Source organism: Gigantopelta aegis, chromosome 11 (assembly GCF_016097555.1).
Source record: "Gigantopelta aegis isolate Gae_Host chromosome 11, Gae_host_genome, whole genome shotgun sequence".
In the NCBI taxonomy this organism is placed as follows: Eukaryota; Metazoa; Mollusca; class Gastropoda; order Neomphalida; family Peltospiridae; genus Gigantopelta; species Gigantopelta aegis.
Genome location: NC_054709.1, coordinates 34,760,028 through 34,904,206, shown reverse-complemented (window position 1 = coordinate 34,904,206; position 144,179 = coordinate 34,760,028). Strand labels below are relative to the sequence as shown.

At 37.4% G+C, this 144,179-nt stretch overlaps 5 protein-coding genes across 10 annotated transcripts; 3 read left to right on the top strand and 2 right to left on the bottom strand.

Moving 5' to 3' along the window:
- Positions 1-1,819: 1,819 nt before the first annotated feature.
- Positions 1,820-28,620, bottom strand: LOC121385324 (heterogeneous nuclear ribonucleoprotein 87F-like). Of its 5 annotated transcripts, none has more exons than XR_005959524.1 (10): positions 28,526-28,620; positions 21,005-21,240; positions 18,910-19,030; positions 17,481-17,691; positions 16,348-16,449; positions 15,654-15,725; positions 12,789-13,037; positions 12,020-12,110; positions 4,226-4,304; positions 1,820-2,208 (listed from the first exon to the last, which is right to left on the bottom strand). XR_005959524.1 is itself a non-coding variant. In XM_041515961.1 (9 exons), exons 1-8 carry the CDS (start codon positions 28,532-28,534, stop codon positions 12,043-12,045), a joined length of 1,068 nt encoding a protein of 355 aa, XP_041371895.1. In that variant the 5' UTR covers positions 28,535-28,620; the 3' UTR covers positions 9,675-11,107; positions 12,020-12,042. The 5 variants fall into 5 exon arrangements, 2 of the variants coding, with proteins under 2 accessions (XP_041371895.1, XP_041371896.1); XR_005959525.1 differs by having other exon boundaries at positions 12,888-13,037; XR_005959523.1 differs by lacking the exons at positions 1,820-2,208; positions 4,226-4,304 and adding exons at positions 9,675-10,445; positions 10,604-11,107.
- Positions 28,621-41,569: 12,949 nt separating this feature from the next.
- Positions 41,570-49,986, top strand: LOC121385447 (chromobox protein homolog 1-like). The gene is made up of 5 exons (XM_041516133.1): positions 41,570-41,666; positions 43,631-43,784; positions 45,233-45,389; positions 47,285-47,385; positions 49,552-49,986. Exons 1-5 carry the CDS (start codon positions 41,627-41,629, stop codon positions 49,700-49,702), a joined length of 603 nt encoding a protein of 200 aa, XP_041372067.1. The 5' UTR covers positions 41,570-41,626; the 3' UTR covers positions 49,703-49,986.
- Positions 49,987-57,225: 7,239 nt separating this feature from the next.
- LOC121385152 (heme transporter HRG1-like) lies at positions 57,226-68,928 on the top strand. The gene is made up of 3 exons (XM_041515689.1): positions 57,226-57,364; positions 60,183-60,350; positions 63,940-68,928. The coding sequence occupies exons 1-3, from the start codon at positions 57,226-57,228 to the stop codon at positions 64,113-64,115; spliced, it is 483 nt and encodes a 160-aa protein (XP_041371623.1). The 3' UTR covers positions 64,116-68,928.
- A 16,425-nt stretch (positions 68,929-85,353) lies between these two features.
- Positions 85,354-105,426, top strand: LOC121385605 (methionine synthase reductase-like). The gene is made up of 13 exons (XM_041516344.1): positions 85,354-85,550; positions 85,967-86,117; positions 88,565-88,682; positions 89,442-90,156; positions 90,943-91,083; positions 93,891-93,976; positions 94,572-94,728; positions 96,464-96,644; positions 97,236-97,278; positions 99,328-99,532; positions 101,761-101,966; positions 103,169-103,404; positions 105,054-105,426. Exons 1-13 carry the CDS (start codon positions 85,404-85,406, stop codon positions 105,131-105,133), a joined length of 2,466 nt encoding a protein of 821 aa, XP_041372278.1. The 5' UTR covers positions 85,354-85,403; the 3' UTR covers positions 105,134-105,426.
- A 17,799-nt stretch (positions 105,427-123,225) lies between these two features.
- On the bottom strand, positions 123,226-135,593 carry LOC121385591. 2 transcript variants are annotated; one of them, XM_041516332.1, is made up of 3 exons: positions 132,238-135,593; positions 125,382-125,431; positions 123,226-123,766 (listed from the first exon to the last, which is right to left on the bottom strand). In XM_041516332.1, exon 1 carries the CDS (start codon positions 135,297-135,299, stop codon positions 134,076-134,078), a length of 1,224 nt encoding a protein of 407 aa, XP_041372266.1. In that variant the 5' UTR covers positions 135,300-135,593; the 3' UTR covers positions 123,226-123,766; positions 125,382-125,431; positions 132,238-134,075. The 2 variants fall into 2 exon arrangements, with proteins under 2 accessions (XP_041372266.1, XP_041372264.1); XM_041516330.1 differs by lacking the exon at positions 123,226-123,766 and having other exon boundaries at positions 124,620-125,431.
- Positions 135,594-144,179: the final 8,586 nt, after the last annotated feature.

Sequence of the window (144,179 nt, the reverse complement as noted above, 5' to 3'; positions counted from 1 at the left end):
TCAACACAATTATAGTAGTTGGTACACCGACACTAATTCAAATTAAATTACAGGAACTTACTGGCCAGATGAACACACATTTTATCACAGCAAAAAATGTCATATGTATCATCAAAGTCGGGACTTATGGTATTAACTGATCTCTCAACAGTTACAAGTTTGTTTTGTTTACCGACACCATTAGAGCACAATGATTAATTATTCATCGGTTATTGGATGTCAAACATTTGGTAATTTTGATATATAGACTTAAAGAGGAAATCCGCTATATTTTCCATTAGTAGCAAGGGATCTTTTATATGCACCATCCTACAGACAGGATAGGACATACCACGGCCTTTGATATATCAGTCGTGGTGCAAAGGCTGGAACGAGAAATAGCCAAGTGGGCCCACCAACGGGGATCGATCCCAAACAAACAGTGCATCACCCCCGAACAAAATAGCAAATTCTGTCATGCATTTGATGTCACAATATGCATATACAATTTCTTCCTATGAAGGAAAGGTTTTATTGAACGACGCACTCAACACATTTTATTTTACTGTTATATGGCGTCAGACATATGGTTAAGGACCACACATTCTTCCTATTATGCAACCGTCATTATATTAAGTGAGCACACAAACACATCGGCTGTTGGGTGCCAAAGAAGATAAGTATATTTGTGAACGTCTGTACATTTCCATCAAGAACAGTTATTACATTTTCCAGATATTGGGAAATCTTTACGGTCTCAGAGTTCATAGCCTTAACGACCAAACAAATTCTTTCAAAGACTTTTACCTGCCATTTTCAAACACTTTTATACAGCGGTCAAAGACAATAGAATGCCATAATAAAAAATACCAAATCAGTTCGTTTACGTTGCCGTCTATAGCAAAAACGTGAGCTTTTTTACATGCATCACGACAGATTAAACCTTGTAAGTGGAAAATATCAAATGAATGCAACTGTAAAAGATTTCATCATTGCTTTAGCTATGATTTGTGTGAATTAAGACTTATTACCGACTTTCAAGGAAGGAAATGAAGGAACTGTTTTATTGAACGACACACTTAACACATTAAAAACCGCTACGAACCCCGTCAATTAGTAGTGGTGTCCGTCATACTCGACATTTACTCAAATAAGAGAGCATGCTTAGAGTACGGCTAAAACAATACACGTGTCATTCTACAATGCCCAATAAATTTTAAATCTTCTAAGTTCAAGGGCCATAACTCTGTGAAACATGGATAAATTTCATATTTGACAGTTATGGCCCTTGAATAAGATATCCATTAGCATTTGATCTGGCAATACTTATAAATTGGTAAATCGTCATGAAATCAAAGTTGATCTATAACTACATGATAAAGCTATACACACACGATATAGCTGCTTCAGTATCTCGACGCACTGCAAAAAAAGAAAAAAAGTCCGGTAAACAGTGGGGACAACAACACTAGAGCACGTTGATTTATTATCTGCTATTCGATGTCAAAACATTTGGTAATTCTGACAGTCATCAGAGGAAGCCCACTAAATTCCATAATTCCTAGCAAGGGATATTTTATATGAATCAACCCACACAAGATAACACATACCACGGCCTTTGATATACCAGTTGTGGTGGACTGGATGGAAGAAATAGCCCAAATGGGCCGACCATTGTAGTGATATAAACTTTTTTATCAGATTACTGGAGTGACCTCCGACATTATTTAACACAATTCCCCTCCTCATACCACACACCTTTAATGTCGTACATGTTTTTTGTCTTGCAGCGAGCCAAAAATAACTGTCGAACTCGACAATATTACAACAAACAACTGAATTGAGTCTTCCATTTTTATTGCATTCGACATGCTTCACAAATGCATGTATTCACTGGCATGTGACTGTCAATAACATTAACAATGCCACGTTTATATCAGTCGATGATATTTCCATTCACTAGTGATGTCAAGTATATATTCAAATTCCGTAGAGTATCATTTTTACATCTTCCATTCTGCTATTACAGACGACTTTGGTTAACACATGGGCATGGGCTGACCACATGTAATGGTGTCAACATCGTTTTAATATGATCTTCAGAGTTTCTGCATGTGTTACTGCTAGGAATACAGACATCCTGTACTCATCCTCGATCAAACACCAGGCTGCACAATGAGAACGCTCGACCTTCTCACGACTTATTTGTCACCATCATCTTGGTTTAGACTAAAAATGTAAAAGGAAAATAGTCTTGATCAATCAGGATTCTCCCCATCATAGTATAGTGAAACAGCAATAGAAAGGAAAACGAGTAACGGTGACGAACATGACATGTTACGAGTTTGATCAGGGCTTCTAGGATTTTTATAAAATCCACTAGCCATGGGATCAGTGATTTTACTAGTCACGATTAAAAATTCACTAGCCCTACTTTACTTTATGTTAATACAATTTTATTAAATAGTAGTAATAATCACTTAATATGTCACTTAAAGACGGAGATAGAGCTTAAAAACATTAACATTGGAGGATTGGGGTAGAGGCAGGATGTTTATATTTACAAAATAGGCTTAACTGCAACATTTGACAAAACAAAATTCACTAGCCGTCTGGCATGGCAATAGTTATTTACTAGCCCAAACATGAATATCACTAGCCATTCAAGTGGGGCTACCATAATGTAGAAGCCCTGAATACGAGTCAAACATCGGGTCAAGGACCACAGAGATAATTGAGAGAGGAGACACTCTGCTACCAAGACAAGCGCTGCTCTTTTCAGTTATAGCAGCAAGGGATCTTTTATATGTACCATCCCACAGCACAAAACACTGCCTTTGTTATACGAGTTGCGGAGGACTGATTGAAACAAGCAATAGCCCACTTGGCCAACCAACAGGGTTCAATCCTGGACAGACTGCGCATCAAGTGAGCGCTTTACGTCCTGCCACAATGACACCAAAACACTGTTTAATAAGTATCTATTAAGTGTCCAACAATAATTGTGTCAAGTAGTCAGTCTAATTACACCCCATGTATAATCTTTAATTAATAAAGGATTACCCACAGAGAAACAAAGCACAAGGCTGCCACGAAAAAAAACACCCAGATACCAGGTTTTTGTTGTTGTATTAAACAGTACTGGTTGTAAAAACACCCTTGCACAATGGGTCCACCAAGGACAAAAAAAAACAATAAAAAGAAGACACAAACTATGTAAAGTTACACTATACGAAATAGAATCTCTTTGGGTTAAAATGAGAAGTGTTCCAATCTTCAAACTGAACATCAGGCATGGATCCAGAGGAAAAAGCGTAAGCTGACTTGTCTCTGAAATACGAGGGACCTCTGAATCCAGTATGGTAGTTTGTCAAAATTACGAGATAATCAGACTGTTTTCCAAATTTCACTCCACCCAACACACAAATCATTGTTCCACCACCCCACCCCGATCCCCAAATAATAGTTTCACTCACCAACCCCCAAATCAGTTTCACCCCACCCATCCAATCCAAAAATCATTGTTTCACCTCACACAACACCCCCAAATCATTGTTTCACCCCACCCAACCCCCAAATCAGTTTCACCCAACCAAACCCCCAAATCAATGTTTCACCCACCCAACCCCCAAATCATTGTTTCACCCCACCCAACCACCAAATCACTTTCACCCCACCCAACCAACCAAATCAATGTTTCACCCACCCATCCCCTAAATCAGTGTTTCACCCAACCCATCCACCAAATCACTTTCACCCCACCCTACCCCAAAATAATTTTCATCCCACCCAACCCCAAATCATAGTGAAACCAAAATCATGGCGAATTTTACCCCACATGGTTTCACCCAAACCCCACCCTGACCACCAAAGTAAGATGATTTCACCCCAATGACCCTCAAATCATTAGGTGTACCTCAATTAATCCCAAAATCAAGGCGAGTTTCACCCCACCTAACTCCCAAATCATTAGGTGTACCTCAATCAATCCCAAAATCAAGGCGAGTTTCACCCCACCCGACCCTCAAATCATTAGTTGTACCTTCAATCAATCCCAAAATCAAGGCGAGTTTCACCCCACCTAACTCCCAAATCATTAGTTGTACCTCAATCAATCCCAAAATCAAGGCAAGTTTCACCCCACCTAACTCCCAAATCATTAGTTGTACCTCAATCAATCCCAAAATCAAGGCGAGTTTCACCCCACCTAACTCCCAAATCATTGCATGTGTACAATGTAACTCACAGCACAGCAAGCTTTGATCATCTTCATCTCGTAGAACAACGGATCCACCACCATCACGACGACGACAGAACCAGACAATCTACAGACAAAATAAATATATTGATTAGTTACAGCTATAAATACAAACTTAAAATTCATAAGCCTTTAGCCAGTTGGTGTTATCTGCATTTTTTTTTTTAAAAGGGTTTTATAAATTAGGCCAATATTTTCAAATTTCTCAACGCGACAAAGGATTTGATGATATCACATGGATCAGCATCCTTATTTTGGGCACAACTTTCATTGCTTAAGGTCACTTACTACCTAGTTATAACATTAGAAGCTGCCAAAGGCTCCAATAACTAAACAAAGTGTGTTCGTTTGTTTTGTTTAATGACACTACTAAAGAGTAGTGTCGGAAATAGAATAAAAATGATTTTTGTCAATTATTTTGTAAATATCTATTTAATGATACTCTACCTAATTTAGCATTCACTTTTTTGGGCCGTCATTGATGTACAAGGTGGTGTTTACTCTTGAAATTAAAATAAAGATGTCAGTAAACAGGAGATTTGTTACCTTTATTGGAACAGACTATAACACATTTTGGTGGATATGTGTCAATTTCATTTACCCTTAAACAATCTTAATTTAAAAGTGCAAGTTAACTAATTATTTTGAATTGCAGCATAAATGATTAATTATGACCAGCATATTTAGTGAATATAAATTCTTTATTAGTACATTAGAAATTTACACAATCTTACAACCACTTAAAGGTGCTATATATCAGAAGTTATATGCGAGCATCTGTTTGTGATAAAGATTCTCCAATAAAAATGTTTTTTCTACTAGTAGATAAAATTATTTCCTATAATCATTTATGGGCATATACTGTATAATACTTTATTTTCGCGTTTAACGCGTGTGAATGAAATTCGTGAAAATATATTCCACGCGAAAATAAACGTTTTATAAAGGCCGACAAAAAAAATAGAAAAATATGTAGTCTCGTTCAACTATACCACATTAGTTTCCGATGTACGAGGCTAGTAGTAACAAATTATAAGGACAATAAAGTCTTGATTGGTTAAAGCAGGAAAACTATTGTTTTATGTGTATAGCACTCGTGTGTACATGTAGGATTAGTTCTACAGATTAGCGTAACAACCGGGAGTTGACCCATTTTGATTAAATCGCGAAAATAAAGTATTCTACAGTAGTTAAAGGTGTAATCTTTAAATGTTAAAGCAAAATTTTATAAAAACATGATTTGCAATAGCTGTCATTATGCAACTTTGAGATAGCACCTTTAATACCGGTATAATAGATCAGACTCAAAATGGTTCTGGACAGTTTTGCTCAAAAGTTACTTATAAATGTCTACAAATATTTAGTTTTGGAGAGAAATGGGGGTAAACCATCATCAGAAACTGTCCCTCAGATATTGAAACAGCAACGAAATTGACACATGTTGACCAAACTGTCATAGTCTGTTCCAATAAAGTGCACAAATCACCTGTTTACAGACATATTTCTTTTAATTTCAAGAGTAAACACCACCTTGTACATCAATGAGAGCCAAAACAAGTAAATACTAAATTAAGTAGACTATCATTAAATAGATATTTACATAGTATTTACTTGTCTATTTAATATGCAAGAAATAATCCATGAAAATAATTTTTATTCTATTTCCGACAGTACTTAGATACATTAATTAGTCATCGGCTATTGGATGTCAACCATTTGGTAATTCAGTCTTAAGAGGAAACCTGCTATATTCTTCCACAAAGCAAAGGATTTTATATATACACCATCTGTCATGAAAGGATAGCACATATTACAGCCTTTGGTATACCACTCGTGATGCATTGGCTTGTACAAGAAACAGTCCAATCAGCCCCCAGACAGGGATCGATCCTAGACCGACTGTGCATCAAGTGAGCACTTTACCATTGGGCTATATCCTGTCCCGAGTTATAAAATGAGAAGCTGCCCAACACTCCCATAATTAAATCAAATACAGATGAAAGTGGGTTAAGACTCCACACGTTACTACTGGTGGTCAGGTACTAAGGGCTAGGCTTGCACTATTCACTAAAATGGCAGCCCCATTCAGAATGTAGGCAAAGCATCAGATAAAACCAAATCTCAACTTTTGGATGACCAATATGGAAATTTTTTAGACAAAGTGGAAAATCCAGAAACACTGTACAGACAATTAAAAATCTAGAATTCCGGGAAAATTTCTTCTCTGCAAATGGATGAGCAGGTTCAAAAAACAAATATTTTAAAAAGCCCATTTCTAACTGAGAGAATCTCTGGAGTATAACCAACTTCAAATTCTAACTGGCTGAAAACTTTAGAATGCTGAAATCAAAAATGTAAAGTACACGTGATTTTAAAGTAACAGTGTTCCAAAATAAAACTTACAACTTAATAAGACATAATAAGTGAATGGGACACAGACTTTAACCAATTTGAGAAGAGTTATGTGGAACTACAAAGAGAATAGCTAGTTAATGACGTACGGTATCAGCTTTATCCTGTCAAAGTAAGAATGTTTTAGTAGCCTGTGAAGATTTTAGTAGTGCACTTTCCAGCTATAACATGAGGCTAATGTGAAAGAGGCACCAAATACAGAGACCAAAATATTTTATGTGTGATATTTTTTAACATAAATGTTCAATTTGTTTTTCCATTTCATAGTGATCATTGGAAAACTATCATAATCTTCATACTACATCACTACTTCCTACCCACTTTCAGATAGTACAACAGAACCCATTAATTAATTTTAATCCCTAAACACCTGTATGAAATCCTATCTTACCTGCATTTAATATCTTCTGATAGCGAGTTTTGATAACACTAGCGTCAGTGGTTAAACATAGCCGATAGGTGGAAGATTTCGCTTAGCCTCTTAACATCAGCTACCTGTACATGTCATGTGAATAAGAGAAACAAGCCGTACGCAGTGCAACATTTCATGCAACCCAGTACGGTAACATAACAGACGTAGTAGACTACGACAAATGACTTGATGACAAATTGTATTAGCAATTACTACAATCTTGATTTCTTACAGAATGAGGAAACAATGGGGGTTTCTAAATGTTAGTTTTGCTTAACACCACACCACTAGAGCATACCGATTAATTAATCATCAGTTTTTTTGGATTTATTACTTTCAGAGGAAAGCCACCCCATTTTTCCATTAGCAGCCAGGGAAAGCCCACACCACTAGGCACTGGTTGGAATGGGGGAAAAGTTAGTTTGTTTGCTTTGTTTAACGACTGCACAAGAGCACATTGATTAATTAATCATCGGCTATCGGATGTCTAACATTTCATAATTCTGACATGAAGTCATCAGAAGAAACCCGCTACATTTTTCCTTATGCCGCAAGTCATCTTTTATATGCACTTTCACACAGACAGGATAACACACACCACTTTTGTCGTGGTGCACTGTCTGAAACGAGTAATAGCCCAATGGGCCCACCAACAGTGATCAATCCCTGGGAATGGGGGAAAACCCAATGGGTCCATGGATGAGGTTGGGTCCATGGATGAGGTTGGGCCCTCTGACACAAACACCCCATGTAAGCTCTGTCCACGGAGCTGGATCATCCTTTTTGACACTGCTGCCAAATGTTCATCTCCTTGATAAGTGATGTTTTTTGTTGTGGGAGGAGAGCATGCATTTGCATCTTCTCACAAAGAGTAAAACACATACCATAACCACTGTAAAAAAGTAATATCGAACGACACCATAGCATATTTTACACTAAGCTATTTGTTAACGAGATACAACATCAGATTGAAATACAATCCTGTTGCTGACATATTTTACTGAGCACTTTCCATAATAGGACAGTACATGCCATAGCTTTTGATGTACCAGCACTGGAAGCCTGGTTGTAATTGGTGGGTGGAAGGAAGGAGAAAGTAAATTATCAACGGCAATTAATTCCATGATCTTCCACCCTACAGGCAAGAAATGTAGGGACTCAACTTTCCATTCCTCGCACTCCCAATGGAATATAAATGCTGGGAAAACATTCAAATATCTTTTCTCTATTTATTTATGACTGTACCAACTAAAAAAAAAAGTTTGTTTTGTTTAACACCACCACTAGAGCACTTCGATCAATTAATCATCGGCTATTGGATGTCAAACATTTGATAATCAGACATCAGAGAAAACCCGCTACAATTTTCCTAATGCAGCAAGGATCTCCCCACCCTCAAGACAGGAAAGCACATACCATGGCCTTTGACCAGTTGTGGTGCACTAGTTGGAACAAGAAAAAACCTTGCCAACTAATTCGTCTTTTCACCCTTAAATTATCACTCACAAGTCAAACATTTTAAATGACGCCCAAACATATATGCATGGATGTGTTTTCGTTGGATCCTACGACTACTAAATTATTACACTTCTTGGGTAGCTGAGCACAACCAACCAGAATATCCATAATCTGAAAAGGGACATGTACAGACGATGGCCTTTATCATAGCTAAACAAGAGTTAAAATTCATTTTGTGAAGTGGCAAGCAATCTTTGCTTCTTCGACCGTAGAAACTGAGGAGCAATCCTAGAATGTAGTTTGAGATTTATAGACCAGGACTTCTGATTTGACGGAACCATCCTTTCCGGTAGCCTGTCGGTAAAATCATGATTGTTACATCAAGTACGACTATTCAACGGAACTTAAAAAAAAAAGTTTCCAATGAGTTGAGTCACAGAACCAAAACATTTTTTTCCATGAAATTTGAATTGCTATGGCCTGTAGAGTAACTTAACAGCAGTGTTTTTTTATACTTTCACTTTTAAAAATCAATCATTTTTTTATATATCTGGAATACCGAGCTCGTTTCAACTCATTTTCACCCAATCAAGAGCAAATGAAACCCACTACACGACATAGCAAATCTGTATAACAAGCTGGTATCAAAGATTCCTGCACTGTTCCAAAGATGGCAAACACCACTCAAAAGATTTAAAATTAAGTTTGGCAGTCTTCGGACGGTGGCTATATTCATTTGCCTGACAATTGATGCAATTATTGTGCAATTTGTAAAAAGTAGCGGATTTTATAAATTTGCTGCTTGCCAGTTTACTTTGACAGGCCTGACCATAGCTTTTGATATACCAAACCCCAAAGCATCAACCGGCATGCTTCTCAAATTGTTTCTCAAGTTTGACCAGTCCATCAGAATACTTTTACAGATTTGTCTATCGTGTGGCCAATAAAAACTACCTGGTTAAGTTGTTAATATCTGGTCAAATTTCTTTCTTAATGATCACATCTATCCACTTTTCAACCATGACCCATTACTCAAAATGGCTTCCAGACAACTGATAGAAAATGTTGTTTTAGAATTAGCTAATGTGGTCTACAATTAAAACGATTCATACCAGACCAATGACTACAACATGCAATAGACTAAAAATATTGGACGACATCGATAAACATTTATTTCTCTAGACCAACGACAGAATGAATAAACAATGATACATGATGAAACATACACAAGACTTAAAAAAAAAACGTACGTATCTATCAGATCCCTCTCAATCATAAATACTTTTCAGGGTTTTTTTGTCTATCCCAGGCAAGGCCAGTGAGACTGCCAGAGGTAAAAATAATTGTTTTGTTATTCCGTGATCAACCACAACAGTCGAAAGGTAGATTTTATAAAAACAAGTCTCTTCTAAAACATTTCAAGTGCATGGTTTCAACATCACAGATTTGTCCTTTTTTTTTTTAATTCAGCAAATCATAATTAGCTGAATTCTAAAGCCAATAGGAACCTACCTGCCTGTCATTTTTTATTATACTACACACGGTCAAACACATTATCAGAATAATCCAGTATTTTCATCCAGCCAGAACTGGCTTCAGTTTTCACATAGGTTCTGGGTGAATTTCACTCCAGAGATCTGCCTGTAGAATATATTGCCAACAAACAATTGACGAATCGGTTATTGCCTGGTAGTAGTTTTCATTTGGGCTCTGCATGAATTTATTAAACAAACACGTTGAAGAACATTTTGGTCTTGCCGTATATTCCTGAGCTACCTGCCTGCCTGTCGGGGGTAACGATTGAAGTATTTTCGCGTGGGTTCTGTGCGAAAGTATTCCTGAGCTACCAGCCTGCCTGCCTGCCTGTCGGGGGTAACGATTGAAGTATTTTCGCGTGGGTTCTGTGCGAAAGTATTCCTGAGCTACCTGCCTGCCTGCCTGCCTGTCGGGGGTAACGATTGAAGTATTTTCGCGTGGGTTCTGTGCGAAAGTATTCCTGAGCTACCAGCCTGCCTGCCTGCCTGTCGGGGGTAACGATTGAAGTATTTTCGCGTGGGTTCTGTGCGAAAGTATTCCTGAGCTACCTGCCTGTCGGGACGTATTGAATGAAGAACGGTCAACTTTGGCATCACAGTATATTGTCAGGGGTAACAACTGAAGTACTTTTTTTTAAAAGACCTTGCAGAACATGGGATTCTGGGCGCTACCTGCCTGTCAGAAATATTGATTGAAGAATGATCAGTTTTGGTCTCGCAGTATATTCCTGAAACTACCTGCCTGTCCGGGGTAACGAGCAAGAACATTTGTAACGACCTTGTTGAATGTTTCGCATGGGTTCTGGGTGAACTTAATCCTCAACTACCTGCCTCTTGGATCATTGCCACTCAATGAAGCACTATTGAATTTTTGGTTTTGGTTTTGGGCCTCGCAGTATTTTTCATATAGGTTCTTGATGAGTCTAGCCCTGAGCTAATTTGCCTTTTTTGAGATTTTCCTTTTGTTGTATCACATAGCCTGCCTGTGGTAATTCTAATTTGTTGGAAGTATGGGTTCTGGATAAATGAGACTGCCGCTATCACTCTGCCTGCCTAAATATAGTTAAAACAGAACTAGACATTAACAGTGACAAATACAGTATGCACGAGAGATTCGTTCATCATTTAGTGAAGCCATGTTAACCCCAAGTTTTAAAATAATAATGGCCTATGTTTGTTTTTTTCACCCCTTGTTAAGTAAACAGAATGAGTTAAACGTATAAATTTACACAGCCAAAACAATGTATGAACTGACTAGATTTTTTGATAGTGCTGCTCAAAGCTGCATTGCATATATTTCTATATATCTTTGATGTGTCTTTGATCACTAAACCGCTTGCTTAAATGTGTCAAGAATATTCAAATTGTAATATGCTGCCATTCAGAATAAACATGATCCCTCCCCCACCACCCCCCCAAAAAAATACATAGAAAATTTTCAATGTGTGCACTATCAAACAAAAGCCAACTCTTTGTAAATTTGGTACCCTTAAATGGATTGCAATAATACAAATTTATAAAATAATAATTAAATGATTTGGAGGTAATTTTATCTATGTATGTTATTGAAGGTTTAATCTTTGTATTTCACACAAACAATTATGAATATTTTTGGTCATTATTGTAAACAGTAAAATTAATTATTTGGAGGACAATTTTTTGTTGTCTACATTATTCAACGTATACTTTTTACATTTCATAACAAATATTATAAATAATTTTGGTCATTATAAATAGCAGTAATACAAATGATTTGGAAGTATTATTTTGTGCCCATGTTATTCAAGGTTAAAGCTCGTTTTGTTTAATGACACCACTAGAGCACACTGATTATTCAAGGTATAATTTTTACATTTCACAAGAAAAATTATAAAAATGCAACTTTGAGAGCATTCCTTTAAGAGAACCATTAAATGCAAGGTATACACTGGAGACTTGCTGTAGAGGGAGGTAAACTGGTACTACCTGGGATAGTCCTCTTTCAACGCTCAGTGCTTTCCATAGCCTCCTCCGCCATAGCCACCGCCACCGCCACTGCCACCGCCACTGTAGCCACCTACAAAACAAAAACAATCGTCAGTGCAAATTTCAGGGTTTCTGCCAGACGGTAAAACGGGTACAATATCATAATTTTTTTTTTTTTTAAATTGGGTGTGACAGCATACCCAAATGTTTTGCAAATTTGTTTCAAGGTGTTCTTTTGACAAAAATTAAGGCCTCCTGTATGATTAATATTGGCTTTAAATGATTCGTATGTACAGCATGATGACATTGAAGGAATATACATTTTCATGAAACAAGATTTGTCAGAACTGTTGCGTCAATGGAGTAAATATTCCACAGCCTAACAGTAACAGGATATATTTTATTGGAACATTTAATTTTAGTCATAATGGATTTTTTTTACATATATATATATATATATATATATCAACTCCAGTGTGCACCAACAACAGTGATGGGCACCAACGAATTTGTATCACAGCTGGCCTGGGAAAATGCATCTGAGGGATCCTAAATTCTATTTCTGGAGGAGGCGCCATCAACACTGTGGACTTCGGCAGTCATTCTAAAATCTCAATTCCGTAGCGCCATACCCAAAAATGTCCTTGCAGAAACCCTGACAATGAATCATGTTAAGTATCACATCACAATTTGTCACTTGCGTTTCAGAGATTAATAGTTCTAGAACATGAGCTAAATGCCGCCCCTCTGCACATAAACACTAATTTACCTCCGCTGTACGGCCCCTGACTGCGCTGAGAGTACCCACTGCTGCCCTTCATGGAGCCCCCTCCGTAGTTGTCACCGTAACCCGATCCAAACGAACTACCTCCCCAGCTACTGCCTCCACCTTGCGAACCGTAGCCACCGCTGTATGTATCACTGTAACCACCGCTCTGACCTCCTCCATAACCCCCGCTCTGACCTCCGTAACCTCCACTGTAACCTCCCTGGCCACCATATCCTCCACCTCCACCACCTGCAATAGGGAAAACAAACTCTGGTAATTAAAGGAAAGCTATTGAAAGGAGATGAATGTGTAACTACTACATTCCAGTTCATTCTAAATTAAAATAGAAATTGACAACAAAAAAACACAACTTCCACCACATGTACAAGTGACCGATCCAAACAAAAAACATGCTACATTTTTTCTTAGCAACAAGAGATCTTTTATATGTACTTGTAACAGACAGGACAGCACATGCTGGTCACAGCCTTTAACCTTTAGACTACTGGATTAATTTTTAAGAAAAACCACGTTGAATGGGTACCACTTTATCATTTTTACTCACATATATTCACTTAAATGTTTTATAAAAACATGAAATAAAGTTCATATATTAATCGTTAAGTATTATTTTCGTGTCTTTTTTTGTAATTTTTATTATTTTAGATCGGCTAATGGTGATTAAAATTAGGCAAAAAATCGAAAAAGTTGCGTTTACTTACGGGCATTTATGGCCAGCTGTCCAGTATTTATGTCCATTATTCCCGATAACAGTGGTTTTCTGACCAGAATTTTTTTTTAAACCCGAACTAAGATTCATATTGCAATATTTGGTAATTTTCGTTGTTGGTAAAACGATCAAATTTATTATCAAATTAGCTGTCACAATCAGCTATCGATCCCTGAAAATGACCGCGACGTGCCGCCATTGTTGTCAAGCGAAAATACTTGCTGAAAACCACTTTTTGAATCTTTTTTTCTTTAATTATATTTCCGTTTCCGGTGAGTGTCGTGTGCAAAACGGCGGGAAATATGAATTGGGGAATGCACTGTATACAGTGTACAGTATATCGACTGACGTGACGTCGGGCGAGATATCTCGCCTGCAGTAGTCAGAAGGTTAAAAAGCCAGTCGCTGAATGGCAGAATTCAGGTTTCAATAGGAAATAATCTGTGGCAAACCCTCTGATCAGTTTACGAAATTCCACTTTTTACAAAACAATGTTCGTGACTCGACAGCTGCACTGGACACTGATTCTAATGCAGTAGTCCTCAACTCAAGGTTTACTGTTGCACCGAAGGGAAAGTTCAAATACTACAGACAAGATATCTGAACGGCAAACGGTGCACATGACATACCAGGGCTAGCTAGCAGGATATTTTGCCAAATAGTCCATTAAGCTTTTAAAAATTGCACAAATCCACAGCTATCTGAATTTTTCCCAACAAAATATAAATTACTAAATGAAATTTATTTCGCCAAATAAAAATAAAATTTGCCAACTGTTTTTAAAATAAGCATTTGCCAAGTGGCCTATTCGTGGAAGCAGTCAGATCTATATAATAAACGTGCAAAGGCAATTATACCTGGTGTAAAGTTGTATGGTTATTATCAGGATACCGATTACGATACACATACTGAATACAAATTTCAATTATTAAGACCATGTCCACCACAATAAATACTAATGTTAATGTCACCTTTAATACGTATTCAAAATCTGTTTTCTTCACATACACATGAAAACAAACTCAAATCCCATCACAAGCCTTCGGATAATTTAAATCAATGGTATTAAAAATGGGTTCCCATAACTGTTTTCACGGAATTCCTTGATCACAAGCCATGAAGGCACGGAACCGAAAAAAAGTGTTTTCCATGAAATTTGAAATCCTATGGCCTGCATCAGATAATTATTATTTATTTTAGGCGATATATTTCATGACAATCGATTATCATTTTCATAATCGGTCATTAGCTGGGTTTAGACTTCGCCAAAAATTAATAGCAATTTCACAAATATGATCAGAAATTATTACCCATATGGGCTCAAATATACGGGGTCATATTTTTTCAATGTGCAGATTGCTTCTACAGCCACTGATTGGCTGGCTTTAAAATCACGACGTTTGGTTGGTTGCTTGCCATGGCCGGAACTTCACTTTCATTCATATAATTTTTTCATTCATGAATCAGATTACACACACGTTATACGATCTACAAAGATTTACAAAAACAAATGGACTCGTTTGTTTCGTAAACATGAAATGGTATATTTTCATAAGCAGCGGCTTTAATAATATATAAAAATAATTATTTTCAAATGCAAATAGTTGTATTATTTTGTACTGTAAACATTTGGCTGTAAAGAGAACGCCGTTATGCTATGACGTCACTTACATTACGTCATGTAATGCGCGTAAGATTATATCATGTAATGGCTGATGTTGTAGACTCCAGAGGAATTTTTACATTAAAAATCAGTTAAAATTGACAATGGGTAATAAAGAGAATAACCAACTCGCTACAAGGAATTGTGAATTATCTGTCCCTCGTGAATGAATGTTGTAAAACATTCATTCATTTGGGACAGACAATTCATAATTCCTCGTAGCTCGTTAGTTATTCTCTAAATATGTAGCCAAATTAAAGCAACATTGGGCTAAACAGATTTATTTTTTAAATAGCAATACACACACAAAAAGACAGTTCTTAAATAGATTCTTGACGAATTGGTAATGACATTAACCAAATTAAACGTTAAATCGCATTTGGCAATTTGATGAACGACAGCTTAGACATTGCACCAGAACTCAATCAATCAATTTCCAATTATGAAGAAATACGTGAACACAACAGCTTACCACTGCTGTATCTGCTGCCGCCTCCATAACCACCGCCTCCATAACTACTGCCACCCGAATAACCTCCGCGACCTGCAAAGATACAATCATCAGTTACGAGAGCACGGAAACAAACACAAATGTAACAAAAACTGGAAGCACAAACCCAGGAGCTTTACCCAAACTCTTAACATGCTCCCATAATACAAAGTTTTACCTAATCCAAGCTGCAAATTTAGCAGAATTCTGTGATTCAGAGAATTCCCAAATTATGGGTCGCAAGCATAAGATTATGAAACGGAATCTAAAATACCTGTAATAAATCAGTTTATGATGCTGGTGGAATTCTAAAGCAAAATACTCAAATTCAATGCCTGTTAATATGCTAGAAACAAAACTCTGCTATTTAGACTTCAAATCTACCCATAATAGTCGTCATAATTTGCACAAATTTATTTGTGACAGCATTTTTATCTTTGCTGAGTAATCACATTACTATTTATACTACATACTGTCCCAAACTGTATGAATTTCAACAGCCACCATTACTACTATCCAATGTTAAAGACAAAAAGTTGAATGCCCAACATCTCTTTCCTATAGACATTCAGGATAACGATGACTACTTTCATCCCTGTTTGCATTATGTCTAATTTATAGAATACTGATCATGCATTGAGACTTTCTGCGTGGGTTGGTGAAAAACAATAGTTACCTCCCCTGCCGCCTCTACCCCCACGACCTCCGCCTTCACTATCTTTTGACATGGCTTTCTTCACTTCCAGTTTCCGGCCATTCACGTCATGGAACTTCTTCACTGAAACACAAATACACGTACACACATGAATGTACGCACACAGTAAATACATGTCACACGGTAGTTTGTTTTTAGAACTTTGTTTTGTTTAACTTCTTCGCTGAAACACAAATACACGTACACACATGAATGTACGCACACAGTAAATACATGTCACACGGTAGTTTGTTTTTAGAACTTCGTTTTGTTTAACTTCTTCACTGAAACACAAATACACGTACACTCATGACTGTACGCACACAGTAAATACATGTCACACGGTAGTTTGTTTTTAGAACTTTGTTTTGTTTAACTTCTTCACTGAAACACAAATACATGTACACACATGACTGTACGCACACAGTAAATACATGTCACACGGTAGTTTGTTTTTAGAACTTTGTTTTCTTTAACGACACCACTTGAGCACATTGATTTAATAATCATCGGCTATTGGATGTCAAAAACATATGGTAATTTTGACAGACGAAACCCGCTACATTTTTCCATTAGTAGCAAGGGATCTTTTATATGCACCATCCCAGACTGGATAGCACATACCACGGCATCAGACATACCAGGCATGGTGCACTGGCTGGAATGAGAAATAGCCCAATGAGCCACCGACAGGGATCGATCTTAAGACAGACCACGCATCAAACTGAACTACATCCCGCCCTATGCCACACAGTAAAAACATAATGAAGGTATGCACACAGTAAATACATGACACAGGTGAAGTGCTTCAGATTGCAACAAATCTGACGTGATACGGGATTTATTCAGGTTTTTTTTCCACCAGGGTCCCATGTCAGATGGGACTGGGAAAAATTAGTATGAGTAAATCATACTTGGGATATGTTTTCAGGCCACTGAATGATGCAGTACACCACTGTTAAATTAATTTATTAGAACAGACATAATTAAATATACATACATACATATATATATAAATTGGGAATTTTCAGTGCCACTTTCTTTAGGTATGTGGCCTATGTTTGGAGACCCACAGAAGGCCTGGATAAATCTGTGCTGTGTTAATTAAAACTTACAGACAGCCTTGTCGACTGCATCATGGTCGTCAAACGAGACGAAGGCGAATCCCTTCAACTTGCCCGTTGTTTTGTCAGTGATCATATTGACATCTTCGATATTACCAAACTCCGAGAACACCTCCCTCATCTGTTCGTCTGTCGTGTCGTCCTTCAGCCCGCCGACAAACATCTTCTTCACTGACTGCTGGGAATTCGAGTTGCCAGACTCCTACAAGACAAACACAACAAAGAACTGTCATCACAGGGCTTACGAAAGGCATTATTTGCTGCCATAAATGCTATAAAAAAAAATCTAAGTTATAGTTAGTTTTGTTTAACACCACCACTAGAGCACATTGATTTATTAATCAACTATTGGTGGATGTCAAATATTGGGTAACTCTGACATAGTCTTAGAGACGAAATCTGCTGCATTTTTCCGCAAGTAGCAAGGGATCTTTTATATGCACCATTCCACAGCCTTTGATATACCCACTCCTGGTACACTGGCTGGATCGAGACAGCCTAATGGACCCAACTGAGATCGATCCCAAACTAACCGTGCATCCTACTAGCGCTTTACCACTGGGTTACGTCCTCCCTTACACAAAATGAGTTCGGCATGAGCAAACAACTGCTACTTTTTGTTACTTAAAAATTACTGTCATGGTTTCTGCCACAAAGAAATTTTTGAGTTTTTAGATTGTGAGTGCCACTGACACCCGCAGGCCTCCCCACAAAAGAAAATGGAAGTTATTCCCTCAGATGCATTTTTAAGCCATCTGTAATTGGTCGTTCGTGAACACTCGAGTTGATATAAAAAATATCTTCCAGATGACAAATATATTCTGAAAAATAGTGGCCGAGCATTATAAATAAAATTAAATGCTCCAATAAAATATATCCCGTTACTGTTAGGCCGTGGATTTTCCTCCAATGAATCAACACATTAACCATACAGTAATGATAAAGAGTCATTAATTCTGTCAAAAGGTCAACACATAAATAATATTTTGGGGGGGATGATGTTATACCCATTTTACCCGGACTGTAAATTTGACACAGAGCAGCTGCTCTGCTACAAAATTTCAGGAGAGCAGTTTATTATTCATCACCGATATTCAAACCGTAAGCACCGGACGATCTGTCATGTGTGGCCTTTCAACAGCCAGGCTAACAACTGTGAGATCTACTTAAAATACACTAAAAGCGTGTGGTGTTGTGTACAAACCACTTGGCATGGCTCGTTTTGACTCCACCTGGCTACCATCTATCATGTGTGGTCTCTTACAGACAGTAGGATTAATAATCAGATTTATAAAACTCAAAATCACAAACCTCTCTTGGCATGGCTCGTTTTGACTCCACCTGGCTACCATCTATCATGTGTGGTCTCTTACAGACAGTAGGATTAATAATCAGATTTATAAAACTCAAAATCACAAACCTCTCTTGGCATGGCTCGTTTTGACTCCACCTCGCGTCCGTCTATCGTGTGTGGTCTGTTACTCTGAGCTTCATCGACTTCGCACGCCAGCTTGTACGTGATGAAGCCAAAACCTCGAGATCTGAAGCAATACAATCGCCATAATCAGCCAAACGAAAGGAATATTTGTTTAGCAACACCTCTGCATATTTTAAACTATACCCATTTGGCGTAGTAGAGAAGACATAGTTTGATACTAAAAAAAATTCAATATTCACTGCAGATATGTACCACCATTGGTGGTCTTTATGTAAACTAAGTAGTTCTAAAAAAAAAAAAAAATCATAAAATTTACAAAATTATACTTTCATATTTCATAAAAGTGAGAAAACCCCATAAATATTATACTTTACCCTTTTACAAATGAACATTATTTAGTTATAAAACATTTAAAGTGAAAATATTTGAGTAAAAGTTAAACGTATAAACTTTTACCCACTCAAGGTGGGATTTAGCTCAGTAGGTAGAGTGCTCACCTAAGGTGCTTGCATCGTAGGATCAAACCACCTCAGTGAAGTTATTCAACTGATTGGGGTTTTTCTCATTCCAACCAGTGCACCACAACTGGTCAAAGGAAATGTTTTTATTCAATGACACTCTTAAAACATTTTAATTACGGTTATATGACGTCAGACATGATTAAGGACCACACAGATATTGAGAGAGAAAACCTGCTGTTGCCACTTCATGGGCTACTCTTTCCGATTAGCAGCAAGGGATCTTTTATATGCACCATCCCACAGACAGGATACTACATACCAGTTGTGGTGCATTGGCTGTGACGAGAAATAGCCCAATGGGCCCACCGACAGGGATCGATCCAACCGTGCATTGAGCGAGCCTGTACACCTGAGCTTTGTCCCACCCACAACTGGTCAAAGGCTGTGGTATGTGCTTTTCTGTCTGTGGGAAAGTGCATATAAAAGATCCTTTGCTGCATTAAGAAAAATGTAGCGGGTTTCCTCTGATGACGGAGTCATAATTACCAAATGTTTGACATCCAACAGCCGATAATTGATTAATCAATGTGCTTTAGTGGTGTCATTAACCTTTAGACTACTGGATTAATTTTTAACAAAAACCACGTTGAGTGGGTACAAGTTTCTAATTTTTACTCACATATAATTCACTTAAATGTTTCATAAATACATGAAATAAAGTTCATATATGAATCGGTAAGTATTATTTTCGTGTCTTTTTTTGTAATTTTTATTATTTTAGATCGGCTAATGGTGATTAAAATTAGGCAAAAAATCGAAAGAAAAAGTTGCGTTTACTTACGGGCATTTGTGGCCACCTGTCCAGTATTTTTGTCCATTATTCCCGATATCAGTGGTTTTCTGACCAGAATTTTTTTTTAAACCCGAACTACAATTCATATTGCAATATTTGGTAATTTTCATTGTTGGTAAAACGATCAAATTTATTATCAAATTAGCTGTCACAATCAGCTATCGATCCCTGAAAATTACCGCGACGTGCCGCCATTGTTGTCAAGCGAAAATACTTGCCGAAAACCACTTTTTGAACTCAAAATTTCAAGGTATTTTCAATTGAAAAAATCAAAACAAAAACCACCATTTGGAAAAAAATTCTTTTTTCTTTAATTATATTTCTGTTTCCAGTGAGTGTCGTGTGCAAAACGGCGGGGGAATATGAATTGGGGGAATGCACTGTATACAGTGTACAGTATATCAACTGACGTGACGTCGGGCGAGATATCTCGCCTGCAGTACTCAGAAGGTTAAACAAAAAACTAACTTTACCCACTCAGTGTTATTTTAATTTTTTAAAATCAATTCAGTAGTCATGTAAAGCTGGCCGCACACTGCCCTTCCGGGCTACGGTTTTTGACCGGCGCCTTTATTCGCCGGGGTCATTTAAAAACAATGCTGGCAAATATCAAATTATTTTGATTTCTGCGGTCATTGCATGAAATCACTGCGACATGGCTACGGCGTTATCTGCACACCAAGGCTTGCAGCTCTGCAATTCGTGGCGCCGATCAAAAACCGTAGCCCGAAAGCAGTGTGCGGCCAGCTTTAAATGTTGTTACCTCTTTGTGTTGGGGTCCTTCATGACAATGCAGTCAACCACCTCTCCCCACTGACCAAAGTGATCCTTCAGACCGTCCTCAGTTGTGTCGTAGCTCAAGCCACCAATGAAGAGTTTTCGGAACTGTTCGTGTTCCGGGTCGAGTTCTTTCTGAAAGCTTGATCGTCCCCCACCTCTACCACCGCGTCCTCCCCTGTACCCACCACCATATCCACCATCACCGCCTCCATATCCAAACTGAAAACATTGTAGAAAAAATTGTTTTTATTATTTATCTGTATGAATGAATGTCATGTTTTTTTCTGTGAGCCTATTATATACTGATACATGTATTAGGAGAGAACTTCACCTTAACCCAAAAACTAACCCTAACAATAGTCGGGGGGGGTAGTGTTAAGATATTTTACCTGATAGCATTCGTTTAATGATACGGAACTGCCGTAACACATGTACAAGAAGATCCTAATAACCACTTATTCCCATCGTAAATTCCACAAATTGTATTCACCAAACTGCCATGGAAGTTAAAGTAGCATGCAGCGTGTTCTGAAATACATCATGGGTAAAACCACCAGGTTTTACCACAGTGCACATTAAGTCAATACTTTTCTTAATATGCAGGGAGTTGCTTCACTCTATTTAGAGAATGGGGAATGGCAGGTGTGTGGCTCAGATAGCCACAAGAGAAGCACTTGTCGCGGTCGGAGAGACAAGGACTGGGATGTGGAGGTGGACAGTGAAAGAAGTTGAAAGACAGGAGTTGTTGCCAGATTGGGAAGAAATGAGATCGGATTCAAAAAGTAGAGAAAGGAAAGAAGGGATAACAAAAATAATAATAAAATTTAGAACTTGGCTGGAACTTGGTAGCGAAATGAAGATAATATCGTTGTTTATTGGTTGGTTACTTTGAATAACATCACGTTATGGCATTTTTGACAAATGATGAAATTTGGGTTTAGTTACTAGCTTTGTTTTCTAAATAGTATGTCAGAATTATAGGTGTAAATGAAGAGCAATTTGAATAACAACATAATAAAGTACTAGGCCTATAATGGACACAGACAGACAATAACAAGATGATAGTGCCACTAAAATTTAGTTTGTTTCATATACTAAAGCAGACAAAGAAATAAGCATTGTGTCTGGTAACCCATTTACTGGTTACCACAAAATATAGCCTGGTAACCTATACAGGGCTAGCTCTGCCAATCGCTAAATTGCAAATTTTAGGAATAATTGGCAAATTTTATTTTAATTTGGTGAAGTAATGATTGATGGGTTGGGGTTTTTTTTATAGATAATTGATGTTTTGACTTTTTTTTTTTTGTATAGATAATTTGGCGAAATGTTTTGCTCACCCAAAGTTATCCCTGCTATAGGTTACCACAACTATATGAATGTTAGAATTGAATTCCTGTTCCTACTACTTTTAACGTGGACATTCTGAAATTGTATCACTGTGAGCGAAATTCATCTAGTGAATGCTGCTTAAATGCTGAATGACTAACTGCTGGTAATTGCACAAGTGCACACGAACATAGATGCAATTCCTTATGAGAAAAATTAAACACAGAAGTCCGGAATGCATTGCCTGGTTTACAATCGGAAACGAAACTACTGTTATGTTGCAAATTTTTTCAAGACCGAAACACTGTTCGACTTTTCTTACATGTGGTAACCTCCCGGTAACCTGAACAACCATTCTCGACATATTTCGATGTCTGTAGAGTAGTTTACCACAAAACGAAAATAACTGACCATTTCAATGGCTAAAAAATATCATTTTAGATTTATTGGTCTAAATGTTGTAATCGAGTGGACGAATTGTCCGAGGTGGGTGGACGAATTATACAGTGGGCAAACCTTCTGGAAAGCGTGAAAAAAAACATTACAGTTGTAGCGTTCCTGGTTTTCTGTCGATCTATCATTTCATATTTCCTTGGTTATTATTTTTATTTGGTGGTTCTTCTTATTCTTACTAATTATATTAATCTCTAATACTAACCTTACTAATAAGGGAATGTCAGGAACGTTACGTTGTTCATGTTATAAAGTATGGTACGAGACCAGTCTAATTTATATTGTGGTGGAAAATTACTCGGGGGTTGTCGGTAGGTTACGGGCTTCGTTATTATCTGTCCAATCGGGTTTAAGGGTATGAAAGTCTTTGCAGATCGGGCCGAGGCATTATCCGTTACTTGGTTTTTGGGTTTCAAACAAGTAAGTCGTGTTTTGTTTTGTAGGATGTTTTTTTTATTGAATTTGTGCTTGCTTCCAAATCATTATAACGTATTTAAATATTATTATGGGTGGGGAAGAGATTAATTAATTAAATGGTTGTATTTGGCTAAAGGAAATTCCTTTTCCAACAATGACGCTAGCACATTTTGAGTGGGTTGGGAGTTTATCCGTCTAGGGCAGGTGTCAAGGAATCTGCTTTCCGAATTAGCAAAACGGAGCTAACGAAAAGGGTGCCGTTAGACTATAATAGGGAGTTGTTTTTCCGTGTTTTGAGAAGAGCTAGCGGATATCTCAATCTCATTTAGTATGGGTGAACGTTGTTGTGATGGGGAGGTGTTAATTAAAAGGGAACTTAGATTTATTTGTAAATAACTATTAAAATTTAAATGTCAACTGTCTTTGTATTGCGAAATGTTTTCTGTGTTGACCCCCTGAATAAATATATAATCTGTTCTATTGTTATGTAGTCTGTCTGATACTAGTATTTAGACGTGGTATGTCAAGGCCGCCTATTTAGTGTTTATTACATTGAAGTCTACAACTGAAAGGGGTAGCTGGACCCGGGTAAAATTTCAAGTGGCATGATTTCGTTTCCTACTTGAGTGCGAAATTCATTACACAGTGACACAGATTACGCATATGAGACTGTAATGATGTCACCAGTATCAATTTCGCCGAGATCACAGAGGGCAAATTCAGTGTTCTCGCTGCTCCATTTAAGCGGGGCGGCCCGCCCTGCTATTGCATTTTGCCGCCTCCTTTCACGTTCTCCGCTCTCCTTTATTTTTTGGCGCCCCTCTTTATTTTCCAGCACCCTATTATATTTTCCAGCACCTATCTCCGCGATTTCCAAATGCACACTTTTTCCCACACATAAAAAAAACCACAACAATCAGTCTGCTGCACACTGGACATCAAAGGAAACAAGCCGCGTTGTGTACGAAAAAGCAACTGACGAAACATTTACCGTAACGGAAGTGGTAGTGTTTAGTATTAAAATCATTGATCTTGGGCACCAAATAATATATACACTGCCACTACAAAAACTAAACTACTTTTTATCAGTTGGCGATAATATTTTATCACAGCGATCGATTCATTCGATGAAGATGGGAATAAAAAAACAAAAATTCGACATTAGGGGATCACAAAATTGTCTTTTTTGTTTTTCGTAAATCTTGAAATCTTTATTAACCTTTAGACTACTGGATTAATTTTTAATAAAAACCACGTTGAGTGGGTACAAGTTTATAATTTTTACTCACATATATTCACTTAAATGTTTTATAAATACATGAAATAAAGTTCATATATGAATCGGTAAGTATTATTTTTGTGTCTTTTTTGTAATTTTTATTATTTTTAGATCGGCTAATGGTGATTAAAATTAGGCAAAAAATCGAAAAAGTTACGTTTACTTACGGGCATTTGTGGCCAGCTGTCCAGTATTTATGTCCTTTATTCCCAATAACAGTGGTTTTCTGACCAGAATTTTTTTTTAAACCCGAACTACGATTCATATTGCAATATTTGGTAATTTTCGTTGTTGGTAAAACGATCAAATTTATTATCAAATTAGCTGTCACAATCAGCTATCGATCCCTGAAAATGACCGCGACGTGCCGCTATTGTTGTCAAGCGAAAATACTTGCTGAAAACCACTTTTTGAACTCAAAATTTCAAGGTATTTTCAATTGAAAAAATCAAAACAAAAGCCACCATTTTGAAAAAAAATGTTTTTTTATTTATTATATTTCCGTTTCCGGTGAGTGTCGTGTGCAGAACGGGGGGAAATATGAATTGGGGAATGCACTGTATACAGTGTACAGTATGTCGACTGACATGACGTCGGGCGAGATATCTCGCCTGCAGTACTCAGAAGGTTAAAATAATAATATTAAAACTGATCGGTTCAGCAAAACCGGAACTGCCAGTGAATATCAGACCGATAACATCTTCGGTTCAAATAAAAGACGAGTTTGCTTGTATTTCGTATACACTTTTTGTAATCAAAATAAGGAGTATGTCTTTCCACAAAGTCTATCAACACACAACATGATAACCACCAAGCTCTCCCACCCACCTCCCTTTTTTTTTTTTTAAGGGTGTGGTGCTGTGCGGCCGCCCTCCTTTAATTTTCACCCAGCGAGAACACTGAAAATATATTCAGTTTTCTGCCGTCTGACATTTTGCTTTTTTATGGAATACTCTTCAAAAAGAGTGAAAGCCTCCAAAGTATGAGACGTAATTAATATAAAATTAATATTCTCCAGTGGTATCTTTAAACAAAACAAATTAAAACGTTTTTAATATGACATCATCATGTTTGTTTTTTATATCATAACGTTATGATATAAAAGCAAACGCGATGACATATTATTTTATTTTATTATTATTATTTTTTTAATGATACCACTAGAGATCATTGATTTCATATTAATTGTGTCAAATACTTTGGAGGCTTTCACCCCTCTTGAAGAGCATTCCATAAACAAGCAACATGGCAGACGGCAGAAAACTATGTATTTTTCCCTATGCAATCTCAGCAAAGACGATATCGGCGAGATCGTTGCAGTCTCGTGTGGGGAATCTGTATATTTGTAGTGGTTTTTTTGCAATTTCTGTCTGGACAAACTTTGGAGGAAATCTAACATTAGAGACCGCACCGGAAGACTGGTAGCGCCACTCACATCCGTTACACCATTGCCGAATGCAAGGTTTGAAAAGCACGTTAGTTAACGTCTATAAAACATTTATTGTTTAATATTGGAAGAATACCAGTACTTGTATCAGGTATAAAATACATTGATAAAACTTTATAACAAATATAGAACTCGTTTTACTTGCCACTTTACGTTTTATTCAGTGGCAAAGTGAAAAAGTAGCGATATCGCATTTAATTATTCAAAAAATAGTAGTGTTGTCGTTATTGCAAGTATTTATTTTTGTGAGGTAATTAAATTTAATTTATTACTCTTGCAGTACATGACAAAATTTAGATGTTTTGATTTATTGTATAACTGTGATCGTCCGTTAACAACATCTTCCTGTTTATCTGTTTACTACAATCCAAGATGGCGGATATTTGTTTACATTTTCAATGATTTGTTATTATGAATACATTTATTGTGGCCCTGACACATCTGTTGTTAGGGAATCACATAAAAATAATCCCTATAACCACTTCTTTATAATTAACGGATGTAGGAAACAATGTCACTGGAAAAAATGTCAAGTCAAAATATCAACTATTAATATTAGTATTAAAGTGGAAGGAAGGAAATGTTTTATTTAACGACACACTCAACACATTTTATTTACGGTTATATGGCATCAGACATATGGTTAAGAACCACACAGATATTGTGAGAGGAAACCCGCTGTCGCCACTTCATGGGCTACTCTTTTTTGATTAGCATCAAGGGATCTTTTATATCCACCATCCCACCGACAGGATAGTACACACCACAGCCTTTGTTACACCAGTTGTGGAGCACTGACAGTAATCAATTAAAGTGGTACCCAGGTAAAAATGTCAACTTTGACATTATACTTAATGTGTAAAAAAAACTTTTTAAAATCCTAATCATGTATTCTACGACTTTTCCTTTCACCAATTAAACCACTGTTTGCACACCTTTGACAATGACAGCACTAAATGTGTATATAATTGTCTCAATAACACAGCATGGGTGATGTAAAAAAAATTAATGCCACTAACTTATTTTAAAAAAATCAAAACCATACAAACAATGAAGCATTCTCTCTAATTATTCCAAATTTTGTAATTATGAAGAAACTCGATTTCCCAAAACCTAACATACATCTGTTATCTCACTTGCTCTTTCCTCCTTTTCCTCTCTCCCCCTCTTTCACTGTCTCACTTCTCTCTATCTCTCATATAACACACACACACAAGTTGACATTTTGACAGAGATACAACATTAATGGTACACATTGTCTTCTTACATATTGACCTGTATATCACTTTTTCCATGGCCGACTGATGCTCTTTACTCTGTACAATTGAATGCTATGATAATGTGTATAACGAATGAGGAATTATATGTAGCACATGACAGTGTTCGAGATTAACGGGATACCAGAATTTAATTTTGGATAACAGACTTCAAGAACCCAGTATCCCACCGGGATGCCACATAATACTAAATTCTCAGGTGGGATACCAGATTTTGAAATGTTAGTATCCAACTGGGATACTGGCCAAAAAATTTAATCTCGAACACTGCATGACGATGATGGTAATGTTCATTTGTAATGCACAAATTAGTTTCATTACATTCCACATGTTGTATGATATATATGCTTGCAACAAAAATGGCCGTTTTCTTATGTTGAACCCTTTTTGGGGGTGGCTGGGTACTATAATGACCAATTAGTCGATTATACTGATTATATTAATGGTACTGAAGGTATTTTATTTGAAAATAATGAATACATTCCTACAATTTTGAGTGTGCCAAACTTTTTTTACTTTTTTTTGCAAAACGGAGTTACCTACCCTGATTACAAATGTTTTATTTTGGGGGTCAGGGCCAATTGAATTTTTTTTTTTGGAATTTTTTTTATTCTTTTAAAGGTATTTCTTCAGTATAGCAAAAAAATCAATATCATTCTTGTCATATTTAAAAAGTGTCCGCGGTCCCTACTAACGGCAATTACAGGTAGGAGAGTAATTTTTCGTAGTTGTTAACAATTTGGTTCGCACGATAGTAAATTTAGTTTTACCACAGAACGGCTGGGCAAACAGGAATAAGGGCAAAATGACTCAGGTACAAACAGGTTTTAGGGCAAAGTTACCTGGATCCACTGTAAACCTAAAATATATTTAAAACAAAAGCATGTTTTGTGTAACAGTGGATGAGAGATGTCTTGTCAAAAACAACTTCCTTTCCTTTAGGCTATTCCTTTGTTAAAAAATTCAAAATGGCCGATTAGTTACATGCAGGCGTTACCAGTTGACCAAGGGCATTTCAGAATTCGACCGTGAATATAATAATGTATATTAACAAATATTACTATAATTTAGTTACGTGATTGAAGTATCATACATTCTATGTTTTAGTTTACATTATTGCCGTCAGTAAACATGTCTAACATGGTAAACCAAAGTTTGTTGGAAAAAAAAAAAATGAAGACCCGATCTTATTATTTTCAAAACCACCGGATTAATCCTTTGAAAAACACTTAAAATACAAATGGTGGAGTGCAATATACATTTGGGTTCCAATATTCATATATATCACTACAATGCACTTACATCTGGCATGATTAATTTATCTAAGAATAAATTTTTTTAAATGAACGCAAAAGACAGCCTCTTCTACTTGCTTGAAAACACGTGACGTAGTTCTCTCAGTCACGTGATGCATTAATTTCCGTAAATCTTTTACTATAATTTTATCTTGCTTCTATAATTATAGTTAGTATTAATATTGTTATAAGCTTTAAAAAGAATATATTAGTAATTATTTAAACGTGAGATTTTTGTTATCAAATCATAACAGTCACGGTATTTCCTAGTATTCGTAACTACTCGGCTGAATACGCGATTTATACCGGAAAATCCGTAATCAGACGAGGTTTTCTTAAATGGATTTGCAGCATGAGCCGTATAAATAACACAATGTACCGCAAAGTTCCTCAGCACATCAGTACGAAAACAGTTAAAATACTAGTGTACAACACCCACTATACGGTTGGTTTGTCATTGTCACTTACCAAATGGTTGACATTCAATAGCCTATGATTAATAAATCAATGTGCTCTAGTGGTGTCGTTAACCAAAACTTTAACTCACTGGTATAGCATTTTTAACATGTATGGCATCGCGGGTAATCTTAAAATTAACCATATGTATCAAAATGAAAACTTCACCATCAAAATATATTGAATATACAGTATCTCAGATGATCCGTCTTCATTCATTTACCGGCCTCGGTGGCGTCGTGGTTAAGCCATCGGTCTACAGGCTGGTCGGTACTGGGTTCGGATCCCAGTCGAGGCATGGGATTTTTAATCCAGATATAGACTCCAAACCCTGAGTGAGTGTTCCACAAGGCTCAATAGGTAGGTGTAAACCACTTGCACCGACCAGTGATCCATAACTGGTTCAACAAAGGCCATGGTTTGTGCTATCCTGCCTGTGGGAGGCGCAAATAAAAGATCCCTTGTTGCCTGTCATAAAAGAGTAGCCTATGTGGCGACAGCGGGTTTCAGAATGACCATATGTTTGACGTCCAATAGCCGGTGATACGGTAAAAAAATCAGTGTGCTTTAGTGGTGTCGAAATTTAAAACAAACTTTATTCAATCATTAAAATTTTATATTTATTTTTGTACTTAAATCCAATTAAAGCAACTAAAAACGTATTTTCAGGTTTTAACTGATGTGTCAAAACACATAAAATAAATCTTTGTTGGCTACATCCATTTTTAGCACGCTATCCTAGGCACATACTTCAGCTATCTGTTTTGTCGTTCCAACCAGTGCACGTCAGGCCGTGGAATGTGTTTTTCTGTCTGGTAAAGTACATATAAAGGATTCCTTGCTGCATTAGAAAAAAATTACCAAATGTTTGACATCCAATAGCCGATGATTAATTAATCAATGTGCTCTAGTGGTGTAGTCCAACAAAACAAACAAAAAATCCAGGGGTGCGAACCCAGAACCCACCAACCATGTTTGACAAAATGTCACATCCAACAGCCGATGATTAACAAATCAATTTGCTCTTGTGTTGTCGTTAAAGCTTACTTTAACTTTCAATAAAATTAAAATCTCCCATACATTGCAAGCTACAAACATTGTATACTCTTCAAAAAAACAAAGAAACTTGATATTGATTTTCAAAGTTTAATAATAAAACAAAAACCTTGTATACATGATACAAGCAACCAAAGATCAACACGCCGTGGGATAGGGATTACTCTGTACATGCACGAAACAGTATCACTGGGAATCCACCTGAAACATGTACACATGCATAATATGTGTGACATAGGGGTGAGCAAAATGTCACTATTGGTTATGACCACCACGAGCCCTAATAACAGCTTGACAACGGCGATGGATTCCTGCCCACACCACGACACTGCCACCACCAAAACGGTCGACTTGTTACACGCAGTTTGGAGCATAACTTTTCCCTCGATGTCTATAGACGCGTGTGCGTCTATCAGCACATTACAGGAGAAAACGAGACTCATCTGAGAACAAAAAAGTCCTCCACCTGGCCCTCTGCTGGCACCACTGCAGACGTTCCGCTAAGTGACGTGAGGTCAAAACGTTACGTCGCACTGGTCTTCTAGGGAAAATTCCTGCCTCCCTCAGCCGATTACGATCTGTCTGGTCAGAAAGTTTGCGTAGTACAGGTATTTGTGTCGCTGTGGTTGTTGTTGTTGTGGTTCGATTTTGAAGATGGCACACCCGGATGTATCGATCTTGAGCGGCGGTGGTTACTCTGGAACGACCTGACCGTGGCCTGTCATTGACACTTTGAGTGGTTGTACTGTGCCCATAAAGCAGAGATGGTCTGTCTCGAGAAGCCAAAGTGCTTTGCCACAGCTTGTTGAGTTGCCCGTGCTTGCAATCTCCCAATGGCATTATTGCGTTGAGCTGACGTCAATCTTGGCATTATTGCGTTACCCACAGTGTTGTTATGCGGTCTGTTTGAATTACTGCTGGTGTGGCTTTTTATGCCCCACCAACGAGGGTTCGGCATGCAAAGTTACATAACTTCATGATGCACGTGCTTTTCTGAGGATTGCGCTTTTGCGTTTCAGTACAAACATTGACTATGACTAGTTTTATACGAATCGAACGTGTTTTATAGTGTTTTTGCATCACCATTCGCGTGGACATATCCATCGGACTTTAAACTTTTAGATCTGCGTTTAAAATTTTATGTCGAAATTACTTCTTTTTTAAAAAATATTATTAAATAGTCCGATCCTCTCTTCTTTCTCTTATTTAATTTTGGACTGTCCTTCTAAAATGCTCCAAATTATATAAATATTCGGCCGAGCAGTCAATTCTTTTTATTTTTGGCTTTTAACCTTTTTATTTTTTTTATTTATTCTATTAACTTTTTTACTAATTGCTATTTTCAAAATTCTGCCCATTTTCACACCCCCCCCCCCCCCCCCCCATCTTATCGGAGGTCGGACTCGGGATGGGCGTGTTCGAAACCTTAGTGATATATGGGCACGTTAAACTAGTTATCATCATCATCATCACCATTCGCTCACTTACTTACTTGATTGTCTTTACGATGTCTTTGATTCTGTAAATATAATCCGATAGCATTATTTTTACCAATGTCAAGTTTCTATTTTTCTTCTTCTTTTTTTCTTTCATTCTTTCTTCTTTTTTTTTCTTTTTTTTTGAAGAGTATATTTTAGAAGGTTCCTTGCTGTCAAAAACACATGACAAATATTCGTATTTGCAAAAACTGCCTCACCTAGATTTTTAGGCTACATTAGATTTAAATTTGCTAATAATAGGAATAACAGAAATTCTCAATTCACAAAACCATGCATCTTGGCAGTGTATAAACGTGTATTGCAGAGATTGCTAATCACCAACACTTGTAGCACAGGCTACATATTCAACACTTGTAGCACAGGCTACATATTCAACACTTGTAGCACAGGCTACATATTCAAAATGTAAAATAGTTGAAGTCTCAGGTTGGAAGGTGCGGGACGTAGCCCAGTGGTAAAGCGTTCGCTTGATGTGCGGTCGGTGTAGGATCCATCCCCGTCGGTGGACCCATTGGGCTATTTCTCGTTCCAGCCAGTGCACCACAACTGGTGGTATGTACTATCCTGTTTGTGGGATGGTGCATATAAAAGATCCCTTGCTGCTAATCAAAAAGAGTAGCCCATGAAGTGGTGACAGCGGGTTTCCACTCTCAGTATATGTGTGGTCCTTAACCATATGTCCGACGCCATATAACCGTAAATAAAATGTGTTGAGTGTGTCGTTAAATAAAACATTTCCTTCCTTCTCAGGTTGGAAAACAAAATGTGCAATATCTGGATTCCTAGTTAATAAAACCAGCGGTAAAAATTATGTATTACTTAGTGTTTTACTCGGCTTAGCGTATAACGTGTTGCATAAACTCAGTATCACCTTGTTAATTACATATTTTACTACTGTAGGTGCATCACTGCTATAGGCTACACAAATACAAAACTTGGGTATCACATAATTTACTTAATTTACAAACTAGCCGAAAACTGTGTATTTTATTTAGGGTACAAACTGGTAGTTTAATGCCGGTATCACCTAGTTTATTATTTTACCGTACTTAGATTACTGTTACAGGTGTTGCACTGCCATAGGCATCATTCATACATGTCTTAGATTCATAGCTATATTGGTGCTACCTGTATATAATAGATATCAGAGGTGTATATTCTTACCCAAAATATGCATTAACAGTATGCTTAATTTACTTAGTATTACCTAGTTCAGTACTACACTTGTCCCACTACCATGTTTTAGATTCTTAACTATATTGGTTATATACATTGAACTTTACATGATTAGCAGAACAAAACTATGCATTACCTGCATCATTAGTTTACTTAGTACAATGTATTACCTAGTTTATTACTTTACAAGTTGGTTTTTTGTGTGTGTTTTTTGTGTGTGTTTTTATTAATGACACCACTGGAGCACATTGATTAATTAATCATCGGCTATTGGATGTCAAACATGTGGTAATTATGACTCGTAGTCATCAGAGGAAACCTGCAACATTTTTCCTAATGCAGAAAGGAATATTTTATATGTACTTTCCCCACAGACAGGAAAACACATACCACGGCCTTTGTCCAGTTGTGGTGCAATGGTTGGAATGAGAAAAAAAACAATCAGCTGAATGGATCCACGGAGGTGGTTCGATCCTGCGACGCAAGCACCTCAAGCGAGCACTCGACCGACTGAGCTAAATCCCACCCTACTTTACAGGTGTTCCACCACTATAAGCTACTCCTATAGAATCATATCTATATTGTTATAGTGTTCTGTATCGTATACTACACATATATATCTTAATTGATTGAATGTTTGTTTAACGACACCCCAGCACAAAAATACATATCGGCTATTGGGTGTCACAAATGGTAAGTATATGAACATATTTATATAGACTCATGTAAAACCACAGTGTAAGGAGCTGTGGGGGGGAAAGTATAATACAATATATAAAATTAAATTTTGTATAGAAGTCAAAGTGTTTTAAAACCTTTACAATTAACATTGGATGGAATTTAAACGATTCCAAAACATTTCTGTTGCCAAATATATCATTTCTTGTCGGCTTGAGATGATCACACTCCACCAAAATGTGCCGCACAGTCAGTGTACACTGACAGTGTTCACACTGAGGAGGAGGGTCCTTCTTTAAAATAAATGAATGCGTCAAATATGTATGGCCGATGCGGGCACGGCATAAGACTACTTCATCCTTCCTGCATCGCCTGTAGGATGACTGCCACTCTCCCAGGACTGCCTTGACAGAATGAAGCTTATTCGCAACCGCACCGTCCCAATCATCTTGCCAAGTCGAAAAGATATATTGGTTAATATGAAATTTAAAATCACTGTAGGGGACACCAACATGGACACGGGGCAAGTTCAAAGCAGACTTGGCAGCAACATCTGCCTTTTCGTTACCCCTAATGCCAACATGGCTGGGTACCCAACACAGTATAACATCTTTATTGGCAATTGATAAAAAGACACACTTTCGTATCACTATCCCAACTAAGGGATGCTCCAGTTTCATGTACTGTAGAGCTTGAAGACACGAAAGCGAGTCTGTAAAAATAATATTCCCATCCGGTGGCTTGTGCTACAGTGTTTCCATCAGACACAATACTTTCCATGAGATTGCCCGATTCAGCATCAATCTTTACTGCTGAAATTTGGGCAATCATTAAAGCCCTGGAACAGATTAAGGATTCATATGCATCCAAGTATATTATTTTTACAGACTCGCTTTCGTGTCTTCAAGCTCTACAGTACATGAAACTGGAGCATCCCTTAGTTGGGATAGTAAGGCATACTGTCACGGATTTAAGGACCTTATTTCTCTAAAAACGGATAATAAATGAAAATTACATTAATTTATTAAAACCAAATCTAGCTATCGCATCACCTCAACTGAACCACGATGGAGTGAAATCCATGTCAATCCTCTTGGCAATTTTAGTTATTGAATTATGGACTATTGCCATAATTCAATTATTTTCACAAAATATCATTAATAAGCGAAGTATGGTGGTTACGTAGATGTTTAAATAAAGTACATTTAGGGGGAAATCAAATATATTTTTGATCAGGTAATACTTTGTTAGGCCATTTAATAGGTCAGTGGTCTGTGACAATATGCCTTTAAGTTTATAAATGTTCATTATTGTAACCGGGTGTTTTAAACTACATTCACTGCACACATACCATTTTAAAACACTGTTCACATAGTTTTATTCTGTCAGGTTAAACTTGTGTAGGCTTTCTTTGTTTTCCTGCTGTCTTTGGTTTTCTGGGCTTGGGTTATGCTCACTGACAACTCAGTTCTTGCAAGCCCAGTGTCATTGTTTCTGTGTTCTGTTGGTCAGAAGCATTATGACATTCAAGGAGAACAGACCACTTTTATGAGAAAACAAGCTTTTGTTCACAGCAACTGCACAACTAACATTCACAGAGAATTTTAAAGGTAAATACATATTGTACATGGTTTACACATTAACTACCTGTTTTAATTACTTATTTTAATCAAGAAATGAGATTAGGAGATTTAGTGATTAATAATATAGTAATAGTATTGTAGTTATGTTAAATATAACATTGTGAATTAGTTTGATTAGCTTTTTATTAAATGGTTACGTTATATTTATAGAATAGCTAGTAGAATAGGTTAGTCTATATTTTCTATTATAAATGATCATACTATATACTTTACAGTATTTAATAAAGTAATATAATAACTAAGTTATTGTGAGATATTTGTTTAATTAGTTTGTGTACACGTATGGATTTATGTGTACTTAATTGACTTTATTTTATTATTAGGTACCACATGTAGGTGACAACCAGCATTATGCTTCTGTAAAGACCCGACCCACAGTCGGTAGGTAAACTATTTGAAACAGGCTATGGTTTATTTAGCTTTGTATTTATGAAATATGTTATAAGTGATTTTATAGTGTGTATTGAGAATAGGACACTCAATGTATTAAATAGTGTTCTATGTGTAATCAATGATATGTAATCAGTGATTTCTAAGTTATTTTATGATTTCTTAAATTCAATAATGTATTGAATTTAATGTATGGATATGTGGTTGCATAAGGTATTCTCTATTAATGCTTAAAAGGTCAGTGTGATAACACAGGCTAGTATATAGGTTAATTCTGAATGTTAAGTGTGTAATTAATTTTAAGACGTATTATAACTGAGATTTCTATATATATGTGTGTGATTTTAAGTATTCCCTTTTGTTATTTCAGGGTTTTTGTTTGTGTGTGTGTATTTGTATATACGTATGCTTGGAACCAGGGATCTTCATATCCCACCCGATTGATGATTGAGAATAAACCCTAAACCCCTGCCGAGTTGTTCGTGTTTTCTCCTGTATACAACCATTCGGTAACATTATCAGGATTCATTGTTAAAAACCAAACAAAACAAAACAATAAACAAAAATAACAACCAAAAAAAGCCAAAACAAAACAACAAAAACAAACACATATCACACAGACCGTAAGTTTTCTTAGTTTGCTACTAAAGTTGTCTTGCCACAAAATAACAAGGCACATATATATGTTTTAAGGTTGGTTCCATATATGTTTAAATATATTTTGGGGCCCCATTCAAGCATAAGTATTACAGATGTATATGTATCTATTCCTTTTATCGTTATTACTTCTATTCCTTTATCTTAGTGATATTAAACCATGTTACATGTATATGCTATCACCTAAATGTAACCGGCCTCGGTGGCGTCGTGGCAGGCCATCGGTGTACAGGCTGGTAGGTACTGCGTTCGGATCCCAGTCGAGCCATGGGATTTTTAATCGAGATAACGACTCCAAACCCTGAGTGAGTGCTCCACAAGGCTCAATGGGTAGGTGTAAACCACTTGCACCGACCAGTGATCCATAACTGGTTCAACAAAGGCCATGGTTTGTGCTATCCTGCCTGTGGGAAGCGCAAATAAAAGATTCCTTGCTGCCTGTCGTAAAAAGAGTAGCTATGTGGCGACAGCGGGTTTCCTCTAAAAACAGTGTCAGAATGACCATATGTTTGACGTCCAATAGCCGATGATAAGATAAAAAATCAATGTGCTCTAGCGGTGTCGTTAAATAAAACAAACTTTACTTTTTCACCTAAATGTACTGACTAATTTACAATGAAAGTAACATGATAATATATGAATATACACAACTGTTTGTTATTTGTCTCCATATAAAGTATAATATATACCACACACACACACACACACACACACACACACACATATATATATATATATATATATATATATATATATATATATATATATATATATATATATATATATATATATATATATAATAATAATAATAATAATAAATGAACACATAATTATAGGCCTACTAAAGTGAAATGCTTTACACCTAAAAATAATGTTGCCAGTGTTATGGTGACTTTATTTATATCTTCTATTGACATCACTGTTGTGTACATCATATTCTCATTTCCTTAATTAGTTCTCTCTATCCGCTACATAAGCGGCGCAAATTTGTAACAACTGAGAAAGTGTGGGGGGTTTTAAATCAAGGGAGATAAATGTTGTTGATGATAACGTGTTTTGAGGGGGGGGGGGTTAAATCTCCCACGGAATCATCCCCAGATCAGTGGAAATCGATGTGGGGTCGATGGTATAACATCACATGCAATATACAAACAAGCATGAATCATTCGATATTAATCTCATGTCTTTCATGGAACACTGATGGCTTAAAGCTCAAATTAAAATGTTCCCAGACACTGGAGCAACTTGCCCTGCATGACTTTATGTCTCCAAGAAACTCATGCTAATACACACAAAATGGATTTCGGCAGCGTTACAACCACCATATTCATGAAAACTAAAAAAACTGCCTAAAAAGCTCAAAGCGTACATGTGGTGGGGGATCTGGGGTCGTGCTAATTATGTACACAAATGAACTTCACCATCATATTACATTTCTAACAACAATGATTACAGTCTGTGTGTAACATATTTGGGACATGCCCTGGGTAGAATGAAAGATCTGTTTCTCTGCTCATTGTGTATGCCTTCTGCTGAATCACCATACTTCCAAGACCAGTATACCATGTTAGAATCTGAAATAGCTACACATAGCTCAATGGGTTCTATTCTTTTAATGGGGGATACAAATGCCAGAACAGCTGATAACAATACCATACTTAATGATTACATTCCCCATGATACAAATGGCTTCTTGCCTCTACCTGAAGACTATACACCGGACCATATTACCCGAATCCAAAAATCGCAAAACATAATCATCAACACACATACACATAGTAAAAAACAGGCAGACCTCTGTACAGTATAACAACGGGTTTTCGCATTCTTAACGGCGGAACATAATATGGGGAAACTATCATGCTTTAATAATCAAGGAACAAGTGTAGTTGATTGTGTTATCTGTCAAGAAAATAGTCTTTCCGACATTGTTAGCCAAAATGTAAAACATATCACCCAGGGGCTATCTACTGACCAATAACTATTATCATCAAAGGTAAACTAACTACCACCAAACAACAACAACCCAATCTACATCAGATGAAACCAAAACATAAAATCAATAGTGAAAAATACCAGCAAGAACTCCTATCCATAGATCCACTAGAAAAAATACAAAACTTCATAAATACGGAAATACAACTGATGAATATGTCAAGGTATTAAACAATATCATGTTGACAGTAGCATCCAAAGTTTAAGCGACACAAAAATCCGAATCTACCCGCTAAAACTTTAAGTTGGGAAAAACAATGTTCATGTTGCATGTAGGCTAAAAGCGAACTCGAGCGCTATTCACTCGCTAATAATATACACAAATATTTATAAATTAAAACACTGGGCATACTTTTAAAATGTACAATTAACAAGGAAAGAAGGAAATGTTTTATTTAACGACACACTCAGCACATTTTATTTACGGTTATATGGCGTCAGACATATCGTCAAGGACCACACAGATATATTATTGAGATATGAAACCCGCTATCGCCACTTCATGGGCTACTCATTTCGATTAGCAGCAAGGGAACTTTTATATGCACCATCCCACAGACAGGATAGTACATACCACGGCCTTTGTTACACCAATTGTGGAGCACTAGCTGGAGCAAGAAATAACCCAATGGGTCCACCGACGGGGATCGATCCTAGACCGATCGCGCACCAAGCGAACTATCTGCAGTTAACAAGAACTATTCTCTATGATGCAATACTGTGCAGCAAAGCACTACGCATGTAATACAACATAGGGTGGCAATGCATGTTTGATAAATATGACAATTATCCAATTATACTTCAAAACATAAAAATTTATAAAATCAAATACTAACAGTTTAAAAACAACCATTAACAATAATTACAACAAATACCTAACAACAAAACTGAAATAATCGAAAAAAACTTCAACTATATAAACTTAAGGTCACGTGTGTAATTGTGGATTACCTAACATATATTAATAACGCAAATGTTTAGACAGGCAATTACAAGATTAAGGATTTGTGCTCACAGACTAGAAACAGAAACTGGACGATATTGGAAAGTTGAGAGAAAATATAGATTATGCCGCCTGTGTAATCAGGGTGTAGAGGATGGTATCAGGTCGTTTCGTAACCATACCGTTTCGTACCATGCCGGTTCGTACCCAAAAGCATACCAGTTCGTACCCAAAGGCATACCAGTTCGTAACCAGAGGAACATCGGCATACCAGTTCGTACCCACATTTGTACATGTTATTTAATGAAAAACAAAACAACAAAAATCCAAGCCAACTGCATTTTAATAATTAGCGATTAGAAATTGTCACGAAGAATCATGTCAAGCGAAGTCAGCTTATTTGTTGATATATTTCAAACACATAACATTTTTCTTTTTACATGACAAAAAACATTTTATGTACAAACATAATAATATTTACAAACATAGTAATATTAACATAAATATATAATTATATATAGAGATATTGAAACCCAGTACATTCATACAATTGTATTTATAGTAAAGGTAAATGTGAAATTAATAAAAACTTATATGTTGGTATATTTCTCAAAACTTTCAAAATGTGACTTGTTCCCTATTTAGCACAGAGTCCTTCAATTATTGACAGGTGAAAGTAGCATTATGAACTTTTAAATTTGCATATGACATGAAATTTGCATACCCGGGTTAATACAATCAAATATTAAATGGGTTTATGACATAGCTTCAGAATTAAATATTCGACAACAAAATTTAATCAACTTCTAGTAATTTATAATGAAATAATAAAAAATAGAAAATATTGTATTTGTGATAACATTTCAAATTTGTTCAATAAAATATTGTTATCATTATACTCAAACATAAACAGATTGACTGCTAAATTGGTACAAGGTGAAAATCTTGATAGATGTATTCATGATTGCACCTGTTGGTGTTTTAACTAACGTTAACAGTTTGGTAACAATAAAGTACGGTGTTCACAATGCGATTATACAAGGGCTTCCCTTAATTGGTTTTTAATCCATGTCATTGTTTAAAAATTATTTCTTATTATAATGCGTGGATTTTATTTCACATTACCAAACAGAGATGCCATGCATAAAATGTGGTTGCGAAAAGGTATGCTTTTTGATAACGAAATGATATGCTTTCAGGGTATAATCTAGACAATTTTTTAAGGGTCCCTTTTCGGTCAATTGGGAAAAAATTACGTTTCAAATACAAATACATAATCCCATAATTCCTCCTTGCCTGAGTGTACATTGCGTAATTCTCGAATGGCTTCGTTATTCAGTAAATGTTAATGTTTGACCGGATCAACTTTATTAAGTTTCAATATCTATAATACGCAATCTAATAATCTAATAATCTATACCAAAAATTATTATAAAAAACCCATAATAATAATATTATATTTGACCCAAAAAAAAGTACGAAACATGTAGGCCTACACACCTTTTTACAAAATAAGATCGTCTGCTTAAAATAGCACAGCAAATGGTAGTGCAGGGTGCACATTACTTTCTACGTCCGTTCGGACTAAGCAAAAAGCAGATTGGACGTGTTGCGACAGATACTAAATATGTGTTAAAGCAAATGGATAAATTAAAACAAAAAGTTGTATTCTTCTATCAAAAATGTATTATATCGGACAATGTAGGCATTATTAGACCTTAAAAAAGTCCACATTCCAAAAACATGGGATATCAGATCTTATTATATTTTTGTTATATGTGCGTGCTCGCACGTAAGTACGTGTGCGTGTATGAATGTTTTTGTTTTGAGCATATGTACGTACGAAGAGAGGATCAGTCTTGCGAAATATTCCGATCGATATCTCGGAACGGTTATGCATAACAATAAACACCATCGCTGCACTGTGGAATCGACTCCAAATTACAAGACAAAAGAATTGCTCTTTGGCTACGAAAAGGTATGCTTTTTGGTTACGAAAAGGTATGCTTTTTGGTTACGAAACGGCATGCTTCAGTGATGCACAGAACATAATTGCTCATTTAATGCTTATAAAAGATACTGAGTGATTATTACAACAATTTTTTTGCTAAATGTTACAATATGTTTGTAATATAAACCTAGAGGATTAATGGGAATATATTATACACAAACATACACTGTCCGGATTTTACCAGCCTAACTGACTTGGAAAACATGTTTTTTTTCCTCCTAGACTACCCAGCTCACATATTACCAATAGTTAGGCAGGCATGTTACGAAATGTTTTTTACACAGGCAAAGAGAACTTTTCAGATCCTATGTCTCAGTATAGTTTTATTAATTATTATTATGCAATCTAAATTATATATAATTACATTATGTGCCATTATTCACTTAAAAATTCATAGATGGCTGTATATATGTTCTTATTTAAATATTATTACTTATGTTTTAAAATATGCCAAGTTCTTTGTATTATTAATATATAAAGAAATACAGATTGATTGATTGAATGTTGCGGAACGGCTCTTTGTGGTATTCCTCGCGATTACTTCTTTCCTGCCAATATCATTGCGCCTGCGCATTTATCAGAATAAAGGAATCGCGGTCATTTAATGTCTACTATGTTTTCTGGGCAGCCTAAACACAGATCGGGTAAACACAAATTTATTAAAACAAGCATTTAAACACGTATTTAGTTGCGGCAGTTCTTATTTTGTCGTTGTCTTAAATTTTAGTTTTTAAGTATTTTTCATTTAGAACACACATCGGCGATGAAGTGAAAAATGGCGCCTTGTCGTTTTTCAACGTGATATCAAAACAACATGTTTTTAGTATTTAATAACAAATTGGACTTATTCTTATTAATAATCGGAACGGTATGAAAAGTTGTATCAGGTTACGTTCAGTATAATAATAAAATAAATTATATAAGATCTGTCCGCATACGCTTCCAAATATGTTTGTCATATGAAAAGTCTTGTCTGAATAGCTTATTTGCTACAGCTAAAATTTCTAAATGTATTGTGACATGTAAAGTTGCATTTGCCAGACGCAGAAATAAAAATAAGCATTAATATGAAGCATTATTTTCCAGGTTTGAAAATTAGCGGTCAACCCACGGGTGACCTTTAATGGCTTTATTGGCTAAGGGCGACTAAGGATTTTGTCAAAGGTAGTAGTCTCTTTGGCGACCATCAATTTTAGGGTCTGGTGAGTATAGTACCAGTTGAAAAAAGAACTGCCCTGAAACTGAATCGAATGTGACAAAACACTGCGTGTATGGTGGTACGAAGTACAGCAGCAGAAAACCAGGGCTTCCAGATTATGGTAGTCCCACTCCCAAAGCTAGTAATATTCATTGTTTTAACCCTGATTTTCCAGATTTATGATATATAATGTTACAACCCCTGCAATTTACAAAATGTCAACAGAAGAAGAGAGAAAAAAAACATGCTATGGGGAAAAAAAAAGAATAGTCCACAGCCAAAAATGTTTTATAAAGGAGTAAAAACTTCATAGCACAGTGTTCTCGCTGGGTGAAAATTAAAAGGAGGGTGGCCGGTCGGCACCACACCCTTCAAAAAAAAAAAAAAAAGGGGGGGGGGGGGGGGGGGGGAGTAGTTTGGTTATCATATTGTTGTGTGTGGGTAGACTTTGAGAAAAGACATACTCCTTATTTTGCCTACAAAAAAAGTGCAAAGGGGTTTATAAAAAAACTCGTCTTTTATATTATAATATCACCAGCTAGAGTTTCGTTTTTGTAAAGGCGGTGTATATATTATTTGGCACTGAAGATAAATTATTTTAATGATAAACACTACCACTTCCGTTGTTTTTATAAGCCTTCATATCCCCTCAAAATGAAAAGTTTACAATATTTTATAAAGAACTGCTGAATAAACAAAATAACAGAAAGTAGAAATCATCAGTTTCAACCAATTATATCTGCAACTGAGGACAAAATATCAAACGATAGTGGAAACAAAAGACAGAATGACCGTTCTGATCACGTGACAAATTTGGCGCCAAATAAGAGGGGTTTTTTTTCAATCGGAGATTGCCGAATCCGTAAAAAATTAAATGTTTTCATTGCTTACATAAAATATAACTTTTATTGTGTCTATCAAACATACAAATGGATACAGATATTGGACAAAATAGAGGCTGTTAAAAATACTGTTAAATTACATTACGGTAACTGTCGTAAATGTTTCGTCAATTGCTTTTTCGTACACAACGCGGCTTGTTTCCTTTGATGTCCAGTGTGCAGACTGATCGTTGTTTTTTGTGGGGAAAAAAGTGCATTTGGTGCGGGGAACGTGAAAGGAGGGTGGCAGAATGGAATAGTGAGGCGGGGCGCACCGCTTAAATTTAGCAGCGAGGACACTGACGTTGACAGTATAAAATGTTCACCTTGCAAATTTGTTAGCGTGGGCGTGGGCGTGATCTCGCATGTTAAAGGCAGTCACTGGCTATCTCTAACGGTAGACGACGATCATAACCGTCCAAATATCCGTTTAGCTCTCAAACGACTTGGGCTATGGTTGAAGTTACAATAAAATGTTACTTCGCAACACATCTTTAACCTTTAACTGCAAATTGTTTTAATATTTCAGACATGAGCAAGGCCAAAAGCAAAAGAGAAGATGATTCTGAAAATGCCAACAAAAGCGATGAGGAAGAAGAAGAGTTCACTGTAGAAAAAGTGGTGGACGTTCGAGTCCGGGGTGGAAAGAAAGAATATCTATTAAAGTGGAAGGGATATCCCGAGTAAGTGACAAAATATGCAATACCAGTAATATGATCAACAGAAATAACATGTCATGTGGCATAATCAGGCTGATGCGTGTGGGATTGTGGTTTCAAAGATAAATCTTCAGGACTAGCTGTGGCATTCGCCAAATTCATCAATTGCAAATTTTGAAAGCAGTGCAGGGCTATCTTTGGGTCAGCAGAAAATTTTGCCAAATTATCTATTAAACTTCAAAAATTGCAAAAACCCAGTTATTTTGTCACAAAATGAAATTCACCAGTTGTTTTTTGAAATTCGCAATTGGCGAATTTGTCAAGTGGCAGAGCAAGCCCTGAGTTGGCGAATTTTATTTTAGTTTGGCGAAATAATTGCATGTAATAATTGACATTTTTTAGAAAATAACTGACAATTTTTAAATTTTAATAGACAATTTGGCGAATTGTTCTGCTCACCCAGAGCTAGCCCTGAACTTGCATTAAATAAACATAATCACGCCTCTGAAAATTGTGAGGACAAATGTTTTGTTCCTGCATTGCTCACGCAAATCTAATTTTGTGTCACCCATTTTTGGTTCATGCATAATTTAAGCACCGTTTTTGGATATGATGGGTTACGCAAAGAGGAAATGGGTTACCTGGATTTATTTCTGCTTAACCGATAAATGGGTCACGCATACTTTCAATTCACGGAGGCCGGACGGTGGAATTAAATTATTTGTCCACTGTTCGGGTTAGATGGGTAAAAGTTCCTGTTAAAACGTAGCTCCAAATCCGATTCGCGTCGGCATTAAACATTCAAATCTGTCTGCATTCCCGTGAAATATTTGCGAAAATTTATCGAAACTAATAATCAGTTCATAAACTGTTACTAATAAGTAATAACACACAAATATTCTTGTTCTCAAGCTTCACTCTGGACTAGCATTTAAAGTGTAGCATAGATTTGTGTCCATGTAGTCTGAGAAATGTAGTGAGTTATCAAGACTAGCCTTAAGTCAGTCGATTGTTGACCTGTGTCTATGAATGAACATTGTTTTTCTTCTTGGTTTGTTGAAAACCTTGATTTTAATAAAAAAAAAATGATCTGCTCTTTCTCAAGAGAGCTCTTTACCACTGGGCTACATCTCGCCTTAGGTGCTTTAGTCGCAGGATCAAACCATTCAGCTGGTTGGGGTTTTTTTGCGTTCCAACCGGAGCACCACACCATGGTTTGTGCTTTCCTGTTTGGGAAAGTGCATATAAAAGATCTCTTGCTACTAATGGAAAAATGTAGCAGGTTTCCTCTCTAAGACCATATGTCAAAACTACCAAATGTTTGACATCCAATAGCCGATAATTAAGATATCATTGTGCTTCAGTGGTGTTATTAAACAAAACAAACTTTTGTATTTGTTTTGTGTATCATTGTGGTCTAGTGGTGTTGTTAAACAAAACAAACATTTGTCTTAGTGTTTTGTGTTTTTCAGTTCTGAAAACACGTGGGAGCCACAGGAGAATCTCGACTGCCCAGACCTCATATCCGAGTACGAGGATAAAAGAAAGAAGAAAGAACAGGAAAAGAAACGAAAACCTGCTAATGGGCTTGAAGAGGGTGCTGCTAAAAAGAAAAAGAAAATTTCTGATGTAAAGGCAGTGTATTTCTTAATATTTTCTATGAAATGAAATATAATATGTTCTTCATCTTTCCTCACTTCAGGAGGAGAAGGTATATTTTAATGTTTATATTTGGGGATCATATTTTGCAATTTGCCGCATTGCGTTTTATTTTAACCTTTAGACTACTGGATTAATTTTTAACAAAAACCACGTTGAGTGGGTACAAGTTTATAATTTTTACTCACATATATTCACTTAAATGTTTCATAAATACATGAAATAAAGTTCATATATGAATCGGTAAGTATTATTTTCGTGTCTTTTTTTTGTAATTTTTATTGTTTTAGATCGGCTAATGGTTAAAATTAGGCAAAAAATCGAAAAAGTTGCGTTTACTTACGGGCATTTGTGGCCAGCTGTCCAGTATTTATGTCCATTATTCCCGATAACAGTGGTTTTCTGACCAGAATTTTTTTTTAAACCCGAACTACGATTCATATTGCAATATTTGGTAATTTTCGTTGTTGGTAAAACGATCAAATTTATTATTAAATTAGCTGTTACAATCAGCTATCGATCCCTGAAAATTACCGCGACGTGCCGCCATTGTTAAGCGAAAATACTTGCCGAAAACCACTTTTTGAACTCAAAATTTCAAGGTATTTTCAGTTGAAAAAATCAAAACAAAAACCACCATTTTGAAAAAAAAAATTTTTTCTTTAATTATATTTATGTTTCCGGTGAGTGTCGTGTGCAAAACGGCGGGAAATATGAATTGGGGAATGCACTGTATACAGTGTACAGTATATCGACTGACGTGACGTCGGGCGAGTTATCTCGCCTGCAGTAGTCAGAAGGTTAAGAAGAATTTTTATTTATTTTTGTAACATGTAAACTAATTATTCTATGATTTGTCCTATTTGGTTAAATATTTATGCACTCATGAAAGGTGTTTTACTTGTAAATTTGATGCTAATACAGGAGTGCAGAAAATTAATTAAAAATATCTTATTACGCCGCCCAAATTTCTAGATAGATATAGAGATATATATATACATACATACATACATACATACATACATACACATGCTTCAAATGATACTGATTTAAAATTGGTGTCAGCATCCTCAATATAGCCCTAGATAAGCATTTCAAAATGTCATGGGGCAAGACATAGTGCGGTTAGTGTGGTTGTAAAAGTGCTCGCTTGATACACGTTCAATCTAGGATCAATCCCTGTCAGTGGGTCCATTGGGTCATTTATCATTCCAGTCGGTGCACGACGACTGGTATATCAAAGCCTGTGGGATGGTGTATATACAGGATCTCTTGCTGCTAACGAAAAATGTAGCAGGTTTCCTCTAAGGTACATGTCAAAATTACCAAATGTTTGACATCCAATAGCCCATGATTAAAAAATCAATGTACTCTAGTGGCATCGTTAAACAAAAGAAAGTTAAACTGTTTAACTTGTTTGAGAGTGACACTCCGTCCCACCATTCTGCATTCAAGACAACAGGGTCCTAATTCACTAAACTCTCGCAACTTTGCGATCTCGCAGTGCAATGCTAAAAGACTTGCAAAGAGGATACTTTGTTGTCTTAGCCAGAGCCTAAGAGACATTTGTGAATTAGGCCCCGGGTTTTTATTGTATTAGCATACTGATAGTCAGGGTTTCTGTCAGAAGTAAATTTTTGGTATGGCGCTATTGAATTCATTGCCTCCCCCAGAAAGAAAATGGGTCACGTTTAGGGTTAGGGTTAAGAAAATCATACATCAATGATAAAAGTAATTAATTTTGTCGAACGGTTAATTTGAAAAACCCAATCTTAAATGTTTTTGAGGGTATGATGCCATACTCATTTTACCCTCTGGCAGAAACCCTGATCGCAAAAAAATAAAATGGATTGCATTATTTTTAGGAGGATGACAATAAGCCGAGAGGTTTCGACCGAGGATTACAACCTGAGAGAATTATAGGGGCCACCGACAGCAGTGGGGAGTTGATGTTCCTGATGAAATGGTGAGATTTTGATCTCTGGAAAATTATGATCTACTGATTGATTATAATCGCAAATTGATCGGTTTGTCACTACTAATAAAATCCGTTATCGATTGTGGGGGAAATTATTAGCTGTGATTGTTCAACCAGTTTATATCGTGGAAATATGTTTGTATTTAACTTTTAAACTACTGGATTAATTTCTGACAAAAAACACATTGATGGGTACAAGTTTATAATTTTTACTCACATATATTCACTTAAATGTTTTATAAAAACATAAAATAAAGTTCATAATTGAATCAGTAATTATTATTTTTGTGTATTTTCCATCAGGCCCAAAAAATTTAAAGTAGCGTTGACTTGAGGCATTTGTGGCCAGCTGTTCAGTATTTATGTCCATTAATCCCAATAACAGTGGCTTTCTGACCAGAATTTAAAAAAAACTATGATTCATATCCCAATATTTGTGATTTTCGTTGTTGGTAAAACGATCAAATTTAGTATCAAATTTGCTCTCGCAATCGGCTATCAATCCCTGAAAATGACTGACGTGCTGCCATTGTTGTCAAGCAAAAATACTTGCCGAAACACATTTAGCTCAAAATTCCAAGGCATTTTATGGTAAAAAAAATTCTAAGTTTAAAGACACAGGAAGCTGAGTTGTCTTTCGGTTCCTGTTAATAAATCGATTCCGGTGAGTGTCATGTGCAAAACGACGGGAAATATGAATTGGGGAATGCACTGTGTACAGAATGTTGACTGGCATGACATCAGAAGGTTAAAGAAAAAAACATATAAAATAGTTATTTAGTGTAAACTTAGCGATTCATAATGTCCCTGCCAGTTAACACGTCAATAGGTGCAGGGAGCTTATAATCCAAATCCATTTTATGTGCGTTTAATTCTCACAGATTGTGTAACCAAAAGTTGATTGAATTGGGGGATTTTTTTTTTAAGGATTCTGCCAGAATCATAAATATGATCAGGGGTGCTGAAATGAAAAATATTTCACTAGCCCGACAGACCAGAATTAACTAAAATTTACTAGTCCTGTAGCCTATAGAACAATATATTAATGTTTAATAATATAATATACAGCATCAAGTGGCAAACGAAATAAGCCCCAAACCTTGATTCAAACATAAATATATTTTGAAATATTCCAATAAAGATAGTTTTTCATAGTTCTTTGATATAGATATAGTTTGGTTGGCGTTCATGGAAGGTTGTAGTGCAATAATCGATGATATGTATCAAGACATAAACATAGAATAATATTTATCCTATAACTTATGATATCCATGTCATAAACCCATGTGATAATTTTAGTGTATTAACCCAGTTTATAATGGTATGCAAATTTGCACGGTCTCTAGGTAATGTGTTGCTGTGGATGGGTCATTTGCTTACAAGCCAACAAGACCTGTGTACCTGAGCCTAACGTTTTTAAAGCTTTAGTTAAAATGCATGACGTTAAACTAATTTGTGCTAATCATGCGTCACATTACCGATGGCGGCAACTTTAGTACTGTGATTTACAAAAAAATTGTATTAAAATGTTATTTTAGAAGTGTTATAGGATAAATAGAATTCGCTACTCGTGTTTTTTAATATGTAAAATATCAATCTCGTCTAGTTAATAGGTATTTGTCGAGTTGCTCTGCTGAGACGAATACTGATTAACATAGACTCTGTTGATATTTTTCATATTAAAAAACACTCATGACGAATCCTCTATGTATTAATAAATTCTTTTATTTTGTTTTTCCAAATCAGCTGGTTAATCATTTGAACTGGTTCCAAAATATCAACACATAAATTCTTGTATATATGGGCTTGTGACCTTACATACAATAAAAGAATTGAAATATAGATTTACAAAATTCAAATTAAAAAAAAAAAAACTGTCAGTCAGAAAAAGACATTTTCTGTCAGACCGGTAGTTGAATTTGTCTGTGAGAATTTTCACTCGCATTTGGCGACGATTCGAGTACTTTTTGTGCCCCTGGTGATTTCAAATAGATATTTTAGGATTCCGTCTCATAATTTTACGTTTCCAATATAAAATCTGGGATTCGTCGAAGGACAAACAGATTCCAAATATTTGTTGAAAATCTAAAAATAGTGGTGTTAGTTTTGTTGTGAGACCGTTGTACATTTGTCTTCCCGTTTCTTGTTTTCCAGGAAGGACAGCGATGAGGCCGATTTGGTCCCGGCAAGACAGGCTAACGTCAAGTGTCCGCAGATCGTTATTGCATTTTACGAGGAACGTCTTACCTGGCACACGCATAACGACAATGATGACGATGAAAAAGGAAAAGAGGACAAGTCGTAATTGCAAATCAATCGTCTTTCATTACTGTACAAACATGTAATCAAAATACCTTGTGCTGGTGCATGTTGGCGTCATGGTAACCAAATTTGCGTCGTCGAGGGATATACGAAGGGAAAACAAATGGAATCTTGCTTTCTCGTCTTAGAACAGATTAATTTGCAGAAATTTGGAACCAGACAGATTTTGAGGAAAATGTGTGGGTTTTTTCCTTGTTCAGAGGTTGCGATAAACTAAAACTGCATAAGTCATCGGTATTATGTATGCAATTACATGGCTCTATCACACGCATTTTTATTGTTTTCATTTTGTGATCAGATAAATGAGATTTGGTTTTAATGACATGTTACTACCAAAAGGATTATACTGTGAAGGTGTTGGCGAGAATGAAACGGCGTCACAAGTTTTAACTAGTTGCCAGCTTGATCATCATTACATGACTTGTCACGGAGTTAAAATCATCGGGGTTCCATTTCATTGGTCTCTTAAACCATTCTAGCAGCCCAGTATGCATGTAGTTTTTTAAAACAATAAAATGATGGGGAAAGAGGGGAGGGAAGTTTATTTTAAAGTCTTGCTTTAAATTTGCTGGCTGTTCATTTAATTTGCACTGTATGCCAGTAAAGTTATTTGTTTTGAGGCTTTTGCCAGGTATTGTTTTATTTTAACTTCAAATTTCTGTATCATTTTTAAAATTGTTTTTGAGTTTCTGTTAAATTTCTCAGTTTTAGTAAAAATGGAGAGATTTTTTTTTTTTTTTACAGCAGTCAGTAAGGATCCAAACAAATCGTGTTGCCCATTTATTTAGACAGATATCATACCTGCATGTGAAATGACTAAACTAAAGGTTTGGACACACTTGCTAGTCCATGAATTACGTATAATGTCGGAGATGTTTGTACATTTTGTGTTTAATGTTTGAATAATGATGGATTATCTCCCTTTTTGAGAAGTTATTAGTTGTCTTAGATCATTCTACCCTAGACTGGTTTTATTGTGTTATTAGATCATTCTACCCTAGACTGGTTTTATTGTGTTATTTCACGGCTTCTAGAATTTGTATAAAATTCGCTAGCCATGGGATCGGTGATTAAAAAAATTTGACTAGTCATGATTAAAAATTCACCAGCTCTACTTTACTTTAAGTTGATACAATTTTACTAAATACTAGTAATAATCAGATATGTCACCTAAAAATACTAATACTGGCTAGTTGGGGTGGGGGCATGATATTCATATTTACTAAATAGACTTAACTGCAACATTTAAAAAAAAAAAAATCACTAGCCTTCGGGCAGTAGTGGTTATTTACTAGATCAACATTGAATATCACTAGTAGCCATGGGAGTGGGGCTACCATAATCTAGAAACCCTGCCTGGCATGGCAATATTAGTTATTTACTAGCCCAACATTGAATATCACTAGCCATGGGAGTGGGGCTACCATAATCTAGAAGCCCTGTGATGCATGGCAATATTAGTTATTTACTAGCCCAACATTGAATATCACTGGCCATGGGAGTGGGGCTACCATAATCTAGAAGCCCTGTGATGCATGGCAATATTAGTTATTTACTATCCCAACATTGAATATCACTGGCCATGGGAGTGGGGCTACCATAATCTAAAAGCCCTGTGATGCATGGCAATATTAGTTATTTACTAGCCCAACATTGAATATCACTGGCCATGGGAGTGGGGGCTACCATAATCTAGAAGCCCTGTGATGCATGGCAATAGTAGTTATTTACTATCCCAACATTGAATATCACTGGCCATGGGAGTGGGGCTACCATAATCTAAAAGCCCTGTTATTTTTACCCAAAAGTAGGATTATTCAAACATTTGAGGACCTCTTGTGCGTTACTGTTTACAAAATTGGTGTGTAGAACAATAAAAGTATTGTCATGCGTAGATCTTTATTTTTAATAGTAAGAATGTAGAGACTTGCTCTGACCTTATTTCAATACAATTTGAAATGATGAACAAATTAATCACATCTTAGTTGGTATTGTAAATGTAAAATATTTTTTGAAAGACATTCACACACAGCCAAACAAAAATAATTGCTAAAACCAAAAATATGAAGTTAATTTAATTTAGTTACAATTTTTTCCCACTGATTGCCATTGCATTGCACATGAATTCATTAAACACAGGTTGATGAAAAAACCCGGCAATTAAGTTCCATTCTAAACTAACCAGGCGTTTCAGTACCTATTTGAGACACTTAAAACTTTGTAAATTTGGAATGGACTTCCTAAGCTTTTATTATAGAACTGGGTAGTGTGGGATTTCTACAGAATAAATTGAAGTGACTGGTATGCTACTTGTAAGTTGATAAGTACGATTCCATGCTATTTTCTTCCCACATGACCATTCGTTGCAGGTTAATATCGGCTTGTGTTACCAGGTTACTATTGGCTTGTGTCCCTGAATGTAAACCTTGTGTTATCAGGTTACTATTGGCTTGTGTCCCTGAATATAAACCTTGTGTTATCAGGTTGCTATCGGCTTGTGTCCCTGAATATAAACTCGTGTTATCAGGTTAATATCGGCTTGTGTCCCTGAATATAATCCTCATGTTTTCGTTGCTATCCAATTTTAGGATTCTTTTTTTGTTTTTTGAATGGCCTTCATATTGTGACATGTACAATGAGGGCCTATGGTTGGCCATCTGTGTCTCTTTGTTCTATCACCAGAAAAAGTTCCTTCTTTGGGGTAATGAATTTGTGTTAATACTTATTTACACCATGTTGCATTAAACACAACAAACGACTGACTTTGGGACCATTGTTGAGTGTTCCAACCACTCGACCATGCAATTGTGGGGGGAAATTTAACAGACATTTTCACATAACATTTTATAAATTGGTCAATACAATAATAATTTTGACTGAACAGGAGGGGACTCACTCACTCACTCTCTCTCTCCCTCCCCCTCTCCCTCCTCCCCCCCTCCCCCTCCCCCCTCCCCCCCCCCCCCCCCATCACCACTATGTAACGGGGTTCAAACATCAGTTTTCCACAATGTATCTAGCTAACTGAAGCTCATAACAGACTCCCATATGTTCTTTTTACCAGACCATCTTTTATTAGATTGCGTGTTACAAAACTGAAAATGCACATTCTTTATTTTTCGAGAAATGGCCCTCGAAATTCAAATTATTTTGCAAGGGCAGTTTAGTGCAGAAAATAAAGACGTATATACTGGATAATGATAAAAATGCAAATCAATTTGGCAACAGCTGATTGCTATTACAAATTTCTAGGGCTGGAGAAATGTAGCATGCATTCTTCATTTAAAAGGAGGGTTAAAAAACGTATACTAAGATTTGAGGATATTGTGGCATTGTTTTTATTTTTTGCATAAAAGCAATATTGTAGAAATGTGTGTTTTGCGTCTGTCATTTAAAGGTACAGCAGAAAACTTGCAACGGGTTGATTAAAGTGGCAGACACTAGTTATTAAACACTGACATATTTTTCACTACTGGAACCGTTTTTGATCATTTAAATTTGAAATTACTTCCATTTTTTGGTTAAGAATTTTCATTTTTCTACATCCGAAGTGTTTCTGGTCATTGTGGTTTTTGTAATTCTCCCAAATATATTTTTCATAATTCTAAAAACTTGTGTACTTATGACTAGTAAGGGTTATTGAGCCATGCTCTAGTCTATTTTTAGACCGTATTTCCTCATTTAAAAACATGGACTTTATAACTTTATTCAGATATGTTACAGGTTTCAAGATTAATGAAAATTATTGTTTATTTTCACGGGCCAAAATTAGTCTGCTCCTTTAAAAATAATCTCGGATTTCCTTTTTTAAAGCATTTTACCGATAATATCACTCTTGAGTAGCAGTACAGATGATACACTGTTAAAATGAAAATACTTGTGAAGAGATCTACCACTTTTATGTGTAAACCTCCATGAATTTATAGAAATAAATATAGTAAAAAAAAAAGATTATATTTTATTTTTTAATTATAATATCCAGTACTTTTAAACTGTCGTGATTTTACGTTTGTTAGAAGTTGGAATTATTTTGCAGAGATTGGTGTAAGTAGCTGTGAAAACTAGTTGTTTAACAGTTTCCGCAATGAAACCGAGAAGTGAAATTCTTCAAATTTGGTTATTCTTGCCACAGGATTATTGTTCAACTTAAACACTTCAAAACACATATAAACGAAAAAATGATATGACGATACATTTATTCAGTTATTGAGGCCACATGACCAAGATAATTCTTCTAAAACAAATGAACTGTTCACTACTTGTGTACAAATAACGTAATCAATATCTTGTTTTGAAAAATGGTATTTTCATTGCCAATTTTTTTTTTTTTTAAATAAAGTTATTTTTGGGAGGAATAATTACCGATTGTGTATTATTATTATTATTATTATTTTATTTTTAATGATTGCATAATCTTGGTTTTTTCATTGACAGTGTCTCAGTTTGTTGTAACCGGTCATGTGTGGGGGAAATGGTATTACCCGTGTGTCAGGTTATTGTAGTCTAGTGTAAGAGTATTAGTGGTGTAGAAAGCTGTACTTTGTATTTCGTATTTTACATGAATAAAGAGTCATCTTGTATGTGTGTTTTCTGTCTCGCCAACTAGACATTTTCTATGGGGGTGGGCATTTTTTTTTTTTTTTTCTTTTTTTTTTTTTTTTTTTTTTTTTATTATTATAATTATTATTTTAAATGGGCACTTAAAATTCCAAAGTACAGCATTATATAATTACATTCGCTTATTTAAATCATTGTGCAACAAATAAAATGTGCCTAAATCAGTTAAAGTGTGCTACTCATGTGGACACTACTCGTGCAAATCGTCTCATATTTATATATAATCAACACATTTCTTAAAAATTATGTTGCATATAAAAGAATCTTTGTTACTAGTGGAAATTGTATACAATTTGAATAATTTGATAAATATTATTGCTAATCGAAAAGAACCAGTTTAGAAATCACCTTACAAACACTGCATATATCACGACGTGCGTTGTGCCGTTTAGATCTCGAACATCACGATACTTTAATATCCCGCTGTACAGTTTGTTGGGTTTCTATAATTTAATGTCCAGCTTTGTAAAGATTTTTTTGGGGGAAGGGGGGTGGGGGAGTATCTGATTGAAATCAGCTCTACTGTATGGCCGAACGTTCATTTAATTTTAATCGTAACCATTTTGAATTAAAACTATATACGCAGTCCTCGGCCGTTACGGTCAACATAAAACCGGCATCGGTGGCGTCTTGGTTAGGCCATCGGTCTACAGGCTGGTAGGTACTGGGTTCGGATCCCAGTCAAGGCATGGGATTTTTAATCCAGATACCGACTCCAAACTCCGAGTGAGTGCTCCGCAAGTCTCAGTGCAGTAATAAACTCAGGATTGTGTACAAGAACAAATAATTTGTATGGCTATACTATCAAGTTTTTTTCCGTCTTGAAACGAAAGTTCAACATTAATATTTTATACTGAAATTAGTTAACGGCATAATTCGTAAATCGATGGCGTAACTCTGCAAGTAAGGTTTTGATTGGTCAAATGAAAGGTCAACTGGACATGAGCTCCAACGAGGTGCTGTCAGATCCACAGTAATGGGTATTAACCAGTGGAGCTGATTTTAATCAGGTTGTTGTTCACCCAGCTTGGGATCACCATTCCTCGTCTTAGTTTTGTAAAAAAAAAAAAACGATGCCACAAAGAGTACTCTGTCGTTGTTCGAGAGCTAGGCGGTTACGACCGCTCTCTCAGCCAGAAATAACTATAGCAAGTGGCAAATCCAGAAAATCAACTTGGGGGGGGGGGGGGGGGGGGGGGGGGAGAGACATGAGGTGGAATGCTAAGGGAACTTTGGGGGCGGTTTGGAAGGCCACCCCTCCCTAGATCCGCCTCTGATACAATCTAATTAAAATTAGCTCCACTATTACATGTGGATCTAACAGCAGCCCGTTGGAGCTCATGTCCAGTTGACCTTTCATTCGACCAATCAAAACCTTGCAAAATCATTCCAGTGATTTAAAAAGAATTTGAAAACATTCGGGATTATGCCGAGGGTATACGAAATGATTAGGGTGAATTGCGAAGTATGCCGGAAACTAATTTCAATATAAATTTTTATATAAAATTCGTTTCAAGACGAAAAAAAACTCGTCATGGTATAGCCATAAAATCTGTTTATACTAGTATACAATCTAGAGTTTATTATTGCACTTCCCCCTACCCTCTGTTTTTTTAATGTTGAAATAGACCAACAAGTTCGCCTATTACATAAATAGTCTCGCCCGATATTTTTAAAATTTGTATGCTCCCGAATAACGCTATAAACGGCGAAGTGTAATTGGTCGATATTTGAATTGTTATTTATAGATGAAATGTCACCTGGACATGGGAGTCCACGCAATGCTGTTAGATCTACCAGGGTAGACCCAGTAGCACTAATTTTAATCAGATTGCTTCTGATAGCACGTTTCACGTTAAATACCATTACGTTGATAATTTTCGAGTTTTCTTAGTGAAAGTGTTGTGTTTGTTTAACATGCACCCATTAGTAGTAAGGGATCATTTATATGCACCACTCCACATAGGATACAGGATAGCACATACCACGGCCTTTAATGTACCAGTCGTGGTGGAGAGGGAGAAAAATCCGCTAACCTCGCTGTGTATAGGGAATTAAGGGGGGGGGGGGGGGCGTCTTTTTTAAATACCTAGGCTACCTCCTGAGTACTGCCATATGTCGCAGGTGCAGATGAGGGCATACCTCCTGAGTACTGCCACATGTCGCAGGTGCAGATGTGGACATACCTCCTGAGTAGGCCTACTGCCACATGTCGCAGTTGCAGATGAGGACATACCTCCTGAGTAGGCCTACTGCCACATGTCGCAGTTGCAGATGATGACATACCTCCTGAGTAGGCCTACTGCCACATGTCGCAGGTGCAAATGAGGACATACTACCTCCTGAGTTAGATGTATTCGCAGCGGAACTGTCGATTCCTGTGATTATTCCTTCTGTGGCAGTCTCCCTGATGATGGCCACAACTTTCTCCTCCACTGTCATGGTGATAATACGACCGCCTCCCCCAGTTAATTTTCTTTTGGGCTATTCTTCGCCGTTGTTCGTTGTTCCAAATTACGCGCGTGCGCATGCACTGCACGAAACATACATTGCATGGGTAGTAAACAAAATAACGATACGGTAATTACCTTTATTACGACAGACTTCAAACGACAAGAAAACGACACTTTTGGCTAACAGTCGATCACCCCGTCGGTATGTTGTCGTTCGCGCCATTTTACGACGTCGTTGTGATCTAACGACCGATATATTCGCGAACATAGCCCCTGGGGATAGACATCCCAGATAGCTGAGGTGTGTGCCCAGGAGAGCATGCTTGAACCTTAATTGGATATAAGCACGAAAATAAGTTGAAATGAAATGAAATATATGAATAGGAGAAGTGGGCGCCATAAAGAATGGAGGAAAACATGCAACCAAATAAGTACAATGGCAGCACCCACCGACAGGAACATAAAAATACGATTTGCTTTTAGTGTTATCGGCATATTAGTTGGTGCCAGCATTTTCTTTGTGTTTGGTTTACACTATGAAAACTGGAACACAGCTCTCTGGGGTCTACTATCGGGTAAACATGTCACAACTTAGTTATTGTAGCGATTTGTTCTCAACAGATGTTATGTCGTTATGACCTGTCATTCACACTGTCACTATGCCATGGCTGTCACGTTTGCATAATTTTGTAAATGTTTAAACAACATTAATTTCTTACATTACATTTTAGTGTAGAAATACCAGTTTCTGTGAGCATAACCATTCATTTCTAAATCACCGGCCTCGGTGGCATAGTCACGATAGTGGTTAGGCCATCGGTATACAGGCTGGTAGGTTACATACTGGGTTCGGATCCCAGTTGAGGTATGGGATTTTTAATCCAGATACCGACTCCAAACCCTGAGTGAGTACTCCGCAAGGCTCAATGGGTAGGTGTAAACCACTTGCACCGACCAGTGATCCATAACTGGTTCAACAAAGGCCATGGTTTGTGCTATCCTGTCTGTGGGAAGCGCAAATAAAAGATCCCTTGCTGCTAATCGGAAAGAGTAGCCAATGAAGTGGCGACAGCGGGTTTCCTCTCAAAATTTGTGTGGTCCTTAACCATATGTCTGACACCATATAACCATAAATAAAATGTGTTGAGTGTGTCATTAAATAAAACATTTCTTTCTTTCATTTCTAAATCATATCATTGTTTATAAATATAAACAGACAGTTGTTATATAAATGAATGCATACAACCGTGTCCGGTGTATCGGCACACTTGGTATTTTGCTTAAGTATGCTTAGAAATTGTCATGTTGTCAGTGTTTTTAACGAATTAAAGTACAATTCCTTTTTCAATGGTTAATCAAGTTTCAACATATTTATTGTTAAGGATGCAATTAATTTCAAAATAAATCATTCACCTGTTTTCGTGTATATAAAGGCAAAGTAGGTCAGCCTTATTGATATTAAGAATGTTAAAACCAGTCTAAAAACACCTTTCCCGCATTTTTTAAATTATAGTAAACGGTATAAAAAAAATTCTTCGGTTATTGTTATTTAAACTGAAAAGAAAAACACAGATAAATGCAAAGAAAACGAAACTTTTACACCTTAATTGGCAGTCATTCCAGTTCACAATTGTCACAAAGCAAAATAAGATCCACGTGTGTGCACAATCTACCCGAGAAAAATAAAATCCATGTAGGCATCTTAGCCATGCGTGACAATGAACATGTATGCATCCGCAGTACTGTGCCACTCAAGAAAACTATTCCGAAACTGATCACGAAATCGCTCATGTGTGATTGTTCATTTTCATAGTAATATTTTTAACAAGACAAAACAAAAAAGTACTAAAATAATTTTGGGACAATAGTGTAGCATTTATGGGCTAAAAGTGAGGTCATGGGCGGTTTATAAATAGCGGGGTCAACGATCCACATTTACTGTGCCGAATCACCGGACATGCAAATCGTTTTGGATACAAGAGGGTGTCTACATTTATGCACAATTTTAAAATGTTTATTTACTACAGACATAAGACAATTTGTAGTGTATCTTAGATTATGCATTGCTTCATTGGTGAAAGACACATTTTATTAAGTATTTCACAGTGTTCACACAGAAAATGATTTTTGAATGCTTAGGTGCACCGATACACCGGACAGCACTGTAACATGATCATGCCCGAGGTTTATATTAATGCACTAGACTGTGCTATGTCACAAAGTTTCCCCCACAAGCATCACATCCATATGGGTATGAGACAAGGGGCAAATATACTGATGTCTGGGCAAAGTGAGCTAGTCAGAACATTTTCACCATGTATTTCCATCATTCTGTTGTGATCAGTTTTACATGTAGAAAGCATGAACCTCTCAATGGTTGTATAACATTCAGGTCTGGGAGTGCCCAGTGGTAAACCACTTGCCTGATGGGCAGTTGGTCTGGGATTGATCCCCATCGGTGGGCACATTGGGCTATTTTTTCATTCCAGTCGGTAAAATGTGTTTCGAAGTTATGTGAGCTCCGTGGTCCAGTGGATAAGTTGCTGGATAATCAAGCTGACGACCGTGGTTCAAATCCCGTCAAAACTGGCTCATATATTCATTCATCTTTCTAATCTGCCTATCATTCTCATTGTTTTAATATAAAACAAGTTCCAATTTCTCTCATGATTTCAATCTGTTTTGACCCTGTCTGTCAATTTGTACTGCCATATATTCTGAGCTGTCCACACCATCATCACCTACCTACCACAATTTCCTCCACAGGTGCAGTCTCTGTGTACTTTCCTGCACCCACCTGGCATCCTTGCCCTCTGCTGTGGCACTAACGACCGCCGATAGTAAGCTGGGTTTCTGCCAGAGGGTAAAATGGGTATGGCGTCATACCCAAATTTGTTAGCAGATTATTTTTTTTTTTAAGTTAAACTTTTGACAAAATTAATTACTCTTATCATTACTGTATGATTTTTTTAACCCTAACCCTAAACTTCACCAATTTTCTTTCTGGGGGAGGCCCCACCTCCCATACCCCCTGTTGACTAGTTGCATCCAATTCAATAGTGCCATACCCAAATATTTTGTTCTGGCAGAAACACTGGTAGGGGAGGGTAGTAGTTGGTTAAAGTGCTTCTTAACAATGACAGTAGTAACTAAGTGGTCAGACGTAGCCCACAGCACAGATAGCCACAAGAGACGAGAACCTGTCATGGTTGGAGAGACAAGAAGGACTGGGATGTGGTGGTGGACATAGAGAGATAGAAGAAGCTGGCAGATCAGAAAGAAATGAGTTGGAATTCAAAGGAGAGATTGGAAAGGGAGCAGTGGGTTCAAAAGACAAAAAATAATGAGTGAAATGTGTCATTAAATAAAACATTCCTTTCTTGCTTGTTTCAGCTCTGGGAGCGGCTGTCACACTGTTTGTTCACGTCCAGTATACTCGAGACGTCTGGCGAACATTCCCGTACCGGCTCCGCTACTTCATGTTGACCGGCTGCTTTATACAGCTGGCTGGCGTCTGTGGCTTTGTGGCCTACCTCACCTTGGCCATAACACAACATCAACGTAAGAATCATTACTTTATAAGTAACTTTCCGTCACATTCATTACAACATTGGTCCAGACGTAGCAACAAGAGTTTGTTAAATTCTCGATGAACGTAAAAATTATATTGTCAGGGAACGTCATATCTGATGACGTCATTTTATGTGGGCAAGTTGTTTTATTGAGCGTTATTGTTTATGGACCAAAAATAATTCAAAATAAAGTACGAAGTTTTGGTGTTATTATTAGCAAGTATGATTCAAATTATAAGTATTGTCTGTTATTTTTTTTACGTTCATCTGGGTATGAACAAAAACCAAAATGATCCGCAAACTTATGTGAGAATGGCTTTGCCAATTTACACAGTTTGCAGATGAAATTAGCTCCACTATTACATGTGGATCTAAAGACAGCCAGTTGGAGCTCATGTCCACCAATCAAAACCTTACTTGCAGAATCCTGCCAGTGATTTAAAAATAATTTGAAAACATTCCGAATTATCCTGAGGGTATAAGACATGTTTCGTGTGAATTACGAATGCCGTAAAACATGTTTTATTTTATAAAATAAATAATTTGTAATGTAAAACTGAAGACTGATTTAGTTTTTTTTAATTTTATAAATAAATAAATAATTTTTAATGTAAAAACTGATAACCCACCCCGTACGTATTGGTATGGTTCGCTGTACTGCGGCCACTAAAATAGACTCGCCCGATATTTTTAGAATTTGTATGCTCCCAAATAACGTTATAAAAGGCGAAGTGTGATTGGTCAATATTTAAATTATTATTTACAGACGAAATGTTACCTGGACATAGGGGACTACGCAGTGTTGTTAGTTTTAAATCACTGGCAGGATTCTGCAAGTAAGGTTTTGATTGGTGGACATGAGCTCCAACTGGCTGTCTTTAGATCCACATGTAATAGTGGAGCTAATTTTAATTAGATTGACTTTTACTAACCTTGCTGTTTATCACTAACACTCCCCTGAGACTTGTAATTTTTAGCTCCCCATAGCATGTGAATTTATATTGTATTGTTTTTAATCCAAATACTGACTCCAAACCCTGAGTGAGTGCTCCGCAAGGCTCAGTGGGTAGGTGTAAACCACTTGCACTGACCAGTGATCCATAACTGGTTCAGCAAAGTTACAAAGGCCATGGTTTGTGCTATCCTGCCTGTGGGAAGTGCAAATAAGAGATCCCTTGCTGCCTGTCATAAAAGAGTAGCCTATGTGGCGACAGCGGGTTTCAGAATGACCATATGTTTGACGTCCAATAGCCGATGATAAGATAAAAAATCAATGTGCTCTAGTGGCGTCGTTAAATAAAACAAACTTTATATTGTATTAATATTGTAATATGTTAAAATGCTACTGGACTCATAATCTATGTTAGTGGAGCAATAAAACCCATTCCATGGTGAGGTCTGCAGTTGTGAGATCACATTAGGAACCATTAAGTTCATGGAGCTGTGCCACCCAAGGCCCCATCCCATTTCGTCTTCAGGACCACAGAATATACGCTCTCTCTCTTTTTTAAAATGTTTAAATAGTGGCATAGCCAGGAATTTATACTGGGGATGGGAGGAGGAGAGTTGTTTTGTGGAACGATATGCAAATTTTATAAAAGGTGGTGGTGAGTGTAAATGCTGTTGTAATTTACTGAGACAAGATTGAATCTAAAGCCTGTGTTTGTATTTTGCATGGGTAAGTGATGTAGATCGGGACGTAGCCCACTGGGATACCGCTGACTTGATACATAGTCGGTCAGGTATTTGTCTTCATTGATGGGACCCAAATGGGCTATTTCCTTGTTTCCGCTGTGCAATAGCCAATGATTAATAAACCAATGTGATCTAGTAGTAAGTGATGTAGATCGGACGTAGCCCACTGGGATACCGTTGACTTGATACATAGTCGGTCAGGTATCTGTCTTCATTGATGGGACCCAAATGGGCTATTTCCTTGTTTCCGCTGTGCAATAGCCAATGATTAATAAACCAATGTGATCTAGTAGTAAGTGATGTAGATCGGACGTAGCCCACTGGGATACCGTTGACTTGATACATAGTCGGTCAGGTATTTGTCTTCATTGATGGGACCCAAATGGGCTATTTCCTTGTTTCCGCTGTGCAATAGCCAATGATTAATAAACCAATGTGATCTAGTAGTAAGTGATGTAGATCGGACGTAGCCCACTGGGATACCGTTGACTTGATACATAGTCGGTCAGGTATCTGTCTTCATTGATGGGACCCAAATGGGCTATTTCTTGTTTCCGCTGTGCAATAGCCAATGATTAATAAACCAATGTGATCTAGTAGTAAGTGATGTAGATCGGGATGTAGCCCACTGGGATACCGTTGACTTGATACATAGTCGGTCAGGTATCTGTCTTCATTGATGGGACCCAAATGGGCTATTTCTTGTTTCCGCTGTGCAATAGCCAATGATTAATAAACCAATGTGATCTAGTAGTAAGTGATGTAGATCGGGATGTAGCCCACTGGGATACCGTTGACTTGATACATAGTCGGTCAGGTATCTGTCTTCATTGATGGGACCCAAATGGGCTATTTCTTGTTTCCGCTGTGCAATAGCCAATGATTAATAAACCAATGTGATCTAGTAGTAAGTGATGTTATGACACAGGGAGCTGAGATTGTAACTTTGATATATTTCCACATCTTGAAGCCTGTGCTAATAGTTACTAACTGTTGATTTGTAACTGATATATTTCCACATCTTGAAGCCGATGGTATTACATGTAGTTACAAACTGTAAATTGGTAACATTGATATATTTCCACATCTTGAAGCCTGTGCTAATAGTTACTAACTGTTGATTTGTAACTGATATATTTCCACATCTTGAAGCCGATGGTATTACATGTAGTTACAAACTGTAAATTGGTAACATTGATATATTTCCACATCTTGAAGCCTGTGCTAATAGTTACTAACTGTTGATTTGTAACTGATATATTTCCACATCTTGAAGCCGATGGTATTACATGTAGTTACAAACTGTAAATTGGTAACTTTGATATATTTCCACATCTTGAAGCAGATGGTAATAGTTACTAACTGTTGATTTGTAACTGATATATTTCCACATCTTGAAGCCGATGGTATTACATGTAGTTACAAACTGTAAATTGGTAACTTTGATATATTTCCACATCTTGAAGCAGATGGTAATAGTTACTAACTGTTGATTTGTAACTGATATATTTCCACATCTTGAAGCCGATGGTATTACATGTAGTTACAAACTGTAAATTGGTAACTTTGATATATTTCCACATCTTGAAGCAGATGGTAATAGTTACTAACTGTTGATTTGTAACTGATATATTTCCACATCTTGAAGCCGATGGTATTACATGTAGTTACAAACTGTAAATTGGTAACTTTGATATATTTCCACATCTTGAAGCTGATGGTATTACATGTAGTTACAAACTGTAAATTGGTAACTTTGATATATTTCCATATGTTGAAGCCAATGGTAATGGTTACTAACTGTAAATTTGTAAACTGACATATTTCCAGATGTTGAAGCCTATGGTTACTAACTGTAAATTTGTAACTTTGATATATTTCAGATCTTAAGGCGTATGGTAATGGTTTCTACCTGGCCACAATTTGGTGTTTTATGACGTGGAAGTGGGGATTTCTTTTGTTTTACTTCTCGCGTGCATATCGGCAACTGTATCTCGACATCTACACGATTCTACCACAGGAAGCCAAAGATGATTACAAACCGTACAGTAATTTCTGAGTTGAACCGAGGCACACGCCAGAAGTTCTGGAGTGTACCTCGGATAATCGTATACAGGCCTTGTGTTTTAAAATTTGCAGGCAAGTGAAAAACAAAGTCTGCCTAGAAGCTTAATTTGATTTTTTTGAGCATCTGACCATACCTCCTAAAAAGGACTAACCTTTTTTTTTTTTCCCCCTGCCCTCTATGTACAGTGAAACCGGTCTAAACTGGACACCCATGGGATCAAGTAAAACGTCTGGTTTTAAGATGGTCCAGTTTTGCTTTCACTTTATTATTATTTTTTAAATTTCATATTGACGTAGATAAAAAGAGTACTTAAATGTAACATTTTATCTAGACATCAGGGCCTAATTCACTAAACTATCGCAACTTTGCGATCTCGCAGTGCAATGCTAAAAGACTTGTAAAGAGGATGCTTTGTTGTCTAGCAGAGCCTAAGAGACCTTTGTGAATTAGGCCCCAGGACTCGTAAAGATGAATTTAATAACCCTCCTCCCCAACCCCCCAAAAACAACAACAACAAAAAACTCTACCTTGCCTAAAAATATTTTTCACAATCTCTGAAACACTATTATTTTATGAGCTCTGTGTGTAATTTTTTTTCTTTTCACCTTTAATAAATATGAGAACCCCAAACTCTATGCCAAAGCTAAACTTTGTTTTCTAAATAACTTGTATCAATTTAACATTATAATGGAGATTATCCCTGTAATCCATGGTTACATATATTGGCTTAAAAATAGTGATGTTAGTCAAAAGGAAAAACAACGTTTAGTGTTGATAAAATAAATAAAAATATTGAAGAGACTGTAGTCGAGAAAAATTGTTGGGCATTTTCTTACAATCTTTAGGCAAACAAATGGTTTATTGTGCTCCATTTCACTTTATGCAGATATTTCTGTAGGTATACATTTTACAAATGTACTTAAAACACAAGGCCTGGTGTATGTGTATGAAATGAAAGAATTCCATAGCTTCATTTTACCAAATGAACATACCGGTAAAGTGTTGTTGATGATTGTGATCAAAATTTGATTATTGGGCTCTACAGATGTAATTGTCGACTGTGAAAATGCATAATAGATTGTCACTGAGCATTATCTGTAGCCTGATTGTTTGTACATTTTATATAATGGAATTGGTGTAAATATGCTGGGGTTTGGGTTTTATTTTTTATATGTACAAAAGAAAACAAATACTGAATATGTATTAAAGGTAGAATTAGGAATTTGTAGGGTCTATTCTGGTAACTATGACAATTGGTACATTCTCCAATTTTAATTTGCATGTGGCATTTTGATGAGTGGCAGTTTTAACTGCATGATAATAAAAATACAATAAGGAGCTTATGTTTTTGGGGGTGGGTGTATTTGTTTTTTTGAGGGGTGGGGTGGGAAATATGAGATTAGTTAAGAAATATTTTTACATGAGGCAGAATCAAATGATGAACAATTGTATGTAACAAAATAAATTTAATGGATTATTTCTTTAAATGAAAATACCTTTGTGAACAACTACATATACATTTCACTTCATTTCAAAGCGATTGTCTTCAGCTTGTAGCCATTCTATAATATAAAAATTACAATATACATGTACTGTGGAATATCAAAACGAGCGTCTGTTATGTAAACCGGCACAATCTCTAAGTCCTGTCCAGTTAAAATAACTTTGTTTGAACTGTGGCGTAGCGTGTGCGGGGCCACCGAAGCGGTTGCCCTGGGTACAAAATTCTGGACTGGTGGAAGGGACTCGGGGGGAGTGCTAGCAGTCCACTGGTTAGGGGGCGCCATACTTGCCTTGCCCCGGGCACTGGCAACCCACGCTACGCCACTGAGTTTGAATCTGTCAAATCTGGTACTCTGACTGTGTATGGTGTACCGGTGTAGTTTATCGGTCCCCTTTGAATCCATTTTTATTTTGTCTGTCCTCTTTGAATCCATTTTGGGCATTATTCTGACATTTTTCCCCCCTGTTTTTTTATTGTTTTGCATACAATATGAATTCTTATATTATTATATATTTAATGCATATCTAGTCATCTTAAAGACAGTAAAGTTTGCAGACAATAATTTGGTACAATTAATTAATTTTTTCTTGTATCTTGGACTACAAAGGTTTTTTTTTTTTTTTTTAGATAATCAGGTCAGAAGGAATCCCATATGTGTTTATCGATACATGTATAATGCTTTTTATCACTGACCAAAAATATAGCCGAACTCAACTTGAGTATTTCAGAGTAGATTTTCAATAAACATACTCTTTAAATCATTTGTTGAAGTACAGTAAATACAAATAACTTTTAGTTTTGCGATAACAATACAAAACTTGTAAATTTATTTGTGAATTAAGAGATTAGAAACGCTTTTTTTATGTGACAGAATGTAACTAGCGTCTTACAAATAATCATACAAATAATCACGTCATGTATCTTGTATGATGTCATACGGCAAAAGCCTTGCTAGGTTGACAATACTCTATTTGTGTACACAAAACTGGAATAAATAATGATTTTCCGAATATTCCTGTAGTATTGCAGGATAAAAGAAATAACTGGTTTCCGTCTTAAGATATTGGCTTTATCCTGCTCAGGTCGAATGGTGAATGCAGTTCGGCAGAACCTCGCTGCATTCACCATTCTAACCGTCGCAGGATAAAGCCAATATCTTAAGACAGCAACCAGTTATTCCCTATATATTTTTATCCCATATGTAATATGCCTGAGTATATAAATGCATTATTTCAATGGCTACAAACTAGGTCAGTCCTTCAATAAATCTTTAAAAAATAAAAATTATTACAACATTCATATCTATACAAGGGTAGACGGACACATTTTATAATTATTATGGGAATAAATTTCTTTAAAGTCAAGATTATGAACCCATTTGATTTGTTGGATATGTATTACAAGTGGAATTTAAAAACAACAATTAAACTGTGGTTTTGCAGGGGCGTAGTGTGATCTGGACGGGGGGGGGGGGGGGGGGGGTTCAAATATGGACCAAGTTGACCTTTTTCTATTTTGTTTTTGCGCCACCAGAAACTCCATATGTATAAACCTGTATGTTTTAGTTCTGAAAGCGGACCATTTGCTTCAGCAGGGGGGTTCATCCGAACCCCCCGAACCCCCCTAGCCTACGCCCCTGGTTTTGCCTTAATTAGTACAGGTATCGTGTACATATTCTGGTACATGTACTAAGTATTATGTTTGAATGTAACGTTATGTTATTGTTGTTTCTGTTGATGTTACATTCGAGATGTGTATTATAATGTTATCAAAAGGCTGTGAAAAGCTTAGTTAAAAAGTGATTCAAATTGTTTGTCAGTTCAGAAATACTGAATGTTTGTGGGATTTTATTGTTTAATTTCTTGACTTGCGTATTTAGCTTGCATGTTATTCATATACATGTATAAGATACTGTTCATATTTACATAACAGTGCAGAGGCGGATCTAGGGGGAGGGGCAGAGCTCGGATCCCCCTAAATTTTGCGACAGTTATAATTTTATTATATATTAATTTTCATTTTTTTTTACGATCCCCTCCAAACCTCCCCCAAAGTTCTATTGGCAGTCTGCCTCATGTTATTGAGGGCCCCCCTAAATGGATTTTCTGGATCCACCACTGCAGTGTGTGTGTGTGTGCGACACATGCACGCACGCACGCACCTGTATATACACTTGGACAAACACATGCACACACGTACGCATGCATCTGTACTATATACACTCTGATACACACATGCATACACACACACACATGCACACACACACACGCACACACACACAGAGGTATAATTAATGCTGTTCATGTTTTTCTAACCTGCTAAAATTTTATTATGATTAATATGAATAAACAAACTGTCAGGGTTTCTTCTAGAGGGTTCAAAGGGTAACATTTTATACACTACAATCTTGGAAATTAGTGCAGACATTTTTATATGTTTTAGAAATATTAGAGTAAGATCACTGCTGTTTAAAATTGGTCGAAGTACATGAAAGGCAGTGTATAATTTGAACAGATTTCAAGCCCACACCAACTACTAGGGGCACTTACTGTTTTGTTTTTATATTACGTACCTGTAAATCTGAAAATCAGAAAATCTGCCAGTTTAGTCTATATGTTACCACCATCAGCCAATCTGTGCTATCGATCGATTGCTCTCTACCATCACTGGATCTGTTAGCATAGCCATCGGTAGATCATGCTAGAATATAGCAATCGTGCTGCACTCTTGGTTGAAAAAGTACTCAGGCTATTTTATCCTTCTGGGGTTTTGTTTTACTCATTTAACTTATATAGTATGTATTTATGCGATGCTAGGGTCAGACTGTCAACTGTCAAGACTCGATGGTTGCGGTGTAATTTCTCCAACTCCCGACTTATGACAGGTGCGCTCAGAGAGTGGTAAGAGTGCTCAGACTAGCAACTGGACAGTCGTAGAAGAAGTCGTGAGAGCAGAAAGTTGGCCAACTTTGTTGTGGCAGTAGTTATTAATAAAACAATGTATCAAACATTACCACTACAGTGTAAGCATAATGCAATTATTAATGGTAGTAGTCATACACTTCCCTACGGCCATGGTGGGTTTTTTAGTGTCTTCAAATGTACTTGCTTAATATGTGTACTTAATCTAACGAGGGTGAGACATGGTTGGTTTTGAATCGATCCCCAATGGTTGGCCCATTAAGCTATTTCTTGTTCCAGCCAGTGCATCACAACTGCAACTCATCACGACTCAAAAGTTGTGGTATGTGCTACCCTGTTTTTGGAATGGTGCAGATAAAAAAAGGTCCCTTGCAACTAATGGAAAAATGTAGCGTGTTTCCTCTCTGACTAATCAGAATTACCAAATGTTTGACATCCAATAGCCAATGATGTCAATGTGCTCTAGTGGTGTCGTTAAACAAAACAAAAACAAACTTTTAACTTTGATCTACCAATGGCTGTATTAATGACTAACCCATGGATGGTACTGCACACAGTGGCATAGCGATCTACCAATGGCTGTATTAATGACTAACCCATCGATGGTACTGCACACAGTGGCATAGCGATCTACCAATGGCTGTATTAATGACTAACCCATCGATGGTACTGCACACAGTGGCATAGCGATCTACCAATGGCTGTATTAATGACTAACCCATCGATGGTACTGCACACAGTGGCATAGCGTGGGCGGGACCACCGGGGTGGTTGCTCCAGGTGCAAAATTCTGGCCTGGTGGAACGGACTCTGGGAGTGCCAACGGTCCACTGGTTGGGGGTGCAATACTTGCCTTGTCCCCGGCACTGGCAACCCACGCTACGCCACTGGCCGCACGATCCATCGATAGAGCAGATCAGCTGATGGTGCCTGACATATATAATAAACGAACAATGTCTTTGAACAAGTTGAAGTGTAGTTAAATGTCATTACTTTTGTTTCTTGTACTATGTGATATATTCTTTACATTTACCGTAATTTTAAAATTTAGGGAGGGACAGATTCTCCTCATAACCACCTTTGATCTGTTCTTGCATTTGTCTTTATTTTATAAAAATGTTATAAACAAATGAAACACTATACAAATTAAACCCTGAGATGTGTACGCTATTTTCTGGAGTGAAAAAAAAGAAAAAAAGTGAGATTCTCAGGGGGGCAACTGCCTACCCCCCCCCCCCCCCCCGTAGGGGTATGGCCCTTTGTTAGGTCCTCGCATTTGAATGAGCCAGTATTCAGTTTCAGAACCGTAATACACGTACAAAGAAACTTCACTAATATAAACACTGATGACTTAATATTATATTTAAAAGTTTCATTACAGAAGGTCTCAATAAATAGTATTTCCGACCATAATCAAATAAATGGTTTGATTTCCATAGTACTTTTTTTTTCAAAATGGTGAAAGTTTAGTTTTTAAATTATATTTTTAGGATATTGGCAATTCTGCACACTGAGATTCATATAAAAGACACAAAATGGCGGATGGGTGGCTTTTTGGGGCAGTAAAAAGAATGTGGGGCCTTTTCCCTTGTGGTGGTGGGAATGAAAATATAGCAATTAGATGTATTATGGTATGGCCTTAAGGTTGGGGTTTTTGTTTGTTATTTTTGTGTTTGGGTTTTTTTCTCTAAATAATTTATTGCTATGGTAATGTTTGTATTGAAGGCGCGAGTTCATTACCTTGCATTTTATTGTTAGAACTTAAGGGGTTAACCATTATTAGAACATGAGAGGTTAACCATTGTTAGAACATATGGGTTAACTTTTGTTAGAATGTAAGGGATTAACTGTTAGAATATATGGGATTAACTGTTAGAATATATGGGATTAACTGTTAGAATATATGGGATTATCTGTTAGAAAATATGGTGTTAACCATTATTAGAACATGAGAGGTTAACCATTGTTAGAACTTATGGGTTAACTTTTGTTAGAATATAAGGGGTTAACTGTTATTAGAATATATGGGGTTAACTGTTAGAAAATATGGGGTTAACCATTATTAGAACATGAGAGGTTAACCATTGTTGCAACATATGGGTTAACTTTTGTTAGAATATAAGGGGTTAACTGTTATTAGAAAATATGGGGTTAACTGTTAGAAAATATGGGGTTAACGGTTAGAAAATATGGAGTTGATTGTTGTTAGAAGCCCTGGATTCATGCCTGGTGCATGCCACAACTTCAGTAATACTGGCCTTCTAATAAGTCTCATTTAAAAAAAAATATTTAAAAACTCAAAAGGGAATCAGTGAATTGGCATGTAACTCTGTAATGAATAGTAAGGGAACACTCGGTACTGTAGACCAAATTTCAGTCACTATTAGCAACATAATGTCTGTATAAAGGTCAACGATGTACTGTGAAATTGAATGTCAGTGTGAGATTGAATGTCAGTCATGTGAGATTGAATGTCAGTCATGTGAGATTGAATGTCAGTAGTGTGACATTGAATGTCAGTAATGTGAGATTGGATGTCAGTAATGTGAGATTCAATGTCAGTACTGTAAAATTGAATGTCAGTAATGTGAGATTGAATGTCAGTAGTGTGAGATTGAATGTCAGCAGTGTGGTTTTTGAATGTCAGTAATGTAAGATTGAATGTCAGTAATGTGAGATTGAATGTCAGTAGTGTGGTTTTTGAATGTCAGTAATGTGGCGTTTGAATGTCAGTAATGTAAGATTGAATGTCAGTAATGTGAGATTGAATGTCAGTAATGTGAGATTTTTTTCTATCAGTTTATTATTAAGTTTTAAACAGTTTTTACAAACAATTTCAATATAAATTAAAAAAAGTTTCTTAACAGTTTACTAATATACCCGGTACTATCAAACTAAATCATATTTTTAATCAAGGAGGTAAGACAGTAAATGGAACAGCCGAAGTTCAGCTCTGCCATTAGTTGCTGTATATTTATTATGCCTTCATCCCTGTAGACAATTTGATGGTAGTCGGTTTAATCGGTTAGATTTTGTATTATTATTATTAAAAAAAAAAAAATTGTAAAAATTGTTCATTAGAGATGGTATGGATTTAAAACTTAATAATATTTTTGTTTTTGTGTACTGCAACGGGGACTGCTCTATAGTCCGAAGGTTCAATAGTCCGAAGGTTCAATAGTCCGAAGGTTCAATAGTCCGTCGTTACGTCTATAAACCTTCGGACCACTGAACCCTTCGGACTGTAGAGCTGTAACCACAGCAACTGCAGATATTTACAATGCTTAAACAACTGTGTTTAGAAAAACAAGATTAGTAAATTCAGCTCTAAGTTTGAGACAGAAATACGATGCATCCTTGTAAGAGGACCAAGTATTGTAACCATATTCTAAAGTTTGTGCATGTTTAATTTTACAGTGCATTATAATCGAAGTAATTGTGTCCGTTTATGAGACAACTCTGTCAAAGTACTAAAACTCATTTAGAATTTATTTATTTATTTACTCAGTTATTTATTTAGTGAGGGTTTTTTTAAATTGTTTTTTAATAACTATTTCACACCTGTATTTAATGTTGTAAAGGTACATGCTGAAAGGATCTTCTCTGTCTTTAATAGTACAACGTATAAGATTGTTTCCGTCTTAGTCTGGTATTATTACTGTTATCTCTACAAACATAGTTCATTTACTTTTCTTTTCTTTTGTTTACGTATTACTGAATATTTGTAGCCCTTATATCTTTCATGTCTTTTGCAGGCAGAAAGTAAAGATATTTTTTTCAAACTCTTTATTATTTATTTAATTTTCAGAAATGGATTATTTATATGTTCACTACTTAAAAATTTACATTATGCATGAATTCTTACTGACAACTTTGCCAGGTTTTCACATAAACTGTCACAATTTATGATTATTAATTAATGTGGCATTATTGTCTTGGTGTTTGAGGATAATATAAAATTATATTGTGTTTACAAACAATTTTTATAATATTTTTGTTTATTTTTTCTTCAGTTAATAATACATTATATAACCATATTTACAATGTAATAATGTGTCATTGGATAATACAATTATATTAAATATTGACTATTGTAACTGTAACTCTGTCTGTTTTGTATTGACCTGGGCCCCCGTTCCACGAAGCGATCTTAGTGCTAAGATCACCTTAAGTTCATACAGTAGTTATGCACTTACAATGATCTTAGGGCTACGTGGAACGGGGCCCTGTACTTGCTGAGCACATTGTACCTGGTCTAGACCTACGTTTGATTTAAGGTGACAATGAAAATTAGTTAATCAGAGGTGGATGGGCCCACCAAACAAACCCAACTTCACCTAGAAAGAGTTACATGTGTATTTGTATGTCTTCTACAGTTACTATTAGGGCGGGTTATAGCCCAGTGGTAAAGTGCTCGCTCGATGCGCAGTCGGTCTAGGATCGATCCCCGTCGGTGGGCCCATTGGGCTATTTCTCGTTCCAGCCAGTGCACCACGACTGGCATATCAAAGGCCGTGGTATTTTCTAACCTGTCTGTGGGATGATGCATATACAAGATCCCTTGCTGTTAATTGAAAAGAGTAGCCCATGACGTGGCGACAGTGGGTTTCCTCTCGCAATTTCTGTGTGGTCCTTAACTATATGTCTGACACCATATAACCTTAAATAAAATGTGTTGAGTGCATCGTTAAATAAAACATGTCCCGACCACTGTTTGTAACAGTAACTGAAGTTCTTGCTCTGTTCTGCAGTGATCATGATTCCGTCACCTTAATAATGTGATTCTATCACAGTCGTCAGCCTGCATCTGGGATAGTATGATAAAAGTCTGTATTATTCCTAGACAGAACATCTAAATTTATTATTAATTATCATGTATACCTTTAAGGTGCCATAATTATCATGATGTTTAAATGAAATAACAATGTAAATTGTGACAGAATCACAACAATCGCACACCGATGGCCGAAAAATAATCTCGTCATTGAAAGGACAAGCACTTGATGACCCTTAAATAATACCTGATACTCTATACCTCAAAATGTGCACTATTTCTCCACGATTACAAAGATCACAAACATGTATAGGTACAGATCAATATGATGTCCATGTAGGCTTGATGTTCAGAATGGACCAAAGCTTAAAATCGCAAACAGTATACAATTTGATTTTCTTTCTGGATATTATACATCATCCCTCCCCCCCCCCCCCACCCAGAAAAAAAATGCACATAGATAATTTAAAACAGCAGATATAAAATAATTTGAGATATTAATGCATTTGAAGAAGTCCGATTTGAAGACATTTAACAATATTTTATTTTTGACTTTCGGTTGTACGTTTACGTGGAATTCATGCCCTGTTGTGGTCAGATTGGTTCGGAAAATAATAATAATATTTATAGATGTGCACTGAAAAGATTTATCTATGCAGAATACTTAATTGCAGAATACGAGTCGGATAACGAATCCTCCCAGAATGGTTTTTAACAAATGGCGAGTCATAAGTAGTCGAATAAACACAGTGTTTAGTACATAATGGATAGGGATCACTCACACAGGGTATCCACCACTCTATAATTATCAGTCCCAGTCTTATTGTGTAAACGAAATCACTCAAAGGTTTAGTAACTTACTTTTAGATTCTACATCGTTATTCATTACTACGAAGACTGTTACTATTCGACCTTATGAATGGAATTGGTCATATTCGTCTACTTACAAGAGAAGGTAAGATAATTCACCAGCAAGCAAAACGACGGAATATTATTATACCAATTGATTGGGAAATGTTTAAGAGGAAACGTAATGAAGTAATATCTGAAATAAGCAAAGCTAAAATAGCATGTGATCAAAGTAAAAGGTTGATGAAAAGATTAATAACCTTGAGACTTTTGGTAATAAATCATGATGGAATATTGTAAATAAACATTTCAAAAATCGAAGTATCATTAATTCTACTATACCGCTACTGATTGTTGACAATGTCATTTCCTTACCAAAAGAAATGGCAGATACTACTAATTACTTTTTTTTATATATAAAACAATCTGTACTAAATAACCCAGAATTTGTACCAAGTAGGCCAAATCAATTAGTAGCATAAGCCTTACAGAACAAGATATAAATGATGTTTTAACTGTCTATTGATACCAACAAATATCAAATCGACTGGACCAAATCATATAAGTAACAAACTATTGAAATTACTATCACATGAACACACTTCTTCCTTGACTTGACTTTTTAATCTAGAACTACAAAATTCCGATTTTTCCACTTGTTGACAAGAAACTAATGTTATACCAATCTATAAGAAAGGAAATGCCCACAAATGTACAAACTATAGACCTATATATTTAATTAGTAACATATCCAAGCTTTTTGAAAAATGTGTATTTAAATATGTGGACAATGGTATATTATCTAAATAGCAGTCGGGCTTCATTCTTGGAAGGGGGGGGGGGGACGTAACCCAGTGGTAAAGCGCTTGCTTGTACCGCGGTCGGTGTGGGATCGATCCCTGTCTGTGGGCCAGAGTTCGACCTTAATGGTAACCCGGGGTGTTTTAGCTACCCATCTGTGGCTCGGGCTACCAGATATCCGTAGTCCGCCAGGCTACTAGATGTTTTTTGCATATTCAGTTACTCTGCAATCAACAAGATGCTGAAACACCTTAAAAAAAACCCACCTAAAAGTAAAACAACATTTTTAAATAAAAGTAAATGATTTTGCTCTTGTTTTTATCTTCTTCTTTTTTTTTTATAAAAATTATGGGACTGCTAATTTTTACTGAGGGCTACCAGATGTTACAACTTGGTAGCCCGATGGGCTACCACTGAAAAAAATTACGGTCACGGTTTGTGGGCCCATTGGGCTATTTCTCGTTCCAGCCAGTGCACCACGACTGGTATATAAAAGGCCGTGGTATGTGCTATCCTGTCAGTGGGATGGTGCATGTAAAAGATCCCTTGCTACTAATCGAATAGAGTAACCCATGAAGGGGCGACGGCGGGTTTCCTTTCTCAATATCTGTGTGGTCCTTAACCATATAACCATAAATAAAATGTGTTGAGTGCGTCGATAAATAAAAGGGTTCCATTTAATTCCTAGAGATTCAACAGTAAAACAACTATTGGATTTCTATACTTTTATAACCAAGTCTCTGGATGAAGGGAAGGAGGTTCAAGTGGTCGTTTGTGACATTAGTAAAGCATTTGATAAGGTATGGCATAAATGCTTATTATACAAATTAGATACAACTGGTATCAGAGGTAAACTTTTATCTTGGTTTTCTAGTTATTTGTCTGAACGTAAGCAACAGGTAGTAATTGATCGCTGTACGTCTGAATCATTGGACATAACTGTAGGTGTTCCACAGGGCTCTGTTCTCGGTCCTGTATTATTTCTAATCTATATTAATGATGTTGTTACGGATATTGAGTCCAATATACGTCTGTTTGCTGATGACACGTCACTCTATATTGCGTAACATTTGCCTCCAAAATATTTTTAGTAAATAAAATTGATGGACAGAATGTCAGTAGCCATCGACCCACTGTTGCGCAAATAACAGGCGGGTTTTAAGAATGGAAAATCATGCGGGGACCACATCTTTACTTTAAGGCAGATCCTGGAGCAGTGCCAGGAATGGAGCACGCCAATCTACGCAAACAACATCGATTTTGAGAAGTCGTTCAACAGCATCCACAGAGACTCACTCACACTCTCCCTCCCTCCCCTCTCTCCTCTCCTCTCTCTCTCTCTCTCTCTCTCTCTCTCTCTCTCTCTCTCTCTCTCTCTCTCTCTCTCTCTCTCTCTCTCTCTCTCTCTCCTCTCTCTCTCTCGTATACTCCGGCACTATGGAATCCCACTCAAGATCGTGAATGTCATTAAGCTGCTCTACAATGACAGCGGCATCAATTGGACCTCCACGGAAATACTTGTAGATCTAGACTTTGCTGATGACATCGCTACAGAGACATTCAAAGAAAAGGTGAGGAACTGCCAAAAATGCTGAATCAATTGGATTAAAGATGAACACCAACAAGACCATGGCACTACGAAACAACAACCAAACAGCAGTCCCCATCACGATTGGAGGAACAGACATTGAAGAGGTGACAACAGATGGAAACTCTATATCTGAGGTCAAGGCAAGGATCAGCAAGGCAAGAGGGGCTTTTGCGGCACTGAAGAACATCTGTAACACCAACAAGATCAGCAAAAGAACCAACATTCGCCTGTTCAAGAGCAACGTCCTGAGTGTGCTGCTGTGTGCAGCGGAATCATGGAAGGTCACCAAAGGCATCTGTCAGATGCTGGAAGTTTTCCAGAACATGTGCCTCAGGAGGATTCTGCGTATCTACTGGCCAAACAAAATCACCAACAAGGAACTCCATGAAAGGACAGGCATGCAGCCCATCTCTCTCGAGATTAAACGCCGCAGATGGAAATGGATTGGAAACGTCTGCAGAATGCCACTGACATCCATCCCAAGAGTGGCCATGTGCTGGACCCCTGGTGGCAAGAAAATGAGGGGGTGACCCAAGGAGACCTGGAGAAGATCGGTGGAGTGGGAGATGAAAGCTCTTGGGTGGAGTTGCGGCCAGGTGACGAAGCTTGCAACGGACAGACAATTAACATTCGCGTTCTTTGGCGTCGACCTTATGTGTGACCGCACACGAAGAGGATTAAGTAAGTAATTGATGTTTACATGCTGTAATATGACAAAAATAACTTTTAATAATATCAAAAACTTATTTATTTGTTAATTATTCACCCATATCGATGACAGCCCTGGAAATATATCGCTTCCCCTTATACTGGCGACATGTTGATTTTCCTGACACATGATAGCATTAGCATAAAAAAGTTCATAATCAGCGAACTTGAAAAACAATATCTTGTGTAGAATAATGACTTAATATTGTAAGTTACTATTTAGTTACAAATCATAAAAATGTTTGGAGTATTGTAAACATTAGCTCCTAAAGGCTAGCGACATCAATTTGGGACTTCATTTGATAATGATAATTATGGTTTACAAAATAAATATTGTTTAAACCTATGGCCACTAACCACTGGACAGAGCTCAATTAGCTGAGATGTGCCATGATAGCATGCTTGAACCTTAATTTGATATCGGCACAAAAATAATTGAATGAATATATAAATGGATTATGCAATGCAGCGGGTGACCGCCCATTCAGCGAAAATCAGAAATGTCCTGTTTACACATTAATTACTCTCTTCAGCACTCTCTCTCTCTCTCTCTGAGATAAAAATGCCGTATTGGACACATTTTGAATTTTACTATTTTGTCACAATTATGTAAATTAGAAATACGAGCCAAAGATGAAATCCCCCTCCTATCGTAAGAAAAAATAAGATAAAGAAAAAATCTTTCTGGATCTTTCCGGTTTATAATGAGCCCTAGCTTGGGATGCTTGACCGGAAGTTTCATTTCTGCTGTTTCACAGTGTCGTGAAGGCGAGTTTGTTTTTCTAGAGCTAATGTATTCATCAAAAATTATAAACGAAACAGTGTTTTAAACTAAAAAGCTGCAGTCTGATTTGTTGCCATATGCTGTAAAACTAGATAGTAAAAAATAAATAAATAGTTTGGTAAGATTGTTTTAAAGTATGGTCTCACAACACAGATGGAAACCCATGTTAAATTGCCCAACTTCAAACGAAGATTGCCAATAGTTAGCGACCGCAGCCGCCGCTAGGGGCGCAGCTGCGCCCATATTCCGAAATTCTACGAGTTTGGTTCACAACTGGTGGTGATGTTCAAGGCCAGAATACGCTTGTTTTGATGACGATTTTGCACGTTTCTTTGGTTGTTATGACAAGTACACATCTTCCGATTGATGTATATCCTGTTTCCGAACTTGAACGACTACAGTACAAAAAGACTGAGGTAAGTGAAACTTTGAATACTTTTTATTTTGCCCCAGAAAGGGCGATTTCACTGAGATATTGATAAATATCTATAGTAATATAATAAAACAGCATAAATATATATTTTTTGTAATTTTAAAACCCCAACAACTTTGTTTAATTTGATATCGAAAATATTTCAAGGGAGGTAACTCTGACCCGCAAAAGCGAAAATACATAACTTCACAGCAGGGACACATGGCCTCAGACCACAATTAATTTCGCTATATGTTTCTATATAGCCTTAGTGGCTATAACATTTTTATTAATATCAGCAGGCCCGTGAAGTTTTGTATGTACCTTTGCCTGCATGGGGGACACATACCCTGAAAAGGACAACCCCTGTTGTCCAGCTCTTTCTCCCAGCATATTGGTTTAAACAAACACACCCTCTAAACCAGGCCGGAGTACACCCATTTTACACAAAAAGCACTACTTTTGCATGGGCCGGAATTACCACAAACAAGTCTTCAATGTCAACAAGTTACACATGTTCACAAACTACATGCTATCCCCTGTCACTTCAGTCAAACAGTTGCCACTTCATAGCTGTCTGCCATGAAATAATCACAGTCAAACAGCAGACTACTTGCGCGGTGAAACTTCCGGATTTTGGACAACCAAATGGGAAGATAACTGTAATCTGAGGCCTATCAGTCCATTTTTTCCCCTAAAAACTGGCCCACACTAATGCATTCCAATGATATACATATTAAAGCAATGCTCGGTAAGTATCGGTATGTCACCTTTAAACTGAGAGTATACAGAGGCTGTGTTAAAACACCTACCACAGTGCCTTGCCATGGCCAATTTTAGCAATGGAAACTTGAGGGACACCAACTTCAAAATGTAATCTTTATCAAATTTTGGAATTTCTTCATACAATGAGCAGCTATTTTTTCTTCTACATATGTTCTATCTGCACAGTGTTGTCTTGGAAAGATTTTGAAATATTTATAGGAAAAAAAATCAATCATTAGATTTTACTTCATTTTTAATTAAATATTAAACTTAAATTTAAATTTTTGAGAAACAAAAAAAATCTAAAACTGTAAAATTTTGCATTTTAGATATGATAAGTGGAGGCTTAGTAAAGATATGGTGACTGAATTCATGATACATTATTAGAAATGTGTCAGAGGGATGGTGAAAGTCACAAAATTGGGGCCCATTTGCAACAAATGTTTACACACTAATTTCAGGGAAAATTAGACATGATAGGTCTCATATTCAATTTTGACCTGCTGTATTTACTTAATCTACTTCATTTACTGTATTAGACATGTAGCCACTTTGTAAAAGGCAAAACAGTCCATATAAATGCATATTAATATGAATATGCCCTACAGATATTACTTAGGTATACACCATAATATTTTTTTTGTTGACGACAACTTTGAAAATGAAGATTTTGTCACAAAATGCTGATATAAATCCTACCAAGAGGTACTTGCACCATATTTTTCAGTTTCCAGTGATAACTGTTAACAAGTGTAGTCATGTGCCAGTGTCTGGGATACCTCAGTGTAGTATTTCTTGATTGGAAGGATGTTTGTAGTAATGACCACTGAATATGCATTATGGATTATTCTGCCATATGTATTACAAGCCAAATGTTAACCTTTTTGGCACATTTTCTGCAATAAACTTGACAAGTATACCAGCATCTGATTACTGAACACAATAAATACATTCAGACAGCATAGAATATTAGCCTATTAGATTTTCTAAGGATAAAAGACCATTTTTGAAAAATGACTGAAGTGTGTAATTTACATAAATGTAGGTGAAATGTATTATTAGAGTACTTAATCTTGTTTAAAAACTGTATACTATTTATTTAAAGTGTTTAATTACATTTAGTAGTGATATATTCATTATATTTAGATCTTCTGTCCAATTGCAATAATTGAGAAACTCATTTAAAATTCAATATGTAAAAAAAATTAAAATCTCAATATTGACTAACAAAATCCAACTTTTGCTCTTTTTTACCAAATTATTAGCTCAAAACTGTTAAAAAATATTGCAACAACCTGTAGTAACATCAGAGGTCATCTTATGCTATTTTGGAGGATACTGAAATTTAAAAGTTGAAAATTTTAATTTTAATTTTTAATAAATTCAAAAAAAATGTTTTTTAATTTAATAAAATATTTAGAAAATAAATAAATTAGTTTTCATATTCCTTGTGGTATGCACAATCAGTCTGTGTAATTTCACCTCTCTGGTTATAATACTTTCATCAGAATCAAGCATTTAACCGGTGTAATGTGTGAACTATATCAGGCCTCAGACCACAATTAATTTCGCTATATGTTTCTATATAGCCTTAGTGGCTATAACATTTTTATTAATATCAGCAGGCCCGTGAAGTTTTGTATGTACCTTTGCCTGCATGGGGGACACATACCCTGAAAAGGACAACCCCTGTTGTCCAGCTCTTTCTCCCAGCATATTGGTTTAAACAAACACACCCTCTAAACCAGGCCGGAGTACACCCATTTTACACAAAAAGCACTACTTTTGCATGGGCCGGAATTACCACAAACAAGTCTTCAATGTCAACAAGTTACACATGTTTACAAACTACATGCTATCCCCTGTCACTTCAGTCAAACAGTTGCCACTTCATAGCTGTCTGCCATGAAATAATCACAGTCAAACAGCAGACTACTTGCGCGGTGAAACTTCCGGATTTTGGACAACCAAATGGGAAGATAACTGTAATCTGAGGCCACATTTTGATAAAATTAAACGTATTTGATGCTTTGTGAAGTTTGTCATTATTTATCCACCATTATTAACTTTTTGGGTAGAATATATATCATACTGAAGCGTTATTTTTAGAAGACAATGCATATTGAATTCAAAATAACTTAAAATAATGTTTTGCTTATCATGTTGACTCAGCAGTTTCTGATAGCTGACGTTGATTTAAAAAAAAAAAAATTCATAATGCATAACTATTCAAATATAGACAATACATGTAAATCTATTTTCATGTAAATAATTTGAATGAGTTTAGCATGACTGGATCAGTTTTATACAAAAGAATAGTATTAATGCAATGAAAATAAATTATTAAGTAGGCCTATAATACAGAGAATTTGTACTTTTTTGTTATATTTGTAAATACATTTTTTAAAGAAAATGTTTCAGGTACCATAACTTCTCACATTGTGACACAAACTTCAATTTTTTGGTAACCAAGTAACATTAAATTCTAAGTATAATTATACTTTTTCATCACTTCATCAATGAATATTACTGTTAACAATGGTAAAGAATTAATTATTTGTAAAAGATACTAAACTGTAAAGTAGATGAGATTAGCATATTTAATATAGGGAACATTTGTATAGCATCACAATCCACTCTGCATGTTTTAGATATATAGCTATACAAAGCTAAAACATTAAATAGTTGCTAATCAATTCTTAAATTGATAGCACTGTCACTAATCAAAATTTTAAAACAAAATGTTCTCTAATAATTTTTTTTTTTTTTTTCAATTAATATTACAGTTGAGAATACTTCCACATCAGCTAAGGACTAACAGATGATCCCACAATGACACGTTCTAATCTAAGAAGTACACTTAATATTAGATTATGACAGTGTATGTTACTCTCACAGTTACCGTATCTAAGATATACACCTCTACATTTATGTGCAAAATAGTTGTACACCTTCCAATAAAATCCTCAATTGAAGTCTCAGTCTATTTATAAATAAGAAAAAAGATAATGTCTCACGATTTAATTCTATTAATGCTGGTAATCATTTTTTTTTTTAATGAAGAACTCTGCTGAACATTAAGTTTCTGCTTAAAATTGGCATATGTGAGGTGGCACTATTGGTAACCTTTTGTACAGGTGAAAATAACTACATACAGAAAAAACATTTGAAGGTGTGTTTCATCTGATGTAATGAATATTTATATTTACAAATATTATGTCAAACTAATTACAATATTTGAAACAGAAAGATAAATAGCCATGGTCATAATGGGTATTTTTCTTTATTCCAGGAAATTTGTAGTCTCTGTGCGTCTATGGAGAAACCTGAAATGGAAACGGAGTGGGAGAGTACACATGGTTATGAGACAACTTTCAGTAGATTCAATTATACTTCAAGCTTGATGCTGTTATGTTTTCTGTTTCCAACTGTGACAGAACCTGGAACAGAAGTGAAGTGTGACAATAATTCATAGACAAATTTAGACTAATACTCTTTAATGGATGTTAAATTTGGTAGATCTAGCCATAATTTTTTTATTATAATTCAAAGTGGTATATATATATATAAATATGTATGTATAATAATTCATTGTTTGAATTTGTTTTTATAAAGCACTTTATTGAACCAAAATAATCATAGCTGCATTTAGTAAATTATTTAGCACACATGTGTGACTGCTGTCTCATGCCTTAAGTGTTTCAGCTGCTAAAAATTGTAAAATATGTTTTGGGGATATTTTTTCTGGATAGAAATTTACCTTTCTGATATTGTAATTTGTATGAGTGTTTGGACATTCCTTTCAAAGGTGAAATATGGCTACTTACATTGCTTTGTTTCTAATAATGATATTGAAGGTGTAAAGTATGTAAATATTTATGTAAGAAATTGATTAAACATATTGGCCAATCATTGGCATTCGTCGTGTGATAAGTTTTTACTGGTTTGAGTTAAAAGACTGGTACATATGATAAAGTTTTATTGCATCTTTTATTGAAATCTTCAAGTATTCAATATTATTATGAGTCTAGGTAAATGTATATATATATATATATATACATATTAAATATTTTGAAACAAGAAACTTATTTTTTATGTAACGTGTATCCACTTTCCATCTGCGATCTAAACCTATGTTTTCCTTTTTATTATTGGTCTGGATGTACATTATTGTATAAGCGTGAATAAATGTGAACTGAAAATGTTATTCTGATGTAACATTTGCATAAATTATTATGTCATTAAATTACGTATTCCAAGATTTCTGTGTGTTTTTGTGATTTTGGAGCGGTTTCGAACCTACCCCAAGAATACATATGTTATCAGAAATAATAGTAACCCTTTATATTTTCACTTGAAATTGTCAGAGATGCAACAGTGATAACTGCTTGTAACATCTATAAGCTTACAACAGAAATTTCTCTGTTATTTTTTGGTTTACAAAAGTGGACGTAAATGACAATTAAAATCGTCATGTCGGCCATGTTTGGTCACAGAAGTACAAGGCTACTACGACTTTATTTTGCTTTATTTGGATAATATAGTGATGTTTTTTCAATAAGAGCAACAGATTTAATGAAACTATGACCATAAAGAAAATTTTTTTTTTTTTTTTTTTGGTCTGCGGTACAATAGAACGGGTTCTTGTTGGCACAAACGACATGCACAATTTTGAACATACATTATATAAGCATTTATTTTCACTCCAAAATTGAGAACATTTCCGTCTTGTTTTTGCAATATGACTGCATCTGGCTGTTTTTTGTAAACGATACACGCGTAACACAGATCTATTCCTACATACCTATTGTATATCGTTTCTTTGGTAGGACTTTCCTTTGGCATTGTCACATATAACGAAAAGAAAGAAATGTTTTATTTAATGACGCACTCAACACATTTTATTTACGGTTATATGGCGTCAGACATATGGTTACGGACCACACAGATTTTGAGAGGAAACCTGCTGTTGCCACTACATGGGCTACTCTTTCCGATTAGCAGCAAGGGATCTTTTATTTGTGCTTCCCACAGGCAGGATAGCACAAACCATGGCCTTTGTTGAACCAGTTATGGATCACTGGTCGGTGCAAGATGAAGTGGTTTACACCTACCCATTGAGCCTTGCGGAGCACTCACTCAGGGTTTGGAGTCTGTATCTGAATTAAAAATCCCATGCCTCGACTGGGATCCGAAACCATTACCTACCAGTCTGTAGACCAATGGCTTAACCATGACGCCACCGAGGCCAGTGTCGCATATAAAGAACATTATAAGTACTTAAGTTAAGGTTAGTTCATCAATATTAACCTCGAATGCACGCACTCGATGTTAATCTTGATAAACTAGGTTAGGGTTAGTGACGGTGCCTAAGGAAAGTCCTGTTTCTTTTTCTTCTTTTTATTATTTTGTCTACTTTTGAATTGTCTTCGTCTAACCTTGTGTTGAAAACCCCAGGAGGGTTAAAAATTGCTTGGCACAGAGGTGAAGTGTGGGTTTGTCTTGGAAACGAGAGGTGGATGTAGGCCAGTGATCGAGGTATAAATGGCCATACCTGTTGTTTATAACGGGTTGTAGTGTTGTCAAATATCTCATTACTACCAGGGTGGCATGTAGCCCAGTGGTAAAGCACTTGCCTGATGCGTGGTCGGTCTAGGGTCAATCCCTGTGGGTGGACCCATTGGGCTATTTCTCGTTCCAGCCAGTGCACCACGGCTGGTATATACCAAAGGCTATCCTGTCTGTGGGAAAGTGCATATAAAATTTACCCTGCTACTAATGAAAAGAAAATGTAGCAGGTTTTCTCTCTAAGACTGTCAGAATGTTTGACATCAATAAATCTAATGTAATTGAACATCTATTCTATTCTGTTCAATAAATCAATGTGCTCTAATGGTGTCATTCACGACTGGTATATCAAAGGCTGTGGTATGTACTACCCTGTCTGGGATGGTGCATATAAAAGATCCCTTGCTGCTAATCGAAAAGAGTAGCCCATGAAGTGGCGACAGCAGGTTTCCTCTCTCAATATCTGTCCTTATCCATATGTCTGACACCATATAACCGTAAATAAAATGTGTTGAGTGCGTCATTAAATAAAACATTCCTTTCTTTCTAGTGGTGTCGTTGAACAAAAGCCAACCTACACATTATTTCCAGAAGCCTGCTAGATGCCGGTGAAAACTACAGACCGTTTTCTCTTGCTGTACGGTTCGCAGACTGGTCAGGCTCAGGCGATATCGGAGGAAATAGCGGAGAAAGCTGAGCAGGAGGGACTACATGCCGAGGTCCACTGTCTGAGTTTGACTGAGAAGAAGGTGGGTGTGTCACAACTGTCATTCAGAGCTAGCTAGACCACTCACAAAATGGCAGCTGTCTTAATTTGATGGAGAAGAAGGTGGGTGTGTCACAACTGTCACTCGGAGCCAGCTCGACCAGTCACAAAATGGCAAATTTTATTTTAATTTGGTGGATTATTTCTTATGATAGAAAGAGGAATATTTAACTTTGAGAAAATTTCTGTTTTGAATTTTAAAAAATTTCCGACAGTTTTAACATTCAGAGAGAACAGTTAAGAGAGATGTAGTTTTTTTTGTGTTTTTTTTTTTAATTTCAGATTGAGATAGAATGTTTTTTGTCAGAGAGAATTTTTTTGTTTTTTTACAGTTTAATATTGAGAGAGAGAATTATTTAATTTACATTGAGAGAGAGAATGATTTAATTTTGCTTACAGTTTAACATCGAGAGAGAGAAATGTGTTGTGTTTGTCACATCAACAACTGGGGATGGAGACCCTCCTGACACTGCGGCAAAGTTTGTCCGTCGCCTGAAGAAGAAGACGCTGTCCGACAGTTACCTGTCTCACTTGAACTACGCTCTTCTGGGTACGGCCAAAATAACAAATTATGTGTCATTCTGGTTACACTTACACGTGAAATATATTTAAAGGTAGGTAGGCAATAACTTTAAAAAAAAGTAATTCCTAAAATCTGTCAAACTGGTCTTGGCAAAGAGCAATAAAGTAACATTTCATAGAAATGCTCTGATGCCATATAACCGTAAATACAATGTGTTGAGTGCGTCGTTAAATAAAACATTTCTTTCTTCTCTCATTGTTTTGAAGATTGGTGGGTGGAAAAGGAGTTTCGGGTTGGCAAAAATGGCGGGAATAATTGGATCGGTCAAGTAACTGGAACCACACACACATTTTTTTATTTGGCCTAATATTTAATATTTCAACTAACAGACACCTGGTGTTCGTTATGTTTTAGAGTAGAAGGCTATTTGTTCAAAGTGCACAAGAAGCTATTCAAGCTGTGAATTTAACACGATGCTTCTAAGTTCTACGAATCCCAAATTTTGGATCAGAAGCATAAAATTATAAGACTGTGCTCAATGCAGCACTTTATATTTACTCGCCAGTTGGCTAGTGAATGAAAAAAAAAATCAGGATTGTAACTCGCCAGGCAACATGACAAGTATTAATATGAATATACTTGAAGGAAAGAATTTAAAAAACCAACTTCTGTTGTTTTACCTTGCTCAAAATGCAGATGCAGTCATCGGAAGTGAAGAAAATATTTGTTAAAATTGTATTATATTTTTGAGGGTTGGGGGTGGAGAAAATATCGCCGATTTCCTTGAAAGCTCATATTCTGTTGTCCAAGATGTACAGTGTTTGCAGTTGGAACATTAGGTACAATCAGTATGTGTATGAAATCATGTTTATGATTCAGTCCCAAAACATATAGAAGTTGGGTCTGGCGATTATGGTGCATTTTGACATTTGAGTCTGTAACTATAACATGTTATCAATATATATTAATGCGTTCATATCTTTAGATAAATTTACTTCTATAAACATCAACAATAAGTATGAGAAATCCACATTGATTAATATATACCTTTCTTGTTGGTTATTAAGAAAAATTAATGAGTAAGTCTGGAAGTGTGAAAATACAGCGCATGTTCAATGTTGTCTGTTGTCAGATCTGTAGTTTGTGCCAACACAGACGCAGTGTGTGTGTTTTCACATTCGATTCAGTGTGTTTCATTTTCGACTGGTACCACACTCGCCAGACCCAGACCTCGTATGTTTTGGGCCTAAGGCGGAATCCTTAAAAAAAAAAATCCCAACTTTGATGTGTGCTATTTATTCAAAAAAGATTTGGCAGTAATGCAGGCCTGCATCCAAATAAACAATGAGTATGAATATGTAAAGGATACCACAGAATAAAGTCCTGATAACCTACATAGATTATGGCACATTTATGCTCTCATTATTATTACTATAAAATCCAGTCAGGGATTGAAAATTGACTTACCCAACTTGGTTGGACGTCAGTTCCAGTAAGGGGCGGGACGTAGCCCAGTGGTAAAGCGCTCGCTTTATGTGTGGTCGGTTTAGGATCTTGGTATGTACTATCCTGCCTGGGGGATGGTGCATATAAAAGATCCCTTGTTACTAATCGAAAAGAGTAGCCCATGAAGTGGCGACGGCAGGTTTTTTCTCTCCATATCTGTGTGGTCCTTAACCATATATCCAATGCCATATAACCGAAAATAAAATGTGTTGAGTGCGTTGTTAAATAAAACATTTCCTTCATTTCAGTACAGACATGAAAACGTTGAGGTATCTGATAACTGAAAATATGCGTGACCCATATATGTGATACCCAGACATGAAAACGTTGAGGCATCTGATAACTGAAAATATGCGTCACCCATTTATGTGATGCCCAGAAATAAATCCATGTCACCCATTTCCTTTTTGCATAACCGCCTATATCCATGTAAATGGTGCTAGAAATTTTGCGCAAATTAAAAATTGGTTGCACAAAATTGAGATTTGCGCAGTCTACAGGGCTTTCTAGAATTTTATAGAAATCCACTAGCCATGGGATCAGTGATTTTAAAAATGTACTAGCCATGATTAAAAATTCACTAGCCCTACTTTAAATAAATAAATTTTTACTAACAGTAACGATCAGATGTCACCTAAAAAGGGATGTAGAGCTTAAAAATCCTTACATTGGGGGTGGAAAGAGGGGGCAGGATATGCATATTTACAAAATATGTAACTGCAGCATTTGACAAGGGTTTTTTTTATCCACTAGCCGTTAGGCTAGTTGTAGTAGTTATTTACTAGCCCAACACTAAATATCACTAGCCATGGGAGTGGGGCTACCATAATCTAGAAGCCCTGGGCGCAGATAAAATGAGCGTTCTCGCAATTTTCCAAGGCCTGGGGGGGGGGGGGGGGGGGGGGGGGGATTATTCCTTTCCTTTCTTTGTTGATTCTTTTTACATTTTTATATTTCTGTTCTAACAGGTCTAGGTGATTCTAATTATACCAACTTCTGCAACTGTGCCAAATCTCTGGAGAAGCGTTTGACAGAACTTGGTGCCAAACCGTTCTACACAAGTGGTTTTGCGGATGATGGGGTGGGGTATGTCACATGTCATTTGTTGAGTAATAGGGCTAGATGTGGCCCAGTAGTAAAACATTCGTTTGATGCACGGTATTGATCCGCGTCGGTGGGTCCATTGGGCAATTTCTTGTTCCAGCCAGTGCACCACGACTGGTATATCAAAGGCTATGGGATGGTGCATATAAAAGATCCCATGCTACTTATGGAACATGTAGTGGGTTTCCTCTCTAAGAGTGCGGGTCATAGCCCAGTGGTAAAGCGCTTGCTCGATGAACGGTCTGTCTGGGATCGAACCCTGTCAGTGGGCCCATTGAGCTATTTCTCGTTCCAACCAGTGCACCATGACTGGTGTATCAAAGGCCATGATATGTGCTATCCTATCTGTGGGATGGTGTATATAAGATCCCTACGCCAGGAACATATTAGTTACTAAATGATTTCGATATGTGATGTCATCTTCCCTTGGCTTGCTCTGTGCATTCACATGTCTCATTATGTTGGTATCAATTGTCAGAGTTAACATTATATGGTGGGTAATAAATGAAATAATTTTATAGTGGGTAATAAATAAAATACCACATTATTTTTACTAGATATCATTTTTACGTAACTCCTGAAGTTTTCATGGAATCTGACATCACTTTTGTTTGCACAGATACTGTGGGAATTTCACTCATTTTGCAAAAATTATATAATGAAAATAAGTAGTATTTTCTGTACTTTTGCTGTGATATAAAGAGAATTGTTGCCTAAAATGTATTTTATTTTCTTCTCTAGATTGGAGGTAGTTGTGGAACCATGGATGGATGGACTTTTCCCAGCAATAAAATCGTTCCTTGGCAAATGTGAAACAAACAACACCATTGAGGATTTTAACAATTCCGGCAGCAGTGTAGTTTTATCATACGTCTCTGTAGACAGCTCGTCTATCAGACTTTCACCAAATTGTGATGTTGTTATGGAAACGCACGAGGCAGATTCATCATTGACTACTACCGTCGTAACAACTAGTTCAATTGATAGTTGTATGAGTGATCAAGTTGTAACAACCAGTTCGGTTGATAATCATCTGAGTGATAAAGTTGTAACAACCAGTTCGGTTGATAATCATCTGAGTGATAAAGTTGTAACAACCAGTTCGGGTGATACAGTCGTAACAACCAGTTCGGTTGATAGTCGTATGAGTGATAAAGTCGTAACAACCATTTCGGTTGATAATCGTGTGAATGATAATGTTCTCGACTCCAGTTCAACAAGAACATCGGTGGAAAATGATTCTTTTGTGACGATAGACGTTTCTAGTTCTGGAGCGGGGTTATCTGAAAGCAAGAGAGAGACGACTAATACAGATGCGTCGTTGCCTGGCAATGAGACAGACTTGCAAGCCCGAAGCTTAACACATTCCTTGCCTCCTTTGTGTGAGAGTTCTCTAACTCTACCGTTCCTACCGCCAAAGTTCTTGTCCCTGGTCTTCCAGCCTGAAGAATCATTGGTACAATTATTTTTTCATTTGTTCATCCATCCATCCATCCATCCACCCATCCATCCACCCACCAACCCATCCACCCATCCACCCACCCACCCATCCATTCATCCATCCACCCATTCATCCACCCACCCATCCATCCACCCATCCATCCATCCACCCATTCATCCATCCACCCATCCATCCACCCATTCATCCATCCATACACCCATCCATCCATCCACCCATCCATCCATCCATCCATCCATCCATCCATTCATCCATCCATCCACCCACCCATCCATCCATCCACCCATTCATCCACCCACCCCCACCCATCCACCCACCCATCCATCCACCCACCCACCCATCCACCCATCCCCGTCGGTTTGCCCATTGAGCTATTTCCTGTTCCAGACAGTGCATCATGACTGGTATATCAAAGGCTGTTGCATGTACTACCCTGTCTATAGGATGGTGCATATTAAAGATCCCTTGCTGCTAATTGAAAAGAGTAGCTCATGAAGTGGCGACAGCGGGTTTCCTCTCTCAATATCTGTGTGGTCCTTAACCATATGTCTGATGCCACATAACCGTAAATAAAATGTGTTGAGTGCGTCGTTAAATAAAACATTTGTCTTTCTTTTTATTCTGATTGATTCATTGCTTACGTTAATTAATAATTTATTTCTTGCATCTCAATGAGGCTCCGTTCAGCTTTCATTCGTTCATTTATGTGTGCTTGAATGTAGCTATGGTTCAAGCACACTGTCCTGGGCATCATGTATTATATTGATGTTTAATCTCCTTCAGGATTTAAATGTGACTCTTCAGAATGGCTGCCCATTCCCTTCAGCTGCCAGCAATGTTACCATAGCAACTGTGACATCAGCAAAACGTCTGACCACACAGGATGCAGTGAAGAAAACCTTGCTGTTGACACTGAATCTGAAGGTAAGTATTAAGTGACAGAGATGAAAACGAATGTTCACCACAGAGCTCTAAAATTGTGTAATATAACTTCAGGTTTATGAATGCTAGACATTGTGGTGCATACAAGATTAACGGTCCTAGCACAATTTTGTCATACGAGATCATCGATCCTATAGTGCTTCCTGCAGGGAATGCTTTTTTAATACTATGATTATACGAGCTTAGTTGTCGTACTGATTTTACGAAATGAGTGTCAGGATTTTTGTATTGCATTTGTATTATACAGGGGTTCAAAAATTACTTGCCACAGGGCAAGTGCCAATCAGATATTCACTTGCCCCATGTATTTTTCTACTTGCCCATACTTCTTAAGGTAACCAATTGTGTTACTCCTATTTAATTTAATACAGTGCTTAATAGTGTAATAATCTTGAAACTAATTGGTTTAATTGCACAAATAAAGAATTTTGCCAATAGATTACAACACTTACCTAGGAAGTACTAAATGTATATGTCTGTCCAGTAGTATCAACTGTCTTCTCTATTTGTTTATTTAAACTTTATTTTTTAAATAGTGTCCATTTGTTGATTTAAACTTTGTTATTTGTTTGGTAGTAACCACTTGTTCATCTAAATATAATTACTGTGTCTATGTATGCCTTATTGACCACTTGTATGGCCGTGGATGTTGTGAACTCCCTTTCCACTCGTAAGCCATTCTTTTATGGCTGGCATTGGTTAAAAAATGTTTAGGGATTTTGGCCCGTGTGTCATTATTGTGTGTATATTATTTAACATTCTTTGCCCCAAAACACTTCTCTGGGGTGTTTTTACCCTGTTAATAGCTGAGAAAAGTCTGTCGCAAACAGTCGTGGCTGGGCTCAAAGTAAACATGAGCTCTGTTACTTTGCAAATGTTTTTAAAGGGACATTCCCGAGTTTGCTGCATTGTAAGATATTTAAAATAAAATATTTCTACGATTAAACTTACACATTAAATATATTTTCTTGTTTAGAATATCAGTGTCTGTATATTCAATGTGTTTCTGGTCGTCTTAATATTTGTAACAAGCCCAGACAGGATTTTGTCTTCAAATAATTTCATACGTACGAAAAAATCCTTTTTAGGAAATAAAATGAAATTTAACCTAGTACAAATACTAGAACGATAAAAAAAACGTTTAATATACGGCCACTAATATTTTATGCAGAAAAATATATTTTATAAGTAATTACAGTCGTCAAAAAGTCTCTGTTAGTCGATAACATCTTAAAAATTGCAGCAAACTCAGGAATGTCCCTTTAAAAAATGTAGGCTTGGTAAACAACAGCCGGGGAAGGGGGGGGAGGTGTACATCGATTGCAGCCTTGTGTTTTTAACTTATTGAGCATAATTTATTTGTTAAAAACTATTAATAAAACAGAAAAAAAGAGAATATATTCATGTATGCTTAGAGGGCATCACACCATAACGATTATGACGTAGGGCTAATGAAATATAACTTCACCTTACCCGTTCAGTTTACACAAACGTAGATTTACATTTGTAAAGTAATGAAAATAACATTAGTATGTTCTGCTACAAGGTTTATTATATCTAAACTAAAATGTCTTGCAACTTTTATAAGAATACAGTTCATAATATGTATGCTCTATTCAAGTGAACTCTGAAATAATAAACTTGCTTTACGCCCCCATTCATTTGCAAACAGCAGATTCTGGAACCACGTTAACGTCTAATTTAATTTGAATATGACAATTTTAAACTGTATCCCACCTCATGTACCTTGTTTGCAATGATTAAACATTATGATTGCACACACAAGGCATGTATATAAGCTGTAAAGCATATTGGATGTTATTTCTAAGCTTGAAGATCATCGAACCGATTACTTGTATGAATTCAGTCGAACGTTCAGTGGCGGAAATTACCGATCTTAGTAGATAGTAAAAGGGGAATAACTCTAAAGTTGTTATCAAACTTTTCAACACATTGTTTTCCATTTTGGTGTGTCAACACATTGGCAAGAGTTCCGATCGTTCCAGCATTTAGGGTTAGGGTTAGTTCTCCTTAGAGCTATGTAAATGCTCGCACGATGGGAACTCTTTCCAAAGGTTTTACCGAGATTTGTAATAAATTTTTTTAAAAAGGTTTTAGGTGTTACATGATTCACTTGTCATCAGGCATATGCAGTTAACATAAATACTTGCCCGGCATGAAAATTCTACTTGACACGGGCGTCGAGCGATGGGATTTTTAAACCCCTGATTATATACGTGAATCCTGACACGAGTTTTGTAAAATCAGTACGACTCACACGTGAGTGTAATAATTTCTTTATTATCCATATTATTATTGTTGTTTTCTTTATGAATAGCAAGACCCAACTGAAAATGTTTCAGCAACAACTAGAAGTTGACGACGAAATGCCGTCATATTTCAAATACACAGTCTGAGCTAGGACTGGAGAAACAATGTCATGTTATGACGTCGCTTCCCAAAATTACGTCATCACACTTTTTTTTATTACACATGTGCTTTGTATGATTATTATTAACTCGGTTATGTTGAACCATGTGGAAAATAATACAAGTAATTTATTTCTGAGCAGATTTGTTTCTAAAGTGCACACAAAAATAGTATTTTTTTGTTATTTCTAAAATACTTTTGCTTTTGTTCATACCTTACGTCAAACCAAACTGAAATTATTTTTAAAAAAAAATTTGTAGAAAGATGGGACAGACTATAGTTGATTTTCTTTTTATAATGCAGCAAATAGAAAGTATTTAAAAATAATAATTAAAAATTAAATTTTTTTTTTTTTTCAGGAATCCAATATGAAATGTGAAGCAGGTGATGCTATTTCTGTGATTTGCCCGAACCCACTTTCAGAAGTTGAACGGCTGCTAGACAGGTAACAATCTAATTAAAATTAGTTCCACTGGTTAATTACTATTACCTGTGGATTTAACAGCACCCCGTTGGAGCTCTTGTCCAGTTGACCTTTCATTCGAACAGAGACGGGACATAGCCCAGTGGTACAGTGTCCGCTCGATAAGTTTTGTACTTGTTATAGCTCGATGCGTGGTCGGTGTGGGATCGATCCCCATCGATGGGCCAGTTGGGCTATTTCTTGTTCCAGCCAGTGCTCAACAACTGGTGTAACAAAGGCTGTGGTATGTACTATGCTGTCTGTGGGATGGTGCATATAAAATATCACTTGCTGCTAATCGAAAAGAGTAGCCCATGAAGTGGCGATAGCGCCTTTCTTCTCTTAATATCTGTGTGGTCTTTAACCATATGTTTGACGCCATATAACCGTAAATAAAATGTGTTAGAGTGTGTCATTAAATAAAACATTTCTTTCCTTTCTCAATATTTGTGTCGTCCTTAACCATATATCTTGACACCATATAACCGTAACTAAAATGTGTTAGAGTGTGTCGTTAAATAAAACATTTCCTTCATTCCTAATACTTTATATTTGTTACGTTCTGTGTACATTGTAGGCTGGGATTGAAAGAGAAAGCTCAGGTACCTGTTCTCTTTGATGTTTTACCGAACACGAAGAAACGGAATGCAGCAGTACCTCCGTATTTCCCACAGCGAACAACTCTACAACATTTACTGCAAACCTGTGTAGATATCAGAGACCCACCCAAAAAGGTAAGAAGTTTGTTATGGGTTGAATTCTGTCAGTAAGCACCTGTCAAGGTTTAAAGCAAGGAAATAAAAGTTTGTTTTGTTTTACGACACCACTAGAGCACATTGATTAATTAATCATCAGCTGATCAGTTATCGGAGTAAACCCTCTACATTTTTCCATTAGCAGCAAGGGATCTTTTATATGCACTTTGACCAGTTGTAGTGCTCTGGTTGGAACAAGAAAACCCCCCAAAGCAGTTGAAATTGAATGGATCCACCGAAGAGGTTTGTTCCTGTGATGGCAGCACCTCTGGCGAGCACTCAACCAACTGAGCTAAATCTTGGCAAGGAAATAATTTAGGGTCATAATAAAAATAAAATGTAGTGTCACTTTCCCTCAGACAGGAAAGCACAAACCACAGCCTTTGATATACCAGTCGTGGTGCAGGGTACTACATACCACAGCCTTTGATATACCAGTTGTGGTGCAGGGTACTACATACCACAGCCTTTGATATACCAGTCGTGGTGCAGGGTACTACATACCACAGCCTTTGATATACCAGTCATGGTGCAGGGTACTACATACCACAGCCTTTGATATACCAGTCATGGTGCAGGGTACTACATACCACAGCCTTTGATATACCAGTCGTGGTGCAGGGTACTACATACCACAGCCTTTGATATACCAGTCTTGGTGCAGGGTACTACATACCACAGCCTTTGATATACCAGTCGTGGTGCAGGGTACTACATACCACAGCCTTTGACCAGTTGTGCACTCATTGGAACAAGAAAAAACCCAGTATGTTGAATAGATCCACCGAGAAGGCTTGATCCTGCGACACAAGCATCTGAGGCGAGCACTCAACCAACTGAGCTACATCTAGGCCCCTCTGCAAGGAAATAATTTAAGGTGATAATAAAAATAAAACGGACTATAAGCCTTCGGTCAAAAATTACATTTGTGGGATCAAATAGACATGGTTATCTCCTAAATGTATATAAAAGGGCCGTGCTGCTATTTTGAGTAGCGTTATGCGGTGAAAGCGAGTTTTCTGTTTTTGTCTGTCGACCACCATATAACTAACTAAAATGAATTGAGTGCATCATTAAAAAAACAATTCTGCTTTTCTATTTCTTTCTTTCTTTTTTTTTTTTTTTATTTGTCATTGTTTGTGTATTGACCAAGTATGCAAATAGCCTTATGTTAAATACCAAATAGCTGAGGTTTAAAATATGTCGTGAAAACACATCCATTCATTTATTCATGCATTAAACATTTGAAGTGTTGGTGATGATTTTATTCAGTTATGGTAGATCTTTGACGAGACTTTTCCACACAAGTCTTTTTTTTTTTTTTTTTTTAGCAGGGGCGGGATGTAGCCCAGTGGTACAACGCTCGCTTGATGCGCGGTCAGTTTGGGATCGATCCCCATTGGTGGGCCCATTCGGCTATTTCTCGTTCCAGCCAGTGCTCCACGACTGGTTTATCAAAGACTGTGGTATGTACTACCCTGTCTGTGGGATGGTGCATATAAAATATCCCTTGCTGCTAATTGAAAAGAGTAGGTCATGAAGTGGCGACAGCGGGTTACCTCTCTCAATATATGTGTGGTCCTTAACCATACGTTTGACACCATATTACTGTAAAATGTGTTGAGTGCGTCGTTAAATAAAACATTTCTCTTTTTTTTTTAGCATGTACAGTATATATTGGTAATAACATATGACTTTATTATTCTTTAAAAAGGCATTACTGCGATGTCTGGTTGATTTCATATCGGATGGCATTGAAAAGCGCCGTTTGCAGGAGCTCTGTAGCAGACAGGGAGCAGAGGATTATGGGACATATATCCGACAAGCAGGATTATCTCTCCTTGATATTCTCAGTGCCTTTCCGTCGTGTATGCCGCCGATTGACTCTGTTCTAGGTTAGTCACTGTTTTATTACCATTTCTCAAACTATAGTTAATAATTGTCTGTTCCTTTTTACCATGTACACAGTCCTTGGTTTTTGAAAATTATAGGCGAGTGGAAAATCGCACACCTCGATATGCTAAGGCGAGTGAAAAATCAATCAATAAAATAGGCAGTGTAGGTCCGATTGGATTTTGACTGGTATGTCTACAAAATTGTCTATTAAACCAGTATTTCCCGATTTGTTCAACAAAGAGAAATACCAGTTTGACGACTGAATGGAAGCCACTGTCATGTTTTTAATTTTTATTGTTTTAATAAAAGGACCTTCCTATCAGCTAAATGAGCTATGAAAACTTCATTTTTGTAAACAGAGGAAACAAATATACCCATCTATTTTACTTCCGCCATTTGTTGAGTATAACGTGCGCTGTTTTTCCAACTCGTCAGATTGAAATTACATGCGCTGTACGAGCACGATTGCACCCGCGCACCTTAAAAAGCAAGGTCTGATGTACACCACCAGTTAACTCTGTTTTCGTGCTGTTTTCCGGCAACTTTCCTCTTTTCCTAACAGTATTTAGCTTCCTTTCTTTATTTTGCAGAACATCTACCAAGATTACAGCCTAGACCTTATTCCATTTGCTGGTAAGAGTTTTTCTTGCATATACATCTGTATTTTTATGGCAGTATGTGCTTTTTGTGGCAGTATGTGCTTTTTGTGGCAGTATGTGCTTTTTGTGGGGGTTTTCTCGTTCCAACCAGTGGCCCACGACTAGTACATCAAAAGCCTTATTGTGTTTTTAACTACTACTAATGTTTCTGGTCCAGCTTAGGAGCGGGACATGGCCCAGTGGTAAAGCAGTCGGTTTAGGATCGATCCCTGTCGGTGGGACCATTGGGCTATTTCTCATTCCAGCCAGTGCACCATGACTGGTATATCAAAGGCTGTGGAATGTACTATCCTGTCTGGAATGGTGCATATAAGAGATCTCTTGCTGCTAATTGAAAGCCCATGAGGTGGCGACAGCGGGTTTCCTCTATATCTGTGTGGTACTTAACCATATGTCTGATGCCATATAACCGTAAATAAAATGTGTTGAGTGCGTCGTTACATAAAATATTTCCTTGGTCCAGCTTATGACCTGTTCTCTGATCCAGAATGGCTAAGCTTATCATGTTTATTGTTTATTTTGTTTTATGAATATTTAATCCATGTTTTGCTGTATCTAGAATTATAAAATATTAGCAGTCTTAAAATTTAGCGAAATCCAATTAAGTGACATATTAGCGACATAGAACTTTAGCACGGTCATCATATCAGAAACTAAAAAAAAAGTTGTAGGATCAGCTGAAATAATGTTTTTGATGTTACGCAGCTTACAGACATCTTGAATTTAATAGAACATTGCAGTAATGTGCATGCTGACTAAGGGGCCGTCCTTAATTTTCAACATTTTCACAAGTCTGTTGTAGGTCTCTTTAAATTTAGCGTCATGAAATACTAACGTCTTGTAAGACCTCGCTAAATTCGCTAACATTTCCTGATTTACAGTAGTCGCCATGTAATCTGAGCAAGGAACACAGTTTCACTGTGCAAAGGTTAAAAGATCATTACACAATTCTTAACCATTAAATAGTAGTTGATAGTTCATTTTCAACTTATTGATAATGTTTGCTCATTACAATTTTGAAAACAAAATGCTCTCTGTGTGGTACAACATGATTACATTTTACATGATCTTTGGGAAAGTGCGTAAAAAGATGCAATGAATTTTCACTGAACACTGTCTAAATTATTAAATGTTTGACATCCAATAGCCAATGATTAACTGATCAATGTGCTCTAGTGGTGTCGTTAAAGAAAACAAACTTTATATCTGACCCTGGCTACATTTCTCTTCTTTAAAAAAACAAATCTTTGTCAGTGTTTAGGATCAATTCCCATCAGTGGACCCATTGGGCTATTTCTCGTACCAGCCAGTGCACCACGACCGGTATATCAGTGGGCTATTTCTCGTACCAGCCAGTGCACCACGACCGGTATATCAGTGGGCTATTTCTCGTACCAGCCAGTGCACCACGACCGGTATATCAGTGGGCTATTTCTCGTACCAGCCAGTGCACCACGACCGGTATATCAGTGGGCTATTTCTCGTACCAGCCAGTGCACCACGACCGGTATATCAGTGGGCTATTTCTCGTACCAGCCAGTGCACCACGACCGGTATATCAATGGGCTATTTCTCGTACCAGCCAGTGCACCACGACCGGTATATCAATGGGCTGTTTCTCGTACCAGCCAGTGCACCACGACCGGTATATCAATGGGCTATTTCTCGTACCAGCCAGTGCACCACGACCGGTATATCAGTGGGCTATTTCTCGTACCAGCCAGTGCACCACAACCGGTATATCAATGGGCTATTTCTCGTATCAGCCAGTGCACCACGACTGGTATATCAATGGCTGTGGCATGTGCTATCCTGTCTGTGGGATGGTGCACGTAAAAGATCCCTTGCTACTAGTGGAAAAATGTAGTAGATTTCTTCATTAAGAATGTATGTAAAAATTACCAAATGTTTAACATCAAATAGCTGATGATTAATAAATTAATGTGTTGGTAAACAAAACAAACTTTTTAACTTTCGACTGCTCAAAGTTTCTTGTCATTTAAGAATCCATCTTTGTTTCCAGTCATCCTGCCAGGTCTGGCCTGATACAGATCTGTTTCAATGTGGTTACTATGGAGGAGGTGGATGGGCGGAGCTATCCCCGGTCAGGCTTGTGTACTGGATGGCTCGACAGTTTGACAGGTGCCATTCAGGGTGATGGACCAGCAGAAGCAAGCAATGAAATTGAGCAACAGTTGCAGTCTTTAAGTCTGGCCCCTCCCATCGAGGTTTGTACTTCAGTTATGATAAGCAGGGTGTATGGGAATGGGAACTATTTTCACGTGCCGGTATCCAGTGAAGGTTCAAACACACCTATCCTGGGCTTAACATCTGACTTTGCCACAATAGTAACATGTGGCTAAAACACCTACCTGCAGTGTATCAATTGACATAAATGCCATGGATATAAATACTATCACCCCTTACCCTTAAAGTGATTCAGGACAAATTGGGGGTCAAGCTGCTCATTTCTGAGATAACAGGTAGCTTCTGTGACTACCCTAGTTCCGCACAAAATTCGAGTACTTTTTTTTACAGGTACCCCATACATGTTTCAAGCACAAGGCTACTTGACACAGTGGTACTAGATGAAATAAAATTGTATACATTTTTTGCCCAGATGAAACTAATTTTGTTTACATCCAACACACATTTATCACCAATCACAGGACTTGTGGTTTTCACTTCTCTATCAAAAGTTGGGTGCACCTTGGACTTTGACCCAGCCGGAAGTTATTTGGTTTAGTACTACCTGTAGGGGAAGAGCTGTAACCATTTTGTTGGTTAAGTATATAAAAGCTGTAATTTCCAAAAATATTTTACCCTGGTGTGGATTCCGCTCAGTCTGTAGAGTTGCCCACCTGAGGTGCTTGGGTCGTATGATCGAAACTCCTCGGCGGACCCATCTTAAAACATTATTGTCCCAACTAATGTCCCAATGACTGGTGTATCAAACACCATAGTATGTGCTGTCCTGTCTAGCGACATAATCTGCATGTCCAGATGCAGTATAGTACATATACAGAACTTCACATACGTTGTTTTGGCTTCCTTTTTATTGCACAAGTTTATTTTGCGCAAAAATACATACCACAAGACCGCTATGCTATACGAAGCGAAAACAACGTATGTAAAGTTCAGTATTACATACCTACTTTTATGTTTTACGAAAACGTTGTTTACTTTAACGTCATAACGACACTTTGTTAAATCTATGATCAAAACTCCTTTCATAGATTTGCTTAACCAGGGATTTACCTTGTTTTTCTGAAATGGGGGTCCCTTGGACTCACCTCTTTCTTTTCTGGGGGTCCCAACCTGAAAACAAAGGGTCCCAAAACCACACAAACGACAGAGAGCTGCAGACAACAAATCACGTGTATACTATATGTAAATTTAACAAGCTGTGTTGTTGTTTTTCCTTTGGGAAATCAATGTCAGTATTCATTGTTTATTCTTTCAAAATCAACATTTCACTTTGATCTGTATAATTATTTGAACCATTTCCTGCAAGCTAAATGGCACTCACAATACCATGCGTTGTTTATGAATCGTGCTGCAAATCAGAACATTTAACCAATTTGTTTTATTCGCCCGGGAATTTCCGATTGTGTTCGGCCTGTTGACGAGAAGTTATGAATGATCGCAAATCCGCGATCTCTTTCCGGAAATTACCAACTTTACCCGATTAAGCGCAGCAAAGGATAAAGACGCAGTGTTCCCAGAGATTAAAACTTTTTATTTTCGATATGGGGAATCCCCATTTGAATACGCAGTTTATAGGTAGAAAAGAAATAGTGTGTTACAAAGAATGATCGATCTTTGATAGTGGATAGGGTTACTGAAAATGTCAGATATTTTATGCGTCCCACGGGATGCAGTATCTCTATTTTTGCGGGTCCAGTTAAGTTTTAGTGCGTCCTATATGCAAGTTTTGTGCGTCCGGTAAATCCCTGGCTTAACGATAAGAATCTTACTCTGCGGCAGCCTTGTGTAATGTTTCAAATACGATCTGACGTAATTTGTAAATCATATATGATGCCAGTAAATAAAAGGCGCTAACTGCAGTAAAAGTAAAAAGGGAATTCCCCATTTAAAAGTTCCAGTCCACATCGCACATATGTGTGATACAAAATAAATTTATCACACGGTTTCCAAATGTCTTTATCACTATAGTAAGATTGAATAGGTATGTAATAAATACTGCGGCCTTTGATATACCTGTCATGGTGCACTGGCTAAAACAAGAAGTAGTCCGTGTAGGAAAGTGCATATAAAAGATGACAAAACGTAGACAGATTTCATTCAACTACTAAACTAAGTGGCTGAATTTACGGAGCCTGTTTTTCTTAAACGCAGGTGTTTTAAAACCTGTATGTGGTTACACACGTGTAAGACTTAAACTGGCTTTGTAAATTCGGCCCAGTCTGTTTTAACTCCTTGGTTTGCCATTCAGGTGCCAGTTTTTACAAGGACCAATCAGCAATTCCATCCACCGGAGGATGCCAGTGTACCCATGATTCTGATTGGTCCAGGGACTGGAGTGGCTCCTTTCATTGGCTTCCTTCAACAGAGACTGAGCCAGATGGAGAAGGGAGACAACTGCGGTGCAGTCTGGCTATTTTATGGATGTAGGCATAGAAAGAAAGATTTCCTCTTCAGGTTTGTTTACAGATTGTATTTTTCACTCTTTTTATTTTATTATTATTATTTTTTAATTAAACTGCTTTATTATATAATAGGCAACATATCCAGTGTAATCAAAGTATTTCAGATCACATACTTTTAGAATTTGATAACTTTGCCAATTGGATGCAAATTAATCGGGTTTTGCACTATGTTTATTGACATTTAAGCAAAGGTACTTTGGTGACACTCCATAATTGATATATGCATTTTAAAAGCATGTTGACTTCAGTGTTCTGAACACAAATAACAGCATGTACTAGTTTATTTTTATGTAAGGATATCCAAAATGACGACATTCCAGTTTGATGTCATTTCCATTGAAAATGAAACCATGTCACAGATCCATACGTCATTTGAATATCTAGTAATGACTTTCTGTTGATTACTGGAAATTATTTCACTCTGAATCATTGAATTGGGAACAGCCATAATTAGAGATTGAATGATACAGGTCTGTCGTGTTAAGATTCATATCCCAATGTATTAGGTATCCCAATATATGTGGCTGATGATACTTAACTTTTCATATTTATAGATAAGTTTTCAGTACATTTCACAGAGGAACACGTTTTGTACTTGTTACAGCAACATTGAGTCAATTATAGATTTCTAAAATGATTCTTCTGGCACATTTGCAAGTTTGTAAATGTTTTTACGTTATATATATTTTTTTATTCCCAATTTATTAAGACATTTATGTATGATATATATCATAATACAGCTGTCTTAAATCAGTGTAGGTGGATGGGACATAGCCCAGTGGTATAGCACTCACCTGATGCACGGTCGGTCTGGGATCGATTCCCGTTGGTGGCCCCATTTGGCTATTTCTCATTTCTGCACCAGTGCACCACGACTTGTATATCAAAGGCAGTGGTATGTGCTATCCTGTCTGGGATGATTCATATAAAACATCCGTTGCTACTAATGTAAAAATGTAGCGGGTTTTCTCTAAGTCTTTCAGAATTACCAATGACATACAACAGCTGATGATTAATAAATCTATGTGCTCTAGTGGTGTCGTTAAACAAAACAAACTTTAACTTTTTTTTAAAGTGGATTTATTGTATTGTGGACCTTGTATCATGATATACTGCTGTATCACTTTATCATTGCATCTCTAGCCTTAATAAATATTCAACATAATCGTTTTCCAAAAATTATTTTACATCCAGGAAAGAATTGGAAGATTTTCAGAGTTCTGGAGTTCTCACCAAGTTGAGTATCAGTGTTTCGAGAGAGGAAGGTGTGACAGAGTGTACGAAGTACGTCCAGGAGAGTATAGTGGACAACGGTCAGTCTCTTGTGACCCTGATGGACGAAGGCGCTGTGGTATACGTGTGTGGTGACGCTAAGAACATGGCAAAAGACGTAAACGCCGCTTTCTGTACCATCGTTCAGGAAAACAAGAGTAAGTTGTTTAAAACGCATGTCGTGGTGGGATTTAGGTCAGTTGGTTAAGCGCTCGCCAGAGATGCTTACGTCACAGGATCGAACCACCTTGGTGGATCGGAGTAAGTTTTTTAAACACACATGGGCAGGATTTAGCCGTTGGATGAGTGATAACCAGAAATGTTTGCATCGCAGGATCGAACAACCTCGGTGGATCGGAGTAAGTTGTTTAAACACACATGGGCAGGATTTAGCCGTTGGATGAGTGATAACCAGAAATGTTTGCATCGCAGGATCGAACAACCTCGGTGGATCGGAGTAAGTTGTTTAAACACACATGGGCAGGATTTAGCCGTTGGATGAGTGATAACCAGAAATGTTTGCATCACAGGATCGAACAACCTCGGTGGATCGGAGTAAGTTGTTTAAACACACATGGGCAGGATTTAGCCGTTGGATGGATGAGTGATAACCAGAAATGTTTGCATCGCAGGATCGAACAACCTCGGTGGATCGGAGTAAGTTGTTTAAACACACATGGGCAGGATTTAGCCGTTGGATGAGTGATAACGAGAAATGTTTGCATCGCAGGATCGAACAACCTCGGTGGATCGGAGTAAGTTGTTTAAACACACATGGGCAGGATTTAGCCGTTGGATGGATGAGTGATAACCAGAAATGTTTGCATCGCAGGATCGAACCACCTCAGTGGATCGGAGTAAGTTGTTTAAACACACATGGGCAGGATTTAGCCGTTGGATGAGTGATAACCAGAAATGTTTGCGTCACAGGATCGAACAACCTTTGTGGATCGGAGTAAGTTGTTTAAACACACATGGGCAGGATTTAGCCGTTGGATGAGTGATAACCAGAAATGTTTGCATCACAGGATCGAACAACCTCGGTGGATCCATTCACCTGAGTGGGTTTTTTCTCATTCCAACCAGTGCACCACAACTGGTCAAAGGCCGTGGTACGTGCTTTCCTGTCTGTGGGAAGTGCATATGAAAGATCCCTTGCTACTAATTGGAAAGAGAAACCCAATTACCAGCATCAGGTTTCCTCTCATCTGTGTGGTCCCGACCATATATCCGATGCCATATAGCCATAATTAAAATGTGTTGAGTGCATTTTAAAATAAATCGGGTGGGACATAGCCCAGTGGTCTAAGATCGATTCCCGTCGGTGGACCCATTGGGCTATTTCTCGTTCCAGCCAGTGCTCCACAGCTGGTGTAACAAAGGCTGTGGTATGTACTATCCTGTCTATGGGATGGCGCATATAAAAGATGCTATGCTGCTGATCGAAAAAGAGTAGCCCATGAAGTGGCGACAGCGGGTTTCCTCTCTCAATATCTTTGTGGTCCTTAACCATATGTCTGACTCCATATTACCGTAAATAAAATGTGTTGAGTGCGTCGTTAAATAAAACATTTCCTTCTTTTTAAATAAATCCTTCCTTCCTTCCTTCTGATAGAAAAATGGAAGATATTTTCTCTGAATTATCAAATGTTTGACATAGGTCAAATAGCTAATGATTAATTAATTAATATGCTCTAATGATGTTATTAACTATACTTCTTTTCTTTTTTTTCAAACAGCTATACATGAAATTTTAAATGTGCTGAAGTGTTCTTGAACAAATATTTCTTTTCTTTCTCTTGTTTAGGTCTGAGTGAATCTGATGCTTCAGGTTTTGTGATGAAAATGAGACTGCACAAGAAGTATTTGGAGGATGTGTGGACATGAAAATATTGACTCTTCACTGTCAGTAACTTTCAATTAGACCAGGACCCAAAATAGGTTTCCTTGCTTTGAATGCAACATAGATCTAAGGATATTACTCTCGTACTTTTTGTGACTTACTTGATATTTTAAAACTTTAAATTATTTTATATGTTTGAAGAAATCACCAGATATTCCCATACCTGCCTATTTTTACAAACAAAAATTGTAACATATACATGAATTTTTTTTGGTAATGGACTATATTGAGTTTTGAGCCCAAGAAAGACTTCTGTTTGTTCCCCCCCCCCCCCCAACAAAAGAAACATACATCCTGCTTTTCCCGTTTTAAAAATTACATGTTTTAAATATAGCATACAGAAAAATACATGTTTTAAATATAGCATACAGAAAAATACATGTTTTAAATATAGCATACAGAAAAATACATGTTTTAAATATACATGTGTAGCATACAGAAAAATACATGTTTTAAATATAGCATACAGAAAAATACATGTTTTAAATATAGTATACAGAAAAAAACATTTGAAATTAGTCTTTGTCCAAATTATTTTAAATTTCGTTGGTCTGTAAATAGTAATTTTAATAATATAAAAATATTTTATTTCCCGAAAAACTTTATAAATAGCTACAATTTTAATTTTATTTATTTTGCTTTTGAGAATTGGCTAACACTTCTGTGTTTGCCATTGTAGTAGGGTCAATATGGCGCCTAACCCCAAACAAATTGCAAGAAAACGTTTTTTGATGGTTTTATGTGTTGTTGGGTCTGGAGAACAACATATGAAAAGTTGGACAGAATTGGACCACCGGAAAAGGGTCAAACATGACGTCAAAAGAAAATGGTTGCTGGGCTAAAACAATGACTAATATTTACGATTTCTGCTGAGTTCCACTGTTTCAAACCATTGTAAGTATGAACAGTACTTACATAAACTAATATCTTTGTATGAGAATTATTCTATAGCATCATGGTGTCCCTTATGACGGCATGCAGTGGCGGATCCGGGGGGGGGGGGGGGGGGGGGGGTGCACGGTCCCCTATTCGCGGCAGACGTTTTATTTTTTACGTTATATTTTACTCTCAAGATTGCAGGAAATCGCATCTACGGCACATCTGTGCCCCCCCCCCCCCCCCCCCCCCCCCACACTTATAGAAAATCCTGGATCCGCCACTGGCATGACGAGGAGGAGAACTCCCAAATTTGCAAAATAACATGTCTCTAGCCATTGTTCCTACTTTGACAATAACCCACCAGATCAGTCTTGTTCCTCTTCATCTGATATTGGCTCCTGTGACATATTATCACAATTGCTATCCTGGCAACGTCCACAGGCACTTGTACAATCCATTCCCTGCTTTCTACAGCTGCATCTGAGCGTGTTACAACCAGCTGAACAGTTGCAGTGAATCATCTGAAGTAGAATGTCAGGAGCAGGACTCTTATCCATCATAATCGGAACTAATCTTTCGCAATGAACATCCCAACCCCATTCAGTCGGGTCCATACCCTCACTAGTGCCCATCCACACCATAATTTGATAGAGTGAGTGAAATTTCGTGGCTGAAGCCGTTGGAGGAAGTCGTTCTGGTGTGACGAAGGTCTTAGCTGTTGCAACCTTCTTACAAAGTAAACTATACCTCATGGATTCCAGGGAGTCACTTTGATTGCCACCGAACAATGAAATCATTGCCCTGGAGCCAGCATTTTCCACAGCAACTTTGTCATTCTTGGGTGAACAAATGACTGTTGAGCAACTACGTAAGACCGAATCATCCTTGATGATCCTTTGGAAACAGGTTTTTTTTCCAATCCCAAATATCCTGGACGTTGTATCACATCCAGTAAATGCATGGGTAAACAGAAGATCAACACATACTCTATCACTTAGTAGTTGTTTTAGAACCCCAATGTTATAAACATATGGTGTGGATTTGTCTGAGCGAAAGTAGATATCCTTGCAATCCTTAACCTTTGCATGATACAGGAGGAGGATCAACAAGTCTGTGTCTTCCCCGATGAGAGTTGTAGACTTGTAGGAAGACATAGAAATGGCTGCTTGCACTATATCCACGTCTGCATCTCCCTCAGCCTGGATGACATCACAGCCTTTGTGCCGTAAGCAGCCAGCAATGAGATCAATCATAGTCTGTTTGTTTGTCTCGTTTGAAAGGAAATCCTCCTTTTTCCCAACAAACTTATTGCATCTGATATGTTGACTATATTTGTGATCTTATTTACACCACGTCGCTGATGTGTGTTGTCCTTTATGCTTGGCCCTTCGCCATAGCCGTCAAAAACAACAGTGGCACTACCATAGTGATTCAAAGTGAATGACGCATATGTATCAGCAATTGAACTGTACGTGGATCCCTCATTCCATTTTAAACGATGTAGAAGAGATCCTCCATCTAGAACATAGTGCTCGGTGTCTGGAATAGCCTGAGAAACTGCATCATCAGATAGGGCAGCGACATGTTTCCTCAATGCTTCTACCAGTTGTGCCTTATCAGGTTTGCGTAAACAATTCTTGGCTTCAAATAAAGATGGTGGATATGAGTAAAGTTCATAGCTCATTACATCATTAAGGCAGAGATCACCCGACTGTGATACTACAATGAATCTTTGAAATAATAGAGCTGGATCTACTGTTCTGTCCTCGCTAACCTTGATGGCCCGGGCAGTTGCTAGTGTCCTGACTTTTGTATTTCGTTTGTGCGAATATGAAAACACAGACTGTCCTTCCATCTTTTTCACTACATCACTGCCTACTGCGTAAAGGTCATGCACATTTACATCTTCATTGGCACTGATTCCAGTTATTATATTGCGTAATTTTGCATTATCAGAGAATGGAGAAACGCGTCCAAGTTTTTCTGCAATTTTCTTCGAGTCCACTTCATCTCTGGTCATCCTTGAAACGGCTGTCTCTTTATGCTGTTCGCTGATAGTATAGACATTCCTAGTGAATTCCTGCATGGCATAGTTGTAAACTGATGTTACAGTGGAAAACATTGTCCAAACAGCTCTCTGATGTTCTGTCATGCCACTTCCTCGTGTAAGCCCTCCTGTACTTTTAAGGGACCTCATCAGTGTTTGTTCAATCACTAGATCTGAACTAAGACCAGCCCAATACTGGTTGGTGCGTCTGATGACATGGAATCCATTTGTGAACTTCTGATAAACTGCAGGGTTGTCAGTTTCCAATGCGTTCATCTTCTGAAGGTATAAATAGCCAGACTTGAGGTAATTTGCATGCCCAGCCGCTGCGAATATGGGTAGACAATCGGATATAGCATGGAGGTGCATTTTCCATGATCCTGTACGGTCAGCCTCGATTAGTTCCCTGGCAACTCCAAGCATTTGCTGATAATTCAGCCATAGTTTACTTGTTTTCGAATAATCTGATAATTCACCTTTTTTCAAGGTCAGCGCATCATCAATCCTTTTGATACAATCAGACTTCAGCAATAATCCAAATCAATTTCACCAGTCTTCAGTTCAGTGTATAACCATTCAAGTTCTTTCAAGTGATTTGCAGTGCCTGGGAAATCATCAATGAATTTAGCTACAATTAGATCTGTAAGGCACTGATCAACAAGAAGATGCCCACGAAATGCTCGCTGCACAGCTTTTCCAGTCATCATATGTATTACTGCATTTCCACCGTATATTGTCTCCATGATGTCCCTCAGACCACTCCCATCCATCAGTGTTCCTATGGCCCCCAAAAGATTCATGAATGTATGGAAGCTCCCTAATAACAACACAACATCTCTTAGTGGACTGTTGTCTGATACCTCGTTTATAATCTCTGAAGCTTTCCAAAACAGTGGCTGGTCGAACGTAATGATTGGTGGGACGTTGCGTTTACCAGCGAGCTTGCCTATGTACTCAAGTGTAGAGAAGATACATGTCTTGTCTCCAGAGTACAAGTCAATCATTGGTAGGAAGACTATGGAAGACTGGCCAGGATGAACACATTCCTTGTGTAACAGATGCATCATTCCCTGCCAATTGGGTGAAGTTTGCCTGAATCGAATGGACATCTCCCACAATAGATCAATGTTATGATCAAATGCACTTAGAAATGGCAAAGGCTGAAATTGAACATTGCGACGGATGTTTTTTGCCCAACGGTATTCCTTAATGTCAACCTTTGTCATATCAATGAGTTTCAAGTCAGATATATTTTCGCCTTTGAATCGTGTGATTAACTTGGTTTCCTGGTGTTGTGGCTACAATCATCCCCATTCCATGGAAAGTGCTTTTCCATCTAGGGTAACTATGTTGTGATCGACGTTATCTGCCGCAAATAACAACATCATATCATCGCAATCTCCACCTAAGACATCAGGTGCAACTGAACAAGCGGCATTCTCCTCAAACCTTTGCACTTCAGAGTATGAAGAGCAAAACCCCATAGTAGACAAACTGTCTATCAGGAATCGAGATCTGAATATATGGTGCAACTGCACTGCGAGCCCAATCTGTAAAGGTGATATGGCAATCCTTGGACGAACTGTTTGAACGATGGACTGGCCAATACTTGCCACTTTTCTACAAGTGTCCTTTCCAACGAAAAGGTGCCGAAGCATAGACCGCAAACTTTCTGGTACATATTGCAAGGCAGGCTCTAGTTTTAGTTCTGAAGCATTTGGATACTCGTCATTCACAGGCATAGTCATAGCTTTGATATCACTTTTGACGAGTCTAGCGGCAGTTTTTCTATTATGGCTCTCTTCTGGGCTTCCTCATCATCTTCATTCGGCATGCTGAAGTAACTTCGAAGGATTCGTCCAGTCTTTTCATGGAAAGTCACAATGTCATGTATCCCCTCACCTTCAGCTACAAATATCGAGTCTCCGTAGTGTTTCATCATTTGGGTCTTTAGATACTGATTCCCATAGACAACAGACTCGTTATTATTTAAATACTCCTTCATTTTATTTGCAAGGTCGCTAATAGTAAACTGTTCTTCATCATTGTCCTCAAAGAAAGCACACATCTTAAGAAATGCTTGTTCCTGGTCCGTGTCCCTTGGTCTCCCAACTTTCTTTCGTTTACTACCACTAGGATCTACCCTATACTGCATAGGAATATCCCGAAAAGTGCGAAAATGAACATCACAAGAATGATGGTACAAACAGTCTGCTGCATGCAAATCTCCGCCATAATATTCAACGCGTCCTTTGACAGTAAATGCCCATTCATCACCACGTCTCGTACAGCTGACCAATATTTTATCTACAATGAATCTGTTTTTTACACAGCTATAGTCATCACAATTAGCAAGTTTGGTGCCCTGATTTAACTTCACAACTTTATTCCCACAGAATAAGCAGTCCGTTTTGCTATTGTAAGGGCCAACTGAAAGACGCGCACTTCGTTTGAGAGATGGGGTAGAACACAACTTAGTTTTCTTGTGTATTGCAATATCTTTTTTATTGATGTAATTCAAACGACACGATTTGTGCACTACAGTTCCATCTGCTACAATGATGTCATCACCTCTCTCGATACTTGAATTGTTAATATCTTCGGCTCCCTTTTTACCAATTTTAACGTAGTCTTCATTATCTAATTCCTTCTGGCATAAAGGACATTTTGCTTGATTTGTGCTCATTTTCAAGCCCTGAAATTGCAGCGGCAGTATATGTCACTAGCTGTTGTTGTTCATCATATATGTACGTGGCCTATTCCTGCGAATGAAACTATAATGAAAACTTTACCTAAAATGATGCGGTTGGGGTAAGATCATCATCAGTGCAGTATCACATTCAAAATCATAGAAGAAACTGTTCTACGGAGGTCGCAGCGATGACTGCGTGTGTCATCATTTCACGAATATGACATATTTTACAAGCGACTGAAGTGACGTCGTGGATGACGTCAGATTTGGACGTCACATTAGGATGACGTCACGTTTCTAGTTCAGCAATGATTTATATACTTTCTACTAATGCTAAAAAATAGTTTGTGAACTTAAAAAGGTTGGAAACGGTAGAATCCATCAGCTAATAGTAGATATTTGCATTTTCCTCCCTTGGCAGCCATCTTTCTTTGACGTCATGTTTTGACCCTTTCCAATGGTCCAATATCGTCCAACTTTTGATATGATGTACTCCAAATATAATAGTACAAAAAAACATCATAAAACATTTTCTTGCAAATTTTTTTAGGGTTTGGGGTATTTTCAGCTTATTTTGACCCTACTATTGAGATTTATATTTGGTTTGTGCATAGGGCTTCCAAACCCTTAGGTGATCGAACCCTTCACATGAAACCTGCCGACACCAAAAACAAGCGAAAACTAGAAAGAGTAACAGGAGTAACAGGAACGTATTGTTGATTGTGATGTACTGCAAGCGTCTTCTGTTTCATGGGAGGGGCGGGACGTAGTCCAGTGGTAAAAGCACTCGCTTGATGCGCGGTCTGTCTGGGATCGATCCCTGTCGGGGGGGGCCCATTGGGCTATTTCTCGTTCCAGCCAGTGCACCACGATTGGTATATCAAAGGCTGTGGTATGTACTACCCTGTCTGTGGGATGGTGCATATAAAAGATCCCTTACTGCTAATCGAAAAAAGAGTAGCCTATGAAGTGGCGACAGCGGGTTTTCTCTCTCAATATCTGTGTGGTCCTTAACCATACGTCTGACGCCATATAATCGTAAATAAAATGTGTTGAGTGCACCGTTAAATAAAACATTTCCTTCCTTCCTGTTTCATGGTATTTTCTAGACTGTTCAGAATTTCTTTATTAGTGTTTTGTTTTGTTTTAATGGGGCATTAAAATAGGGTTGTTGAATGTATAAATGAAAAAGAAAAAATCAATACAAAACTAGAAAAGTAACAGGAAACATATTGTGATGTACTAGGTTCCTTGGGTTTCGTGGGTTGCAGGGTTTCTGCCAGAGGGTGCGATGGGTAAAATTACGTACACTAAAATCTTGGAAATTAATGGATAGACTTTGATTATTTTTAGAAGAATTCTAGTAATAGAACTGCTGTTTAAAATTTGTCAAAATTCAGTGTTGAATTTTAACATATTTCATAGAGAATAACTACGGTAGTTAATGGCGTCGGATATCTGCTTTATCCTGTGACCGTAAGAATGGGAAATTCTGCAATGATTTGGGATGCTTACAAGAAATCAGAAGTAGGAATAACACATTTTACTTGTTATTGCAAATACAACAGTATACAATGAAATAAATAGAGAATTATAAGTTAATGACGTCGGATATCGGTTTTATCATGTGAAGGTAAGAATGGGAAATTTCTCATTAGGCCTGAACAGGATAAAGTAGATATCCGACATCATTAACTACATGTAGTTAATATCTTTATCCTGCAGACCATAAAAATTATGGGGAAGAGCTATTATTTCTGTTATTTCAGCCACACTGTGCGATGATCTAGAGGTCAATTGAGCGATTTTGTAATGTAGTTATGTGTGTAACGTCACATGAGTGACGTCAAACGTCATAGCCTGCTAGTAGCAGGATATCATTTTGCTTTATCAGTCATCATATTCTGTCAATAGAAACGGTGGTTGCTTTATCAGTCATCATATTCTGTCAATAGAAACGGTGGTTGCAGGATAAATAGCCATAACCACCTAGTACTAGCAGTAGGGGCACTTACTGTCTGTAACCCATAACCACCTAGTACTAGCAGTAGGGGCACTTACTGTCTGTAACCCATAACCACCCAGTACTAGCAGTAGGGGCACTTACTGTCTGTAACCCATAACCACCTAGTACTAGCAGTAGGGGCACTTACTGTCTGTAACCCATAACCACCTAGTACTAGCAGTAGGGGCACTTACTGTCTGTAACCCATAACCACCTAGTACTAGCAGTAGGGGCACTTACTCTGTGTAACCCATAACCACCCAGTACTAGTAGTAGGGGCACTTTTCTTTTCACATTACCTGTCCTCAAACAAGGACAGCCGGTACAATTGCAGACGATACCCTGTCTTCAAGATCGACGTGACAAACGGATCTTGGCAAAGTGTCTCCCAGTTTCACCAATAACAGCGATGTCGACTTCCGACCATGGATATTTCGACCGGTGTGTTGCACACTGGAAGCGTCAAAACCGAGTCGTTGTTCTGGTTCAAAATCAGGGGCAGCTGTAGGTCGAGACAATCTGAGCAGTCCAAGATTGGTTGGCTGGCGTCAACGTCGGCTTCCCCTGGGTTCGAGCGGGAGGACCGGATGGTCGTCTGTCCGGAAACCGTCGAGAAGGTTGACCTCGAAAGGAACCTCTCCAGCGCTTAGATGGTTGTTGTACAGTGAACGTAGACTTTCGCCTCGTGGATTCCAACGTCGAAATAAGTTGTAAAGCTTTGACAGTTGCTGTCGACTGCTGGTCTTTATCATTGGTCGTAACCACGTCAGAAACCTTGCCTGCAAACAGCTTTGTTGCGGACCACGGTTGAGCTAACAGCTCCTTCTTATGCTGGAAATCCAAGGTTGACTTTTTCAGATAAGCCTGGCGACGGTACTGCATCAACATCGATGACATAGAGGTAACCGAAGACGTCAGGAAAGCCCGCATCTGCACCGATTGTTGAAACAGCGCGTAGCACCGTGCATCTTTTGCCTGGGTGGCCATCGCAGCAAGGAAAACGTCCAAGTAAGACAACACAAACAAGCAATGTCTCTGGGCAGTATCCATGGCTTGGACCTGTTTGTCCGTCAAATCCACAGTTGACGACTTCCCAAGACGGTGAACATCTTCATCCAAAGATGGAGCCCCATCTTTAAATGGCATGTCAAACACCGGATACATACGGTGATTCCAAGACGGAAAGGCGACAAAGGACACTGTCTCTTTAAAGGTGTGGTCTAAATCTGTCGCCACGGATATGAGTGTACCGGCTGTCCTTGTTTGAGGACAGGTAATGTATCTATAAAAGAGAAAACACTCCAAGTTTTCTCCATACTGTCTGTTTTGTTTTTATTAGTACCCCCAAATTATATCTGGCAGAAAAAGAAGAATGTATATGAATAAAAAACTGACATGAGTCTTCTGATACAAATATATTTAAGCTGAAGGTTATTTTTATTTATTTTTTATTTATTTTTATTGTACCACAATTACATTTTGAGATTTGAGATATTTGAGATTTGAAATATGATATTTGGAACATATGGCTGGGAATGCCTATTATCCCATTGTAACCAGTGATAGAAATAAGCAGAATGTTTAATTAGTTCACCTGACAAGTACATCTAGAAATCTCTTTGTCCACCAATAGTTTTACGTCCAAATAATGTTTTGTTTTACTCAAGTACAAAGACCATATTTCTGATTGCTCACAATGAAACTGCATTAAACAAATGTACTTGTCCAGTGGACAACCACTGAGGTACACTTTGCTTGTCCGAGCAGATTTTCAAATGTCAGGACAAACATACAAGTGTTTATTTTGAACACCTGTGGGCCTGTGTCAAACACAATGCAATAACAACAATGAAATTCATCTAGATAAACCTACAATTGAAGATTGCAGCAGTTGCTTGATAGTTAAAAACAACTGTGGGTAGTTAGTTTGTTTTATTGTGTACTGTACTGTGTAATACGGACATTTAACAACCCAACTATAGGCAGACAATTTTATTGTGCACCATAACATACCATACCATACTGTACCATACCGTGTAATACAGACATTTAACAAACCAACTATAGGTAGACAGTTTTATTGTGCACCATACCATACCATACCATACTGTACCATACCATGAATTCGAATTCGTTGTTATGGAGGACAACGTTAGCTATACTAAGGACAACTGTAGTTTCTCCATCTCCCAGGATTGTAGTATCTTCTATGGCTTTCTGATCAGCTACACTAAGGACAGCTGTAGGTTCTCCATCTTCCAGGATGTGAGTGTCTTCTATGGCTTTCTGATCAGCTACACTAAGGACAGCTGTAGTTTCTCCATCTCCCAGGATGTGAGTATCTTCTATGGCTTTCTGATCAGCTATACTAAGGACAGCTGTAGTTTCTCCATCTCCCAGGATGTGAGTATCTTCTATGGCTTTCTGATCAGCTACACTAAGGACAGCTGTAGTTTCTCCATCTCCCAGGATGTGAGTATCTTCTATGGCTTTCTGATCGGCTATACTAAGGACAGTTGTAGTTTCTCCATCTCCCAGGATGTTAGTATCTTCTATGGCTTTCTGATCAGCTATACTAGAACAGTTGTAGTTTCTCAGTCTCCCAGGATGTTAGTATCTTCTATGGCTTTCTGATCAGCTATACTAAGGACAGCTGTAGTTTCTCCATCTCCCAGGATGTGAGTATCTTCTATGGCTTTCTGATCAGCTATACTAGAACAGTTGTAGTTTCTCCGTCTCCCAGGATGTTAGTATCTTCTATGGCTTTCTGATCAGCTACACTAAGGACAGTTGTAGTTTCTCCATCTCCCAGGATGTTAGTGTCTTCTATGGCTTTCTGATCAGCTATACTAGAACAGTTGTAGTTTCTCCATCTCCCAGGATGTTAGTATCTTCTATGGCTTTCTGATCAGCTATACTAGAACAGTTGTAGTTTCTCAGTCTCCCAGGATGTGAGTATCTTCTATGGCTTTCTGATCAGCTATACTAGAACAGTTGTAGTTTCTCCATCTTCCAGGATGTGAGTGTCTTCTATGGCTTTCTGATCAGCTACACTAAGGACAGCTGTAGTTTCTCCATCTCCCAGGATGTGAGTATCTTCTATGGCTTTCTGATCAGCTATGCTAAGGACAGCTGTAGTTTCTCCATCTCCCAGGATGTTAGTATCTTCTATGGCTTTCTGACAGCTGCTGTAGTTTCTCCATCTCCCAGGATGTTAGTATCTTCTATGGCTTTCTGATCAGCTATGCTAAGGACAGCTGTAGTTTCTCAATCTCCCAGGATGTGAGTATCTTCTATGGCTTTCTGATCAGCTATACTAAGGACAGTTGTAGTTTCTCAATCTCCCAGGATGTTAGTGTCTTCTATGGCTTTCTGATCAGCTATACTAGAACAGTTGTAGTTTCTCCGTCTCCCAGGATGTTAGTATCTTCTATGGCTTTCTGATCAGCTATACTAGAACAGTTGTAGTTTCTCAATCTCCCAGGATGTGAGTATCTTCGATGGCTTTCTGATCAGCTACACTAAGGACAGCTGTAGTTTCTCCGTCTCCCAGGATGTTAGTATCTTCTATGGCTTTCTGATCAGCTATACTAGAACAGTTGTAGTTTCTCAATCTCCCAGGATGTGAGTATCTTCGATGGCTTTCTGATCAGCTATACTAAGGACAGTTGTAGTTTCTCCGTCTCCCAGGATGTTAGTATCTTCTATGGCTTTCTGATTTGTATTGGGTGTATTTTCTGGAAATTGTCTCCGTATACCTCTACATACACATCTTTATCTTTCAAGTGATGTTCACATTCAGTGATATAATCCTCCTTGTTCCAGATAACTATACCTCCACCTTTGTCTGCCTTCCCTATGACAATGTCTGGGTCACTTTTAAGGGATTGGAGGGCTTCATGTTCTACTTTAGAAAGGTTGTCTCGGTCTGTGGTGGGGACATGACTTTTAAGGGATTGGAGGGCTTGACGTTCTACTTTAGAAAGGTAGTCTCGGACTGTGGTGGGGACATGACTTTTAAGGGATTGGAGGGCTTGACGTTCTACTGTAGAAAGGTTGTCTTGGACTGTGGTGGGTGCATGACTTTTAAGGGATATGAGGGCTTGACGTTCTACTTTAGAAAGGTTGTCTCGGACTGGTGGGTACATGACTTAAGGGATTGGACGGCTTGACGTTCTACTTTAGAAAGGTTGTCTCGGACTGTGGTGGGTACATGACTTTTAAGGGATTGGAGGGCTTGACGTTCTACTTTAGAAAGGTTGTCTCGGACTGGTGGGTACATGACTTTTAAGGAATTGGAGGGCTTGACGACGTTCTACTGTAGAAAGGTTGTCTCGGACTGGTGGGTACATGACTTTTAAGTTGTAGACTCTGAGACTGACAGTATACATCTACGGTCTCATCACGCTTTTCAGGGGGAGTCCATGTTCTTAATATATAAAGAACGGGGGGAGAATCTGTTTACTAGGAGCATCGAGAAAAAATTCCTTCAATCTAAGATGTCTATGAAAAGCTCTCATGTCTTGACGTTCACAAATTAAATCGTAGTGAGGTGGGAGGGGGCAAAATGACAACCCTTTTTTTCAAAAGTTTTGATTCAACTTCAGACAGCTGTCGGGAACTCACATTAAACACAAGTTGTTTTTCAGTGTTACTTTATGATTTCGCTTATTTTTACAATTGTGGTGTCTAGAGCGTCTTGTTTTCTTTTTACTCGGGTTCTTGTCTACAGTGGCGCTAGGGCTTACTCCCATTTGGTCGAATTCCCAATTGGTCAACTGCTAAAAGAACAATAGATATGGTTCAATGATCCTACTGACATGTATGTTGTTACCTCAGTCATTATAATGAACCAGATTATTTGGAAACCGATTATTATTGTATAGATGGTATAGATATCGCTTAACACATAAAGTATGCAAATATGACAAATATCAAAATAATCCATGTATTGAATGTAGTGAATACTTGTAATTAATTAGAAAAGGTCTCCATCTAAATATGTTGATTTCACAAAAAGCAAAACATTTTTCAACATTTTAAAATATTCATTCTTTCAAGTACACATACAAGTGCAAATGTCCATTTAAGCAGCAGTTTCTTTCAGAATGTTACACTCACAATGTCACAATCACTGCAGCTTCATGAGGTGACCAATGGCATCCATGTACTGCAGAGGTGTCTTGGTTCTGTCAGTGAGTTGCTGCTTGAGGTGACGGACTCTGTTGTCGAGATCCCAGTAGACTCCAGCATTCGAGTCCCGGTAGACTCTTCCTCGGTGGGGTGCAGCTCCAGCATTCAAATCCCGGTAGACTCTTCCTCGGTGGGGGTGCAGCTCCAGCATTCGAGTCCCGGTAGACTCTTCCTCGGTGGGGGTGCAGCTCCAGCATTTGAGTCCCGGTAGACTCTTCCTCGGTGGGGGTGCAGCTCCAGCATTCAACTGCACCAACTTTGCTCTTTCACATTTCTCTATCCCCTTGATCAAATGCACAAATCTGTATATGTTGGGATGTCCATGAGGAAGCAGCCTGTTGACTCTCGAGTGGAACCTTCCAGATTGTAGTTCGTTCTTGGGAAGTCATTGGTGAAGTGATTCCACATGCGAAGAGGAAATCTTGCGTCATCGTGTTCTGGACCTCATTCACTGGAAGTAGTGGCAGACCCGCAGCTTGTCTCACCCAGGTTTTCATGGCATCGTCGTTCTTGTACTGTTCGGCTAGGCCTATCTGTTGGGTCTTGCGCCAAATGGCCTGTGTGTAGTGAAACATGCAGCTTTTGATGTCTGTATTAGGAAATGACTGTTCCATTGCATGGATAGCTGCCATTTCAAAGTCTGACTTAAACATATACAAAAAAACACATAATGAAACATATATTCACATACAGTTCCTGTCTCGGGGACCCCAGAGCACACCGAGTCAGTTAATAACCCTGGCCTAACAGGCGATAGGGTGTGGAGGTCGTCTCCATGGTCACATAGAATCATGCACCGAGGAAGAGATGAGGAAATCGCCAAGTAATATGCTCCTGTGGAAGATGGGCTGACTGGACCACTTCAAATTGTTAAAATAATATTCTGCTCGAATCACTGATCAGTCGGATGACTGCCTAAAAATAGCATTACTGTTTTGTTCGATAATTTGACTTTTTCAAGATTGGCATGCTTTTTTAAATTTATGTGATGTCGGCAATCATCTCGACACATTAATGTCTGTAGTACAAATATCGCAGAATGCATGATATTCACTCACTTTGGACTGCTTATAAAACAGACCACAGTTCTGTGTATTCATTTTTGTATTTTTGTTAAACACGTCTTTTTTAACAATACACCATGTTGCCACTGGTGTAACTGTTTACTAATCTCCCTGTGCAAAGATCCATTTTCTGTGGGTGTTTGTTTGAAATGTTCCCACTAACATTTTGAAGACCCATTTCGTCTTTTTTCGTCTCGATTCGTAATGCGTAATTTAAACCAAAAATTTCGATTTCAGGATAAATTCATCAAATTCGGAATGGTTGGTATCTCTGCATTATTATCTTATTATTTCAAAATAGTTCATAATTATAATTTTAATCTTACCTGGAAATTGCATCAACAAAAATTATATTCTGCCCAACCTGTGTGACAAGGTCCCCTTGACATAAAGCTATACGGAAATACATCAGTACTAAATATAGATTATACTAATTCAGATTCCTCTTGTTCGATTCTCTTAAATGACAACCCATGCTGTTATAATACTCGTAAAACATGCTGCAACTGAAAATACATCGACAATATGCAAGGCATGCAAAAAACACCTTTAAGCTAGGATTCCAGGTGTATGGCAAACGTATGTGGCAGACTTAAGCTCCATGCAGAAAATAACTCGAAACAGTTGAAATAGATAGGTATGATTCCACATGTCCGAAAACTTATGCATCTCTGACATGAATCACCAGAGGATGCAATCGGACTTGCTGCATACGTAACCGTATATCACATGCTAACATCAAAATGATGTCATCTTATAGTCAAAAATAAAATATAAAAAAATCTGTAAATTTGTATATTTGTTCACGTTCTTACACGGTAGAGTGGTTTGTGTAATCGGCTTGACGAGGTGGGATCTGTCCACGTGACACTCTCGTGCTCGGTGACCAGTGCATTGGCTATTAAATTAGTACATTTTATTAACCATTGGTAGTGGTCAGTATCCATTCGGGCATGTTTGGTGTTATGAAATTCGCTGGGCTAATGGCTACTTTCATCTGATCGTGCTGTCTTTTACGGGAGGGGTCAAGATTGGGGGTTCTGGAGACATCGTCTCATTATTACTACTGTCCAACCAAAAAAATTGCCCACGGGGCCAGTGAGTTTTGAAATAATTGTTCCAGCCCTGCTTTTCCAAGTGACCTCTTAATCTTATTTCCATGTTGCCTAATTGAATTTTAACCACCTGTGGATTGTTTAAGTATCTTTTTTGATATTCTGTCTGTCTGTCCATCTCATGTAATGAACATGTTACACGAGCTGACAGTTCAGTGCTTGCACTTTTCTATTGTCGACGTTCCTGGAGCATTGTTCAACCTGTGAATGGTGGATGAAGCTCTTCCAGTCATAGTTCTTGAATAGTTCTTGTTTTAAAAAAAGAAGAAAGAAAAAGGTTTATTTACATTCTGAATTTATCCAAAGCATTTTATATGTAACTGTTGTCACATATAGTATAATTAGGTGGTTTTTGTTTGGGTTTTTTAGTGAAAGAAGAGAACAGGAAATTGCTTTTCATAAATACTTATTTATGCACTTCATGTTGTGATTTACTATAAGCGGATTATGGTCAGTACAGACAATCACTTGATGCAATACCGATTTTACGTAAATCTGAAAATGCTTCAGAGCTTGTACCATGGCCAAAGCTTCCTTCTCTATAGTGGAATAGTTCACCTGGTGTTTGTCAAACGTTTTGGAGAAGAAACTTACAGGATGGTCCAGTCCATTTTCGTCTTCTTGGAACAGCACAGCTCCAGCTTCCACGTCACTGGCATCCACAGCCAGCTTGAAAGGCATTCGGTAGTCTGGTGCTGCCATCACGGGAGACGAGAGCATCTGCTTGAGACGGTTGAATGACTTCTCGCATTCATCTGACCACTGAAACTTCCGATTCCTTCTTTAGCAGCGTTGTGATGGGTGCAGCTACCGTGGCGAAGTTAGCACAGAAACGTCGGTAATAACCGACCATACCAAGAAACCGGCGAACTTCACGACAGTTGGTCGGTGCAGGATACTGGCTGATGCTTAGTGTCTTGGCCTGCAGTGGGGCGACGCAACCACGTCCGTCAGTATGACCTAAGTAGGTCACTGAAGCTTTAACGAGTTCATATTTGCCCAGGTTCACAGTCAAGTTGGCTTTCTGTAGGTGACTGAATATCTGTTGCAAACCGGTTAAATGTTTAACCCAAGTGTTGGTAGCTAACACCACATCGTCCAGATACACACTGACGTTTTCTAAGTCTGATAACACATGGTTCATCCTTTGAAAGGCAGCAGGGGCAGTCTTCAAACCAAACGGCATCACTCGAAATTGGAAGAGGCCATCAGGTGTGATGATCGACAGAATGTCCTTAGCTTTCTCCGTTAACGGAATGGCATAAAAACCCTTCAATAGGTCCAATTTGGTGATGTATTGAGCATGTCCAACTCGGTCGATGCAATCGTCAAGGCGGGGTAGAGGGTAGGCATCTGCCTTGATGAGTTGATTCACACGACGTAAGTCCGCACACACCCGAAAACTGTTATCTCCCTTTTGAATTAGTATAACAGGTGATGCCCACTGACTCTTTGATGATTCCAGAATGTCGTGTTCCAACATGTAATCTATCTCCTTTTTCAGTGCCGCACGTTTTACAGGGTTTATCCGATAGGCATGCTGTCGAATCAGTGTAGCGTTGGGTTCCAAGCGCACATCTTGGATTAAGGTATTGGTAACCGTGGGAAAGTCCTGACAAATGGAAACATTGTCTTATCTCAACGTAGTCAACTCTGCTCGCTGGGGGCTGTCAAGGTGCTGTAGACAAGAACTCAAGTCTGCTAGAATCTGGCTGTTGGTTAATTTGATCTCTGAAGTCTTGACGCCATCACAGGAAATTGAGTGACTCAATTTGGACAGGTAGCACTGGAACTATCGGCAGTCTGTCAAAATAACCTTTTAGCAAATTGATGTGACAATACCTACTTTTCCTAACCCTATCAGGAGTGTTTATCACATACCCTGTCTCATTAACCCGTTTGTGCACAACATAGGGACCGAAATGCCTGTTCTGTAATGAACCCCGTTTAATGGGAAGGTACAGCAGCACCTTATCCCCTGGTTTAAATTCCCGACTCCTAGCCTTCCTATCAAACACTGATTTTATTTTGCTCTGTGCATAGCTCAGATGCTTCCTAGCTAGTTCGGTCGCCTGCCACAACCTATCTCTAACTCTCCCTACATAAATCAGCAGGTTTTCAGCATTATCCTTGTCTAACCAACTATCTTTAACAATTTGAGAGGGCCTCGGGCTGAATGCCCATAGACCAACTCAAATGGGGTGAATCCTAAAGATCCTTGATTCGCATCCCGTGCTGCGAACAACACGAAAGGGATTGACTAGTACCAGTCAGTACCATTGTCGAAACAATGGCAGCGGAGCATACTTTTCATGCTCTAGTGGAAACGTTCTATTGCGCCCTGGCTCTCAGGGTGGAATGCAGCAGAACGAATCTGGCGTATATCTAACATAGACAGTACTTGCTGGATTAACCTGCTCATAAAGTTCGTACCCCGGTCGCTTTGAATTTCACCTGGTAAACCCGTATACGTGAAGTACTTAAGCAGCGCACTAGCTACAACCGACGCAGTAACCTTCCTTAAGGGAATCGCCTCTGGAAAACACGTAGTTAAGCACATAATTGTTAACAAGAATTGGTTGCCTGAACGCGTTTTCGGTAATGGCCCCACGACATCTATCAACACTTTTGAAAAAGCTTCCCCAACTATGGGAACCTTCTGCAGGGGATAGGGAGGAATTAGCTGATTTGGTTTCCCCACAACCTGACACACATGACATGACATACAATGCTTACTGACATCTGCAAACATTCCTTTCCAATAAAACTCTTAGGCAAGTTTACTATGAGTCTTATTCCGCCCCAAGTGGCCAGCAAACACGTCCTCATGTGCTAACAATAACAATGACGGACGGTACTTGGAGGGCACCAGAATTCTACATCTTGTCACACATTCCTCACTATCAGGCACAACCTTCTCCACACTCTTATTCATTAATACTGCCTTGTCCATATAATAACCTGACATCTGATCCTCCATCTCACCCTCAGTTAACAATGTAGTGTGAGCTGCCAACAAATTTGGATCAGCCCCCTGCTCTAGGATTAACTCTCGTCTATTACAAGGTAAGGCCCCTCTATCAAACACAACTGGTTCAATTCCCCTCTGCGGGAGATCAACAGGTTCCACCACATTAAATTCGTCATTTGACTTACCTACCATTTTACTCATAACCTCATCCACTCCAATTTCATGGCTCACACACGTGTCAGACAAATCACAATTATCCTCTGGGTCTCGTGCTACCCTTCTGGCCATAGCCCTAGTCATTACACACGCAGGATATCTAGTCTCATCTGTCACGAACTGATAACTAAAAAGACCACCAACACACAAGAAGTTTAAAAAAACCCAATTTATTACACTAAACAAACAAAATCCCCACTTACCCTATAACTAACACACAAGCATACATTGTTTAAGTTTAAGTTGTCATCCACCACGACGACGTTTACGTTGTCATCCACCACGACGACGTTTACGTTGTCATCCACCACCACGACGTTTATGTTGTCATCCACTGCGACAACGTTTATGTTGTGTCACCAACCGTCTACCATCATATGGGCCGATGTCAACCCACAGCGCTATGCACCCCTCCACTCGGGCATCAGACGGTCACTGTAATAGTATAACTCTCATCACAATTCTATACACATTTTATAACAATCTCTGGTAATCTTGGTTATACACAATATTCAACCTGGACAAATAAACACACAACTTATATATCAAGTTACATCAACAGCGTATACACACAAAACAATACTAATGTTTACTCACGGTTACTTCTAACCCAGATAACCTGCTCCGGTACGTTTCTTTCACCGACCTATGTAGTGCACGCTCTACTCTAATACTGTAACTACTTTTATACCTTGGGACTAACCCAACCCATTTTCCCATTGGCTAACCAATATCTGCAATGCAGCAAGATTGCCTCAAGCGATACGCCCGTGCAACCCAACCTTCCTGCTCAGTACTCCTTTACTTTGGGGAAATGTACATAATACACACTAACCAAATAATGATAAGACTTGCCACAAGTCCAAACCCACAATGTACATATTATACCTGGAAATATACAGATAGACCTGCCTCTTGTCACAAGAGATCCCCAACTACACAATTAATCTAGATCACAACCTTGACTTGTGACACTCATCAACCTCACACTCTTCTATTGGTAAAGGGCCGTCTTCAATTAACAATTGGTCACCTTGCGGCTGGCAACACTGACTAGTCAAATCGTTACCCAACAAAACTCCTATGTTTTCAAAAGGCAAGTCCTTCACAACACCCATAACGACTGGTCCCATCACAAACTTCGAACACAAGAAAATGTTATGTAACCGGACACTAGCAGCTTATAATTCAATGAGTGATGAGCGAGCAAGTCAGTGTGACCTAGTTAAGTCTGCAGTGTTGAGGGCTTATGAGTTGCAACCTGAGGATTATCGTTTACGGTATAGCGAGTTGAAAAAAACACAGGGTCAGTCTTATAGTGAGTTTGTGGCTAAGAAAGCAGGGTTGACTTTAATAGCCCATTTAATGGAATATAATCTATTGACTTTAATAGCCCATTTAATGGAATATAATCTATTGACTTTAATAGCCCATTTAATGGAATATATTCTATTAGCTTTAAAACAAAGTGCACTTTAAGCTGTATTTAAGTATATTGTGATGATTAACTATTACAAATACAGTAGAATGAATTTTTAAAAGTTAATAAATATTACAGCTATAACGTACCACATTTTTGTCCATAACCATAACTCTTATTTATGATAAGTATTTATAGTGTTCTTTATACGTGACGGTGCCAAAGGAAAGTCCTACCCCTTCCTTTAATGCGCAACAGATTTGGAAATAATGATGATCGTATTTTCACATCAGCAGTTTGTGTGAGAACGATTACTTTTACCAATGGTAAAGGCATTCCTTTTAGGTGTTGTAAGTCTTTTTGACCAGAACACACAAGTACGGGTGAACCTGTACATTTCCTAATAAAGGAGTTCGGGGTTGCCACAATCACACTTACACAAACCAAAACAAATAAACTTTCTCCTTCATCTCCCTCCCCCCTCCCCCCATACATAAAACAAAATGACAAGTAAGTGGCATACTGTGTGGTGCACATACTGAGATACCACAGTTTATTACATACTCAAAAGTCTGAAATCCACACACTCTTACAACGTAAACCTCTAAACGAATTATAATTGGCCGTTACCCCTCCAGTGGCTTTTCACCTTCATCTGCATATTCTCACGGTTCGCCAACCTATAAAAAGACAACACAAATTTAATGTGAGATATACTTTCAAAACAGTGTAAATTGCATGCACCACAACCAAGATGAGAAAAAAACCCACATTGCCACCTCCTTATATAATGCACTAACAGCGCCCCCTACCAAACACTTATACAAATTACCAACCTTTATGTACTTCGACCAAGGAGAAAATAGTTACTTTTTAATTCATTCCTCAAACGAAAGAAACTATCTGTAACATGTTAAAAAATATTGATTTACATTCGCATGAATTGTATCCCTTTCAAACAGAGTTAATTCCCTTAGTTATACTATATACTAAACTAATATATACTAGTGTTTAAATATAACAAACCAGCATTTTGTGACACAGTATATATTTATTTTAAAAAGCTGTTGAAATTACATTAAAACAGGAAATACATGATTGTGTACAATTTCATTCTGCAACCCACATGTGAATGTGACCTCCAATATCTGAGAATTTCTGGAAACGTGTGTGGGAATTCGCTGTTTACAATAAATTGCCATAAAATATTTATTTATCAAGTTATATATATAAATGAAAATACCAAAAAAAAATTGGAATTGAATGCCCTTTATAACTGTACTTTATGATAAATGTTATGCAATATTTATATTGTATTATATATATTATATACAATAATATGGTAGTAAAAAGAAATTTGTATTGATGTCAAAATATCTGAATGAAAACATGCTAAAAGAGGTGATTTGTCAGTGTATTAAATGTAGGCAATTCAATTATCTACATTATGATGTCAAAGTATCTAAGATACACCAATAAATAATGGAGTTACGAAAAATTCAAGTTCACATGTCAAAAGTGCCTATACTGCAAGCAAACGATTCACATCATATCAGTATATGATTCAAACCTTGTAAAACATCACTGAATTCATTCATGGTAAGACAAATAATTTATTATACACTTACTGATCAAAATATGTATCCAGGTTGATTTTCCAAGAGCACATACACACTATTTACACTGCAATAATCCATGGAATTGTCAACAACAACAAAATTAAGTTCAGGCGAGTATTCAAATGAAAATATATACAGGTTTGTCACTTGATATGTACACAAATGTTTTGACAGCAGTTCAGGCACCGTAACATCCCATAATGTGCTTGGACTGGCATTCAACATGCACAGCAATCTGTCATTGCACACATCCAAAATTTGTACCTCGTGGCCTCTGCCCCTTTCCTGATGCTGTTGTAATTTGTTTTGAACAGAAACTTTCCAACACCCCAATAGTAATTTCTGGCAGGCAACCTCAGTATTCCCATCCCAAAACACAATCCAATGAATGATTTCATTTCCGGAATGTCCGTTGGTCTACACTGTAGGTTGGTGGGGGATTTTTTCTCCTTCTTGTTCGGCATAAATGTTTGTCTCCGTCACAATGTGTTGCCACATGTTCAAGTCCCAAAAAAGTTCGAAATAATCCAGTTTTCTGCTTCAATGTCAGTCCCGTTGCTAGATGCATCTATTGTTTAGAACGTTGCTATACATTAATAACTGACACAAGACGTTGAGAACTGAACATCAAATTTATGTAACCTTTTAACAGGTCAGCGGCCACGATGCAAGAGTGCTGGGCGGAAGTCACGTCAGACCCCCTGTCTTTCTGATTACCGTAATGTCTCTAATAGTCCGTAGTAGGCTGACACTACATCCCCCTTTCTCAGTCTGATAATATCAGATCTTTCCATGCTACATTTAGTGTGTATAATTATTCAGTACATCTATGGCCGCATTACAATACAATTGTATTCGTTTCATTAACTTCTAAATTATTTATAAAAATGAAAATAAATGAAAATACTGAAATGAATTATGGAATATAGAAATATTTGCCACTTCAATGTTTTTGTTTTTCCTAACAGTTCGTTTCTTTTGTCAGTTCTTAGGATGAATATTTAACTATCACATATTTTAATTACTACTAGTATTTTGATATTAACAACATTTCTACAAGTCCAGTCTTTTAGGTTGGACCGACATTCTGCCATATCTAGTTTTAACACCATTAGGATGACCAACATCATTAGTATTCTCGTGAGGTTTCTGTCCATCTGCCAGACTGTTAGTATTTGGAGACACATCAGATCTGTTTGGAAATGAAACAATATTTTGCGGACTCTCTGAGACCTGGACAAGATGTCTTCTGTTTCGTCGAAGAACAGAGTTTGGCGTTTGAACGAAATATGATCTGGGTGTATCTGCACGTTTTAGAACTCGTGCTTTTATAGTAGTGGTATTATCTCTCACAAGCACACTTTCTCCTCCTCGAAGAACAGGTAGGTTGTGTGAACGATGACGCAAATCAAAGTTTTGTTTTTGTGTAATCCTTTGGGTCGTCTCAGCATTGTGGAGTACTGCTGGATCTGGTAGATTTGGTGTAAGCACAGAAGGATGAACTGGTAAGTTACTCCGGAGTTGTCTCCCCATAAGTAGCTGTGATGGAGAGTATCCATTCTGAAGTGGTGTTGTTCTGTAAGATAACAAAGAGAGGTAAGGGTCTTTAGATTTTTTCATCAGTTGTTTGATTGTCTGAACTGCACGTTCTGCTTCCCCATTACTCTGTGGATACCGCGGGCTACTTGTAATGTGAGTGAACGAATACTTTTCAGCGAATTCCTTGAAAGATTGAGAAGCATATTGCAGACCATTATCTGATATTATGATATCTGGTATTCCATGACGGGAAAAGATAGACTTCAAATGATTAATGACAGCCCCTGAAGTGGTGTCATTGTTGAGTCTTGCAAGTTCGATGTATCGAGAATAATAGTCAACGACTAATAAGTAGGTTTCTCCATGTAACTCAAATAAGTCTGTTCCAACTTTTTTCCATGGGCGAGATGGAAACTCGGTTGTGATCAGAGGTTCGCGTGGTAAAGAACGGAAGTTTGCACAAGTGCGACAATTTTGAACAACATGTTCTAGTTGGCTGTTTAGACCTGGCCACCAAACTGAATTTTTCGCACGTGCACGACACTTATTAATTCCCTGGTGAGCTGCATGTAAAGCTTCAAGAATGTCTAGCTGCATAGCTGAAGGAATTACGAGTTGTGACCCTTTTAAAAGTAGTCCATCAATAACAGTCAATTCATCCCGATGCGGCCAATATGCTCTAATACAATTGGGAACTCTGTCATATTCTGGCCAGCCATCACAACAAAATGACATAAGATGCAAGCACACCGGATCAATTTGTAAATTGAATCGGATTTCATCCAGACGCTTTTCTGTTACAGGTAAGCTTGCAAGTACAGAAGCAATATAGATGTTTGTGTCTTCAAGAAGATCTTTGTCACTTTTGGTTGGTTGAGAGTTTACTGGAGCTCTAGAAAGTGCATCCACAGAGGAAAGACATTTCCCTGGAACATGCGAAATTGTGTACTTATAGGACATAAGTCTCATGCGAAATCGCTGGATTCTGGGAGGTAACTGTTCAAGGTTTTTCGAACCAAGCAGTGAAATCAATGGCTTGTGATCTGTTTCAATATGGAATTCCAGTCCAAGTATGAAATCACGGAATCTCTCACAGGACCAAGTAATAGCAAATGCTTCCTTTTCAATTTTAGCATATCTTTGTTCGGTTTCACTCAGAGTCCGTGAAGCATAAGCTACTGGTTTTAAATTGCCGTCAGATTGTTTCTGAAGAAGAACTCCCCCAAGTCCATATGATGATGCATCAGAAGAAATAACTGTTTTAGCATTTGGATTGTAATGTACGAGAACTGGAGCTGAACTGATGTCATTTTTTATTTTGACAAAAGCAGATTGCTGTGGCTCACCCCATATCCAATCACTGTCTTTGACAAGCAAGTCTCTGAGAGGTTTTGTTTTGTCTGCCAAATTTCTTCAAAATTTTGCCAGCTGATTAACCATTCCCAGGAATCTACGGACTTCCGAAACATTTGTAGGTGGAGTCATTTGTGTTATTGCAGATATTTTATTTGGATCTACATGTACACCACTCGAGTCAACAACGTGACCTAGAAAGGTAATGCTGCTCTTTGAAAATACACATTTTTCATTTAGTGTAATGCCTGCCTTTTCCAGTGTTTGTAAAACGGCTTCCAGTCTTTTATCATGTTCCTGCTGAGTAGCCCCAAATATGAGAATATCATCAATTTGACATAAGGTACCCTCGAGACCTTCAAGAATTTTCTGCATTCTCTTTTGAAAGTGTTCAGGAGCGGAACTTATCCTGAAAGGTAGTCGATTAAAGCAGTATCTCCCAAAAGGAGTAATGAATGTTGTTAGTTTTGAAGACTGTGGTGACATAGGTATTTGATAGAATCCAGAATTTGCATCCAATTTGGTAAAAACCTTTGCTCCATCCATTTGACTTAGTGTCTGATCGACTGATGGAAGAGGATGAATCTCTCTGCAAACACTGTCATTGAGTTTTGTTAGGTCAACACAAATCCTAACATTTCCATTTGGTTTAGGGACTACAACCATTCCTGCGCACCAGTCTGTCGGTTCATCTACTCGTGAAATAACACCAGTGTTTTCCATTTTTAAAAGTTCAGCTTTTACTTTGTTCATCAGTGGTAAAGCGACACGTCTTGGTGTATATAATGCAAAGGGAACTGCATTTTCCTTCAGTTTAATAGTATACTCCCCCTGGAGTTTACCTAAACCTGTGAACAGTTTGGGAAATCTTTTTCTCCAATAGCTGTCAGTGTCTGTTTCAGTGTTGTCTACTTTCTGGACCAAGTTCAGATCTATGATTGCAGGTCTACCAAGTAAACATGAAGTAAGGCCTTTTGCAACATATATTTCTTGAACTGTAATAGAATGTTCTTTTGGAAGTTTTAGTCTGCAAACAAATTGTCCCATCACTTTAATCTCAGTATTAGCTGGACCAAACAATATGCGTTTTGGTTTTGAAAGTTTAGGTGAATTTATTTCCTGATATACCGCATCAGAAATCACTGTAACATCTGCCCCTGTGTCTATTTTGAATTTGATAGCTTTAGATGTTTCCCCTAATTCTAAATGTACTGTCCATGGTTCTGAATTTTCTGAATGAACTGTGCCAAGGTAGGCATATGTATTTTCTGTTTCATGATCGCTATTAGTGTCACTTGAAGACATATTTTGCTGATCATTTTCAACATGAGCAATTCTTGCAGGTTTACTTCGACAAACTGTATCCCAGTGTCCTTTTTTCTTGCATTTTCTACAAACAGAATGAATAGCTGGACAGGTTTCTCTTGGATGTGCATTCCTACCGCATCTGCCACATGTAGGTTTTGGGTGCGGTTGTTTTACATACGGTTTACGGTAATGTTTACTCGTACCTTTGTTCTGAGGTGGTGGTGAAAATTTCTTCTTTTGAATGAAATTACTGTGAGCTACATTTTCTACCTTTAATGTTGGCACTTCATCTCTTAGTAGTGATTGTTGTTTCTTGATAGCTTCGGACTGACGAACATAGTTTATTGCTAATTCAAGGGTTAAATTTGAGTCGTGTTGTAATTTTTCTGAAAGTTTCTCATCAAGGATTCCCACAACAATTCTGTCTCTAATCATTTGATCATGCAATGCTCCGTATTCACAGTGTTCACAAAGTGAGTACAAAGGAATCAACAGGCTCGTTCAGTTCTTGTTTTCTTTTTTCTGACACCATGTTTAGAACATTGCTATACATTAATAACTGACACAAGACGTTGAGAACTGAACATCAAATTTATGTAACCTTTTAACAGGTCAGCGGCCACGATGCAAGAGTGCTGGGCGGAAGTCACGTCAGACCCCCTGTCTTTCTAATTACCGTAATGTCTCTAATAGTCTGTAGTAGGCTGACACTACATCTATCACAGTAAAACTATCACCTACATATCGTTTTCTGCTTCAGTGTCACTCCTGTCGCTAGATGCATCTATCACAGTAAAACTATTGCCTACATGATCGTTTTCTGCTTCAGTGTCACTCCCGTCGCTAGATGCGTCTATCACAGTAAAACTATCGCCTACATAGTCGTTTTCTGTTTCATTGTCACTCCCGTCGCTAGATGCATCCGCCATGACAGTTTCCGGTGGGCGAGCTGCCCCAAAAGGGCGACCCTATATTTACCCCCCTTGGTGAGTGAAAATTGCTTTGTTGCAGCCCAACATAGCATGAGGTTTGTGAATGGATACCCCCACATCTTGTGCAAACATGCATAAAAATGGCAGGGGTTACGACTACATGACCCTTTGTAATTAAACTCATAGCACCGACCCCCTCCCCTAGAGTTTCTCTGTTGACTTGTGGTATGGGCATGGTCTGCATGGGCATCATGCACAATAGCCACAACTCGGTGTCCACATCCCCCATGAGCCTGTTGGGTGCAGTGCCTTGTTTAGACGGAACTGCTCGTCGTATACTTTCCACCCAAGCCCAGATACTCGAGACGCCGCCAGTTTAACAGTCTGCCGGTATTTCAGCATCTCTTGCACTTTTTCTGGGTGAGCATTGACATAAATGCTCATAAACACAATGAATGCATCCACCCATTGATCAATACTCACAAGTTTAACAGTCTGCCGGTATTTCAGCATCTCTTGCACTTTTTCTGGGTGAGCATTGACATAAATGCTCATAAACACAATGAATGCATCCACCCATTGATCAATACTCACAAGTTTATTCGGGTTCTTCTCCCTGGTTGTTACTTCCCCGTTGACTAGGATTATCTGTTTTTCTATTTTCCCGAACCCCTTGAGAGACATGCATTCCGATTGTATCATGAACACTAACATAAGCTCTAGCAGTACTCGTACCTGGCGACGGTTCGACAGGACAAGGCACCTGTACATCCGGCATCACCAGTGCCTCCGATGTGATGTCCATGCTCCCCTCACCAAGCTCTGCTGCCGCCGTGACGCTTTTTCTCGGCCGTTGATTTGCTTTTGGCTTTCTTGACGGATTTTTTTACTTTGCTTTCGGCATGATTTCTGAAAAAAAAATGATTATTAGTTTTTTCCAAATTCTAAATAAACATCCACTTACAATTAATTAAAACATTCCCATAATGGTGTTGTGTTTGTCTTTACTTACGTAAAATTAATATACTACTTTAATATATATTTATAATTTTACTACACAATTAACTAACAAATTAATCTATCATCAAAGTTTAAACTTTAAGTTTAATCTAAAAAATTATTTAAAATTGTTTCGTTGTTTTTTTATTAATTACATCATTAACGTCTAATTTTTTTAATTAAAAGAATCGCCTTTTTTTTCTTTCTCTCCGAGCGAGGTTTCGCTCCAAATCCTTCGTAATCTTCAAATTAATGAAACGTCCAACCTAATTTAATACAAAAACATGATTAATAATAATTCCAACATTTGTTTTCACATAAATTTGTCAATAAAAACTATGAAAAAAAGGATTAAATTAGTTATCTGTCTCTTGTCAATTCCTCGATGACTTTCTTCGATGGCTCGTTTCCGAAAAAGCAAGACTGGTCTCTCCAAACCAGATAGCTGAAAGATAAGACTGGTTTTTTAATTGACAAAACTACTATACTCCATGTTATGTCAACCCCACATGGTAAGTAGTTCACGACAACCCTTGTAGCAAATTAATTTCACTTGCACTATGTGATCTACTGAATATCCCTACTCTTTGAAATCACAACTATGTAGCTTACAAAAGCTCACATGTACATCATTTTTAACTATTTCAGTTATATTCTACTGATATTAATATCAAAATGATTAACTACCAATGCTAACAACCACATATATATATATATAACATCTTTTCTTTATACTATTCTTAACCATTCCATGGTTACCTGTCAACAATGCATATGTTACCACTTTAATGTTGCTCCTAATTTGACCTTAGCTTGTTACTTGAACTGAGCTTGCAGTATGATGTAATGACTGCTCCCCATACACTCCTGAAATATTCGGGGAGACCGTGGAGCAGCGTTCAAATGTACCCCATCCCGACTGTAGACATTTACTGCACTTTCTTTTAACCCTCTGTGCTTGTGGTATGACAAGCTCTATTTACCGGAAAGTGCTGCTCGGTAACAACTGCATCACGCAAAGATGTTGCACTGAACATCGAAAATCAACCACTCGGCTATCGAAATTATGTTCTTTGTGATTCATTCTGGTCTAGCTTCAAGATCGTCTATATCATTTCCTCCAATTTGCAAAATAACCACATCCTACTATTAGTCGCTCTGCTCCTGTGCAGTTGCAATTAGGTTTTGAAACAAATCCTGTAAAGACTGAGTCGCCAGAAAATCTCCTGTCTCTGACAGTATGTGTGTTTACATGTTGTGTGTATTTACATTGTGATTTTATATCTAAAACCCAGGTTTTGTTTGGAATTAGGTAATGTCTGCTTGTTTATTATGGCAACCACTGTGGTATTGTCTGATAAAAAGAGAACCAATTTATTGCTCAACAGTTCGCCCCAGTATTACACAGCTATCACTACTGGGAACATTTCTTTGATATTAATGTGATCACCTGATAGTTGTTCATCCCACTGGTTTTGTTTGGTATTGTCCATAACCTAATATTACTGACTTTCAGGTTCTTTGCCTGTCTAATTTGAGTGTAAGTCAGTATATATCTGTCCATAGTTGGTTTGTTAAATGTGTATTACACGGTACAGTACACAATAAAACTGTCTAACCATAGTTGGTTTGTTAAATGTGTCTATTACACGGTACAGTACATAATAAAACTGTCTAACCATAGTTGGTTTGTTAAATGTGTCTATTACACGGTACAGTACACAATAAAACTGTCTACCCATAGTTGGTTTGTTAAATGTCTGTATTACACGGTACAGTACACAATACACTACACAATAAAACTGTCTAACCATAGTTGGTTTGTTAAATGTCTGCATTACACGGTACAGTACACAATAAAACTGTCTAACCATAGTTGGTTTGTTAAATGTCTGTATTACACGGTACAGTACACAATACACTACACAATAAAACTGTCTACCCATAGTTGGTTTGTTAAATGTGTCTATTACACGGTACAGTACACAATACACTACACAATAAAACTGTCTACCCATAGTTGGTTTGTTAAATGTGTCTATTACACGGTACAGTACACAATAAAACTGTCTAACCATAGTTGGTTTGTTAAATGTCTGTATTACACGGTACAGTACACAATACACTACACAATAAAACTGTCTACCCATAGTTGGTTTGTTAAATGTGTCTATTACACGGTACAGTACACAATAAAACTGTCTAACCATAGTTGGTTTGTTAAATGTCTGTATTACACGGTACAGTACACAATACACTACACAATAAAACTGTCTACCCATAGTTGGTTTGTTAAATGTGTCTATTACACGGTACAGTACACAATAAAACTGTCTAACCATAGTTGGTTTGTTAAATGTCTGTATTACACGGTACAGTACACAATACACTACACAATAAAACTGTCTAACCATAGTTGGTTTGTTAAATGTCTGTATTACACGGTACAGTACACAATAAAACTGTCTAACCATAGTTGGTTTGTTAAATGTCTGTATTACACGGTACAGTACACAATAAAACTGTCTAACCATAGTTGGTTTGTTAAATGTCTGTATTACACGGTACAGTACACAATAAAACTGTCTAACCATAGTTGGTTTGTTAAATGTCTGCATTACACGGTACAGTACACAATAAAACTGTCTAACCATAGTTGGTTTGTTAAATGTCTGTATTACACGGTACAGTACACAATACACTACACAATAAAACTGTCTAACCATAGTTGGTTTGTTAAATGTCTGTATTACATGGTACAGTACACAATACACTACACAATAAAACTGTCTATCCATAGTTGGGTTGTTAAATGTCTGTATTACACAGTACAGTACACAATAAAACCAACTGTCTACCCATAGTTGGTTTGTTAAATGCCTGTATTACATGGTACAGTACACAATAAAACCAACTATCTGCACATAACTGGATTGTTAAATGTCTGTATTACACAGTACGGTACACAATAAAACCAACTGTCTACCCATAGTTTTTTTTTTTTTTTTAAAGTTTACCGGCCTCGGTGGCGTCGTGGCAGGCCATCGGTCTACAGGCTGGTAGGTACTGGGTTCGGATCCCAGTCGAGGCATGGGATTTTTAATCCAGATACCGACTCCAAACCCTGAGTGAGTGCTTCGCAAGGCTCAATGGGTAGGTGTAAACCACTTACATCGACCAGTGATCCATAACTGGTTCAACAAAGGCCATGGTTTGTGCTATCCTGCCTGTGGGAAGCGCAAATAAAATATACCTTGCTGCTAATCGGAAAGAGTAGCCCATGTAGTGGCGACAGCGGGTTTCCTCTCAAAATCTGTGTGGTCCTTAACCATATGTCTGATGCCATATAACCGTAAATAAAATGTGTTGAGTGCGTCATTAAATAAAACATTTCTTTCTTTCTTTTTTTAAAGTTTGTATGACACAGTACAGTACACCATAAAACCAACATCTTTCTTGAATATCTGTATTATCCACTAGCACAACAGTGATTAACCAACACCTCTTAGCACATTGAAATTTATTTTAAATTTTCACCCTTGATTTTGGCACAGCCCTTGCCCCCCCCACCCCACCCCTCCAGTTCCTTCTGGCTTGTGAGGGCTTGTGAGCCCACTGGAGTGAGATTTCTTCGTTTGATCAATGTGCTGATTTCACAGATGTGTTTTAGGAATCTATGAATAACTCTTCATGCTCTGCGTATAATTGTTTATTACGGTAAAACTATTTTGATATTATTTTAGTAAATATGGTCTAAGTTGCTATACTCTATATGTTTAACAATTTACGTGAAGAAAATTTTCGAGTGAAAAAGTAGTCCCAGTGAATTATGTTAACCTAGTACACTGGCGTAGGAAGCGGGGGGCATGTGCCCCACCCCACGTTTCAGATATTTTGCTTTATATTTGCTTTATAATAAGTGTAAAAGTGTGCCCCCCCCCCCCCCCCCCCCCCCCCCACACACACACACTTTTTGGCAGCTTCCTACGCCATTGTAGTATGTTGATCAATCATGTTACATTACAAGTTTGTCACTGGAAATCGTTAGTCACAGTGTTGCCAACGAACATGTTATAATATTATTACGCTGTGATCTCTTTCACAGGTGGGTGGCAAAACACGATAGAGCGTGTAAACGGCCACATTTGTCAGGTGACTTCTTGGTTGGTTTATGTTCTGTGGTAACGGGTAAAGGGAAAAATGTTTAGTTTTACATATGGTAAAATATGTCAGACTTGTTTAAGTATTGATTTGCCAGTCACCAGTATTGTTCACCTCAGAAAATGCTTTATTATCCATATGGTTCAACATAGCCGAGTTAATAATAATCATACGAAGCACACGTGTAATAACAAGTGTAATGACGTAATTTTGAGAAGCGACGTCATAACATGACATGGCTTCTCCAGTCCTAGCTCAGATTGTGCATTTGAAATATGACGTCATCTCCTTCTAGTTGTGGAATCACATTTTGAGTTGAGTCTTATTATTCATAAAGAAAAGAAAAATAATAATATGGATAATAAAGAAATTATTACTCTCTTGTGCGAGTCGTACTAATTTTACGAAACTCGTGTCAGGATTAATGTATTACCCTCGCTCTCGCAATACAAAAATCCTGACACTCGTTTAGTAAAATCAGTACGACACAAGCTTGTATAATAAGCTATATATGAGATACCATCGTAATATGAGATACCATCCTATGAGATACCATCGTAATATGAGATACCATCCTATGAGATACCATCGTAATATGAGATACCATCCTATGAGATACCATCGTAATATGAGATACCATCCTATGAGATACCATCGTAATATGAGATACCATCCTATGAGATACCATCGTAATATTAGATACCATCCTATGAGATACCATCGTAATATTAGATACCATCGTAATATGAGATACCATCGTAATATGTAAATGACATCAGTATGTTTGAAGCCTTCTTTGCAATGTATGTAACTACATGGATCTGTAATATATAGGGGCGGGATGTAGCCCAGTGGTAAAGCATTTGCATGGTTGGTCTGGGATCGATCCCCGTCAGTGGGCCCATTGTGCTATTTCTCGCTCCAGCCAGTGCATCATGACTGGTATATCAAAGGCCATGGTATGTGCTATCCTGTCTATGGGATGGTACATATAAAAGAACCCTTGCTGTTAATTGAAAAAGAGTATCCCATGAAGTGGCGACAGGTTTCCTCTCAATATGTGGTCCTTAACCATATGTCCGCCATTTAACAGTAAATAAACTGTGTTGAGTGCATTTCCTTCCTTCCTGTAATATATGTTATTAGGGTTTGGAAGAATTTTGTTTATGAATGTATATTAAATGTTTGATATCTATATTTGTACTTGTTACAAGTGTGAAGTCTTGTTGACTTTGTTGTTGGTTTATGTTCTGTGGTAAAAAGCAATTTATCATATTATCTGTGATGTAGTTAAATATATTTGATGAATTGTTTCCAATATAAATGACATGTATAGATTTGTGTTCTAAACTCTGTGTTCAGTTCATTACAAACTTGTGTCACAAATCTAAATAATAAGTAAAAAAAATTGTTTCTTCCAAGACATTGTTACTTGATTTGTTTAGTTATTTTACAATTTCGTATTAAAAGTTGCACTCTAGTTTGAACCTTTGAAAATGGACACCACATTTGTTTAACCTATCAACCCCTGCAGTTGCCCACAGCAATCGGCAATGTCGTGGAGTTTTTAATTTTTGCCTTGGGTCTATATTCAGGTGGGTTTTTCAATGGTATGGGTTTTAGCCGTGGACATTTTGTTAATTGTAGGGCTCGTCTATAAACCTGTAACACATTTTGTTAATTGTAGGGCTCGTCTACAAACCTGTAACACATTTTGTTAATTGTAGGGCTCGTCTACAAACCTGTAACACATTTTGTTAATTGTAGGGCTGGTCTACAAACCTGTAACACATTTTGTTTATTGTAGGGCTCGTCTACAAACCTGTAACACATTTTGTTAATTGTAGGGCTCGTCTATAAACCTGCAACACATTTTGATAAAGTTAAAAGGTGGTAAAACTTTAAAAAGTTACAAGGCAGGCAGGACGTAGCCCAGTGGTAAAGTGCTCATCGGATGCATGCTCGGGTCTAGGATCAATCCCCGTTGGTGGACCCATTGGACTATTTCTCGTTCCAGGCAGTGAAACACCACTGGTATATTAAAGGCCTTGGCATGTGCTATCCGGTCTGTGGTAGGGTGCATATATAAAAGATCCCTTGCTACTAATGAAAAATGTAGCGGGTTTCCTTTCTAATCAATCTGCTCTAGAGGTGTCGATAAACAAAAACAAAGAAACTTAACTTTTGGACAAACAAATGTGTGGTGTTGAAGTTGAAACGTTACTTTTCAGAGGTAGGCCTACGCATATCTTTTAAAAATACAGTAAATGCATGTTGTCCATTAGAAAGTTGAGGAAGACAAGTGCCGTCAATCAATCTTCACTACTGGGCCCATATAGATATTTCTCATTCCAGCCAGTGCTCTACAAGTAATGTATACAACAAAGGCTGTGGTATGTACTACCCTGATTTGGAGTAACTGATTATTAATAAATCATTGTGCTCTAGTGGAGTCATTAAAACTTTTTTTTTTCCTTTGAACCGGAACACGACTGGTATATTAAAGACCGTGGTATGTGCTATCCTGTCTATGCAATGGTGCATATAACGGATCCCTTGCTAAGAATGAAAAAATGTAGCAGGTTTCCTTTCTAAAACTGTCAAAATTACCATATTTTTTACATCCAATAGCCGATGATTAATAAATCAATGTGCTCTAGTAGTGTTGTTAAACAAAAACACTCTTTCTTGAACAGTAACTGAAAATGCAAGGACGCATAGAAACACATTAAAAGTGTAAGTGTAATGCAAGGAAAATTAAAATTGTGCAGTCTTTATTTGTTTCAACTTTGAACAGAACAACAAATAAATGTATTTCAAAACTTAATTTTTTATTTTTTTTATTTCACAAAGTCCAACCACAACTAAAACAACAGAAACTACAAACTTAACTTAAAACTAACAGAATAAATGTGTGATTTTTTTAATTGCGTAAAGTAGTCAAAATAAGCACAGAAATACAATTCAGTAGTTTTTATGTAATTATAGACCCATTAGTCAATTGAAGTGCATCTTTATTTAAACGTTACACGAGGGAAAAGATAAGTGTTTAGCTTAATTTAACACTTGCAATGGTAAGAACGTTCACTATGACCATCAAATCAGTCTTTTGTTTGCATTAATTAATATTATTAACATGACTACTGCTCATAACTTTGTCTTTCTCCCAAGTATATAAATAGGAAGTAATTGTATCCACTGGACACTGGGAAGTCGAACGGGAAAATGGCCCGCTAATTGTTATTGGTGTTATGTAAAAATACCAACACGAGGTGTTCACACAACAAGCATTTATTTTGGTTCTGACACAACAGATTTGTGAATGTGGTAGCTACAAAATAAAGGTACGTGGGTCCTCTTAAAAACATGGCATGATACAAGTCCTTGGATCTTTCTAGCTTAAGACGGTCCTACACAATGCCTTATTGGTTATCCTGGTGTATACAGAACACCAAGACAATCTTTTGATGATGACAAAGTTTTCCAATGTCTTTATCTTTTGATCATGATAGTCTTGAATGTTGTGATCAAAACACATTTTTTTAATATCTTGACCAGTGTCCTCATGACCATTTGGCACAAGCCGAGCTTTTGACCATACTCCATTTAAAGCTTCACTTTATAATAAAATTATCAATTAATAATTGTATCCACCCAGATACCGTTCCTACAGGCCTGTATTTAAAGCACAAAACCATATTTTAGACAGACATACCATACAATGTGTTCCAAGAGGACCAAATACCTTTTTGAAGGGAAAAAAAAAAAAAAAGGAGATAAAAAACCCACACCTCTTGACAGCGAAGTGCTAGTATGATTCTTCTAACAATTAACGAGAACCGCGTTACTTTTGTTACTTATCTTCCGATACACAGCATTATAATTAACAAACAGTAAAATATATCGTCTATGTAAGTCTACAGTGCTGCTAACATGATTTATACTTTTTATTGTTTGCTGACAATTTATTCCAGGGTTGGGATAACAGTTTATATATATATATAAATAAACGCCATCCGCTAATGGCACTGCATCCAGTGACTATCGGTTTAGGAACATATACAACTATAATTTTTAAAATACAAATATTACCAATTGGAAATAATATAACATGATTTCGTTTGGTATTATGTGTATGTGGCATGTTTTGTTTTGTTTTTTGGTTACTTTTTTGTTTTTTTTGTTAAATAACCCAACGTTAACCAGTGGCAGTTTACGTAGCTCAGTCAGTTTGGTATATATATATATAGTCAGTCAGTCAGTCGGTCGGGCCTGCACACCTAATATCATTGTTCCACATTCTTTTCTTCTTCTTCTTTTTTTTTTCTTTTTCGTTTTTTAAATCTTTTTTCTCTTTACAAAATGATGAACTGAAAAGCCTTTTTTTCATTATCCATGTAAAACAAGTGACATTCAAATCAGCATATGGGGCAAAACCCAATTTTAAGTTTCAAGAATGCCTTATTAGCCTGCATTGTGACCAAATTATTCAAACTCTTGAAACAAAATGGTACAGCACTGAAAATTGTCGGAAACGGGAAATCACTTGAGGAAATGTAACGTGGTTTATTTGGTACTCTGTTAAATTTTGCCACAACATGCAGAGGTAACATATCTGGCTCCCATTGGTCAGATAGTCGCTATATCCTGTGTCCTTTACGTATCAGTTCTGACAGTAATTGCATCTATTGTTACTGCTTATGAAGGTAACTAATCAGTCACAACAGAATGTTTGAATGAGATGTCGTACTATCTGTGAGATGACACAATCTGCGATGTCACACTCTATGTCCAACATGTCACCAAGATCTTGCAATCTAAATTTCACATCACACTGACGTCATACGTGACAAGTCACACCATCACACATGACACTGTGATGTCACTATTTGAAATGTCACACACCATGAAATGTCATTTACAAGGCTCGAACTTAACGATACCAACGGCAATTGCCGTTGTTGAGATACAAATTGCCATACATCAGATGACGACACTTCTGTGCCGCTGGATAAAAATTACTGCTGTCTTGAAATATATACAGAATTTTGTATATTTGAAATGGACTCAATAAATAACCTTTCAGTCATGTTTATTGGCAGCAAACGTCTCTTTTTAAACAAACAATTGCCATGGGTAACAAATTCTTAAGTTCAAGCCCTGCATTTACTGGAGATAGACGATCTGTGACACACTATCAGACATGACACGGTCTCATGTCACACACTGTGAGATGTCATATACCGGAGATAGACGATCTGTGACACACTGTCAGACACCAGACACAACACTGTCATGTCACACACTGTGAGACATCATATACCGGAGATAGACGATCTGTGACACACTGTCAGACACGACACTGTCTCATGTCACACACTGTGAGACATCATATACCGGAGATAGACGATCTGTGATACACTGTCAGACACGACACTGTCTCATGTCACACACTGTGAGACATCATATACCGGAGATAGACAATCTGTGACACACTATCAGACACGACACTGTCATGTCACACACTGCGAGACCTCATTTACTCGAGACATACCATATGTAATGTCATATATGTACACACACACACAAATGTGTGCGAGATGTTACTATCCGACACATCACCGATATCACACATTTTGAGATGACCATTTTTGACGTGCCACTCTTAATATCTAAATGGGTGCCATACAAATAATGTAAAGAACACTGTGGTACTCTGCCTTGGTAATATTTGTTTTTGGTTTTAAAAGACCGTAAAGAAAAAAAAGAAAGAATAAATACCAAAAATAGTTTATGGTAACCCCCCTCTCTCTCTGTCACACACACACAAACACACACACACACACACAAAGTACCCCTCAAAACTAGTTTTGTTTGTGGCTCACTCAAGCTTGTATCAATACAAAATATTGACATGGACATAAACATGTTGATAAAATATAGTTTGTTTGTTGTCGCTGTGAAACTTGGCTGACATGTATCACTATTTAACATAACAATGTTTTGTTTTGTTTTTAAAAGAGACTTTGTTTCAAGGCAGTTAACCGTATATGCCAACTGCAAAAACACTAGAGCTTATTAAACTGCAGGTTTGTTTTTGTTTGACATTAGGAAATATTATGAGGTAATAACATTGTACCCTTAATGAAAAAAAATAATAAACATCCAGAAAAGAAAAAAACAAACAGAGCTATAGTAATGATCATGCAATTATTATTTTGTTCAGTGACTTAGAATGAACCATGAGTATGCAGTACTGTGATATGGACGGAACCGATTTTCAAAGCTACACAGCAATGATATTATTCCCAAAAGTCACTAAATAAAATATAGAAACTACAAAATATAAATACCTGAATATATACAGGTAAAAATCTTTAATTACAAAACTGCAAAAAGTGCAGAAACATTTAATTTAATCAACTATCGGTAGTTGTTAAAACTTTGGCACTAATTTCAGAATTATTTTCTTGTTTTCTGTAATGCTGGGGGGGTGGAAACCAAAAAGAAAAAATTGTCAATGTAAGTTTTCAATAACATGAGATAAATGCGAGGTGATTTAAATGTCATATGCTCAACTGAAAGCCGACTATTCAGCAACCTAAATTAATAATGCACAGAAGTAGAGATTTATGAACAAACCAAAAATGTAACATTTAATGAGACGAGACGCACAGTTCCAGCTTAACACTGTATACAAACAGGGCAGGATGCAGCCCAGTGGTAAGCACCCACTTGATGTGTGGTCAGTCTAGGATCAATCCCCGTCGGTGGGTCGTTCTAGCCAATGCACCACGAGTGGTATATCAAAGGCTGTTCTATGTGCTGTCCTGTCTGTGGGATGGTGCATATAAAAAGATTCCTTGCTATTAATGGAGAAAATGTAGCAGGTTTTCTGTGGCATGAGGCATATAAAAGATTCCTTGCTGCTAATTGAAAAAGAGTAAACCATGAAGTGGCGACAGCGGGTTTCCTCTCTCAATATGTGTGTGGTCCTTAACCATATGTCTGATGCCATATAACCGTAAATAAAATGTGTCTATCCTGAGTTTTCAGACACTGTCAGATATTTCTGACCAACAGAGCCTTTTTGGCTACTAAAATTACATATTAAATACATTTTCTTGTTTAAAATATCAATATCTAGATGATGTGATCGGGTTAATGGATAATTACTACAGTCTGGGTAACTGCAGTTTTTATTTCTAACTTGATTTTTTGTGTGTTTAAATCCATTTTTTAAGGTCCATGCACACAGCTATCAGGGTCAGACAGTGTTAGAAGTGACATTTTAAACTAATGCAACATCACAGAGTCCGACAGTGTCAGAAGTGACATCTCTAATGCGACATTAAAGTCTGACAGTGTCAGAAGTGGCATCTCTAATGTGACAGAAGTGACAATGTCAGAAATGGCATCTGAAACTGATATAGCATCTCAAACTAACGCAACATTAGTCTGACAGTGTCACATCTCAAGGTCACATGACATTACAGTGTTTGAAGTGACATCACAGG

Excerpts from the sequence above, each read along its gene's own strand:
- LOC121385152 (XM_041515689.1), top strand. The coding sequence starts at position 57,226 with ATGGCAGCACCCACCGACAGGAACATAAAAATACGATTTGCTTTTAGT. Across the intron at positions 57,365-60,182 it reads TCTCTGGGGTCTACTATCGG|CTCTGGGAGCGGCTGTCACA; the intron begins GTAAACATGTCA and ends TGCTTGTTTCAG. Across the intron at positions 60,351-63,939 it reads GGCCATAACACAACATCAAC|ATCTTAAGGCGTATGGTAAT; the intron begins GTAAGAATCATT and ends GATATATTTCAG.
- LOC121385605 (XM_041516344.1), top strand. The coding sequence starts at position 85,404 with ATGCCGGTGAAAACTACAGACCGTTTTCTCTTGCTGTACGGTTCGCAG. Across the intron at positions 90,157-90,942 it reads TCCAGCCTGAAGAATCATTG|GATTTAAATGTGACTCTTCA; the intron begins GTACAATTATTT and ends AATCTCCTTCAG. Across the intron at positions 101,967-103,168 it reads AAGAAAGATTTCCTCTTCAG|GAAAGAATTGGAAGATTTTC; the intron begins GTTTGTTTACAG and ends TTTTACATCCAG.
- LOC121385324 (XM_041515961.1), bottom strand. Across the intron at positions 19,031-21,004 it reads AAGGACCCCAACACAAAGAG|ATCTCGAGGTTTTGGCTTCA; the intron begins GTAACAACATTT and ends GTATTGCTTCAG. Across the intron at positions 15,726-16,347 it reads GGGTAGAGGCGGCAGGGGAG|GTCGCGGAGGTTATTCGGGT; the intron begins GTAACTATTGTT and ends GTATCTTTGCAG.
- LOC121385591 (XM_041516332.1), bottom strand. The coding sequence starts at position 135,299 with ATGGATAGACAGTTTTATTGTGTAGTGTATTGTGTACTGTACCATGTA.
- LOC121385447 (XM_041516133.1), top strand. The coding sequence starts at position 41,627 with ATGTCTACTATGTTTTCTGGGCAGCCTAAACACAGATCGG. Across the intron at positions 41,667-43,630 it reads GCAGCCTAAACACAGATCGG|ACATGAGCAAGGCCAAAAGC; the intron begins GTAAACACAAAT and ends TTAATATTTCAG. Across the intron at positions 45,390-47,284 it reads AGAAAAAGAAAATTTCTGAT|GAGGATGACAATAAGCCGAG; the intron begins GTAAAGGCAGTG and ends CATTATTTTTAG.